The following is a 144,179-nucleotide window of genomic DNA, read 5'->3' on the forward strand; positions in this document are numbered from 1 at the left end:
CCGCCCCCAGCGGCTTCATGTAGATGTTAAAGAGCCTTCAGAACTCTCCACAGGCCACACCCCTTCCCAGCCTCTCCCTAGACCACATCCCTCACTGGCCCTGATTTGCACCCTCCATGAGTGTTGTTGTGTGGCTGGAATGGTCCCTTGAACACTGACAGTAATGTTTCCTGTTTGCCTTGATGAAAGGTAGAGTGTGTGCGTGTAAAAATTACAAAGGAAAGGAAAAATTCACATTTGTTGCTCTGCCTCTGGCCCTGCCCACCACTGGCATGGGTCCCCCAGAAGATTGCCCAGAAGGTAGATGTGGCCCTTGGGCTGCAAATGGTCTCTCATCCATGCACTACTGCAGGAAATCTTGTGCAAGCCTACAGCAGGTCCTCCCACTGCAGAGTCTATGGTAACATGTTGACAAGCAGAGGAGTCTTGTTCTAGTGATGCTAATCACATCTTGTCCTTAGTGACTCTGCATAGTCTGCCTTGATCCTTGCCCTTGTGGCCCATATTTCAGTCCCATATTGTGCTCACTCCCTGGACCCCACTACTTGCTTTATTCCATTTCCTGTCTACTACTAGAAGTCATCCTGCTCCAGATCACCCCTTAATTGTGCATATGGTCTTGAATCTGCTAATAAGTCCACTGGACCATTTTCTAGCCTTCTGACCTTACACTCATTTTAAAGTAGCCAGAACTGCCACCCCAGTTAGAGCAGAGCTTAATAGTAATCTGTGCCTAACAGTGACTAATGCACAATTCTTATTACTATTCTAACTTTAAAATGTTTTAAAAGGTACCAATAATTGTAAAAAAAAGCCTGGAAGATGGATTTTAAAAGAAACTCGTTAATGTTCATCTTTTGGCCTTTGTTGAGGAAATTATTATTACTGCCTGTTCATACAGACTGCCTAAAATGTAATTTTCTTTTGCTGGTTGTAAATTTACCTGGCTTCAGTTCCTACAGGTGCCCTGTGTTTTAGTTCCTAAACTGCCTTATATAATGAATATATATATAAAGGGGCTAATGACATGCCATGCCATGACATAATTTCCCATAGGGAGCAGCTGCTATGTGGCAGTAGTTTCAGTGCCATTTTGTGAGAAAAAGCATTTACATTCATTTGTGAAAATAACCTTTTTATATACCTACTTGGGCACAGACCATACTTAGCTCTTTGTCAAAAGATATATGACCCAGTACTATGCCCAAATCTATCTTCTAATTTCTTAAAGTTTTCTTCCCTTGCAAAAGAGACATACATTTTTCTGCCTTTTTCTCAGGGCACTTGAGAATTTCTTTAGAATTTTGGTGGGCATAAGGTTTGTGCTCACCTTATCATCACAAGATGGCCAAGGGTGAGGTATGTGTCTTTCTTTCCAGGAAACATTTCTCTAAGGACACTCTGCAGCCTCCCCGGCTGCCCATGCTTCCTGATCTGAAAAAGCCCTATGGGAGGAATTAACTGATGACGTCTTACCTTGGACTTTAATTGAAGCATGGGCACCTGGGGAGGCTGCTGAGTGCAGACCACTGCTGAGACGATCTGTAGAAGGACACTCACCGACACTCCTTGACCACCTCAAATGTAACAGAAGCATGGCCCAAAACACTTCACTACACCCATGAGAATTTCACTTTAATTTTAATCTCCCCTTTCAGAATTTTTACTGCACTTTCTCTTCTCATGAAATGATAGCGAATGGCTGTGGTGGGAAGAATCTGGGAGAAATGTTTGGCACAGCACCAATATAAACTTCATTTTTGCTAGATTTCTTGAGCCCATTATTTACTAATGGTAAGTAAACAATCCTTTCTTAAAAGGAAACGTCACAATGAAGTGAAAAATTAATAACAGGCATACCCCGCTATATGGACCGTCACTTTACGGACACTCGCGAGTACGGACATTCCCCTGTTATCACCATTCCCCTGTTTATGTACGCTCGCTTCGCAAGAATGGACACTTAACAGCATGATGCCACAGTGGCTTTGGGGGGCCCTGCACTTGGTGATCTGTGCTAGACCCAGTGAGAGAACAAATAAAACCCGGGATCCTGACTGGAGGGACCTGACAGGTGGTGGCCTGAGGTGGGATCCTGACATGTGGTGTCTGTAGCGGTGGGATACGAACAAAAGTGAGTCCCTAAAAAGTGGTGTGACTGAGAAGGGAATAACTAATAAAGATTACTTGTGAGTGTGTGGTAAAGTGTGTGAGCTCCGAGAAACATGGCTGAGTTCATGAAAATGAAGAGAGAGGAGCTGGTGGAAAAATGTGTTTATGTTAGTTATAAATGCGTTATTTACATCAGTTATGCCTGCATATGACGATTGCAGTGCAGTACATGCATTGATAAGTGAAAAAAGGTAGTGCTTCACTTTAAGTACATTTTCGGCTTACGTACTCGCTCTGGACCCATTGGGTACGTTAATGCGGGGTATACCTGTAAATGTGTATGTGAGCTTCAACTATGGAATGCCTCTCACTTTAATACTAGGTGATGGGAGGAGAGGATCTTTGTGAGGACTGCACCGCATGGGGAGGTTTAACTCTTTCCTCCCCACCCTGCATGCCAATAAATCCTCATCCCCCCAGCGTGGCAGTTAGGCTATTTTTCTAAGGCTAATTGACACTCACGGGCAATTTTTGGCTGGGAAAGGAAGAGCTTAACTTCCCCTCTCTGGGCACTGTGATCCCAATGCAATTTGCTTCCCCATGCTTAGTATCAAAGGGGGGGAAACCAGCTATAAAGTTGCATGTTATGCATATTACATAACATGTAGTTCAGCCCTCATTCTAATGCATACAGATTAAAATGCTCATGGGCAGAACACTGTCTGTTTTACCTCTGGGTAAATGAGCTTAGGAACCCAGTCTTTATGCTGTGTATCTACTGACTGTTACTTCCAAGTCAGTGACTTGGAATCACTGTTTTAGGAAGCTGATCTGAAAGTGCTGCGGCTTCCCCATCTCCATGAATCTCAGGGGTCCTTGTATCCATGAAAGCCACAATGGAATGAATGGCAGCTGTACAGCAAGAGTGTTTGGTAGACTGAATCCTTAACCCTTTATCTACAGCCACATCTTTGAAGGTCTTCCAATGCAAATGACCTGCAACTCTCACAATCCTCAATGGGTTTTGTTCCTGAAATAATTTAGAGTCATCAGCATATTTCAACAAATTGCTGTGCATATCGTTTTTCAAGTCATTAGTATATTGAATACCCTTGGCTTAGGAGACAGCCTCATGGGTATCTTGTTATTAACCTCTCTGAGTCATCCTTTTACTACAAGTTTGTTTCCTCCTGTTTATTATATTTCTAATCTGCAGGAAAACTTTGCCTTTTAGTCCTGGGCTATTTACTTTTCTTTCATTATCATCTTCCATACGTTTTTTTTTTTAAATGAATAACTTTTCTAATAAGCCTGCTTGTTCCACTGCCGTGTAACATCTGAAAGCTCTGATTTTCCAACTGCTTAGAGACAAACTGCATATTATATGTAAATCGGTGTAACAAAGCCCTGGCAGTTTTAAAATGAAAAACAGTATTGGGAGGTATCCTATTCAGCTCAGGCTTGGGGCTCGCAGAGAAAGCAGAAGCAATAAACAGGTCAAGTTAGGTAAGGCACACAGGTCAAGCCACTTCTGGGAAAAGTCAGTTCAGACAAAGTCCAGTCAAATAAAGTCAGGTCAAGTCTTGTTGAGTTCAGACACTTGGGACTCTTAGAAATAAGTATCTGGACTGAGGCTATGGTTGTTAAATGAAGAGGTTTATTTCAGAGTACTTTCTTTGCTCACAGTTACATACAGACTAGTGTTCTTCCTTCCAGAATTCTCTGTAAGTCCAGGGGTGGACTAGTCTATGCTTAGCCCAGAACATTCTAGAATCCTGGTCAGGGTCAAAGAATGGATTTGCCATAGATGTTTTTGGTCTCTCTAAGCAGAACAGAATCCTAGGAAGTTCCCAGTGGGCCATGCTGGCTGAGCTTGTCTCAACCAAGACATGGGGCCATCTGAGGCCTTATGTAGGCTGGCAAGGCCTATACTAATGCAGTTTGCTCCACCTCACTGAGGAGATGGCAGTAGTGACTTACAGTACCCTTGCCCAATTCTGCTGACACTAAATGCTGCACTGTGGAAGTAATGAGATGCTATTGGGGAGGGGGTTCATCTTCTGAGGAAGGCCAGAGAGCTGAGGAAAGTGTTGAGGGTGCCGTTCTCCTGAGTGGAACAGCCTGTATTTCCTTCTCATTTGTTTCGTCCTCAGAATAGTGCAAGGGGCTGGCATGACAGGAGGCTATGAGCAGAGGAGTCACTCTTTTCCCTGTTAGTTGTGTGCTCAATGTCACCTACTGCCTTTTTCTCCAATCATGATTCTAGATATATGCCTGGTATCTTGAACAGAGGGTGGGATTGGCAGGGAGAATTTTCAGTGCAATTTTAAGTAGAAAACAGAGTGTTCACCATGCCACTCCTCTGCTCAAAATCACAGCTCCCTCCCAAAGAGTGCTTTTCATTAAATGGTATACATAACATATAATTTACTTTTGAAGCTTTGGCATGACATTGTATGGGTCTTCAAATCATCAAGAAATTGTTTTAAGCTACATTACCCAAATTATTTTGTGGTAATATTGTAACACTAGTGCTAAACTGCAGGAAGCTGCCAAGGCTCATGTTAGAACCTTCAGATCTGTGACTGCTACCCTGTGTGGTGAGCCACTGAACTGCGGTTTCCAGTATCTGCCTAACAGTCAAATGCATTCCGACACTAGACTAGCTCCTCGTACCCAAGGTGGCCATAAGCACTGCTGAATAGGAACATCTAGAAAAGCATTCTTATTGGTGCTGGCTCCTAACCTGAGCAACAAGGTGTTCCTGTCTCTGGTGCATTTCTGCATGTTTGTCAACTTTTCCCTTTGGTCCTAACCTCACCTTTTGGTTCTGCTTGTTCCTCAGCTCTGATGCCCTGGCTCCTTCCCTAGGAAGCTACCTAATACCTAGTTAGATCATTAGTACATCCAGGGCCGGCTCCAGGAATGCCGGGGCCCTTGGGCATCAGCTTGCCCAGGGCCCCGGCGCGTGTGTGCTTTCACATGCACGTTCATGCTCGCGCTTGCGTGCGCAGCCCACCCCACCCCCACCTACCTGTCTCCTCTCTTTTACTATTGCCATTAACCAAGATGGCAGCTGCGGTTTCCCTAAGGGGATGAAGCCTCCACTGCCATCTTTGTTGATGGCACACATGCATGCTATGCGCATCTCTGCCATCAACTAAGATGGTGGCAGGGGCTTCAGTACCTTAGGGAAACTGCGGCCACCATCTTTGTTAAGGGCAGCTGTAAAAGACAGCAGACAGGTAAGTGGGGAGATGTGGGGGGATGTGGGGGGGCATGGATCACAGAAGGGGAGCGGAGGGGTGGCTGAGGGGGCCCCTGTAGCTCCAGGGGCCGTTGGGCCAGTATCCAACCTGGCTACCCTTTAGAACCGGCCCTGAGTACATCTAGCTCAGTGTTGTCAACACTGATGGGCATCAGCTCTCCAGAGTTTCAAACAGAGTCCTTTCCCAGTCCTACCTGGAGATGCTGGGGGTTAAACCTACGACCTTCTGCATGCAAAGCGGATGCTCTGCCACTGAGTTATGGCCCTTCCTTAGCTTTGACTTCCTGGTTAAACTGCTGGCCTGCCCTGGACATCTGCCTGTGGCTTTGCTCTGACAAAATTATGCATCCTCTAATTCTTTTCACCGCCCCTGCTTAATGTTTGCAAAATATCTCCCCAGATTCTGTTTTAGGCTCAAATCTGTTGGACTGAATGATTTGTGTCCTCTTCATCTTTCTTTGCACAATATTTCATTTTTTAAAACATTCATATTTCATTGCTTTCTACCACCATCCCTCACACAGCAATACAAATAACTCTTGCCAAAGAACTTACTCCTTGCCCTTGTTTACAGGGTTGTTGTAAAGACTGTATGTAAATATTATTTGTGTTGGCTATAAGCCATAATGAAATTACATCTGGAAAGTTCCATGCACTTAAAATCAGAGCAAACGCATTAACATCAAACCCAGTACTGGAGCAAATTTCTCATCAAGGATCATTAAATAAGGCAGTGCAAAAGCTAGATTAATTGTCCAACTGGCCTCCAAATACATGAACATCAATAAAATTTGGCTACAATTTGCCCAGTGAAGAAGTGGTTAATCAGTTTATTGTTATTTGAAATAGTAATGAGCCAATTCTCGGTGATCTCTTCTCCAGTATTTTCATTAGTTTAATCTAATTATTGAAAAGATACACATTCACCCTCATTTTAACTGGCAGAATCCCATTTCCAAGCTTAGATAACCTGAAGGAGTACATTTCCATGTACCTGAGAAGATTGTCAAGTTTCTGTTTTGGAAAAGATCATTATTAGAAGTTCCATAATAGGTGGCAGAATACTAGGGTTTTGTGACCATTCCCCTGGGACACATCTGACAGCTGTTTTGCTACTTTAACACAGAGATGGGGAACCTGTGGCCCTCCAAATGTTGTTGAACTGCTAACTGCCATCAGCCTCAGCCAGTATAGCCAATGGTGATAAATGAAGGGAGTTGTACACAAAAAAACTTCAAGGATGGAGAATTCATTGGGCAGGAATAATCCTTTGGGGGGGAACCATTGTAATGTTCTGTGCCTTTTCAGTTTAAGTATAATGTAATGCAGGGGTCACCAATGTGACACCCACAGGCACCAATGTGTCTGCCAGTACCTTCTATGTCACCTGCAAAAAGTCTCAGTAAATAGCCCCTCAAAAATCCACAACATGTGTGAGACAGTTTGCTGTTCCTGCTCAGTTCCTGTTTGTACTGGTTTAGCCTCTCCTACATGGAACACATCCCCTTAAATATGCCCACATTTCAATGGTGCCTGGATTGGACACCCACCCTCCTTTCCATTCTGGACAAGAGACAGATGGAAAGAGCTCCTCTCTGTGAGCAAGCACAGCAGTGGTTGATATAGGTGCCTTTTTCCCATTGCCTGGGGAAGATGTCTGTAGGCATGCTTGTACCATTTTCTGCCCTTTCTCTGTTTTTGACACAGCACACATTTTGTGTTATTTTACGTTCCCGCACAGCAGCCCCTTTGTGACTGGTGCCCATGACCCTTTCTCAAAATTCCAAATGTGCCCACTGGCCCAAAAAGTTGGCAAACCCTGACATAATGTAATTGTTGAGCCTCCGCTCTCTCTCGACGAGCAGGGAGGGGGAAGGCATGAATTGCAGGCGCCTCCACGGCCAGAAGGTGCAGAAGGTCCAGCTGTTGTGTCTTTTCCAGCCTTGGAGGAAGGGAGTGTGTTAGATACTCTGCCAATTCCCACAGGTGAACCCTCCCCCTTTCAGGATAGTGCTCAGCCTCCAAACGTCCTCTCGGAGCCGTTAGGGGAGGATTCCGAAAGAGCAGTAACTCCTCCTTTGCCAAGCTGTGAAAGAGCAGTAACTCCCCCTTTGTCCACCCGTAACTTAGAGATGTCTGATGCTTCCCAGCCTTCTACTTCCCTGTCTGTTGATAAGGACCCTGTTTTGTCAGACGAGCCCTTGGAAGTTCGCCCCCCTTCACCTCGCTCTCAACGGCGGGAAAAGCGTACTGGTCAGAGGGCAGTGGTACGAAGGAGTGAGAGATTGCGCTCCAAAACTTCCCCTATATAAGTCTGCTGAGTTTGGAGGGGGGTGTTGCGTCAACTCTCTTTTATGTTGCAGAGCATGTCTAAAGTGTTGTTAGGGAATTATAGTGAGTTATTGTAGGAACTCTATGAAGCGCACTGCTTTTGATGTATCCATTACTCTAATAAAACAAGATTTACTTGCACCAACTTCTCAGCCTCTTGGGTCCGACTCTGGACGGGACAGTAATGCCAGATACAATAAAAATGTGAGAGTAGCTTGATAATGGAACCAATTACATGGGGGGGGACTCTTAGCAGCAGCAAGACAGTTATTCCAGTTTCTATTGCTGGAAAATTATACAGCCACAAGAGTGGATTTTTCACATTCCGCAATGTTAAATTGAAAATACCCACCTTCCCATTCTGATGCTTCCCATAAGCTCATTTGAAAACAAAACCTTACAAAACTTATAGTCCTGAACTCAGAAACACTTGCTTAACAACACTCAATTTTCATGGAGATACACAAAACAGTCAGAGAGAACAGAGAGTTCAAAGTCTAAAAGGAGAGAGAGAAAAACCCCAGAGCCCTTCTGGACTTATTTCTGTCAGAGTTCTCATAATTTGTTGAAATAAATTAAAAATCAGCCATGTTCACAGAGTACCTGGACTCCTATTACTGACCTTGCCTCATACTCTGACCTTCATCTTCTGCAGTTTAAAAGTTAAAAAAAATGCCTGGCTAATGTTTAACTAATTTAAGAAATTTAGCATTGAACTCAAGGCTGGGCATGCTCAGTAAGAACCAACTGTCAGTGTTCTAAAAGCCAGACTCGCAGCTACTGGCCTTAACTAATCAGGGGGCCACACCCACACCAGACTTTGATTTCATCTTAAACAGTCATGGCTTCCCTCAAAGAATCCTGGAAAGTGTAGTTTGTGAAGGGTGCTGAGAGGAGATTCCTATTCAGTGGCCAGACTGGTTTAACAGTCATCCTCTCTGACTGAAGGTCTGTGAGGGGAACAAGACGTCTCCTAGCAACTCTCAGTGTTCTAAAAGCCACAGCTGCTGGACTTGCCTGATCAGGGGGCCACACCCACATCAGACTTTGATTTATGTGAGACAGCCATGGCTTCCCCCAAATAATCCTGGGAAGTGTAGTTTGTGAAGGGTGCTGAGAGGAGACTTCTATTCCACTGACAGAGCTTCAGTGGCCAGACTGGTTTAACAGTCAGCCACTCTGATTGAAGGTCTGTGAGGGGAACAGGACATCTCCTAGCAACTCTCAGCACCCTTCACTAACTACACTTCCCAGGATTCTTTGAGAGAAACCATGACTGTCCAAAGTGAAATAAAGGTCTGGTGTGGATGTGGCCAGGGACAGCTTTGGTTTAAATTTGTGTGGGAAGCTACATGTGCCTGCTGTAGAATAAAAAGGTGAGGGAAAACGCTGAAATGCAATGATACTGTTCATAATGTTTTTTGTTTGGAAAGGTAAGGGGCTTCCCCTCTCCCCAGTGCCCACCCACCCAATCTCCTATCCTTCCCCTCCTCCTACCCTCCCTGCCCCTCCCCCGGGGTCAGTGTTGGATATGACCTGGGAGACCAAGGTTTGAATCTCCACACAGCCGTGAAGCTCACTGGGTAACCTGAGCCAGTCATTTCCTCTCAGCCTCAGAGGAAGGTAATGGTAAAACCACCTCTGAATACCATTTACCATAAAAACCCTATTCATAGGTTCGCCATAAGTCAGGATCAACTTGAAGGCAGTCCATTTCCATTTTCAAACATGATCGCACAGAAATAAATCCCATTGAACTCAAAAAGTATGCAAATGATCAAACCCACCCTCCCTTCTCCTCCCTCCTATCCCCTCCCTCTTGTCCCTTCCCTCCCCCTTCCTTTGCCCCTCCCTCCCCAACCCCAATCCCTTCCAGTCCCTTCCTTCCCCATTCCCCCTCCCCTTCCTCCTCCCCATGGTCAGTTTTACCTATCTGAAGCATGATTGCATGGGAGTAAATACCATTGAACTCTATAAGCATGCAAATGATCAGACCTGCCTTTCCCCTCTCCTCTCACTTCCTCCTCCCCTCCCCTCTTCCTTTTTCCTCCTCCCCTGCCCACTCCAGCTCTTCCTCCCTGCTCCCCTGGTCAGTTTTACCTATCCTAAGCATGATTGCACAGGAGTAAATCCCACTGAACTCGATAAACATGCAAATGATCAAACCTGTTCTCCACCCCTCCCCCTCTTGCCTGTTCCCATCCCCCTCCTCCCCTCTGCCCTCCCTCCCCTCCCTCCTCCTCTTCCCCTCCCCATCCTCTGTGGTCAGTTTTACCTATCTTAAGCATGATTGCAGGGGAGTAAATCCCACTGAACTCAATAAGCATGCAAATGATCAATCCATTCTCAGCAAACTTGCACAGGATCCCATTACTTACCTCTCATATTAAAAACCAGAGAAATTAACTAATAGGCAAAAAACCTTGCGGTTTAAGAACATACCTATAGCCCACAGATATTTCTATCCAACTTTAAAAAGCAGGCAAATTGGGCAGCTATAGTGAATGCACCAGAGGAGCAGGAGATGTGACCTCTTCTCTGAGATATTGTACTGCCCTACAAATTTGTCAAAATGCACATTTGGGTTGGTCTTTCACAGTCCAATTCACTTCCTGTGTAATTTGGAAGAATTTGGTAAAGTGTGTCTCCGAGCATATGGTGAGCGGTGGCAACATCTGCAATCAGCCCAAATAACAGAAAGAAGACATGTGCTGTGCTGATCCTGTTTTAGCAGAGAGGAAGCAACATTATTAAGACAGTTGATATAGTTCAGATGGTCACTTTAAATATGTCTGATTTACTTTGCAATTTTAGTGAAATTTCCTATAGGAAATCATTTTCTTTTGTTTCTATTTCTGTGAATATGTGAAGTACAGCAACACTTTGTAAAATCCCCCCCCCCCAAAAAACCTCCAAAAATAATTGTGGAATAATGGCACTGACGATTCTGCAGAATAGTCTCCAGTGGACATCAGGAGTGTCTCAGTTTGCACAAGATAAAACAGTGAGAGGTGAAATATATTCTTATAAATTCTAGGTGTGCTCTATGTTTTTAATTGACCGTGCCCACCATGCCTTAAATGAAGTGGTTTAAGCATAGCAGGCTGAAAAGATGCATCCTCTTTTTTCCAACAGCTTGAGTCACTGCTGAAGTAACAACCTACTGTATTGTAATCAGTCTGATTTTACATTAAACTGCAGTTTCAGATTCAACAGTTAATGCACCCAAAATAGAAGTAGAACATAACCTCCAATTTGAAATACAAAAGGCTGACTTCACCATCATATGATATTGACCAATAAAAAGGCTTTGAAATTAATAAAAATAAATTTGACACAGATTTCTAGGATGAATAATGAAATAATTTTTTCTAGATTAGATTCTCTGTAGAAACATTAGGAACACAGGAAAGAAGCAAAGTAAGAAGAACACCAACAAACATACAAAAATATAATTCTCCATCTTTGGAGTTGGCAGGTGCTGCCACCACTCACCATAAGCTCAGAGGCACATGTTACCAAATTCTTCCAAGCTACACAGCAAGTGGATTGGACTGTGAAAGACCAACCCAAATTGTGTTTGCATTTTGACCAATTTGTAGGGCAGTGCAATATCTCAGAGAGGAGGTCAGGTCTCCTGCTCCCCTGGTGCATTCACTGTAGCTGTCCAATTTCCCTGCTTTTCTAAAATTTGATAGAAATATCTGCGGGCTATAGGTATGTTCTTATACCACAAGGTTTTTTGCCTATTAGTGAATATACACCTTAAATAACAATATGTTTTCACTTGTTCAAGTTGATGAGAGACTATGCGCCAAGTATGAGATACTGGGTTATGGCTTAAAATAGTTCCTTAGTCATACTGCAATTTATGCTTCGTGCATTCTTTAAATAAAAAAAAAACCCTTCAGAAACACCACTAAAAGTCCATGCAGGTCCACTTGTGCATATGAAAGATTAGGAAGAAAAGGAGGAGGGAAAATCCATCAAATGGATAAGCAGGAACCACAATACCTACTCATGCAGTTGTTGCTGCAGAAAATGTGTCCTTGAGAAAGGATTTGTTCTGCAATTTGTTGCCTGGAAGAAAAACAGCTTTGTGGTTGGTTTTCTGCCCTAGGAAACTTGACCAGCATGATCATAACAACAGTGGTCAGACTTAGTCCCATTGAAATCAATGTGCCTTAAGTTAATCATGACTAATTTCAACGAGTCTACTCTGAGTAGAAGTTAATTGAATATAGCCCTACTCGTCAGTGTGGGGAATCTTTGGCCCACCAGATGTTGCTGACCTACAACTCACATCATCCCTGACCATTGGCCATGCTTGCTGGGGCTGATGGTATTTGTAATTCAGCAACATCTGGAGGTGCAAATGTTCCCCATCTTCCCCAAGGGGAGCTTTCTATTTTCCTTCTTATGGACAGGCATTACTGGATAGAATGTTACCAAAATGGATTTGATTAATGAAATCAAACAGTTACTAATAATTGATATCCATCATTACTTGCTATTTTTAGGACCTCACTTAGGATACTATCTTCCCTCAGTCTTTTGTAGTACTTTATTATCTGAGAATTTTGTAATCAGACCTTCCAATTCTGAAGGAAAAACTGGGGCCTATGAATTAAGGTCAGCAAAGTTGCTATTTATACTTGAGGGTTCCAAATTTTAAATATTTTTTGTTAAAGGTATGACTGAAAATGCTACTCCCAAGCATTATTCAAAACATTAATTAACACTAAATTAGTATCTTTGTAATGGAAAATGGAAATGGACTGCCTTCAAGTCGATGCCGACTTATGGTGACCCTATGAATAGGGGTTTCATGGTAAGCGGCATTCAGAGGAGGTTTACCATTGCCTCCCTCTGAGGCTAGTCCTCCCCAGCTGGCTAGGGCCTGCTCAGCTTGCCACAGCTGCACAAGGCAGCCCCTTCCTTGTCTGCAACTGCCAGCTGGGGGGGGCAACTGGGCATCTTTGTAATAACCATTATTAATTAATTTCCAAGAGCTATCAAGATCTTTAGGTTAAATTTAGTCATTTCTACCCTTGATAAGGGAATTAATAGCCAAGCTAGTTTTCTTGTTTAAATCTCCTAGCTGCTTGGTTAACCTTTTTTCTTGGCCTCTCTACATTCTTTGTGAAGCCATGTGAGACAATTATTTCTAATATTTGAAAAATTGTTTGGAGCAATGACTTAGGCTTTATCCACTTTCTGTTCAAACAGATGTATAACTTTAAAAGAGAACTCATGATATTTTTAAAAGGCCACATTACTGAACAGTGATTGCAGAGAAAAGTTGTTTCCTCACTCTATAGCCCTCATCAGTCACTCTACACACAGAGACACACACACAGAGACACACACGATTACCATTGCATGAAGGGGAGAGCAGGGATGAGCCTATAGGCCGTCCACACTGCCACACATCCTAAAGCACTTTTTAAAGCTTTTTTTAAAATTCTAAATGTAATAAGGGTTTCCAGCAGCTATTGCAAATCACAATATCAGTGCAGGCATTTTCCTGGCCACCTTACACATAATATCTGGCCAGGGGCATCACTACCGGAGTGCGGAGGGTGCGGCCCGCACCCGGGTTTCACCATGAGGGGGGTGACACCCAGAGCTGCCCCGCCCCGTGCCATTGCCCGGCAAGGCTGCTCCAACTCCTCCTCAGAGGCGGGCAGGCAGGCGAGACCGAGAGCAGCATCGGCGGGGCGAGGGAGGCGCGCCGGCGTTCCCAGGCCTTCTCCGGCTGGGTTCCCCTCTGGCGCATGCCCTCCCAGGGGCATGGACGGGGTGGCTGGCCTCAAGTGTGCACGCGCATGCGCACGCACGCAAGCCCAGCCACCTCGTCCATGCCCCTGGGAGGGCGTGCACTGGAGGTCCGCACCCCCCCCGCACTCCCGCTAGTGACACCGCTGTATCTGGCTCTGAGAAGAAGGACTCCCTGGGCCTTCTCTCAGAGCCCAGGTGAGGCAGCAGAGAGGTGGAGGTGGCAGCGCACACATGGGCCTGACAGTGAGTGAATTTGTTTGTGTGGGGCAAATGAGGAGCCCTTCTGAGCCCCAGGGTCCTCAGCCAGTGCCTAATTCAGCCAACCACTGACACCAGGACTGTTCCTTTCCCCACTCCCATATCTCTCTGTGTGTAATTGTTCATTTCCTCAAGTTTGTTCTAGTTCTTCAAATGAAAATGCTACGTTGGTTGTTGGCAGCAGCATGCTTTCCAGACCACTTCTCTAATCACAGACTGGAATAAATGCCAGATAAATGAGGTTGTCAGCAAGATAAGAGCCATCTGATCTTCCATGATATTGAACAGACATCCATACCCAGTTTCACAGTTTCTGCAGAAACTTGGTTGATGATGTAACTGTTCTCATCTTCGGGCTACATTACCAGTTGCAGCATTTTCAGTCCCCATTTTTCCTTGGTTTTCCTTATGCCCTTGTATTGTTCTTTCTTGTAAGAATCAGCTATGAACAGTGTACCCCTCCAATTGGTCCAACCTTCATTGTTGCTGCTTCTTGCCTTTTACTTTCATAAATATTACCACAATATGCAATGTGGTGGCATCACAACAGAATGGAAGTAGCACAGAGCATATTTCCAAACTGTGCATATTTTCAACAGAGTGATAATAGAAAATAGATAGCAAATTTAAATTAGAAAGTTAAAACATAGTGAACAATTGACCATACAGCATCTTGCACTTCCCCAGCACATGTACGCTGTGCATCAAAGTCATACCATAGAATCCACTGGGTAATATTCTCAAGAGCTTGTATGTGAGTGTTCCACACTGTTTTGATCTTAGATGCAGTAGCAACCAATATGATGGCACAGAGGCACTTACCTGACCTACCATCAAGTACCAGATTGGTTCAGCTGATGCTTTTGCACCATGCTGGTCTCACAATGGCATCACCCTTCCCTATCCCAGTAAGCAACAGCAACTCACCAGTAGGGATGAGGGAGAAATTCAATTCAGTTCACATTTGAGGCCCAATTTATCAAATTTGCACTTTTGGAAACAATATGAGCTCCAAAACGCAGCCATTCTTCAAAATTCACATTTATCAGAATTTTGTGATGCCGTTCTCCAACCAACCAATGTTTACAACAATGCATATATGAAAGGAAAATGTGTATAAAAGTGAATATAATAGTGAAAGTAACATACAAAAATGCATGATATTAAGAAAAACTGCTTGCAAAAGATGTACATTAGTCAAAACTGCAGATAAAAATATGTTAATTAGGAAAAAGTTGCACTAAAATGATGAAGAATTTTCATGAATTTTCATTTTACAAAAAAATCAAATTGCTGCAGAAATGTGGAGAACAGAAGTTAAGGCTGGAAAAATGAGAAACCGAGAGAACCGAAATGGACAGATCCACCTCTACTCACCAGGTAAGCATTTCTGCCCAACCATGCTATCTACTATTGCTTAGATGGTACAACATGATACTGTAACCCCAAAAGAAACAAGGGGACAAGAGTTCCAGAAATGGTTGTCTGTTAGGAAATGGCTAATGTGAAACAACTAGTATTCATACAATGTCAGATGAACCCATCTTATTTATTTAATATACCGGATATCTCTTTCAATATCTTCCAGAGACGTTTACAAGTCATACAATAAAATCCAATTTAAAATAATATATAAATACCACCAAAAAAATCTAAAAATCAGTACCTCAAAAACTAAAAGCCAAAAAGGCCAACACATGAGCAGAATATAACATTAATCAAAATCAGCCCAAGGTCTTAGGCTTTCATTCAAGGTTTCAGCCCTTGTGGGCTTCTTTGGGGCAACTGGTTGGCCTGTGAGAACAGAATGCTGGATTAGATGGGCTCTTCTTATTCTTAAAGTGGAATATAAAGGTAATAATATAGACAAACAGGCAAACAAACAATGTGCATGGCTTAAATGCGTATGTTTAAACAAATCCCCTCACTATTCAGATTCAGTTTAATTTTTTAATATAAATCTTTTCCTTTCAAATTGCTTGTTGACGCCGGTAAGATTATTTTGAGAAAAGTTATTTCAGAATTGCAGAAGCTACCATCTAATAAATACAGATTGCATGATTATCATTGTTTTGTTTATTTTGCCTAATTTAGAACATGGCCTTTGTAACCTTTTGTTTGTGCTATTCCAGGATTACTTTTGCAACCGTCTGAAACATGAAAATTGCCCTTTTTTGCTCAAACTTGAAAGGTCTGAGCAACGGCTCATTTCCCAAAATGTTTACAGAGCTAAAATGAGACTGTTTGCATGTAGTCTCATCTGTCAACACTCAACAATATTGTTAATGCTATAATACTATAAATATACGGAGTACAATATGCATTGATCAGTTGACCATATGCTAGATATTCTTCTATCTGTTAAGGAAATCAAACTTTCTGCAAACTCATTTTATTTTCATAATAAACAAAAACTATTTAGAAATTGTAACAAATGTTTTTGAAACATATTTTGAATTCATTGCCTATACACACGCTACTATAGTGGGTGATACCCCTCTAAGTCATACTCAGAGTAGGTACATTGAAATCAATGGACTTAAATATTCTGAGTATGACTGACATTGGCTAGTGCACACTAAATCAAGGATGAGGAATTTCAGGCCGAGGAGCCTGAAAGTGGCCCTCCAGGTCTCCCAATCTGAGTGTTTTTGCCTAGCTGGAACATATCCTTGAACTCTGATAATGCCTTTTGCTTGTCTGGATTGAGGAGAGAAGAGTGTGTCTGTGTGTAGAAACTAGCCCACTGGATAAAGACAAAACGTACATGCATTGCTCCACCCACTTTTCCCTCTGTCCCCACCCACCACTGGCATGTAGCCTTCAAAAAATATTGCCCCAAAGGGAATGTGTCCCTCAGACTAAACAAGGTTCTCCACCCTTGCACTAACTATACATGATATTTTGATAAGAGTGAGGAAATGTATGAGCAGGCGGTGGTGCTGCCACATTTGAAGAGGCCTTGGGCAAGATCCACCACCACATGTTCACCACTGCACTGCTCTATTCGCCTTCTTACAAGGCAGCAGGTGAGGAAACGTACTCTGGTAAAAAAAGGGTGGGGAGAAAATAGATCCCTTTTTCTGTCCTTCCCCCCGGCCAAAAAAAAGAAAAGAAAAGAAAGAAAAAGAAAAATACTAGTTTTGTCCTCCTACCCCTTCCCTGGCTACAAAAGGGGGATCATTCCCTTTTCTTAAAATTGATTTTAAAAATCTGAAAAAGGTTGTTAGGCATGCTGCCTTCAGCATATCAACATCCTCTATAAGAAGTTTTAAATAAAGGTTTGGAAGGGGAAGGGCCCTTTTCTTGCAGCCTGCTGGGTTGCCTAGTGCCTTCAAAACCAATCAGCTGACAGCAGCCTCTACAGTGCCTTGTTTTGTTTCTTTTTTAAAAAAAACTTTTCACAGCAGGAAAACTGCTGCTGGAGCAAAGTTTCAAAGATTCTTAAATTCTGCCCTTCCTCCAATCTGTAGCTCAGGGTGTTGAACAACTAACTATACAAAACAACCCATCATTTAAGCCACAAAGTCATAACAGCAACAATTCAGCAGCAAATCATATCAGTAAAACTGCACCTAAAAATAGCGCCCCCTTTATGCAAACACCTGGCCAGTATAAAACTAGCTACAACTGTGTCCATCCTCTTCAGTTCTCAGGGTGCTGTTGGACCCATGTGGGGCCTATAGGCACTCGGGAATTAAAGACGGGGGGGGGGGGGGCACAACTGTTGGGAGCTTTTCTCCAACAGTGCAATAACATGCCTCCTGAGCTACAATTCCCAGTGTTCCCTGGGAAAGGGGTTTAATTGTTAAACCAAAGTCAGTTTGTAGTAAAAGGGGCAGGGTGTACATTCAACCAGGCTAGCAGAGCTTCTGCTGGTAACTCCTTGCCCAGGCAATGCTTCAGCAGTAACATAGTCCTTTTATAAGCAGAGATATAGTCACCTTTCCCTCAGTGCAGATGTAAGCTTCCAAATTTTGAAGTCCTACAAGTGCTTTCTCAGACGTATAAACAATGGGACTATTCCCCAGTAGTTTGCTTTGGATTGCATCCTTGGTGAACTCCTCAGGTTGAACCAAAATAGTCTTTTACTGGATAAGGATGTCTTTTCCTGCAATAGCTGTAATATTCAAACCTGATAAAGCCAAATCTTTATAGCACTTGCAAATTGCTACACATATTTCTTTCCTCTATCTAGAATTTTATACCAGCACACTTTTATAACTGCAGCAATTTGCTTCCAACCCTTTAAAGGATTTCATATATATATATATACCATAAAAACAGGAATAAATCATTCTCTGAAACTTGCAAGTATTACAGCTACTTTATGAAAGCGTGCATTCATATGCAGTGCTTCAATGAGAAATCTGTGTTTGTTATGAATTAACCAGGGAGGGGAATTGTCTGAATTCAGATTACTCTGGGATATATTTTCTACACTGACATTTCTTGCTCTTTATAGGCCAGTTATTGATAACTGGAACTGCTTGTTTATAATTAATTTCTTCAGTTGTAACTTAGTTGTAATGTCAAAGAGCTGCTTCCTGATAAGGATTCCTGTTTATTTGTTTGTTTGTTCTTTACAATGACTTGGATCAAAAATCCAAAATAAAACTTCCCAGCTGATAAATGCAAAGGAACTAGAATTTAAGTAGTCTGATGTTCTACTGAGTGTCTCCCAAATGTATCTTCATAGAAGGGCCTGCAATAGTGTTGGCAGGTTCAGGGCCTGATCCTGTATCTTTAGGAGAAGAGAAAGTCAGCCAAGTGCAGGTGTTCTTGCAACACTGTGATGGGGAAAACCACAAGGTGGAATTCTCCCTTCTCCCTGCACAACTTTTAAAGTTACAGAAGACCTCTTGAGGCTGGGCCTGGCAACCAAGAGGTCTTCTGTATCTTTAAAAGTTGTGCAGGGAGAAGGGAGAATTCCACCTTGTGGTTTTCCCCATTACAAGGTTGCAAGAACACCTGCACTTGGCTGACTTTCTCTTCTCCTAAAGATACAGGATCAGGATCAGGCCCTGAACCTGGCAACCCTAGCCTGTAATCTAGTAGGGAGGGGCAGAACCAACACAAAGTTACCACTAAATCTCTATTCATGAAGACTTCTACACAGGTCTATGGTCAATGGTACTGAAAGCCACAGGAAGATCCAGGAGAATGAGAGTCAGACTTCTCTCATCCTTTTCCTGACATAAAAGTTTCACCAGGGCAACAAGGCAGTTTCTGTGTCAAAGCAAAGGCAAAAAAGACTGACATGACTCTACATGAGGATTGAGGAAACTATGGCCCTCCAGGTGTTATTGGACTCCAACTGCCATCAGCCCCAGGCAGCATAGCCAATATTCAGTATTGATGGGTCAGAATCCAAGAACATCCAGAGGGCCACAGTCTCTACCCCTGCTCTAAATAATCTAGATATTCACTGAATAGGTTCTAGGGCAGATCAGCCTGAACACACTCAAGGATCTTTCCTAAAAATGGCAGAGACTGGTCTGTATCTACATTATAACATTGTAACATTTACAGTGCAATCCTCAGAAGCTGAATTCAGTGGGAATGACTCCCAGGGAACTACTCCCAGGGAACTACTCCCAGGGAACTGCTATAGGCAATAAGTTTAACAATATTTGGCCAAATGCTTTCCTTTCAAAGATTCCCCCACCCCTTTAAAATCTTTCAACTGCATATACAGCTGTAAATTGTGGAGAAAACCAGGTGTTTTGAATAGAAATTGTGTTTATTCCAATTATTCAATGTAGTTATATAGCTAATTGTATTACCTAATACCAGGGTTGGAAATTACTATTAAAGGGGTTCTGTAATGAGTTTTGGAGAACAATTCTCAAGGAAATACTAGTTCAGATTTCTTGGAGGGTGGGAATCATATTTATCTTGGAAAACATAAATGTGAATGGTTTTGCAAAAATTCACTTGAGATTCTTTAATTTCAGCTCTGTTAAAGCTTTTGTTTTATTTTACTCCTGGCTAATGCCTCTCAATGAACAATTAGAAGCTTTTAAATTCAAGTTACTTCATATTTTTGAGACGGGAAAATGTTTCAGAAGAACCTGTTGCCCAATTGCCCTGTGTTTGTCATGATGACTAAAGTGTCTCAAGTCAGTTCAAACAGGCTGGGCAACATGGAATGATTTGATGCTTTCAAGAATGGCTATGGGCATTAGAATAAAGAATATGGTTAACTCCCCCACTGAAATAAATAGGACTTTATAAGACTGCAGTCTTATACAGCCTTACCTGCAATCCTAATTCCCTATCTGTGATGCTGTAGAGAATTAGGATACCTCGGATGTTGCCCTCCACTGGGCTCCATGGCCTTCCACTGGTGGGGCGGGTTCCACTGCTGTGAAGTCCTGCAATGGTTCTCCTCTGGTGGTTCTCCTCCTAGCAGTAGCCTGAAGAAAATGTCAAAAGAGATGTTCATTGTGTGGCAGAGGTGGGACACTGGCAGCTTTGGATCCACTGGATCCAAATTCCTGTGAATTCCCTGAGGGGCCTCAGGCCCCAATCTACATCAGACTGGATCTAGTGCAACAAAAATGAAGAATAACTGCTCTCCCACTTCCATCTGATCAGCACATACAGCAGCACTTGAGATTTGGCAGTCACTCTGCTTTACTGCTCCCATCCAGGGCTTAGAACTGCACTCCACACTGTTCAACTTTCACTAGATTGTGCCCATGTTACAGCCGTATTTAGGCATTCAATCTTCTTGTGTAAAAGCAAATATGAAAAGTAAGAGGGGCACACTGCCAAGTCCTGCCCATTCCAACATGTTACCTGTATACAGTTTAGAGCCCTCCAAGAGTTTGTATTATTATCTGAGTCAGGGAGCATCCTCTGCTTGTTGGGGGCCCTGCACAGTTTAGAACCCTGCACAACTAGGGTCCCAAATGGGGGGGGGGGGGTTAGGCAGATTTTTCCAACTGTACAAATTCTTTGTCAGACACCCCACACTTTAAAAAAAATCCCAAACGAACACAAAGTGTGCTTTGTTCTTTGCCTACATTCTGTATCAGTGGTGGTTTCTTCACAGGGATCAGTAATTCTTATCTACTGTACAGTGGCAATTCATTTATGAACCTGAGCAGTATAAGTAGACCACATCCTGTCAGAATGATTGATGACCCCCACTATTTGACATTGATGGATGACCCCCTGACCTCCCCCACCCCAGCCCTTACCCCCCTCCCCAACAACATCACCTGCCCCAACCTCGGTCTGTGGACCAAGGAGTGTTGGAAATGGACCCCGAAGGGGTTCTTGTTCTTAACTTTTTAAAAGATTAGCTTACTTGCAGACATGGGACAAACATTTAAAAAGAGACAGTAATTTAAACCATGCATTAATTAAATAAGCCTCATAGCTTCTAAGGCAGCCTTTTTCAACCAGTGTGCCTCCAGATGTTGTTGGACCACAACTCTCATCTTTCCTGACCATTGGCAATGCTGGCTGAGGCTGATGGGAGTTGTGGTCCAACAACATCTGGAGGCACACTGGTTGAAAAAGGCTGGTCTAAGGTATTAGATGAGTTTTTCTCCGTGGCCTTTGATATCTGTGAAAAAAACAAACAAAATTGTTCTTAACTTGGGCCTCCTTGCCAAACTACATGCAAATGGTACTCACCATTGCCTGAATGCCTGGTAAAAAGAGTAAGATTGAACTCTGTGTATGCTCATTTATATATAGCCGTCACATTTTGTATGCAGGCCTAAGCTTTGCAATTGGTTTATGGCATGGAATTTATTTATTTATTTATTTACCTTTACGTTGTGATATCTTATTGGCTGTCTCTATATCACGGCACCAACAGCAAAAAAAACATTTTCCCCCTAGAACATGTAGCCCTAGCCATTTTTACCCTCAGACCTTTGTATAGCTAACATTTCATATGTGATTTACAAAATAACCTTGGATAATTGCATCCTGAGGAATATTGCCAGGGGATCATCCATCAATGTCAAATAGTGGGGGTCATCAATCATTCTGCCTTACTACTAACCTGCCTTAGTTCAGTCACTAACAGGTATGAAAACCAGAGTACTTAAAGAGTATTTACACAATGCAACAAAGTGTTACCTAAAGATGAAAGTGAAGAAGAGGAGGTTCTGGCCAAAAAGAAAGTGTTTTAATATGGTCTGGGCAGTCCTGGGCCGCATTCACACCAGGCATTTGTTCCACTATTATTCCACTTTAAATAGTCATGGCTTCCCCAAAGAATTCTGGGAAGTGTAGTTTGTGAAGGGTGCTGAGAGTTGTTAGTGGACTCCTATTCCACTAACAGACCTCCAATGGCCAGAGTGGTTTAACAGTCAGCTCCTCTTCCCAGAGAATTCATGGAACTCGGGCTCCGTGATGGGAATAACAGCCTCCTAACAACTCTCAGTACCCTTCACAAACTACACTTCCCAGAATTCTTGGGGGGAAGCCATCACTGTTTAAAGTGGAATAAATGTCTGGTGCGGATGTGGCCTGAGTATGGAAACTGAGCACATTCTATCCCTATATAATTTGTGAACATACTTTTGCTGTCCCTGACATTGCCTGTCATTAAGCGCTTAACTTAAGTGTATTTAAGTTAACTGATATGGCTAGTGTGCCTATTCCTCTGCCTGCCTGCCTGCCTGCCTGCCTGCCTGCCTGCCTGCCATTTTTCAAACTGCATATTATCAGTTTTCCAACTGCACAATTTTTCTCCAGCGCCACATTTTGTGTCCAACTGCACATTAAATAAAACCTTGCTAAACTTCATGGGGAGCTTCCACAAGTACAGGAGGCTCCCTGCTTCAGACCTTTGCCGTCAAACTCAACAGAGATCTCTAAACTGTGGACAGATGACATGCTGAAGGAGGTGGGGCTTGGCAGAGACTACCTGCTTCTCCTCATGTGTTTGTTTATATGTGAGGATACTAAACACCCAAACAAGGCTTAAATGCATATATTCCCCCTGAGTTTTAGTTGCTAAGTCATCTACACCCCTCTGTGCCTCTTGAAGATTTTTATACTTTTTCCTCTAGGACATGGGTTCTCAACAAGGGGGGAATTCCCCCCCAGGGGGGATTTTAGGGTTCCAGGGGGGGAATTGGGACCATTATTCAGCAAAGTGTGATGTCCTGTAGATTATGTACAATCTGTAAAATTGTAGTTTGTTTTTAATTTAATCTGCGACATTCAATAAAGTTTATTGAATGTCACAGATTAAAATTGATTCTTGAACATGAAGCATTATTTTCAATTGCAAAATTAAATTATTATTTAAAGACCAGAAAGTGCTCCAAGAAATTCTGTTATAATATAAACTAAGAAATTTTTCTCTGACGAGAAACACCACCGTCACTCGTGAAACGTCAACACACTATGAGAGACAAATAAAGATACGTCACTTGGCGATGACAGCACTATCGCAGACCTGGTAGATTTGGCAGTAAGTAAACAATACCAGTGTAGCCGTAGAATTCATTACTGAGAGGGACGTTCCCTGATTTGGTTCGCTGATGGTTTGATCCAGTTCTCTTTTGAGTATCAGAGAGTAGTAGTAAGTTCACTGTGCTGTTTATTTCTTTCATCGTTGATGCTTCTGTCCTCGATTATATCTTTCCACCTTCTTTCATTGTGTTTCATTTATATTGTCTTTTTTTGGTTAATTCGTTATTCTATTTTTCATTTTCTTACATTTTTGTGTGGTTTGTCTGTGTCTGTGTGCTTTACTGTTTTTCTCTTGGAGTTCTGAACACTTTTATCTGCTGTGTCTTAGACTTAAGTTGTTCGATTTCGTTGGTTTGCGCGTGGTTCATTTGGTGCGTTTATAGGCCTTAATTTATAATTTATATTATATCAAAAACGAGCAACGCCGGGAACATCTGCTAGTATTAAATGTCAGAAAGAAAAACAATTAAATTTAAAGGAAGTTCAAATTTATAAAAATTATATGCTCGTTTGTATAAAATTTATTATTTAAATTTTAAATTTTAAAATCTGGTTTTTAATATTTACTTGTTATGATGGAAAAATTCCATTAATAATATAGTCTTTGACTTATTCTTGTTTCTTATTCACAGAATTTGGAGCCCATCGTGAGTGTCAAAAAAAGAGGGTACGATGCTTCATATATTCGATATGGATTCACATCCATCATCATCAATGGAGAAGAAAGGCCTCAATGTGTTATTTGTACCAAAGCTTTGTCAAATGATTCTATGAAACCAACAAAGTTGAAGCAACATTTGCAGAATGTTCATCCTCAACACAAGGACAATGACAAAAGCTTTTTTGAACGTCATGGGAATGCTGTCAAAAAGATGAAGCTGGATTCAACAGGGGTGTTCCAAGAAAAAAACGAAAAGGCTATTGAAGCTTCTTATGTTGTAACACTGGAGATAGCAAAGCAGAAAAAACCACATACAATTGGGGAAACTTTGATCAAACCTTGTGCTCTCAAAATGGTGGAAATTGTCAGGGGGTCAGATGTCCAGGTGCCAGGTTGGGGGTATGAGGATTCAGAAACGGAGGAGGAGGGGCCCAGCTCATTAGAGCGGACTGGAAAAGGAGAGGAAATTCCAGAGATAGCGTTGCATAGCAACGGAGACCTTGACGGTCTCACAGAACTGGAGTCTTCCCTCGAAGTTCCCACGCTGCCTCCTGAGCCAGAGAAAAGCGGTGAGAGATTGCAAGACAGTTTGAAATTTGACCCCCTCTCTCCCCCATACCAGAGTCGGAGACTTCAGAAGAGGAGGGGCCCGTGCTTCCCCCGTCGCCACGTACGCGAAGACAGTTGAAAAGACAGGAAAGGAAGGGAGGCAGGAGGGTGGTGACCGAGGGTCCGGTAAGGAGGAGCGAAAGGCTTCACGCCCGTTTGCCCCCCTCTTAAGGGACAGGCGGGAAAGCGGTCCCTTGCTCTGTCAACTTTCTTCCACGTCGCAGGACCTGTAACTTTGTGTTGCTTCATGAGAAGGCGCAGTCTATGTTTGGATATTACCTTAATAAAAACTGGATTGCTTTCAACCACAAGCCTGGTTCCTGAGTCCCATCCTGGGCCTGACAGCTTGACAGAGCCACCTAATTCACCCTCTACGCTCTCTTCACTTGACCGTGACAAGATGTCAAAGGGAGCAGCAGGGGGAACAAATCCCACTTCTGAGACGGAAGAAGTGAGACTTTTGAGGACTAATGTGGCTGATCTGCAGACGGATGTTCAAACCTTGCTGGCAGCAGTCAAGGCGCTGAAGACGGATAATCAGGCTTTGCAAGCCACGGTTGATCGGATGCGGGCAGCCCCTCCAGCCACGGCGGTGAAGGTTCCCATTGGATTACCCCCAAAGTATGCGGGGCAAAGTGATCAGTTGGCAACTTTTGTGGCTCAATGTGAGTTATACTTGGATGTCAGGAATGCAGAATTTCCGAGTGATGGGGCTAAAGTGGCCTTCGTGATCAGCCTCCTGGAGGGAGAAGCTGCAAAATGGGTGACCCCATACCTGGTGAGAAAGGATACCCTCCTAGGAAGATACAGAGGATTTATACAAGAAATGACCAAAATGTTTCAAGACCCGCAACGAGCTGAAACAGTAGCGCGGCAGTTAGGCACACTGAAACAAGCCAAAGGAACTGTTTCCGAGTACACTAATGCTTTTAAAATTTTGTCCCAGGAAACTGGTTATAATGAGGCAGCCTTGATGTTTATGTACTGGAGTGGACTAAATACTGAGATCCTGGATGAGCTGGCCAGGACCTCCCCCCCCCACTGACCTGCCAGGGCTAATCCGGCTATGTTTACAGATAGATCACCGGCTGGAAGGAAGGTGCCTGGAAAAGAAACAGGAGGTCCCGAGATATTCAGCCTCTGCATCCCGCAGCAAGGTCCTTTCCACTTCAGGAACGGCAGGTAATGCACCCGAGGGACAGGGAGGGGCTAGGCTGAGACTGTCAGAAGAAGAAAAAGAGAGACGACGCCGAGAACGATTATGCTTTTATTGTTCAAAACCGGGCCATGTGGCCAGAGATTGTGGACTGAAAGGGGGGAAGGCAGAGCCGTCAGGAAACTAGAACACCCAGTCCAAGTGCAGGCCGGTGGACTGGGGGCCGCGTTGTATAAAGGCCCTCCAATGATCCAACCCCCCTCCAAAGGAGTGTTGGTTCTACCTATTCGGATTACAACTTCCCAAGGAGTGATGTTTAACTCTACTGCATTAATTGACAGTGGGGCCTCCACGAATTTTATGGATGCAAAGTTAGTCAAGCGTTATGGAATTTCTAGGTGGAAACTGGAAGCTCCCCTATCTGTGGAGACCATCGATGGGAGACCCCTGAAGTCAGGAGGGGTGACACACGCCACGGAGGAATTGAAACTTCAAATTCCTGGGCATGAGGAGCTCATTTCGCTGTACGTGTCAGATCTCTCGAACTTTGAGGTGATTCTGGGAATGCCCTGGCTAGCCAAGCACGAACCCAAAATAAGTTGGAAGGAGGCGGTGGTGTGGTTCACCTCTCAGTATTGTCAGGAGAACTGTCAACCCGAAGGAATCAAGAACACCTTAGCGGGGGCAGTACAAGAGAGCGAGCAAGTGACCCTTCCTTCGAAGTATGAGGAATTCAAAGATGTATTTGATGAAAAAGAGGCAGAGACTCTACCCCCCCACCGCCCTTACGACTGTGCGATTGATCTCATGCCAGGAGCCAGCATCCCATCGGGGAGAATTTACTCTCTCACAGAGATTGAGAGGGAGGCCCTGAAGGAATTTCTGGAAAAGAACCTGAAGTGAGGATTCATACGTCCCTCACAGTCCCCTGCTGGAGCACCCCTGTTGTTTGTGAAGAAGAAGGGGGGGAGCTCAGACCTTGTAACGACTACCGTGCATTGAATCAGATCACCATCCCTAACAGTTACCCACTGCCCTTGATTTCAGAGCTACTAGACCGCCTGCGCTCAGCAAAAATCTTCACGAAGTTGGATTTAAGAGGAGCATACAATCTGGTCAGGATGAAGGAGGGACATGAATGGAAAACAGGATTTCTGACTTCTTACGGTCAGTTTGAATATTTGGTCATGCTGTTCAGGCTTTCGGGGAGTCCAGGCGTGTTTCAAAAGTTCATGAATGACGTGTTTAGAGACCTGTTGGACACATATGTAATTTGTTACTTGGATGATATCCTAGTGTTCTCAAAGAATCAAGAAGACCATGACCAGCACGTAAAAACTGTGTTGAGGAGACTGAGAGAAAATCATCTGTATGCTAAGCTAGAGAAATGTGGATTTGACCTCAAGTCTCTGGACTTCCTTGGGTACCGAATCTCAGCAGGGGGAGTGGAGATGGACCCAGGGAAAGTGAGTTGTATACTGGACTGGGGTCAACCTGTCACCAAAAAGGATGTACAACGTTTTCTAGGGTTTGCCAATTACTACAGAAAGTTCATTCCAGGGTTTTCCAAATTAACAGCCCCCCTGACTGACTGTTTAAGGGGAAAGAAGAAATTCCAATGGACAGAGAACACCACAAACGCCTTTGAGGAGCTGAAAAGAAGATTTGCTACTGAGCCCATTCTGCGCTTCACCGATCCAACCCGCCCCTTCGTCGTGGAAGCCGATGCTTTGGATTTTGCCATCGGGGGGGTCCTTCTGCAATTAGACCAAGAAGGGAAGGAGCTGCACCCCTGCGCGTACTTCTCTAGAAAGTTAAAGCCTGCAGAGAAGAACTATACAGTTTGGGAGAAGGAACTACTAGCCATCAAGGATTCTTTTGAGAACTGGAGACAATACTTGGAGGGGGCCTCTCATCAGATTGAAGTGCGCTCCGACCACAAGAACCTGGAAAGCCTGCAAACAGCCAGGAAGCTGAACCAGAGACAGATAAGGTGGTCCCAGTTCTTCACTAGGTTCAACTTCAAGATTACTTATCATGCTCAAGCTAAAAACCAGAGATCAGACGCCTTTTCCAGACAGCCACAATTCCAAGGGAGTGAATACGATGACCAGCCTCAATACGTGATCCCGCCAGAGAAATTAATGTTGGGATCATGTCAGCCTTCATGGGAAGAAGAACTCAAAAGGGCACAACAGGCAGATGCAGACCTGCAACGATATATTCAGGAGGCGGGACAAGATCAAGATCCAGAAGTAAGTTTCCACTGGCGAGATGGGCTGTTATGGTTCAAAGCAGCCAGGTATGTGCCAGAAGGAGAATTAAGACTCAGAGTCCTACGTCAGTGCCATGACTCCATCACCGCGGGGCACTTTGGTATTTATAAAACCATTCAGAACGTGGCCAAGGACTTTTGGTGGCCTAAAATGCGTCGAGACATTGAGAACTATGTAAAATCCTGTTCTGTCTGTGTGCGGGCGAAAACACAAACAGGAAAGCCAGCCGGGCTGTTACAACCGCTACCTGTCCCAAACGAACCCTGGAAGGACCTTTCCATGGATTTTATAACTGATCTACCAAAGTCACAAGGAATGACGGCCATCCTGGTAGTGGTCGATTTACTCACCAAAATGGCGCATTTTCTCCCTTGTTCAGGGGCCTTAGAGGCAAAAGAAACAGCCAAGTTATTCATCAGGGAAATCTACCGGTTGCATGGATTGCCAAACAGTGTGGTCTCGGATCGAGGAACTCAGTTCACAGCTAAATTTTGGAGAGCAATGTGGAAACAGTTGCAGACGGAGCTAAAACTCTCTTCAGCTCATCATCCCCAGACGGACGGTCAGACGGAATGCCTGAACGCTGTTTTGGAAAGATATTTACGTTGTTATGTGTCCTATCAACAGACTGACTGGGTGTCATATTTGCACTTTGCAGAGTTTGCCTATAACAACTCCTTGCACTCCAGCACTAAGCAAACCCCATTCTTCGCTAATTATGGATTTCATCCTAAAGCCTTCCCAAGCAGCTCAGAAGGGGTGCTGGTGCCGGCCGCAGAAGACTATCTGAAGGAGTTACAGGCCATTCAACAGACATTGAAACAGCAGCTAAACGAAGCCAAGACAGAGTACAAGCGAGCTGCTGATCTGCACAGGAGGGAGGGCCCCCCCTTCAACCAGGAGATCAGGTATGGCTGTCCACTCGTTTCCTTCAGATGCTGGGCAAATGTAGGAAATTACAGGACAAAAGGGTTGGGTCCTTTGAAATAGAGGCTCAAATTAATCCCGTGGCTTATCGACTAAAGCTACCAGACACGTTTAAAATACACCCTGTGTTTCATCGATCCTTGTTAACAAAAGCAGCCCCCCCCAAGCTAATTGCGGCCAGAGGAGCCTCCAGGGGCTCCGTTAATAGTGAATGAGCAAACTGAGTTTGAAGTGGAAGAAATCCTGGACTCCCGAATGAGGCGTAACAAATTGCAGTATTTGATTCACTGGAAGGGCTATGGGCCGGCAGACAGATCTTGGGAAGCTGAAACTGATGTGCATGCTCCAGATTTGGTAAAACTTTTTCACCGACGGTTTCCCCATCGCCCCAAGCCAGTCGGGAGAGGGGGCACAGCATGGGAGAGGGGATGATGTCAGGGGGTCAGATGTCCAGGTGCCAGGTTGGGGGTATGAGGATTCAGAAACGGAGGAGGAGGGGCCCAGCTCGTTAGAGCGGACTGGAGAAGGAGAGGAAATTCCAGAGATAGCGTTGCATAGCAACGGAGACCTTGACGGTCTCACAGAACTGGAGTCTTCCCTCGAAGTTCCCACGCTGCCTCCTGAGCCAGAGAAAAGTGGCGAGAGATTCCAAGACAGTTTGAAATTTGACCCCCTCTCTCCCCCATACCAGAGTCGGAGACTTCAGAAGAGGAGGGGCCCGTGCTTCCCCCGTCGCCACGTATGCGAAGACAGTTGAAAAGACAGGAAAGGAAGGGGGGCAGGAGGGTGGTGACCGAGGGTCCGGTAAGGAGGAGCGAAAGGCTTCACGCCCGTTTGCCCCCCTCTTAAGGGACAGGTGGGAAAGCGGTCCCTTGCTCTGTCAACTTTCTTCCACGTCGCAGGACCTGTAACTTTGTGTTGCTTCATGAGAAGGCGCAGTCTATGTTTGGATATTACCTTAATAAAAACTGAATTGCTTTCAACCACAAGCCTGGTTCCTGAGTCCCATCCTGGGCCTGACAGAAATTGTGTTGGGAAATGGATTGGAGAAAAAACTTGCAGCAGTTTCACTATCAAACAGTACTGTTCAAAGGAGGATCAGCGACATGGCCATTGACATCAAGGATCAGGTTGTGCAGGAGATCAAGTCTGCAGCATTTGGTTTATTTTCAATTCGACTTGATGAATCGACTGACGTGCCATCATGTTCCCAGTTGCTGGTGTTTGCAAGATATGTTCACTCAGGTTCATTTAAAGAGGAGTTTCTCTTTTGTTCTCCTCTTGAAACAACTACCAAGGCCTCAGATATTTTGGAAAAGGTTTCATCTTTCTTTGAATCAGAAAATCTTTTGTGGGATAATGTCTATGTTAGGGAGAAATCAGGATTTCAAGCTTGTGTGAAAAAGCGAGCTCCAAAAGTGAAAGGCATTCATTGTATGATCCATCGTCAGGCACTGGCTTCAAAAACACTTCCAGCTCCATTAGGGAAGGTTTTCGATCAAACAATTCAAATTGTGAATTTTGTGAAAGGGGGCGCTCTTAACTCATGACTTTTCAAGCAGTTATGTATTGACATGGATGCCGTCCATCATTTGCTTCTTTTCCACACAAATGTTCAATGGCTTTCAAGAGGTAATGTAACTGAGCAAGTGATGAGCTCAAATTATTTTTTGAAGTTCAGGGTAAGATGGAATTTTTAGCCTGGCTGGATGATGAGGAATGGATCATGCCTATTTAGTTGACATTTTTGAGCAGCTGAATAAACTGAATCTTCAGATGCAAGGAAGGAATACAAACATCATAAAATTCATGGATGCCTTGAAAGCTTTCATGAGCAAGCTCGAAAATTGGAAGAGAAAGGTCAAGATCAAAAATCTTGCAATGTTTGAGAAACTGTCATCAATTCTTGTTGCTGGTGGTGAAGAACAAGTGCTTCCAGAATTTGCAAAAAATGAAATTTTGCAGCATTTGGCAGCATTGGAAAATGAATTCAGCCACTATTTTCCTGAACTCAGTGATGAAGAGTTGGATTTAGTGCGTAATCCATTTAAATTGTCAGTTGAAAAAGTTCCTGATGATTGTCAAGATGAATTTCTAGAGCTGAAAACTGATTCGGGAGCAAAAGATATGTTCGATGAGAAATCAATCACAGAATTTTGGCCCAAGATGTGCGATTCCTACCCAAAAGTGACAGAAAGAGCTATTCATGCATTACTTCCATTTGTGTTGACATATCTCTGTGAGTCAGGCTTTTCAACGTTGTTGCAAATGAAAACGAAGCAACAAAGTAGATTGGAGGCTGAAAATGACCTGCGTTGTGCCCTTTCAAGCACTCCTCCGCATATCCAAGAACTGGCAAAGAAAAAACAATCACAGGTTTCTCATTGACTGTAATCTTCATTGAATAAAATAAACTACATTACCCTGGAATTCTATTGAACTTTTTGTTCATTGAAGTATGCTTCAGTAACTTTAGTCTGTTAAGTAATTAGTTCTGAATATTAAAAAAACTAATTTTGTTCAAGTTTTAAAATCTATCAACATTTTCTATTGCTATTAAATTTGTAAAACTCTACTATAAAAATAATCCAAATAAATGTATATGTACTAATATAGAAAAAATTAAAAGATTTTCAATATTATATGCATATTATTTGGAATGCACCTTAGACTATCTTGGGAAGGGGGGAATTATATTCTGAACAATGGTGAAAGGGGGGAATGGAGCAAAAAAGGTTGAGAACCACTGCTCTAGGACATTCATCTCAAAAAATCATTTGCTTTCTACCCCATTGTGTGAAAGCTTTGAGGTGGCACTGTAGGAGGTCCAGTCATTAGAATCTGGTGTGTGTTACAAGTTAAATGCAATGCATCCTTGGTTTATCAAGTCTAGATTATTATCCTTGTTATCCAAATTCAAATTGAATTTATAACCTAATGTAAACAGCACTTCCATTTATCCTCCTGACAACTTCCAGACTGTTCAGATAAATGAGGTGGTACTACTGTGCCTAGAAGCATAGCAGTAAGACAATATCAAAGACTGGTGACCTTTTCAGAGAATAGCTTATATTACTTTAGTGGTTCCTGAACATCTATTCCAGGAGATGATTGAATCAGGCCATGTGCTTCTCACGCAGTGTGTTCTGTGGAAGACTGAATGAGACCTTGGTTGCATGCAGACCATACATTTAAAGAAGACACACACACAAAAGCATACAATATCCTGAGAACAGTAGTTTACACCTCACAGAGCTACACTTCCAGCACCCTTAACAAACACCAGTTCCCAGGATTCTTCGGGAGGGGGAATGTGCTTTAAATATATAGTGTGTGTGTGTACACCTGCATGTGCTTCTTATGCAGTGTGATATGGACAGTCTGTTTACCTTTTGAATATATTTTCCAACATATAAAAGAGATACTTGATTGAAGCTCAAGTTTTTTTTGTGTAGCTTGCCTTCTGCTGGTTTAGGGAAGTAGATGTTGAGTAAGGAGTAAAGAAAAGGATCTACAGTACTGTAACTATCTGAATTATTAACAAAACCTCTGCTTTGGACATATTTCTGATTTAATGCAGATTTCAGCATGATGAAATCTGAACATCATTCTTTTATACATCAGAGATGATATTTCTGTGGATATAGAATTTTTCACATTTTAAATAAAAAAGTAAATATAGAGCAAAAAGCTGTTATACAGTATGATGTGCAGATATTAGACTTTCTTTTGACAAGGCAGGGCATTTTATTATGCAGTAGCAATGCTCAGTTGCAAGAACAGTTCATTTAAGGAGCAGGATGCGAAGTAAATTTTGCTTCACTTCAGGCAGACATAGAGCAGGAATCATGAAAACCTCTTGGGTATTCTGAATTATTCTGGACTAGGGAGACCTGGGTTCAACTTCATTCCATCATAAAGTTAATTTGGCAACTTTGGGGTAAAGACCATCTCTCCGCCTAACCCACTTCACAAGGGTGTTGTGTGGGTAAACCAAAATCAGCCCCATATCTGTCTCTGAGTTTCTTGATAGAGAGAGTTGATACACGTGTCACAGACAGAGAGATGTATTATTATTATTATTTGATTTATATCCCACCCTTCCTCCCAGCAGGAGCCCAGGGCAGCAAACAAAAGCACTAAAAACACTTTAAAACATCATAAAACAGACTTTAAAATACATTAAAATAAAACAACTTTGAAAACATTTTTTTTTAAAGCTTTGAAGACATCTTAAGAATAAAAGGTTAAAAAGCATATTGGATTTTTTAAAAAAAGTTTTAAAAACATGTTAAAATGCAATTCCAACACAGAAGCAGACTGGGATAAGGTCTCAACTTAAAAGGCTTGTTGAAAGAGGAAGGGCTTCAATAGGTGCCGAAAAGATAACAGAGATGGTGCCTGTCTAATATATAAGGGGAGGGAATTCCAAAGGGTAGGTGCCGCCACACTAAAGGTCTGTTTCTTATGTTGTCAGAATGGACCTCCTGATATCTGCAGGAGGCCCTCAGCTGCAAAGCACAGTGATCGACTTCTTTCAGGTATCCTGGTCCCAAGCTGTATAGGGCTTTGTACACCAAAACTAGAACCTTGAACTTGGCTCAGTAGCAAATGGGCAGCTAGTGCAATTCATTCAGCAACAGGGTGACATGTTGCCCCACTGAGCAGTCTCGCTGCTGCATTTTGCACCAGCTGCAGCTTCCGGACCAACCTCAAGGGCAGCCCCACATAGAGTGCATTACAGTAATCCAGCATGGAGGTTACCAGTGCGTGGACAACAGTGGTAAGGTATTCTGGTCCAGAAATGGCCACAGCTGTCGTACCAGCCAAAGCTGGTAAAAAGCACTCCTAGCCACTCAGGCAACAAAGATGGATCCAGAAGGACCCCCAGACTATGGACCTGTTGTTTCAGAGGGCGTACAACCCCATCCAAAGCAGACAACTGACCAATTATCTGAACTCGGGAACCACCAACCCACAGTGCCTACATCTTGCTAGGATTCAGACAGTTTATTGGCCCTCATCCAGCCCACTACCAAGTCTAGGCGGCAGTCCAGCGCTTGCCCGGCCTCTCCCAATTCAGATGTCACAGAGAAATAGAGCTGGGTATTGTCAAATCTCCTGATGATACCTCCCAAGGGCTTCATGTAGATGTTAAACAGCATGGGGGACAAGATGGTACCCTGCGGCACCCCACAGCACAAATGTCAGGGGGCTGAAAGACAATCACCCAATGCTATTCTCTGAAAACGACCCTGGAGATAGGATTGGAACCACTGTAAAACAGTGCTTCTGATCCCCATCTCACCAAGTTGGCCCAGAAGGATACCATGGTCAATGGTATCAAAAGCTGCTGAGAGATCAAGTAAGAGTAACAGGGTCACACTCCCCCTGTCCTCTTCCCAATAAAGGGTGACCAAGGCTGATTCAGTCCCATAACCAGGCCTGAACCCAGACTGGAATGGGTCAAGATAATCTGTTTCATCCAAGAGTATTTGCAATGTATAGATATACAGGCAGGCAGATCCATCCATTCCTATCCGGAAGGTTTAGCAAATAAAGGGCATAAAGAAACCAGGAGATGACCTTTCATAAGATAAATTTCCTAGATGTTTCAGTTATTACCTACATTACCTATACAGATGTTGCAGCTCTAATGAAGAAAAAAATTGAAGCCCCATGGTTAAGATGGCCAGATTATAGTTTATTAGATTTATGAATGGCTTCCAAAAACAAAACAAAACTGAAATGATTTGAAACAAACATAGAATACAGTAATAAAAATATGTAAACAGGGCTGGCTCTAGGTTTCTGGGGGCCATTGAGCACAGGTATTGGGGGCCCATTCAGGAGGATGCCTTGCTTGCCAAGCCAAGCCCCCTCCCTCCTTTCCTCCCTCCTTTTAAGGCCCACTATGCCAAATCCCAAGAGACCCACTGCATAGGTCAGCTTGGGGTGCCCCCAAAATTCTCCTACCCCCTGAGATATGCAGAAGCTGTGAGGGTAGGGGAGGTGCACTCTGCAGATGCACAGGGCCCCATCCAGAGCCTCCCACTTACCAGTGGAGGGCTCAGTGTCAGATATGAAGTATTCTCCTTTCACACCATCACTGCCTCCTCTTCCTCTGCTTTGGTTTGTCATGGGGAGCCTAGGCGCCTACTGCTGCCATTTCAGTTGCCTCGCCCATAGGGACAGGAAGAGGAGGAGGGCAGCACTGCAGGGACAAACTTCCTCTACTCTCTCTGCTGCCTGTGAGCACAAAGATGGGCCACCATCTTCCTCCTCCTCTCCCTAAGGGAAAGGCGTCCGAGGCAGTGGCAGAGGCTCAGGCTCTCCTTGACAGGCCAAAGCAGAATAGGAATAGGGGTGAAATCCTCTCCTTTTTTATATTTCATTTTTAAAGTGTGGCTCCCTAGTTGTTGCTAATGATCTGATTCCTTTTTTTCTCTGCTATTTTTTCATTTTTTTAATCTCCTCCTTTTTCCCCCCTTTGCAAAGAATTATAATCACTATTTATTCACAAGTCTCCACTGGTATTGATCTTTATTCTGAATTCCGTGATGATTGCCTGTTTACATTCCTTTTCAAGTGCATTGCAGACAGATTAAGGTTGATAATGAAGTCAGTGTCTTCCCCCCACTGCTTACAATCAACACCTTGTCCCTCCCCTACTGCCTTCTATCTATCAGTTACAATCAACACCTCATTGACATCAGTGAGAGGGAATACACATTTGAAAATAGATTGATAAAAGTGTCACACTATCAATTGTATATTTGTTTTAATGTTTTTGATTGCTGTGAACCGCCCAGAGAGCTTCGGCTATGGGGCGGTATACAAGTGCAATAGATAAATAAATAAATAAATGATTTCAAAGCAATTTTTTTTAAAAAACGAATTGGAAAAAAAGAATGAATCAGAAATCAGAGGCTACTGCAGGGACAAACTTCCTCCACTCTCTCCCCTGCCCACAAGCCCAAAGAAAGGGCCACCCACCATTTCGATCTTCGCCATGCCCCCTCCTTGATAGGTTTCCGCCGAGCCTTGAAGACCTGGCTGTTCAGGCAGGCCTATGGGTTCTCTGGGGTGGGTTAATTTTTAATGCTGTTGATTAATGTAAGAGGGGTGATTAGTTGATTATTGAGTGTGGTTTGTACTGGTTTTATATTGTATTTATTTTATTATGTTAATGTACGTCGCCTAGAGTGGCCGTTAATTCGGCCAGATAGGCGACTCAAAAATAAATTTTTATTATTATTATTATTATCATGTCTCTCAGGAGGCATTGCCTGGCCCATTTCCCTGCCCACACTGCTGCTTTCCAGGGCCAGGCGTGCCAGGCCCCGGGGCTTTTCTGAGCTGCAGAGGCCCCCAGCCAGCACCCAACCAGGCTGCTCACTGGCGCCATCCCTGTATGTAAACATAGAATCACAGAATAGTATAGTTGGAAGGGGTTTATAAGGACATTGAGTCCACCCCCTGCACAATACAGGAATCCAATTTAAAGCATACATACATATTAAAGATAGGGTTGCCAGGTCAGAAGCATCCAAAACCCGGAGATTTCAGGGACAGGCCCTAGTGATGTCATTAAGCATGATACATTAAACATCAACCACAGTTGCTTAGAGCATACCACTCAAACAAAAAAAATTCTCTGACTGGAAATTAAGATAGAAATCTTAGCTAAATGAGGGTGTTTCCAGGTCCAGCTAAAGGACCGGGTTCATTCCTTCTCACCTGTTTAGAGAGCCTGGGTAAAGAACATTTAATCAAGCCTACTTGCTTCTGGTAAGAAGGGTTTAAGTGCCCTCAGGCCAGGCCAGTCACCAGAAAGCCATTGTAGGAAGAAGGGAGCCTAATGTTGTGGAGATGTTAGATGGGAGCATTCAGGAGTAAAGATGGATGCCCCTGAAATTCTAAACACACTAGGCCCCATAGAACTCAACAGGACTGAGTAGCAGAGCTTGGAAGATTACTTTTAAAAAGTAATAAATTACAGTTACAATTACTTGGCCAAAAAAGTAGTAATTACAGTTACAATTACAATTGCTCTGAAAATAACTTATTACTTTACTTTTTCTCAAAAGTAATCACTACAATTACATTTCAATTACTTTTTTTTAAAAAATGCCTACAATGTCCTGGCCTTGGCTGCTGCACATCTAAGTAGCCTAAAACAATATTAAAACTAAACATACACACATAGGGGGTAGTAGAAGGGTTCGAATCCCCACATAGCCATGAAGCTCACTGTGTGACCTTGGGCCAGTCACTGCCTCCCATGAAAACCCTATTCATAGGGTCACCATAAGTTGGAATCAACTTGAAGGCAGTACATTTATTTTTTATTTTGAAGATGATGATTATGATAATGCAGCATTTCAAATTAATTCTGTATGAGAAGCATTCCATGCCAAGCTTGGAAAACCAAGAAGGAGGTATAAAATGTAGACAAAAATACTTTTGACAAAATGCCGTTTATCCTTTATATCTATATCTATAATTAGCAATGCAGCTGAATGATGTATGTAAAGTATTTTTACTCTTTCCCTTTTCTTTTTTATTGGTATTTTAGTACTACTGCTAAAGTTCTGATGAAAGAATAAAGCATTCATTAGCCAAATTCAAATTATTAGAACACATCACATAAATTCCACTGAAGTTGGAGTTTTTGCCATAGAAAAGGCAAAAAACACATACCCTATGATAGCCCAATAGACAATCAGAACTAATATAAAACCCTATTGCTTCTCATTTGCAAATGTTGCAAGATCTAAGGTAACTCTAGATCATGTGAGTTCAGGTGATGCATGTTATGTAAATTTGTATAGATATTAGCAGAGATTGTCAACAGGCTGAGATGTGTGTGTGCCAACGTGTGCGTTTACCTAAGTGGCAGGCTTTTACCCTGCACTGAGATCACTGAGACTTAAGACTTAGTAAAATAAGAAAAGCTATTTTATTTATAGAAATACATAGTAGATAGGAAAGGCATACCTAGTTCTAACTAACTAACTAACTTGGAGGCGCAACACCCAGGTTTGGGAGTTGCCCTCATGGCTCAGGAGGGAGAGAGCAGAGACAAAGGTGTCTCCTCTCTCTTGGATTACTATATAGCTTAACTGCATTCTTTGCCTCTGTAATTCTCACTTTTTTTTACCCACTGTTTGAATGTCTTTTGGGAATGCTTACTGATTATTTGTTATCATTTTGGGCCAATTACCTTCAGCTATTATCTCACCAAAGTTGCATACACATGATAGATTTAAAGCACATTTCCACCACCACCCCAAAAAAGAATCCTGGGAACTGTAGTTTGTTACAGGTGCTGGGAATTGTAGCTCTGTGAGGAGTAAACTACAGTCCCCAAGATTCTTGGGGAAAAGCCATGCGCTTACATGTATGGTGTCTACTGGGAGACTCTTACGGATTGATTCTATACTCCCAAAAGTAAATCCTATTGACTGCTATGGGAATTACTTCCTAGTAAGTATGCTTGGAATTGCAGCTTTTAGGTCATGCTTAATAGCCACCTTGTATCAAATTGAACAGCATACAGTTTCCAATCAGGTTTAAACACTAACCACTTAAACTGTTCAGAGTGTCATTCCCTCTATTTCTGAAGCTCAGGCTGGAACTGTTGTTGCTTACGTAGCCATGGTATCACCATCCATACCACACATAATAAGGAGTATTAGTTGGCAAGAGGAAACCCCAAGTGTTGCAGACTACAAAAAAAGTGTTAGAGAAAACAGAAAGAGGATAACTCCCAAAACAGCCCAAATGAGTACTGAGCATGCTCTGTTATGGAATGCTCAGTGGCTGTGTGAGTGAGTGAGAGAGTGAGAGAGAGATGAATGTCTCAGCTAACAGAAAATTATAGAACCGTAGAGTTGGAAGGAACCTATAAGGTCATCGAGTCCACACCCCTGCTCAATGCAGGAATCTAAGTTAAAGCACACCTGACAGGTGGCTGTCCAGCTGCCTCTTGAATGCTTTCAATGTTGGAGAGCCCACCACCTCCCTAGGTAATTGGTTCGTCATACTGTTCTAATGACTGACAGTCCTTTTTAGAGTGTTGAAAGGTGTTTCAAATAAAATTCTAACGTTTATAATAGTCCAGATATTTTTAATGTCCATATGATTGATGGGCAGGCTGGAAACAAAAATGACTCACTAAGGCTACATCCACACCAGACATTTATTCCACTTTAAACAGTCATGATTTCCCAGAATCCTGGGAAGTGTAATTTGTGAAGGGTCCTGAGAGTTGTTAGGAGACCCCAATTCCCCTCACATAACTCCAATCACAGAATTGTCTGAGAAGAGGGGCTGACTGTTAAACCACTCTGAACATTGGAGTTCTGTCGGGAGAATAGGAGTCTCCTAATAACACTCAGCACACGTCACAAACTACACTTGCCAGGATTCTTTGGGGGAAGTCATGACTGTTTAAAGTGGCATAAATGTCTGGCATGGGTGTGGCCAAAAGGTCATCCAGCGAGTTCATGGCTGTGGTAAGATATGAACTCAGAACGTCCCAGCTGCACCCAGCATGAAACTACACTTTCAGCAGCAAATACCAGAAAACCAACTAAATGTGTGCTGTTAATGTGCAAAGCATTTGCTGGGGTGCATTTGGGGAGGTGAAACAGGAGATAGATGGAAGGGGCTGTTTTTACCTTCCATGCCTGCCGCTTTACCACTGCAATGCCCCATATTTTTCCTTATTGACCTCCATCAGCTAGGGGAAAGTGGCCAGGGAAGGGGTTGCAGATAAAAGGTTTCAGCAGCAAATTACCCCCTCTCATCACTTCTCCCTAACAAAATGCCCCCCACATCAGTAGCAGACACCAGCAGGGAAGTTCTTTTTTGAGTTGTAATTCAGCTCTCATTCTGTTAATTCCCAAACTACACCAGTTGTCATTTTGACCTACATGCATAGGGAGAAAGACAGTGTAAAGGGTGTGCACAAGGGGGAGGGGATGACAAAGGATTTAGGACTTAAAGATTTAATATTCCATGAGTAGAAAAAAAATACCCTATGCAAATGTCTATATTATTGCAGAAAAGTTCAGTTCTACATATGTTTGCCATCTTTTCCTCAAGCACAACTGTTTTTGAGATAACAGTCTTATTCTCTCTTGCCCTTCACCAAAAAGCTATGTTAGTTGTCCAGTATATGAAATGACTGCAAGCAGGTGCAGCCCAAGACATTTTGCTACTTGAAGCAGAACAGCAAATGGTGCCTTGCCCCCAAGTCAAGGTCATAGTACCATAGCTTGAAAAGTTACATTGGCATTTGAGGCAGAAAATCTCACAAGTACCTCTTCCTGACAGTAGCTATACAACAACCAAAAATTAAAATAGCTAATAATTTGTTGCATGGTGCCCCAAATTAGTTGCTTGGGGTAGTCATCTATTGCTGCCTAGTGAGAGTTGCTCTATGAGAGGCACATAACTGAAGCAAAACACACAAACAGAAATGTGAGACTGCACCTACCTCCTAGTCTCTTGCCAGTTCCCAATTTTCACTTCAGAAACAAAACACATTTTACTGCTCTTGTCCCAACAGATTCCAGATACATCCTTTCCTGTTTGAGCCTTCCCCCCCCTTTCTTTTCCTGTTGGCTCACATCTAATCTGGACTGGACTGCTTATCTAACACAGCAAGTTGACCATTAACAGATGGGAATAAAACAGACTGACAAAAAACTAAAAACAGACTCAAAACTCCAACAATATTCCAAAGAGAGGGAGAGCCACATGAGGAAACTTCTCAGGTAAAACTCGGGGGGGGGATGAGCGGCGGCGGCAGTAGAATGCTCCTGCAACCTCGCGGCGGGCAGCCACAGCAGGCACAAGTGCTGTGTAAAGAGGAATTGCTTTGAAGGGGATCTGGCACCTTGGCCACCAGAGACACACAGAGAGAGGTACAGGATCTCAAGCTGCTGGGATGCTCCTGCAACCTTGCGGCAGGTGCGAGGGGGGGACAGGCACGAGCAGGGGGCAAGAGGATGAGCGGAGGGGATGTGGAGGGGGTACAAGGACAAGTGGAGGGTGTGCCAGGACGAGCAGAGGGGTGCGAAGACAAGCGGAGGGAGTGCAAGCACAAGCAGAGGGAGTGCCAGGACGAGCAGAGGGGTGTGAGGACGAGCGGAGTGAGTGCAAGGACAAGCGGAGGGAGTGCAAGGACAAGCGGAGGGAGTGCAAGGACAAGCGGAGGGGGTGCGGAGGGGGTGCAAGGATAAGCGGAGGGGTGCAGAGGGGGTGCAAGGACAAGCGGAGGGAATGCAAGGACAAGCTGAGGGGTGTGGAAGAGGTGCCAGGACAAGCATAGGGGGTGCAAGGACAAGTGGAGGGGGTGCGGACGGGATGCGAGGACAAGCGGAGAGAGTGCAAGGACAAGCGGAGAGGATGCAGAGGGGGTGCAAGGACAAGCAGAGGGAGTGCCAGGATGAGTGGAGGGGTGCGAGGACAAGCGGAGGGGTGCAAGGACAAACAGAGGGGGTGCAGAGGGGATGCGAGGACAAGCGGAGGGAGTGCAAGGACAAGCGGAGGGGGTGTGGAGGGGGTGCCAGGACAAGCAGAGGGACCATGAGGACAAGCAGGGAGGTGTCAAGATGAGCAGAGGGGGCGGGCAAGCAGGCTGAGGGAAGGCAGGCTGAGCGAGGGGGGGCAGGGTGAGTAGGCCGGAAAGGGTAACTCATACACTCATCTCCACAGCTCTTCACCTCCATTCTGCTGCTTCTGCCTTCTCCTCCTCCTTGCTCTCCAGCGCTGTCTGCCTCTCCACTTCCTCCTTCGTGCCTCCTAACATAGAGCATGAGGGAAGAGCTACACCACGCAGAAGCCCAGTTTGAGGTACATCTTTCCTCCACCATTCCACCAATCACAGCAGCAGATGATTTCCCCTGCTTTCCCCCCAAGTAACGTCCAAATGTAATGCAAAAAAGTTACATTTGCAGCTGAAAAGTAATGAAATTACCACTCGTTCTGTTACAAACAAAATGTAACAAAGTTACCCACTCATTACACAAAATAGTAACGAATTACAAAATAGTAACGAACATCATGGCGGCAGCAGTAACAGCTACGGGCGAGGGAGCTCCGCAACAAACAGCTTTTATGCGGTAATTTCTCCCTTGTTGGAGGTTACAATGCATTGGAAAATACGTGGTAGCCTCCCCCCCCTCTTATGTCACCACCCTCGGACCCGACCTGGATGCCAGCTATCAGAAATACGATGTAAGACTTTCACCTACGCTGGGCCGCCGCCACCGCCACCGCCGCCGCCGTTTCCTGGTTGCCAGATCAGAGCTGGGGATGAGCTGCGGCCCTTCGGCGAGCCTGGGGCTGCAGCCTCTATTTGGGAGACAGCATTGTTCGCCGCGGCAGTTTTCCGTTGACTGCTGGGGTTGGGGTGTGCCCCTGTGGCCTCCATTGTCCTGCCGTGCTGGCCTTGCTCGTTTTGCCTTGTGTCGGCCACGTTTTGCCTCTCATCGCCTTTGCTTTTGGCTTCTCGGGGAGAACTTTCCTGTTGGTTGCGTCTTCGTGGGGCCTGTTTGTGCCGCCTCTCGCTGTTTGCTATGCTGGATGCTGGATGCTGAGAGTGAGAGGAGATGCCGCTTTCGGTTTTGCAAATGACGCACCTTGTGGACTATACGGGCCAGAAGCTTTATTGAACTTTACTGTAGTAACCTTTACCTGTTGTTTTAGTTTTATTGCTGTTTTGATGTTGTGATACTTATATATTATGACTTTGTACATCGCTCAGAGTGGCTCGGTTTCCAGCCAGATGGGTGATAAATAAATCGCAGAAATAAAAAGTAACTCGTTATTTCTAATGAGTTACTTCCAAGCTCTGCTGAGTAGATATTGTTATGATAGTGCTGTTAGTAAGGCTTGACTAGGGATCCTCTGCAAAGATATCCATATCCAAGCAGGGTTGGCAACACCCTGCCTGGAATGCCCTGCCTGCCTTTTAACATGGCTGCTCCAAACTTCTTTACAGACTTGACACTTCACTGCAGAGACAGGTTTGAGAAATGAGAGATTCTCTACTCTTTCCTGCCTACTCTGTGGGCTGCTATAAACTCACTTTGACAGCCAACCCAATTCCAGTGAGTAATAACTGACAGAGAGAAAACACACATGGTTGGTCTACCTTCACAGGCAGTAGATTGGGAACAACACCAACTGAACCCACACTTCCTAGTATGTGAATTCTCTTTTACCACTATTGGGTAAGAAACAAACTGTCATGCAAATAACAAAATGCATATCAGTGGGTTTAATGGGGCTGAGCTGACCACATGGAACCACTGTTGCTCCTATGGATATAGGGGAATGAGGTCAGAAGTAAATGAAATGCAAACAGGAAAAGGAAAAGAAAAGACAGTTATGATTTCCTAAAAGCAATACCATACCAAACACAAAAAGATTCCTATGAGTGAGACAGAAAACTCAGCATCTCACAACTACTCAGGGTTCCTAACTAAAAATTAAAAAATCCTGGCAGTCAGTCAGCCAAGGTCACAGAAGTCCCCATACAACATAACCTGACTCAGGCACTGCAGTTAGTGCAGAATGCTGCAGCACAATTGCTAATATGAGTGAGACCCTATCACCACATAATACCTCTGCTCTGAAATCTGCACTGGTTGTCAATTTGCTAACAGGCCAAGTTCAAGGTGTGTGTTCCATGTTACGGGTTCCACATAGTACTTGTTCTGCTCTTGTAAGAATTCGATCCTGCCAGTAACTACACTTTAGAACTCCCTGCCTCTTGAAATTAGGTTCCTTCATTGTACTCATTTTGGCATCTGCTAAAAACTTTTTTGTTTAGGAAAGCCTACCCAGGCATGTAGAAGCTATTATGACTTTTATCTGTTTTTAACTCATTGTTGGTTTTATTATTTTGCATGTTTTAAATACCTGTCTAACTGTTTTTGCCAATACTTTTATTGTTTTAATTCCTTCTATAAACTGCTTTGAGGCTTTTTACAATACAGCAGTATATAAATGTTGTAAATAAAACACATAAATAACCATCAGAGTCACTGTGGCCCTTGGACCTCTTTCCTCTTTTGTACTGAGTCAGGCCATTGGGTACCATCTATCTCAGTACTGGTGACATCAACTAGCATTTGTTCTCCTGGATTCCAGGCAATCATCTCTTTCAGAGATTGAATTTTGGACATTAGCATGTGTCCTACCAATGAGCTACAGCCCTTCCTCCATTTCAAAAATTATCTTTTAAAATTGTTCTTTTCAATTCACTAATGAATGCACAGCATACAAGGGAGATCCACACCATACATTTAAAGCACATTCAACATACATTTGATGTACATGAATCCTACCACAGAATCATGGGAACTGTAGTTTGTTAAGGGTGGTGGGAACTATAACTGTGAAGGGGAAATGACACTTCTCAGGATTCTTTGGGGGAAGTCAAGCTCTTTATATGCAAGTTGGATGTGCTTTAAATGTATGGTGTGGATTTGCATTACTTCATAAACTTTGCCTACATATAAATCATTTTATTTAAATTTTAAAATGGAAATAAGCTACAAAGTTTACTGGGTGACCATGGCCTATGCACCATCTCTTAGCCTAATCTGCCCCGCAGGGTGAAAACAACACAGGGGGGGCATGACCACCCCAAGGAAGGACACTCTTAAAATGTAGAGGAAAAAATAATGTACAACCATAGTGTGAAATCAGATACTTATCTGAACATAGTATGGAGAAATATTTATATAAGCAGGACTGTCAGAGATATTTATTATTTATACAACCTGTAAAGTTATTTATAGTGCAATCATATTCATGTTTACTGAGAAACAAGTCCCAATGTATTCAATGGGGCTTACTCAGACAGGGAAACATGCACAAGACTGTAATTCAATGATAAGAAACTTCACTCACCCAATCCAAGATTCAGAATCATGCCACGTTAAGCTATTTTGCAACTGTTTTATTCCTGTTTTATTGTTATTGGATTTTAAATGGCTTTATTTCTTGTGCGCTGCCATGGTTTCCAGCCCTACCTCACAGGGTTGTTGGAAATATTCCATATACACACATACTGGAGGTGTAAAAATACATACACCCCATCTAATAGTTTATTGTCAAAACCAGTTGGCCATTGCAGAACATTTTTTTAAAAAAATATGTAATAGTATCCTGCCAAATAAAAGCAGTGACACCTAAGTAAGCCCTGCCTAACTGCTTAAAAAAAAGTTTGGTGGGGGAGACAAAGATTTAAAACACAATCCTTTTCTGTGTTCACTCAAAAGTCCCATTGATTTTCAGCACAATCCTAAAGATGTCTACTCAATGGTAAGTCCTATTGAATTCAATGGGGTTAACTCCTGGGTATGTGGAATTAGCGTTGCAGCTTTACTCCCAGAAGGACTTCATATTGGGAAGTTTTTCAAAACAGGTTATGAATAAGACAAATAAACTGCCCTCTTCAACAGTTCAGTAAAATTTAAACTTGTTTGACTCCTTAATTAGAAAAGTATAACACTGCAGCATGTACACTTTTTAAAACCTCCATTCAAAAATTATTTGAAAGATAAAAACTATAATATGCTATTTTTGCAAGTAATTTAAAAAACTTGCATGTAGACTTTTATGCCTACCAAGATCCTGCTGTGATCTTCTGTTGTTGTGCAATCCTATGCATGTTTACTCAGAAGCAAGTCCCAATGCTGTACAGAGAAAGTACTCTATAATAATAGAATTAATATAATAGAATATAATTGGCATTCAGTCCGCAAACATAGGTAATTGATTACAGTTTTTTCTCTATTTGCATTGTATTTCCTTTGCAATGAAATGAATGGGGTGGAGTGATGTATTTACAATGTAACTTACTTAATTTACATAATTAATTAAGTAAATCATGTACATTATGTAATTTTGCCACAGTGGACAGTGAGATGAATAGCATTTTTTAGAGAAAGAAAAAATGCAGTGAAATGAAAACAGTGCTGCATGTGAAGGACAGAGGGCAGAACAGAAAACTATGACTTGTTTCTTCCCTACATGCAACTGAATCATGTTTACATTCTGATCAGCTATACAGAGGAAACCATGACTAGTCAGAAGACTAATCAAGAATGACTTACCAATTTTGTATGGCATTGGGTACTGCAGCTGTTAAGTGCATGGGGAATGATGAAGTGTTGCAGTACCTGAAAGTACAAAGTTTGGGTCAGTCATCCTAAAGAAATTATTTCAGTCAACTAATCCTTTCTCAGTGTTCACATGGTACTTCTTTTATTTATTGCTGTACCAGGAGTGTGCATCTGTTTTGGACAAAGCCCAAATCCAGAACAAATATGGGTTGCTTTTGAGCTATTTGTCCAAGGTACATCAGGCTTCCCTTAAAGTGAATCAAAGCGAATTGGACTGCTCCTAAAGCCTGTGGTCCACCTCAGAGTTTCAGAAAATTCAGACAGTGTTAAACTCTCTGTTAAAACATTTTTCCTCTAATTTCTCCATAAACGTAAAATGGGAGGCAACAGGGAGGGAGATTAGGGAGTATAGCTCTGTCAATGATAGCTCTAGCTTCCAACCAGGAGATAACTTTTCCAATCACAGTGTCTTTTAGAGGAACTTCTCGATCAATGTAAATTAATCAGAAAATACAGACAAAGACTTAAACTGCTTTTTAGTCATCATCTCCGTACCTATCCTTCTGAAATGTTGCAAGTTACTTTCCTATTGGTACCTCTATGACCTACAATATACACCATTTTCATACAAATTCCTAAACACACACAGAGAGAGGTGTGTGACAAGTGACAAGTGAAAACTGACAGATAGCTTAATTGCTTTCAAACTAAAATTATTAAATGAATCTGCTTTAGGCATCAAATATATCAGACACACAAAATTACCTTCAGCTTTGTTTAAAACATCCATTGTAGAGAGTTTCTTTTACCTGAATTGCATCAAAGAAATGGACAAATATATGAATGGTGGTATAATTAAATGAGCCAGTCTCTCTTGACGGAAAGCATGTGAAAGCTTTAGACTTGCATAGAATTCCTTATTGGGCAGAAAAATTTGACAGCTGAAAAAAAAGTTCTGCATAACTCACAAATTGTTGTTGTTTACCAAGAAATGACTATTTCACAATGGCAGCTGGTGGCCCCATGTTAATGGGGCAATGGATTCCACTGCAGATACTCAGGACTCTGAAATTCCTTGAAATTTGGACTAAAACCCAGAGCAGATTCCACTGCCCCACTGACATGGAACCACCAGTTGTCACTGCTGTTTCATTTTTGTAAATTAAATCTTATTTACTCTTGTCTTTTTAAAACCCTGGGCACAAGCAAATGTTCAAAAGGGGCTTGTTGCACGACTGATATGTAGAGAAGATCCATTGTAGCAGCCTTGGTGGATTGCCCTCCCCTTTTTTGTTTTTCAGTTCAACAGGCATGCCCTGCAGCAATATCAGGATTTCCCCTTATTTACAGCTAACTTTGTGCAAGTCTGAGACTACTCCAGATGAAGTAAATGGAGGAAAGAACAGCAATTGTGTTAACTAAAAGCCTTCTTAACAAGAATGAAGACCTCTTAACAGAAAAATGTAGAATCCTTCAACCATCATCCCCTCAATTCTTTATATAAATTAAGAAGCATTTGCCACCTACCTAATAAAAAAAAACTTCAAGAATGATAAGGTCAAATGCTCCAAGATCTAGGCTCTCTAAAAGCTGTTAGCATGCAACTCAATGGGCCCAATGTATAGGGCATGCGAAAGCACAATGTGTTTTTCTATTTTTACATGTTTCCATGTGTCAAAATACATCAGGTTTTCAATTGCTTATTTTTTAATCCCTAAAGATGTCAAGGTTGGCTTGTTTGTTTTTCCAACAACCGATGGGCGGAAAGGTAAAGTAGTTGGAAACCACCTGTATGAGTTTTCGGATAACTGTCACTTGGCGTTCTTTGATGTGGTGTTTTTTCCCCTTCAATGTGCAACCCAGTCCCTTGTGTTTTGAAACTTCTTTCCAGAGTAGGAGCGGACACGGTAGTATCTAGTGACTGGTACAGCTTTAAAAAGAGAGAAATGAAAGGTAACGAGTGCAACCAGCTCAAGGATATTGTCTCACTATTTCTGCCTAGAAGGAAAGGGTGTGTGAGCCCATCTTGATATGTTAATGAACAAGTGGAAATGTTATTGAATGGAATATGTGATCAGACAAATATGCAGTGGTACTTTCAAGGACTCTCTATTTCTACCAATTCAAATTAGCATCTTCCAGAAACGAGCTTAAATGCTTAACATGCCTTTCACTGCAAAGCTGGCATTAAGCTACTAATTGCAAATACCTATAGACATTACACAGCTTAAGACTACAGAATGATGAATGTCTCTCTTGTTCTAGGTCATTATGGGCCCAGGTAATTTTCTTGCCTTGTGCTTTTCACATTATGCTTGGGGAAAAAAACAAAATAAGATGAATTACAAATAAATGAATAGGCATAATTGGCGCAATAGGCTATTACACTCTTGAATTTGCAACATTAACCTGTAATGATTTGCAACAGATGTGAAAAAGATCTGTTGATCATGTTCATGTATCTAGTGTGCTCAAAGATAGGCTTTTTATTTTGCTTTTGGCTCAGCTTTTTTCTCACGTGATGCAGATCCCAGTGTGAAGTCACCTAAAAACTCCAGGTTCACAATGAAAGCCCCTGTTCTCAAATCCCAATCTCTTTCTCTCTTTTTTCTTTCAAAAAGACATTACAATAGAGTCAACAACCATGATCCTCAAACCTCTCACCCAGTGCACAGCCCTTTCTTGATTATGATGATTGTGCTAGCATATTGGTTTGTGGATCAGTCTGAATGTTAGTAATTTGGTATTCTCAAAGCCTGGCTGCCAAACAACCTCTTGGAAACCAACAATACTTTAAAGTGAGTGATTCCAAAATACTGACAGGTAAAACAACACATTTGTTGAAAAGCAACAGCATCATAAAGAAAGCAGTTGGCACCAATTACTGCATTCAAATGTACTTGGATTTCACATGCTTGAGTGCAAAACAGGTGTTCAGTAAACTGACAAGTATTTGGTTCACTTATTGTTCTGCATGTAGTGTGTGTCACAGCTAGAAGACAGAAGAATAGCTTTTCATTTCTTATTAGATGCAGTGTGCAGTCTTTGTATTGCTTCTCTTTTAATTATGACAAAAATATACAATAACTAGACACAGTAGGATATGGTGCATATCTGTACATATATGTGTATATGTGTACGTATGTTCCCTATCAAAGCTAGCAATAATTCTTTATGCTACATTTGTTTGTTTCATTTATGACATTTGTATGCTGCCCCGTGAATAAGCTGGGTGGTTTACAATAAAAAAAGTAAAATAACGAAATAAGACAAAACCATAAAATCCAACCCTATATAAACATAACAAAACAAAGCCCATCACATCCCCAAAGCACAGATTTAAAAATGGAGAGACCCTGGCTACATAAGTAATTGAGAAGGCCTGGGTGAACAGAAAGGATTTCATCTGGTCCTGAAAAGACCACAAACCATGGTGCCAGATGAGCCTCCCTGGGAAGGCTGTTCCATAACTGAGGTGCACTATCAAAAAGGCCCTTTCCCTGGTGGCAGGGCTGGTGCTATCATTAGAGCAACTAGGCAGCCACCTAGGATGCAGACCTCAGAGGGGCACAGTACTGACCTTTGAGGGGCACAGATTGGTTTTTTTAACCCTTGGAAAAATGCAACTAAAATAAATTTAGCAGTTTCGAGTTTTGTGCTTTTCATTTTTTCTACAAGACATCTGTTTTTGAGAATTGAAGTTAGCAATTTTTTTGGAGAGGTGCAAGTCGTTAGCCTTGCCTAGGGTGCAAAATAGCCACTGCCTGGTGGTTACTAACCTGACCATGTGGTAGGAACATGCAAAGCAGGTTGTCGTGTCCAGGACGGGACTCAGGAACCAGACCAGTTGATGCAAGCAATTCAGTTTTTATTAATGTAATATCCAAACAAAAACTGTGCCTTCTCATGAAGCAACACTGTAACGCATATCCTGTGACATAGAAGAAAGTTGACAGAACAAGGGGCCGCTATCTCTCCTGTCTCTTAAGAAGGGGGAAAACGGGCGTGAATTCTCTCACTCCACCTCAACGTGCTCTCATCCACCACCCTCCTTTCTCGTCTCTTCAACCGTCTCCTGGTACACGGCGAAGGGGGAAGCACGGCCCCCTCCCCTTCTGAAGGCTCTGACTCTGGTATGGGGGAAAGGGGGGGTCAAGGTTTAAACTGTCTGGCGGTTTTTCTTTGCTTGTCCCTGGCTCAGGAAGCCCTCCCTCTTCCCCCACCTGCTCTGAACTCAGGAGGGGAGGAGGCGCGGGAACTTCAAGGGAAGGCTCTGTGTCTGTGAGACTTTCAAGGCCTTCGTTGCTAGGCAGCGCTATCTCTGGGATTTCCTCCCCCTCTTCTCCTGCTCCTTCTTCACACAACTCTGGCCAAACGGCCCCCTCCCTTTCTTCCTCTTCTGAATCCTCAGGGCCCCAATCCTGCATCCTGACAGAGGTCCTCCAAAGAGGAACTTAAGATAGTAGTTTTACATATTAGTTATTTAAGAACTCTCAGTTGAATGTCACCCTATCCCAGCAAAATTATTTTTCAGTTGGTCAGGTAGTTATCAGATGTCATCATTGCTGTTCTCTATTTGACATAAAGCCAGTGTGGTGTAATGGACACATCTTAGAGCTAGGATTAGGGTGACCTAGGTTCGCTGCTCACTTTTTGTTTGTTATTTTTACTAGTATATTCATTTTTATGCACACTTCCCCCTAATATATGGATTCTTTTGTAAACATTCTTTGGTGGGAGAATTGCAAAATTCTGACACATGAGAATTCTGAAGGATGGCTGTGTTTTGGTTCTCATATTGTTTTGAAAAGTGAGAATTTGATAGATTTGGCTTTAAATATGAACTGAATCAAACCCCTTCCATTTCATTATAAGACTTTGCTGACCTACCAAGAGAAAGTAATTACATCTTGACTTAAAGGTTTTGTGTTTCAATTCTCAATGCCCTTATGAAAATGACAATATTTTAAAATTTGGCAACGTTTAAAATAACAAAAGGACTATTACCGTTTACATATACTTCCAAGAGAGCTACATCGGATCTACCAGAAACTGTTTCAGAATGGGGTTCAGCAATCTAGCCCCTGCACCCTCATAAAAATTGTAGTAGCAAAGCATGTACTAGACTGCATCTGTGCCACATGGGCAAACTCTCTGGTCATGGGATACACCTTGAAAGCATCCTTTTATCATCACAGAGGGCATGGCATTGACCCTGGCCAGGAAAAATGCTCTCCTATATTTTGGCACAAATAATTTACTTAGATAAAGGGTACATTTGTTTCTAGGGGTGACATTAAATCCTAAGTCTACAGGGGAGCAGGAAAGACTTGACAGGGCTAACAGACTCTGTCTATCAACATGGAAAATCCTCTCTATATATTTTGAAGTTAGCAAGTTAGATATTAGATTTAAATTTCTAGACAATGAATTCCACAATGTTGGAGCCACATTGGAAAATACCCTGCTATATCACCTCAGATAAAAGGTCTCTCAACAGGGTCATTCATTCTGAATGTAATAGGTGGATAAGCTCTTATGAACAAATTTACTCTGCTGCTTTGTTACAATGAATACAGTGTCATGTATTCAGACATTCTGAATAAGAATGTATTCAGACATTCTGAATCAATGAATTAGGGCTATCTCTTCCTGCCCCTGACCTCCATGCACTGTGTGAACTCTATGTACACCAATCTGATCAATGAATAGAGGTTAGGTGGGGTCAGTAGGCACTATCCCAGTCCCATCTCCATGCATCGGTTTTCTGCTTAGAATGGTTGTATGGGGCTATTGGCATTCTAGTCCAGGGCAATTACCAATAAGAGGAAAGCTTGAGCTTCCCATCTATTGTTGCCCTGCAACTTTTACTCAGCAGCATACTGCCTTTGACCATAGAGCAGGGATGGGGTACCTGTGGCCCTCCAGATGTTGTTGGACTATGACTTCTGTATTTAATCACCATTGGCTGGGGATGGATCAATCTGTCATTTCAGTTTTTCTAAGTTTCTCATTTTACCCATTTTAAATTCAGCTCTGTGCATTTCCACATCCATTTGTAATTTTTAAAAAATACATGAAAATTTGGCAGCATTTTAGTGTGCATTTTTTCTAACATACACATTTTTGTATGCAGTTTTGACTAATATACACATTTCTGCAAACCAATTTTCCCTAATGTAATGCATCTATCTATCATGGTCTCCTTTGGAAGATGCCCTGGTACAACTTTCAGGTTTCATAGTAAGGATGCTTTTGGTAGCAAAATTAGCCCATCCTTATATTTGTGAATAGGTGCCAGCCAAGTCTAATGCTAGCTTTAGGTCTCCTTGTATCAACAACAATAACAACAACAACAACAACAATACAGCCCCAGGTACTGATTCCTGAGTTGAGTGGGAAGGTCTAAAGGATTCAGAATTCTAAATTGTGGGGAGGCATCTAAGCATGTTTAGCCAAATGTGCTTAGAAGCTGCCTTCAGATTTCCCCACTCAACATGGAAAGGGCAGGGATGGCATGGGCTCCTGCATTCATACACATTTAATACCCTTTGTATTATTTGAATGCCTGAACAAGCCTCCATTGTCATCTATATTCCAAGAATTCAGATTGTCCTAATATTGTACATCTAACTGGTAATTTATATTTGCTCTATTGATATTTTTCTCCTTGTCCCTTTTCTCTTGTGCTTAAACTGCTCCTCATTTTGATCACTTTTTTTCCATGTATATATTCTGAACCCGCATATCTGTTACTGGTTGCCTGTTCTCTCTTATCTTGTGATAGTATCTTCAGTGCTTGGAGGCAGCTTGCTAGGAAGCTGAATCAAATATTTGTGTTCTTTTGGACTACATGCACTTAAACCAAGGGGAAGAAGGTGTGTGTGTGGGGAGTGAAAAATAATCAAAAGGCAGCAGTGGAGGGAAACTGCATTAGAAATACAGTTTGCATTCATTTCCACTATATTCTGCTCACAGTGAGCGAGTACAGTATTTGCCTCTATAGGGATACACTGCTAAACTTTTGCTTAATAATAATAATAACAACAATAATAATAATAACAACAACAACAACAACAATAATAATAAATTAGTAGCAGCAGCAGTAGTAATTCCCCATTTACCATAAGCTACCAGGGTGAGTTACATCTAAAAAAGATAATAAGAATACAATAAAACTATGCCACCCCAAAATACTGTATAATAACATATTCCACCCTCAGTCCTTGGATAGCAAAAAAATTGTCATCTGATGAAAACAGAAAACATAATGTTTCATTGCCTATGAACACACACCTACCCAGCACTTTCTTGGCAGTCTTTTAATAAAAACTTGGTCAAGGTTATGTCCATAGACATTTTGGACCAGGGTTTACAAAAGCACATCCATTACACAGTCCGGTGTGATTTTGAATGATTACACTGGCTGACAGTGATAATATCAAGTAGCCAAGAAGGTAGCTAGCTGGCTAGAACAAAGCATCTGATGCTATTCAGCAGTGCCTTTGGAGGAAAAAAGGTGCTCTCGAATGCAGATGGATGCTCTTGCCTGCCAGAAGATAAAGAAGAGTAATGCGCAGCTATTTGACATAATGGGAGCAGTGAGGCTATTTGAAATATTCGCAGCACGGCTGCACTCCAAGGAGCCTCATCGGGAACCAACAAGAAAACAAACCTATGCTGACATACATGAGAATCTACCTTCCAAAGAGGGAAAGTTAACCACTGTGGAGGATATTGTGACTACCATTCTCTTAGTAAATACATAATATTTATCTATGGGAGAGTTTAATAGGGTTTTCCCTGCAAGTCTCAATCTTTACCTTCAATCTCAATAAGCATGCATTGGGTATGCTTAAATGGTATATTAAGCAACAATTAATTAATCTGTGGTGTTGGAATGCAGCAACTTGAGACCGAAGTCAGTGATGTGAAAATAAGGTCCTTTATTTGTCTCAGTAGGTGAAAGGGTGATGATGACCACATATAACCAAAGGCTGAAATCAGTTTTTAAGTTGTAAATAAACATTAGCAGAAAACCAGTGGATGCACTTCAGTTTATGAAAGATGTATGCATAAAGAATATAAAGGGGAAATCATAGCACATTATACAAAAATTAATATTGGGAAAGGGAAAAAAATATAAGGAACAGTGTAAGCAGATAGAATAAAATGCAATTTATTACATGGAAAAATAAAACAGAATATGGATATGCAATCATAAGGCACAAGATGGAATAGCTACTCTACGGCAACATTACAGCAGACGACACTGGGCTTAATTAAAATTTAACATTGAAACTTAGGGCTGCTTAGATAGAAGGAAAATACTAAAGCATCAGATAACATTACTATTAAAAATATTTCCAGTGCTGGAAGATGAGACCTCCCAGGTCAGAAGGCACTCACCAAGATACTGAGGAAGAACAAAAGACAAGTACGATTAGCACTGTGAATAATGACGCAACTGGCTCAAAGCCGAAAGGAAGCCCAGAGGATGATGTGCACAGATGCAAAAGGAAAGTCCGGAGCTATATGATGCACAATGGTAACATGAAATGTGAGAAGCATGAACCAGGGAAAGTTAGAAATTGTCAAGCAAGAAATGGAACATATCAACATTATAATACTTGGCGTGACTGAATTAAAATGGATGGGAATGGGACATTTTCAATCAGGCTACAAAATATTTTATGCAGGAAATGAGAAATTAAGAAGAAACAGGGTTGCTTTAATAGTGAGAAGTGATATAGCAAAAGTAATTAGAAGCTCCAATGCAAGGTCTGAGCGAGTTATATCAATGAGATTAAATGGGAAACCTATCAACAAAACCATCAGTCAAGTCCATGCTCCAACGGCAAACACAGAGGAAAAAGAATTGGAGAGATTTTACACAGAGATAGAAATTGATCACACACCAAAACAAGATGTGCTGATAATCATGGGGGACTGGAATGCAAAAGTAGGGAACAGAGAAGAACTAGGAATTGTGGGGAAATGGGGCTTAGGAGACAGAAATGAAGCAGGAGAAAGACTTACTGAATTCTGTGAAGCCAATAATTTGTTTCTTGCCAACACAGTTTTTCAGCAACCGAAAAGACAACTGTACATGTGGACATCAGGGTCGGCCCCAGGTATGCCAGGGCCCTTGGACACCAGCCTGCCCTGGGCCCCTCCGCTCCCCTTCCGCGATCCACGGAAGTGGCTGTGGCTCGCCAGACAGGAGCTTCTGAGCCGCCCGCCATCCCCCGTTTCACCTATCTTTCAATCCACTGTTTTTTGAGGCTGCGCGCACTGTCTGTGCAGGTTTGCCATTAATCAAGATGGTGGCCGAAGGTTTCCCTAAGGGGCTGAAGCTCTGCCACCATCTTGGTTGATGGCAGCAATGCGCGCGTGTAGAAATAATATTATAGCTAATAGCCAAGCAGAAGTTTAAAGGAGCAGGCTCCAGGGAGAATTGTGAGATTAGTTCAGGATTTGGTATATTAGTAAATCCAGATGAAGAGGGAAAGGGTTGAAAAATAAATAAATGGTGTAATTTAAGCCTCACCAGGAAATAAGGAAAAAATAAACTAAGAAAACAAAATACTAAAAAAAAAACTGCAAAAGCTAGATCTGTTCAAAATTGTCTATAAGCCTTAACCCTAGCCCCAAAGGAACTGGTTCCAAACATTCGCCACAAACAGCTTTTAAACTGAAGAAGGGACTGGTTTGAAGCACAAAGTCCCTTCTTCTCTCAAAGAGAAGGCAAAAGGCAGGCTGGCCTCCAAAAGGCTGCAGAACAAGCCAAAAACGTTCAGCAAAGTTGGAGCTATAGGTGGAAGAAACTGTAATTTCGCTTCTCTCCATTCCTCATTTTTCTAGTCTTAAATTCAGTTCGACGGCCAATGTGGTGTAGTGGTTAAGGTGTTGGACTACGACCTGGGAGACCAGGGTTTGAATCCCCACATAGCCATGAAGCTCACTGGGTGACCTTGGGCCAGTCACTGCCTCTCAGCCTCATGAAAACCCTATTCATAGGGTTGCCATAAGTCAGAATCGACTTGAAGGCAGTATATATCCAGAAATTCAGTTCTCCATATTTCTGCAGCAATTTGTGATTTATTTTTTTAAAAATCCTCATTAAAAAGTTCCGCATTTTTGTGCAAATTTGCTCCTAAAACATATTTTTGTATGCAATTTTTACGAATGTCCACATATTTGCAAGAATTCCTCCTAATAATAGACTTTCCTAAACAAACATGTTTTCAGCAGGTGCCAAAATGAGTACAATGAAGGTGCCTAATTTAAATAGGCAGGTAGTTCCAAAGCATAGATACTGCCACTCTAAAGGATCGAATTCTTACAAGAGCAGAACAAGTACAATGTGGAACCCATAACATGAAAAGCATAACTTGAACTTCGCCTGGTAGCAAATCGATAACCAGTGCAGATTTCAGAGCAGAGGTATTATGTGCTGATAGGGTCTCACTCATGTTAGCAATTGTGCTGCAGCATTCTGCACTAACTGCAGCCCCCAAGTCAGGCTGTGCTGCATGGGAATTTCTGTGACCTTGTCTGATTGGTTGCCAGGTTTGTTTTGTTTTTGTTTTTGTTTTGGAACCCTGAGTGGTTGTGGGATGTTGAGTTTTCTGCCTTACTCATAGGAATCTTGTTGTGGTTGGTATGGTATTGCATTTAGGAAATCATCACCGTCTTTTCTTTTTCTATTTGCATTTCATTTACCTCTGACCTAATTCCTTTACCTCCATAGAAGCAACCACAGTGGTTCCATGTGGTCAGCTAAACCCCCTTCAACCCACTGATGATGCACTTTGTTGGTTTCATGACAGTTTGTTTCTTACCCAATAGTGGTAAAAGAGAATCCACATACTGGGAAGTGTGACTTCAATTGCTGTTGTTCCCAATCAACTGCCTGTGAAGGTACACCAAACCATGTGTGTTTTCTCTCTGTCAATTATTACTCACTGAAATTGGGTTGGCTGTCAAAGTGAGTTTATAGCAGCCCACAGAGTAGGCAGGAAAGAGTAGAGAATCTTCTTATATCTTACTCATTTATCAAATCTGTCTCTGCAGTGAAGGGTCAAGTATGTAAAGATGTTTGGAGCAGCTATGTTAAAAGGAGGCAGGGCATTCCAGGCAGGGTGTTGCCAACCCTGATTTGATATGCATATCGTTGCAGAGGATCCCTAGTCGAGCCTTACTAACAGCACAATCCTAACCATATCTAGTCAGAATTAAGTCCTGTTGAGTTCTCTGGGGCTTAGTCCCTTAGTAAGTGTGCCTAGAATTGCAGCCTTCAGAGGCATCCATCTTTACTCCTGAGTGCTCCCATCTAACATCTCCACAACACTAGGCTCCTTTCTTCCTACAATGGCCTTCTGGTGACTGGCCTGGCCTGAGGGCACTTTAACCCTTCTTGCCAGAAACAAGTAGACTTGATTAAATGTTCTTTACCCAGGCTCTCTAAGCAGGTGAGAAGGAATGATCTCATCTAGGTCATCCCTAGGTGACGTAGAAACACCCTCATTTAGCTAAGATTTCTATCTTAATTTCCAATCAGAGATTTTTTTTTGAAGGGTATGCTCCAAGCAACTATGGTTGATGCTTAATGTATCATGCTTAATGACATCAATAGGGCCCACCCCATGACATCACTAGGGCCTGCCCCTGAAATCTCAGGGTTTTGGATGCTTCTAGTCCAGGCAAAGTGAGACATTTTTGAGTTTATTTTTCTGGTACAACTGTCTTCCTTAGAAACCACTCCAAGCAAACAAGAACAGCTTTATTTAAGTGTAAGTACATAGGGAGTCAAGCTAACTCATTCCCTTCTAGGCCACGTTTCCCCTTTGTTCATTCCCCCACCTTCTTCTCAGAAAGGCCCGTATTCAAGTACTTCCCCTTAACCCAGGAACTATCTACCCAATTTCTTCTCTCAAGAAGACAGACATTCAAGTCTGCTGAAATCACGGACAAAAGTTTCTTGACCAAAGTTTGCCTGTTTCACTCCATAGCTCTCTGGGATGATAATCTTCACCATGCTGGGTTGGAGGTGGGTGGGAAGATTTGTTTGTTTGCAGAAGACTATTTTACTGATGATGCTATGGAAAGGTGAATGTGTCCAATCAAGAGCTGCAATTACCATCCTCATGAACTCTTGCGGTGTCACAAATGACCCCTAACATACTGTAAGGTGACAGCACATAGTCCTGTCTTTTTTCAGGCAGCAATTTCTAGATCAGTCTACTACTATGCCAAGGAAACTAATTAACATATTCATTGTTATATAAGAGTAGAGCACACACAGTGGAAGTACAGCCTCAAGTAAATGATTTAACATAAATGCTGTTTTCAAGCATGAATGAGCTGGGCAATCTCTTCCAATGAACACTAGAATCTACTTTATGTCAAACAGCAGATGTAATTTGTAGTCATCATTCTGATTGCAAATCTGTCACGTAACATCATTAGGAGGAGGTTGTCTGTAGCCTTTGCTCAGGATGGGGGTTCCTTTTGCCTGTATATCGCCACTGCCGCCAGAGCCCAGCTCAGCTGTCTTTTGTGCTCTCCCCATTGTTGCAGATCTCTGTCACTTTCTCTCTCTCTCCTTCTGCACTTGTTTTTCCCTGACATACTGGCCTTGCAGCTGACCTGAGTTGGCTACCAGTTCCAAATCCATTAAAATCTGTGGCTGCACTGCAAGGTGTTGGGAGAGTGAGAATGGAATAAGCATTTTCAGATAAGAATAATAGACCTGTCTGTCAGGATCACTTGTCCAATAAAAGATAAAGTACAGCTCATGGAGTACTTTGTTATGTGGATGTATAATACATTTATAAATCTCTTCTTACCCTCTTATCAGAAGGAACTTGAGCTGCAAACGCTTCCTCTCTAAGGCAGTTTCTCCTACTGAAGCAAAGGAGATGCTGCGACATGCTCAAAGGAGTCATTAAGGGCTGCTTCATTCACACATTGAAATTCTAGGGGCACATTTAAGATATTTTAAGAGTAAACCTGAGCCTGTTGTGTGGTATCCAGCGAAATGGTTCCACTAGTGCAAGGAGGTTTAGCTGCCCAATGGAGCTTCCCCACCCTCTTCTCTCCCTGAGCACCCCCTGCACCCCCTGTAAATCAGCTCCCGAGGGCTGGAGAATAGCTGGGAATATATTTAGCGGGTGCACTGGGGGCACATAGGGAAAGGAAAAGGCAGGGAAGTTTCATTGTGTAGCTAAAACTCCTTGTGCTAGTGGAACTGTTTAGTTGGATACCACCACCCCCGTAAAGTGTGGATGTGGCAAAGAGGTGCTTGAAAATTATGCATCATATAGGCACCTAGTCAGAAGGCTAGGATGAGATGTGGGTTCTTATGTAGTGTGCACATTGTGGCAACCCTGGGTTGCTTCTAGAGATGTTTCTGGGCTGCTTCAGACAGTTTCATTTCTCTGTTTCTCATTTTTCCAATCTTAAATTCAGTTCTCCACATTTCTGCAGCAATCTGCATTTTTTTTAAAAAAAATATCCTCATGAAAATTCTCCAGCTTTCAAGTGCCGTTTTGACTAATGTACACATTTTTGCAAGCCATTTCTTGTCATATAATTTATTTTGTATGTCATTTTCACTCATGTATTCATATTTATGCACAGTTCCCCTTAACATACACATTTTTGTAAACATTGTTTGGTTGGCAAACTTTTGGTTCTCATATTGCTTAGGAAAGTGGCTTGAAATGCAAACTGAATCAAATTTCTCCCCCATAACTAGTTGCTTCCCATTATGTGTGAACTGGCCCTAAGTGTAAAAAACTTTTTTTAAAAAAAATCTGTTGCATGCAAACTAAGTAGAACCTTGTACAGGACCACCGCAATCCAATCCATAGTACATACAGTTGAAGTTTAGGAAGGATGCATGCATGTAACTTTCAACAAAATGCTGCAGTATGTAGTGCTCCTGTCCTGTGTTCCAGACAGTCAGCGATGCCCCCCTCCATGATATTCCATTCCATCACCCCTCCCACCTGGTTTTCCCTCCCCTCCATGTCATGAACCACTGCCACCAGTTCAGTCCCAGGACTTAATTTCCCAAAGCCAGTGCAATTGATCCTGGAAAGGCACAACCCGTGCCTCCCTTACAAGGGCTGAGTAAACCAACAACAACCCTGCAAGATAGGTAGACTGCTACCACCTCTAAATGTGGTCACCCACTCTGGGCCAAGGGGAAACCCAAAATGCCAGAAATAGACCTGTCAAGGATTCCAACAGACAAGAGCTAAACTACACTCCTTGTCTTGGAGCCTTAGGCAAAATATCCAAATATATGGTAGTCCGTGGTTAATTGGCCAAGGTACTGGATTCAGAGCCAAATCCCCTTCTGCAATGAACACACACTGGTAAATAAGAAGTAGCTTTATTAAATAAAATATAAGTGCACAATTACAGCAGCAAAATGATTCCTTAAAACTAGGGTTGCCAGGCTCAGGGCCTGAGAATGATTCTGTAACTTTAAGAGAAGAGAAAATTCAACCAAGTGCAGGTTTTCTTGCAACACTGTAATGGGAAAAACCACAAGGTGAAATTCTTCCTTCCCCCTGCACAACTTTTAAAGATACAGAGGTCTTCTGTATTTTAAAAGTTGTGCAGGGGAGAGGGAGAACTTCACCTTGTGGTTTTTCCCATTACAGTGTTGCAAGAAAACCTGCACTTGGTTGAATTTTCTCTTCTCTTAATGATACAGAATCATTTTCAGGCCCTGAGCCTGGCAACCCTACTTAAAACCCACATCTATGAGGGCTAGGTAAAATACAGTCACAAAACAATATAACAAAACTGTCTAGCCAAGTCTATACTTACAAGGAGGTAAACAGCAAAATAACTTCATAGTTCCACATCTCCCCAGAGATGTATAGCCTGGATAGCAGACAGAAGATAGCACTCCACACAGTAGCATTAGCAACCATAAGGAAACAGTGGGGAACAAAGACCTAAGGTCTGGATCCTATTCGTATGGGGAAATACCCAGCAACAACCAGAAATTAATTAGCCGATCAGGGGGCTTTCTGATGATGAACTATTTCTGGAGTTGTCATGCACTCCCCAACCTTCCTAGGCCAGACGGCCTTGAAGTTCCAGTCTCCACTGATAAGCAGGTGTTCTTGCTTGCACCCTAATTGACGGGTAATGGGAGGTATGGCGTTGGGAGGAGAACATGCCAGGTAAGGGGAACTCGTCCCAGACAAGTTGTGTCTGTGCCTTGTTCCGGTTCTCCTCCTATCCACAGGACTGTTGGTTGTACTGTCAGCCAGCTCTCGGATCTCCAGGTGCTGCTTTTAAATGCTAGGTCGGTCGTTAATAAAAACCTCCTTATCCACGATTTGATTGTGGAGAAGGGTGCCGACCTTGTGTGTATTACCGAAACCTGGGTGGGTGAGCAGGGAGGAGTTGCTCTTTCCCAGCTTTGCCCACCTGGGTATTCGGTGCAGCACTGTGGTAGATCTGAGGGCTGGGGAGGCGGGGTTGCTGTGGTCTATCGGAGTTCTTTCTCTCTCACTAAGCACCCTGTCCAGACGGTGACTGGTTTGGAGTGTCTTCATCTTGTGCTGGGCCAAGGAGACAGATTGGGAATACTATTGGTGTACCGCCCACCTTGCTGCCCAATGGCTTCCCTAGCTGAGCTGACGGAGATAGTCTCGGAGGTATTGTTGAGATCCCCCAGACTTGTGGTACTGGGGGATGTCAACATTCATGCCGAGGCTGTCTTGTTCGGGGCAGCTCAGGACTTCATGGCCTCCATGACAACCATGGGGCTGTCTCAAGTTGCTACTGGTCCGACGCATGTATCAGGACATACTCTTGATTTGATCTTCGCCACTGGTCATGGAGATGATGATCTGAGGGTGGGGTATTTTTCATCTACTCCATTGTCATGGACAGATCACCGCTTGCTGAGCTTTAGACTCACGGCAACCCTTTCCCTCTGCAGAGGTGGGGGACCTATTAAGTTGGTCCGCTCCCGGAGGCTTATGGATCCTGTTGCTTTCCAGAGCGCTCTGGGAGTTTTTCCGGCTGATAGCACTGGCGCTCCTGTCGAGGCCATGGTCGATCTGTGGAATGCGGAGATGACCCGGGCCATTGACATGATCGCTCCCGCGCACCCCCTTCGGTGCAGAACTCAAACAGCACCGTGGTATACCCCGGAGCTGAGAGTGATGAAGCAAGAGAGAAGGAGGCTAGAGTGCAGGTGGAGGCGAACTCCTGACGGATGTAGTCATTCTTTGGTGAGTGCTTCCACTAAGTTGTATGTAAAAGCGGTTAGGGCGGCAAAAAAGTCATATTTTGCTGCCACCATTAGATCATCTCTTTGCCGCCCAGCGGAGCTTTTTAGGGTGGTACGAGGGCTTTTATATTCTGGCCCTCCTGATACTAAGGAAACATTGGAAGCTCGCTGCAATGAATTTGCGGAGCACTTCCAGGATAAGATTGCTTGCATCCGTCGGGACTTAGACTCTGATGTTATGACAGATGACTCCATTGAAGTGTCCAGAGCGCGGTCTTGTCCTTCATTGTTGGATGAGTTTCAGTTGGTGCAGCTCGAGGAAGTGGACAAGGTGCTTGGAATGGTGTGGGCGACCACGTCTGCCCTTGATCCTTGCCCATCTTGGCTGGTGAAGGCCAGCAGGGCTGTAACCACCGGCTGGGCCAAAGAGGTGATAAACGCCTCCATGAGAGAGGGAGTAGTCCCTGGTAGTCTCAAGGAGGCAGTAGTGAGACCTCTTCTAAAGAAACCTTCTTTGGACCCAGATATTTTGAACAACTATAGACCGGTGGCGAATGTCCCTTTTTTGGGCAAGGTCCTGGAGCGGGTGGTCGCTGGCCAGCTCCAGGCGCTCTTGGATGAAACCGATTATCTGGATCCGTTTCAATCCGGTTTTAGGCCTGGTTTTGGCACTGAAACAGCCTTGGTCGCCCTGTATGATGACCTTTGTCGGGAGAGGGACAGGGGGAGTGTGACCCTGTTGATTCTCCTTGATCTCTCAGCGGTGTTTGATACCATCGACCATGGTATCCTTCTGGGGAGGCTCGCGGAGTTGGGAGTTGGGGGCACTGCTTGGCAGTGGCTCTGCTCCTACTTAGCGGATTGTCGCCAGAAGGTAGTGCTTGGGGAACATTGCTCGACACCCTGGACTCTCCATTGTGGAGTCCCTCAGGGGTCGGTCTTGTCCCCCATGCTCTTTAACATCTACATGCAGCCTCTGGGTGCGGTCATCAGGAGTTTTGGAGTGCGTTGCCATCAGTACGCTGATGACACGCAACTCTACTTCTCCTTTTCACCTTCTTCAGGTGAGGCTGTTGATGTGCTGAACCATTGCCTAACCACGATAATGGACTGGATGAGAGCTAATAAACTGAAACTTAATCCAGACAAGACTGAGACACTGTTGGTGAGCTCTTTACCTGCCCAGATGGTGGATGTTCATCCTGTTCTAGATGGGGTTACACTCCCCTTGAAGGAACAGGTTCGTAGCTTGGGGGTCCTTTTTGACCCTTCCTTGTCGCTTGAGGCTCAAGTGGCCTCGGTGGCATGGAATGCGTTTTACCATCTTCGCTTAGTAGCCCAACTACGCCCCTATCTGGACAGTGACGATCTCGCCTCAGTTGTTCACGCTCTGGTAACCTCTAGACTGGACTACTGTAATGCGCTCTACGTAGGGCTGCCCTTGAAGACCGTTCGGAAACTTCAGCTAGTGCAAAATGCGGCAGCCAGGTTGTTAACGAGGACCCGCTGGTCTGCGCATATAACACCTGTCCTGGCCCGCCTGCACTGGCTGCCTATTTGTTTCCGAGCCAGATTCAAGGTGCTGGTTTTGACCTATAAAGCCTTACACGGTGTGGGACCACAATACCTTGTGGAACGCCTCTCCCGCTATGAACCTACCCGTTCACTTCGTTCAATATCCAAGGCCCTCCTCTGGGTACCAACTCATCAGGATGCCCGGAGGATTGTTATTAGATCTAGGGCCTTTTCTGTAGTGGCCCCCAAACTGTGGAACAGCCTACCTGTGGAGATACGCCTGGCGCCTTCGGTACTTTCTTTTAGGCGCCAGGTTAAGACCTGGCTATACTCCCGGGCATTTTAATGTTCAATGTGTTTCATTTAATTTTTTTTTTTCGTTTAACTTGTTGCTGATTTTATTGTAATTTTATTGTAATATTGTATTTTAATCTTGTTTTGTTCACCGCCCAGAGAGCTATTCGCTATGGGCGGTTTAAAAATGAAATAAATAAAATAAATAAATTAACTAGCTTCAGCTGCAAAAACTGCAAACTCATAGACTCTCAGAGGCCACATCTCAGATAAGATTCCCACACACACACAATTCTTTGTCTCAGAACCATTTCGGAACCAGGCATTCTTGACACTCCCCTCCCTCAATCAGTCAGTGTTCTGTGCCGATTGAGAATGTCCAGTCCTCACTGGGCTGTTTTAAGAGGTTTTTTTTCCACTAAAGATGTTTGTACTTTTGCAAACGTGAGCTAATTCCAAGCTTGCTGATTCTTACCTCTTGGTGGGTGGTGCCATTTTGGCTACATAAGCGATGACACTCACAGCTTGAACACTGACAATAGAGGGAATTATATTTTATACTACTTAAAGATTTACCGTGGTCAGTAAAATGAGTACCCGGCATATGCTGGTAAAGAAAGGCTGGGGAAGGAACTGGCAATCCCACCCCATATATACGGTCTGCCTAGTAAACGTCCCAAGACGTCACCTTAAGAGTCAGAAACGACTCGCACTATAAGTGCGGGGACACCTTTACTTTTTTAAAGAGGTATTAGTCAGTTTAGAAGCAATGGCTTTAATCTTCAGAAAGAGAAGTTTAAGTGTAAATGCTACCTAACCATTGCCTGCAATTATATCCTAAAAATAAGCCTTCTTCCCGTGGAGTCCCTACCTTTCTCAATATGAGTGCATTGGTTGTAGTTACTCAGTGGTCATGACATCATATTTAGTATTACTTTATATGTCCCAGGGGGCTATGCTTAACTTCAGGTTAAACCTGAACAACATGTTCAGATCTACACTGTTGGAGGAAGTATGCTTCTGAATACCAGTTGCTGGAAAACACAGAAGGGGAGGGTGCTCTTGCACTCACATCGTGCTTGTGTGCTTCCCACAGGCATTTGGTTGACCACTGTGAGAACAGGATGCTGGACCAGATGGCTACTAGCCTGCTCCAGCAAGCTTTTCTTATGTTTTTATATTAGCAGTGGAATAAGCTGCCCAGGAAAGAATGGATGGCAAATCTAGGAATTCATGTACCTGCCCCCATACATTGAAAGCATGAGGAGATTCTGACAGTTAGTCTGACTCCCAACAATAGTGTGTGCACCAGTCACGCCACCCATTTAAGTGGTATGCGAAGGACCCTTTGAATGTAGTTGTGATGTTCCTATATATTAGTGTATATATGGTAAGTGCTGGTTGTTTAGAGTATACATGGTAAGTAGTGAAAGAGGAGGGGGAGTGAATGGGCAATAGAATGCTTGATGATTGGCTGAATGTTTAAAATGGCTGACAGTATAAATGAAAGGATGACAGGTAAATCTGGGTGAATGTGAGGTGGTGAATTGTGGAATCTGGGGGGAGAAGAGAAAGAGTGGATTGCTTGGTGGGGTTTAGAGAGTTGTTTACCAGGAGGGAGGTGGAGTTCGGATTAGTATTGAGTAAAACCATATGCTTATGTGCCTTAAGAAGAAATCTTGTTAATCTTGTTAGCGTTATCTGTAATAAATACTTAATTTGGTTTACCAAAGGCCTGATCCTTGGCTGGGGTTTCACAGACCTGAAGGGAGGGTAAGGTAATGACCAAGGCTGAAGGGGAACTGTAACAAATGGTGGCAGCGGTGAAGAGAATAACAATACCAGTATTCAGAGTCTCTGGGAATACTAGTATTGGGACGTTACTGGTGGTTGCCTAGCAGGGGGATCTATTGAGATCTGTGCTAGAGCGGGGAGAGAAATCATAAGAGAGAGCGGTCTGGACTGGTGGAGTCCCTGGTGGTGCCTAGAGACAGGCAGTAACCACGAGCAGGTAGGAACCTGACAGGGAGAGCCAGGGAAGGACGCCTCACAGTAGTCCTCCGTGTGAGTGGGATTCCTGATCAAATCAGGATTTCCTCTCACACCGAGGAGCCCTACATGTGTACATCCGCATGTCATAGGATCTCCTTCACAGAGCCATTGAGTCCAGCTGCCCAAGGTGTGACTAGCATGCACATTTTCATCAGAGGGTGAGGCTAGCCCACTTAACCCCCTTACTACACATGCTTTCAATGTGTGAGGATGCTTGTATGTGAACCCCCTTCCTGTTTTTAACACACACACGATTAGGAATATGAAATCATTGTACAATGGAAGCATTACCTTGAAGAAAGGCAGATGGCATCCTTGCAAGAAATGAATAGCAAATATGTATGTACTATAGCAATTATGTATGTACTATATATAAAACCAGCTTTGAAAGTGTCACCAGTGTCAGATCTTTGAGAATTTCCCACAATGGGGGATGTGTGGCACAGTTTTCCCAACCTTTGGATCCCCAGATATTGTTGGACTACAATTCTCATCAGCCCTAGCCGGTATGGCCAATGGTCAGGAATGATGGGAATTGTAGTCCAGCAACACCTGGGGACCCAAGAGTTGGAAAAGGCTGGTGTAGCATTTTATATGCATAACGATAGTTCCCCAGGAGCAATGCTTGGATGATAAGTTTCTGGATCTGAGCCTCCTGCTTCTATATAACACCTTAGAGCAAAGCCATTTCTCCTGAGTGGTGGAGTATTTTTGAGGAGCCCAAAGTGAGGAGCATAGCAAACAGATAATTAAACAGAATAATGTAGGGGAGACTGTTGTACTTACCTTACAACAGGCGCCCTATATGGCAGAAATTTCTAGTATATAGGTGAATCCCATTTTGGAAAATCAAGGAACAATGTATCTGTCATGGGAATATTAACTTTCAGCCAGTTGGAGCTACGTTTTCTGTAAAAGACAGTAGAACTCAATCACTCATTTGCACATTCTAGAAGTAAAAAGGGGGATGAGTACACCTTCACTCCCTATTCCAGCCTGAGAAGCAGAGCTTGGAAAAGTTACTTTTTTGAACTACAACTTCCATCAGCCCCAGCTAGCATGGCCACTGGATTGGGCTGATGGGAGTTGTAGTTCAAAAAAGTAACTTTTCCAAGCTCTGCTGAGAAGCCACATAAATGGCAATCCTGGCATTTGTATCATTTTCTGCTTGTGGAGTTCAAGCAGAACTTGGCACCAAGGTTAACATTTGCCTTGGGTCTTCTTTCTGCAATTGGCTATCCATGCCAGAAGGTAATGACTGTTACATTCTCCTTACATATGCATGGATTTTCACCTTGTTCAAGAAAGAAATTATATATCAGAAAAAACATATAGGAATGCTGTGTAGGTCCTATTCTGTGAAAGATATTTATTTTGAGCTTTGACTAATACATCAAGGTCATCACTTTAGAACGGAGGCTCAGGCTGAACGGGACGCAGAATATATTTTTATTAATCTTCAGAATGCAGACCACAGCAAAACCAAATGGAACAAGTGCAAAGGAACTAGAAATGATGTGAAAGCAATAGTACACATGGGAGAAATGTAACGTACTCCACAATGTAAAATTAATGCTCACGTCTTAACAGTAAATATACTTTAAGTCACTTTTATAAAGTGAAACTGAATGGGCAGGAGCGACATTGCATTTGCCTGGGATATGGTACTAAGCATGGCTGGATTTTAAGAAGGACACAGATTTGGAAAACTGATTTTGGCTATCAGCTTCAACTGATTTAATCTAGCGCAGTTCCACTGAGGAGTGAATCAGTTGTTCAAGTTTCAGCTTCAGAAGATTGCATTTGTTTCTTTATATTAATTTATATTCCTTTTTTACATTACTTTGAATGGTAGAATACTGATTAGAATCTCCAGACCTTTGCCTTCCTTATTATCATCCTGTTGCAATATGGAAATATGCAACATTCACCCAGCAATATTAATTGATAGATTCTCTGAAAGATAGATGTATATTTTGCTATTACATGGGCTCAGAGCAGCTAACAGCAGCTTTTCTAAATGTGAATAGTTCTGTCCCTAAGGTGCTTACTATCTAACCAAATCAAATGGTTTGGAAGATGAAAAGGGCCAAATAAAAATGATACTGTAAACACTTTTTTAAAAAACAACAACCCATAAACAACAATTCCAAAAAGCCATCCAAAGACTAGTGCTTTTTGTAGGCACCTATCTGTTAAATGCTTATTCGTTAAAGAGATGTGGCAGAATAGGCTGAACTGGGTGGAGAGCACTCAAGGAGAGCAGCAATTGTGTCACCAGAACTCATACCAGGAGATAGATGGTTCTTCACTCTCAAGCTCTCCGATGTTCCTCCTCTCCAGCTACAGCATCAATTGTCAATAGTGATCACTGGAAAAGGTAATGTAGATTCGGATAACTTGGGTAGGGAGCAGAATTTTTTTCACTTAGAGAATTTGTTTTTCAGCAAGCAGTTTATACATGTTCTACATAGATATAATAAACAAAATTCGGTTCAGATGTGACATTGAGCTCTTCCATGGAGACTGTAAAGTTGTCACTTCCATGCCCTACAGTGATCCTCCTTTCCAGCAGCACTATATCACTGATATACTGTCCTGAGGCAGGGAAGAGGCTATTCCATCTGCTTGAGCGCCCTGCTCTGCTCTGCTGTCCTCTCCTCCTCCTCCCTCTGTTGCTACTGGTGAGGGTACTGGGACAATGAAGAGGTCATTTCATCTCCTCACCCACCGTGCCAACCAGCCAGGACATTGTTGCTAATTCTAGAGGAGGAGAATGGAAACACCTGTGGCTAATTGACTTCTGTCTAGCCCACAGATCAGCTAAGAAGGTTGCAGACCTTTCAAGATCTGCATGAGGGCATCACTCCCTTTAATTTTGTGCTGTTGAATGTATTATCCAATTGGAGAAAGCAAGCGTTGTTGGATTATTGGGTAGTAGTTGGAATTGTGTGTTTGCTGCCCAGAGTGAAAGTCAAGGTTGTCATGTTTTTGTGTATTTCAAAGTTACCCAATACCACTCAGAGAGACTCAGTGAGAGACTGAACAGGAATAGAGTATGGCCCTATCTAGGTGAAAGATGGTAAAAGAGTGGTTACGTTGCTGTTTGTATGACATTATATTGCCTTAGATAGAAGTGGGTGAATGATTTGTAAATTATGCTACTTTGTGTTTTGTAGACCAAACATTTGGTTCTTAACAGTTGGTTGTTTAAGATAATACTTTGTTTTTCTGTTAATTATGCTGCTTTGAAGGTGTCTTTTATATTTGACCTTCATCTGTAATGTTTTCTTTTCATATTTTTTATCCTTTAATCTAGGTTGTAAACCACTTTGAGCAGCATAGAAATGACTTACATAAATATTGTCACAGTGCTCTGCGCACAAATTGCACCACTCAGAACTTGCCTGAGTGCTCTTATAATCTTAAATATATCCTTCAACTGTGGAGTCAAAGGATCCACTTAACCTCTTTTTCCCCTCCCTATTTCCAAATTAATTCAGCAAAGACCTGGTCTACTTGTGAGAAAGCTGTACCCAGATGGTTTTGAAGCCAGCTGAGAATCCTAGACAATATTATACAATATTTGGCTATCTTGAATGGCATCATTTTTGGGAGCCTAGCTTGGTAGCTTTTCACAGCAGATAAATTCCAGAGGATTTCTCATAATTGTTGTATATCATAGCTGTTTATTGCAGATAAGTATGGCCATGTAGAAGCAATACACTAGAATCTGGAAGTTACAAACATGTTGCAAACATTATTTATAAGTATGTTGGTAACTTGGAAATGTTCACGGTTTCATTAATTGGCACTCAATGTTCTTCCATTTTCCATTCCTGTTTATTAGTAAAAGTAACATAATACTAATACTAGTGCTTTTTTAGGTAAAAAAAATGAGGTGCCAATTATATTTTGATAAATGTACTGTGGGTGCTAACATAAAATGGCTGCCATAGACAGCAAAAAAAGAGATGCCGGTATTCAGTACCAGTGTGTACTGTCACTAAAAAAGCTCTGATAATAGTAATACTAATGATATAGCTGCTTCCTATGTTCAGAATATCAAGTGATATTAGAAAGTGTCATTTGAAAGAGCTATTTCATATTTAATATCAATGAGCACAGTTCCAAATTCAAGGGGACTCAATCTGTTGCTCAACTGCACAGTGGATTGTGTGGGTTTGTTTGCTTTTTATATTGGAAAAAATGATCTGACAAATCATAACTATCAGTGAAGCCAAAGGAAAATGATCAGTCATAGTACATAGTCCAAATTCTGCCAGGTACCTGAGTATCAAGTGTCACTGCTACTATTGTTATATAAATATAGATTATTGATTGATAGAAATGCTGACAACACATATAGAATGATGACAATGATCTTTGGTAAGTTGGCAACATGAGGCCATTGACCATTTGCTAAGAAGTCAGCAAAACTGTGAAGAATACAATGAGTGATTTAGACATTGCAATTTGCTTATCTTGTAGCCTTGTGCACAGTGCAAAAGCACAGAGCATGATTTACCCCCACCTTCGGAATTTGTGTGTGCTGCCAAATGCTTAGAAGATAGGGTATAACTGTATGCCTCTGATATGCGTGCTTCAGAACTCACAAGACTGACACGAGTCTATGTGAGTTCTCCACTTGCAAGTGACAATAAAGCCTTGGTTTGCATTTTCTATGAGTCTCCTGTTGAATGATTATTGGGGCTTTCATCCAGTAGGAACGAACCTTAAATTCTAGTGTAACACTATCTCATATGCTTCAATTGAATGTCCCTCTCACTCTTTTTCCATAAATATGTGCTGTCTGATCTGCAAACACAGTCACATCTGTTGGGCTTTATTTCAAGAATGTGATAAATAAAGCAAATGCTAATGAAAAACCTGTGTGTGTTTTTCTGCTAAACCATTCATATGTAAGGATTCACAGAGTTATATAATCTTTGATGATTAATATCATCTCCTTTGTTGTGCCTCTTTGTAGAATCAAAGTCCTTCCATTACTTGTTTATCACTGGGAGTATGGGATGAGTGTCTCAAGAGGACATTGAACTGAATCTTCTTTCACTTAGGCCACATCTATACTAAAGAACTAAAATAGTTTATCTTTCATTCCATCTCCCCTGGGAACCTTGGGAACTGTTCACAGATATTTATTGGCACCAGTATTTTCCCCCTCTCAAGTCCTGCTATGTCAAATATTTTGTTTAAGATGTCTGAGGTGGCCAGTGGGGAAGGATGCTACACTGGGCACCAGGTCTCCTGTCAGTTACATCACTGTGTTTACTGGGAGCCAATGCAGCATTTCCACCGCTGGGCCCACCCTGCATCAACATCCCTGCCACCTCACCCTCTCCCTCTGGTAAGCACAGTGACACAACAGATAGGGATCTAGGTGCATGGCACTGTCCCTCCCTCCCTTTGTGCCACCTCTGTGCCACAGACTGATCCTTAGACTTTCTGCATGTAAAGCATGTAGTTATGCAGTGCTACAAGCCCTGACTTTTATGATCATTTAAAGCAACACTATAAATAAACAAAAAGAGCAGATACTGATGTTTAGCCTACAAACAAAGTTTACTTCAAAGCACAGCATAATGGACGTATTACATCCCAAACAAGGGCTCTATAAAAAACAGAAATACATTACACCTATTCAGGTGTTCATCATTTGGATAAAATCAATACCTGGAGAAAGAGATTGGTGACACATGTAGTAGCTCTGCTCTCTCTCTGCCATCTTCATCGCTCTCCATTATTTGGAGGTAGGCTATTTGCAATGGGAAGCCTGCTCTGTTCATTTCATCCCCATGTGAAGTTCTAGGGATAGACAAATCGATCAATTTCCATCCCTCATTTTTCAAGTATTAAATTTAGTTTTCCACATTTCTGTCACAGTTTGCATTTTTTTAAAAAACCTCATGAAAGTCTGTAAGTGTTTTAGTGTGAATTTATCCTAATATACACATTTTTGTATGCAGTTTTGACTAATGCACATTTTGCAAGGAATTTACCCTCCTATGGTGCATTTTTGTATGTGTCATTTTCACTGACATATGAATTTGTATGCTCACATCCCCCTAGTAGATGCATTTTTGTATGCATCATTTGGTTGAAGAACTGCATTGCAAATTTGAAGCGTGGCTTTGAATGTATGTTTCGGTTTGAGTATTGGTTTGAGAAGTGAGAACTGGGATGTTTCTCAAAATGCAAATGCAATCAAATTTTTCTATGAAGAACTCTGATTTTCAAGGTTTCTACAAAGATGTTTTAAAGTTGCTTGTATTGTTTTATCACCTGTTATTTGCAGCCCAGGGCTCCCTTGGGAGAAGTGGTGGGATCAGGGCCGGTTCTAAAGGGCGGCCAGGTGGGGCACTGGCTGAGGGCCCCTGCGCTCCTCTTTTGCAATCCATTGCAGGATTGCTGCCATGGATAGCAGGACAGGAGCTTCAGAGCCGCCCACCATTCCCCCGCTTCACCTACCTTTCTCTCTGCTGTTTTTTGCGGCTGTGTGCACTGTGCACACAAGTTTGCTACCAATCAAGATGGTGGCCAAGGTTTCCCTAAGGGGCTGAAGCCTCTGCCACGATCTTGGTTGATGGCAACAATCAGCACGTGTAGCATGCGTGCTTCCCATCAACCAAGATGGCGGCAGAGGCTTCAGCCCCTTAGGGAAACTTCGGCTGCCATCTTGATTGATGGCAAACATGCGAGTGCAGTGCACACCACTGAAAAAACAGCACAGAGAAAGGTAAGTAGAGAGGGGGAATGGCGGGTGGCTTGCGATCTCCCACCCTGCGATCCGCTGTACCAATCCTGCCGTGAATTGCAGAAGGGGAGTGCTGGGCCTGGGCATGCCTGAGGCCGGCCCTGGGTGGGATGTAACTGTAATAACAATAACAACAATAATAAAACATTGCATGGGAAGCCATCATAAGTAGAGCAGGCTCCCACTGTAGATAATTGCCCTTCAACAAATAGAGGGTGACAGGGAGGCGATGAGGGACACAGCTAGCACACTCATCCCTGGTCTCCCCCCTTCTGTGTTGGTTAAAGTCAGAAGATGGACATATCAATAGAGCTTAGAGCTATGTTTTTTTCTGTTCTGATTTGCGAGGTAAGGAAGGAGGGGAAACACTTTTTTCTATACATTCATTCCATGTTGATTACAGAGAAGTTGGTATAATGTACAATTATTACAAATATGAATTCAGAAGTCAAAAAGATTTCTTACTTGCTGTCATCGTCTTTATTTATGACTGCTTGCTCTTGTACCTTTAGCAAAGTGTATTCAGTTGACTTGTTTTTAACAGATACAAGTATAAAGAAATTCCAATCTCAGCTTCTTTTTTTAATCTTCCGAAAGTATTCAGAAGAATGCTTAGTTTCATGCTGTAGTTGTGTAGATGGAGTATTTCAGTCTGGCAGTAAAAATAATATATTTCCGTGGGCATGACTGTTTTTGTGAAATTCCAGTTTAAAAAAAATAGAAAAATAATATTGCAGCAATGCTCTAGCACAGTGGTCATAGAGCAAGTTCAGTGACCCACACATTTGGGGAGGGGCTTAAAGTGAGGGACGTTCGTAATGAAATCCAGAGGGGCCACCCCTGAGTTCCCTTAGTTTTAGCCATATTAGGGTCCCACTTAGCCTCCTTAAAAACAGCAGCTAAGAGGCCCAGGATGAATGGTGAGAGAGTCTGTAATTTAAGGACTTCTGACCATGCAGGTATGCTGCCAACCTCATGGCTGGGCTAACACATAATTAGTGTTTGGGTTACTGAGTGCCCCCGTGCAGTGGCTCTATGCAAGCAACACAGTCCCTGCCCCCATGTTTACAGTTCCAGTGAAGTGGAGACCAGTGGAGGCTACTGCCCATTGGGACTACAGGAGTGGAAAGCAGGAGGCCCAACAGTAGGTGAAGACGGAGACAATGACAGGAGGGTCAACTAATTTTAGTTTTGCATCTATCCTCCTCTCTGCTGCATTCTACAAGAGCAACACTGAGAATGAGGAGGAGGATTGCAACCAGTGAATGACTGTGAATAATGAGGCAGGCAGGTGGGGACTTGGTGGGGCATTGCCCTACATGCCCACATTAGAGTTGCCAGGTTTTTGCCCAGAGACTCCAGTTTTTGGGGGTCCTGTCTGGGAATCTGGGCGAGGCACTCAGATCTCTGGACTCTTAGCTTTCATTTAAAAAAATTAAGTTTCTAGGTGGTCTGGTTCAAGATATATACACCAAAATGTCAGCTGCCATACTCTGCAACTTCTGTTAGTACTGGCTGCTCTAATCCTTACCCTTTCAGAATTTTAGCCAATAAGTGAAGTCAGGGTTGTGATTGACAAGAGATTTGTTGAACTGCAGGCAATAGCTAGAAGCCATTGCAAATCCTGAAAACAGTTTCCTTTTCCTGCTTGTCTGCACATCAGAAGTTGAGTGAGTGTAAAACTTTCAGATTGCCTTTCTACAATAATATAGCAGGAACTCTAGAACTCAAAAGATCACAGCAGGATTTTGGTAGGCATGGACACACAGTAAACAATTTCAGTTATGATCATAATAAAAGTATTGATACAGGTTTTTTAATTCCTTGCACAAATGGCATATTATACATTTTATTTTTCAAATAATTTTTTAACAGAAATTTGAAAAACTGTACATGCTGCAGCATTTGACGGCATTACAATATGTTGTACTTTTCAAATTATAAGGAGTCAAACAAATTTAAATTTTCCTGGGTTGTTGAAGAGGGCTGTTTATTTGTCTTATTCATAGCTTGTTTTGAAAACCTTCCCAATATGAAGCTTTAATCCTACACTCACTTTTCTAGGAGTAAAGCTGCAATGCTAATCTCACATACCCAGAGTAAACCCCACTGAATTCAATAGGAGGTCAACAATCAGTGAAGCTGGAACCAATGAGAGGCAGAGCCATCTAATTCTAGCTTTGTCCTCATCTCCTACCTGCTAAGGTCTACAAGAGCAAACACTGAGAATAAGGATGAGAAAGCTGATAAGCAGTGCCACCTGGTGGACTGGCTGTAAGCAGGAAGGCAGAAGCTGGCTGAGGGGACAATGAGATTGGTGGGACAGTGCCACATTTGCCCTAATAAGCCAGCCTACATTGTTAATTTATGGCAAACTTACCAGAATTGCCTCCAGATTTGAGGCGCTCCTCTGCAAAGTGTGTTCTGGCCCTGTCCTCCCTTGGAGGGCCCTTGTGGTGGCCATGTGCAGCAACATTCCAAATCTGGCACCAGTTAAATGCCCCACAATGCTCTTGATGTAGCATTGCTCAGGGGCACTGTTGGTAAATTAAAATGATGGTTTCCATTGGGCAGTGCATTGTAAGAGGTGTTCAGCTGACACTTTTGGAGTACTGAGGCCTTGTTAGCTACACAAGGATGCCACATGCTGATGCTAGGCCTTCCCATTAAGGTTGTCAGGTCTCTGGTTTTTGCCCAGAGACTCTGAATTTTTGGGGTCCTCTCTGAGTCTCTGGGTGAGACACCTTCATTTCCAGACTCTCAGCTTCCATTTTTTTAAAAAAGTTTCTAGGTGGTATGGTTTAAGAGATATACACCAAAACATCACCCACACACACAACTTCTGTTAAATGAGTTTATAGCTGTCTGCTCTAACCTCACCCTTTCAGGTTTGTAGCCAGTAAGTGAAGTCAGGGTTGTGATTTATAAGGAATTTATTGACCTCCAAGCAATAGCTGAACCCCGCTGCAAGGCCAGAAAACTGTTTTTTCCTAGTTATCTGAAAATCTTATAAATTGAGTAAGTATATAGCTTTCAGTAGTAGTAAAAGTCTTTTTCTCTGTTGTGTGCAGGAGTCATACACGTTTAAATTTTCCTGGGGGGCTCTTGAAGAGGGCAGTGTTCTAAAAACCTTCTCAATATAAAGCTTTAATCCAATACTCACTTTTCTGGGAGTAAAGCTGCAATTCTAATCTCACATACCCGGAGTAAATCCCATTGAATTCAGTAGGACTTACTTTTGAGTAGATGTAGTGGTTAGGATTGTGCTGTAAATCAATGGGACTTTTGGGTGAATATAGCAAAGAATTGTGTTTGTGCAGTAAATCTTTCTCTCCCCCTCCAATCCTTTTTGTTTAAGCAATTAGGCAGGGCTTACTTAGGTGTCATTGCTTTTATTTGGTAGGAAACTAATACCATTTTTTTTAAAAAAAGTTCTGTAATGATCAACTGGTTTTGACAATAACCTATGATATGGGGTGTCATGAACCTGTAATGGTCATGAGTTATTAAAAATCTAATAGCAATACTTTGGCTCCAGTAAGGGACTCTGGGAGACGGTTACAGTTGGAAAAGACAAGCCTTTGCCAATTTGCAAATCTGAGTTTCACTTCCCAGCTGAAGATGGTTAGAGAAGCCTTAACAAGCTGCACCTGTTTATCTTTGCTGATTAGCAAGTGCCTGGTACCCAAGGTCATCCTTGGCCTGTACAGTTGGAAAACACAGTTGGGAGGGGGGCCTGAAGGCGCGAAAATGTGAGAAACATCGAGAAGAAAGTTACATCAGCCAATTCCTGATTGGTCAATTAATTTTGGACCGTTAGGATCCTTTTCCCTTAAGTATAGGGCTAGAGACCCATAGCCTTTGTTCTCTGTTCTCTGCCTATGCTGACTGGCACCAGAGTTCCAAACCTTTCTGCCTTATGGTTCCAGGGGTTGCTTATGGGAAGGCAACCTATGTCTGGTTCCCTTGCTTTATGTTGAACATCCATCTCTCTTAGGAGAGGTGCCACACAACCAACTACCTCGTGTGTAAGTAGTTAGGTGAGTTAGTTTGTTATTTTCTTGTCGTGTGTATGAATTCTCTTGTAAGAACCTAAACCCCTGTTGGGTGAATGGTCTTAAAGAATTACTTGCTGCTATATGTTATGTGCACTTATATATCTTAATAAAGCTACTTCTATTTAACCTGGTGTGTTCAATTGAGAGAAGGGGTGGTTCTGGATTCAGTACCTTGACCAATCTCAGTCACTAACTACCAAAGAAGGTTAAGAAGTTAAAGGCTTGGATTTTAAGTGTTAAACCAGAGGTGCCTGGCAAGGAGTGTAACTGTGACTCTTGCCTTTTAGGAACTTGGTTTTATATATCTTCTGGGCTCAGAGATCCCCTGGCTCTGAGTGGACCAGTATACAGGGGTGGTGGTAGCCTACCTTCTACCTTGCAGGGTTGTTGTGAGCGTACACAGCCTTGGCAAGGGTGAAGTAATAGCTTTTTGGTTCCAGTCTCATTTCCCTAAGGGTGGGGGTCTGAGTCTGATGCATGAACCCAGTACCTTGAGGGTCTGGGGGTCATGACATGGGGTGTATGCTTTTTTACATGTCAAGTATGTGTATATGGAATTTTTCCAACAACCCTGTGAGGTAGGGTTGGAAACCAAGGCAGCTCATAATGAGAAATAAAGCCATTTAAAATCCAATAATCATGGTATAATAAAGTATAAAATGATTGCAAAACAGCTTAAAGTAGCATGATTCTGAAGTTTGGGTTGGGTGAATGACATTAGTTATCATTTGCGGTTGCAGTCCTGTGCACACTAGGGTTGCCAGGTTCAGGGCCTGATCCTGTATCTTTAGGAGAAGAGAAAGTCAGCCAAGTGCAGGTGTTCTTGCAACCCTGTAATGGGAAAAACCACAAAGTGGAATTCTCCCTTCCCCCTGCACAACATTTAAAGATACAGAAGACCTCTTGGTTGCCAGGCCCAGCCTCTAAGAGGTCTTCTGTATCTTTAAAAGTTGTGCAGGGGGGAGAGATAATTCCACCTTGTGCTTTTTCTTATTACAGTGTTGCAAGAACACCTGCACTTGGCTGACTTTCTCTTCTCCTAAAGATACAGGATCAGTCACAGGCCATGAACCTGGCAACCCTATTCTACATGCCTGGGTAGGCTTACCTAAACAAAAAAAATGTTTTAGCAGGTGCCAAAAAGAGTACAATGAAGACACCTTCCTAATGTCAATAGGCAGGGGATTCCAAAGTGTAGGTGCTGCCATATGAAAGGATCCATTTCTTACAAGAGCAGAACAAACACTATATGGCACCCATAACATGGGAAACACACCTTGAACTTGACCTGGTAGCAAATGAACAACCAGTGCAGATTTCAGAGCAGAGGTATTATGTGCTGATAGGGTCTCACTCATGTTAGCAATCATGCTGCAGCATTCTGCACTAACTGCAGTGCCTGAGTCAGGTTATGCTGTAGAGGGATTTCTGTGACCTTGGCTGGCTGGCTGCCAGGATTTTTTCAGTTTTACTTAGAACCCTGAGTGGTTGTGGGATGCTGAGTTTTCTGTCTCACTCAGGAATCTTGTGTTTGGCATGGTATTGCTTTTAGGAAATCATAACTGTCTTTTCTTTTTCTTTTCCTGTTTGCATTTTATTTACTTCTGACCTCATTCGCCTATATCCATAGAAGCAACAACAGTGGTTCCATGTGGTCAGCTCAGCCCCATTAATTCCACTGATGGTGCACTTTGTTATTTGCATGATGTTTTGTTTCTTACCCAATAGTGGTAAAGGAGAAATCACATACTAGGAAGTGTGGCTTCAATTGCTGTTGTTCCCAATCAACTGCCTTGTGAAGGTAGACCAACCATGTGTGTTTTCTCTCTGTCAGTGATTACTCACTGGAATTGGGTTGGCTGTCAAAGTGAGTTTATAGCAGCCCACAGGGTAGGCAGAAAAGGGTAGAGAATCTTCTTAACTCTTACTCATTTCTCAGACCTGTATCTACAGTGAAGGGTCAAGTCTGTAAAGCAGTTTGGAGCAGCCACATTAAAAGGCAGGCAGGGCATTCCAGGTGGGGTGTTGCCAACCCTGCTTGGATATCTTTCAGAGAATCCCTAGTTAAGCCTTACCAACAGCACAATCCAAACTATTATCTACTCAAAAGTAAGTCCTATTGAGTTCTGTGGGGCTTAGTATGTGTGTTTAGAACGGCAGCCTTCAGGGGCATCCATCTTTTGTCCTGAATACTCCCATCTAACGTATCCACAACACTAGGCTCTCTTCTTCCTACAATGGTTTTCTGGTGGCTGGCCTGGCCTAAGGGCACTTAACCCTTCTTGCCAGAAGCAGATAGGCTAGATTAAATGTTCCCTACCCATGCTCCCTAAGCAGGTGAGAAGGAATTATCCTGTCACTTCAGCTGGACCGGGAAACACCCTCACTTAGCTAAGTCTTTTATCTTAATTTCTCATCAGAGAATTCTTTTTGTTTGAGTGGTATGCTCCAAGCAACTGTGGTTGATGCGTAATGTATCGTGTTTAATGACATCACTGGGGCCTGCCCTTGAAATCTCAGGGTTTGGGATGCTCTTGACCTGGCAACCCTAGCCCTGCTAGGACCTGCTTCACCTGTTGGAGGCACCAACTCAGATAAACAAGTCATCCACATAGCTGCATCCTGCTGAAAGCTTACCAGCCTAATTTGCTTCCACAGTGGTTGCAAATGCCATCACATGTCAAATTGCCTATAGCCTTTGTAGCTCTTTTGCTTCCATTGCAAACTCATAGTCTCTGGCAACCAAAACTGTTACATTTAATGATAGATTATGTCAGCAGTGTGGTCCCTAAATCATTCAAGAAAAGCCATTCTGATCTAACAGATTGAAATATAAAAACAAGAACCTTACATCATACTAACAGTTACCCAATTCACCCTCTTACCCAGAAACTCTTATTATGAATTTTGTTTATTACGTTTATATCCCAGGCTTTATGGAAAATTAGGAGGTCAAGGAGGCATACATGGTTCTCCTCCACCCCTTTTTATCCTCATAACAACCCTGGAACTTTGTTAGGCTGAGACCTGGCCCAAGGTCACCTACTAAGCTTCATGGTTGAGTGGGGATTTGAACCTTATGTCCTTACAGCGGGGTTCCCAAACTGTGGTCTATGGACCACCAGTGATCTATGAGTTTCATTCAGGTGGCCTGAGACGTCTGGATTAAATGTTGATAATTGATTTTTAACTGTATTTTATTGCTTTTATTTCTTATATTGTAGTTTATTGTATTACAATTTGAATTCTCTGGAATGTAAATTGTAATAAAATAAAATACAATATCAGGAATAAAAGAAGCAATAAAATACAATTTAAAACCGTACAGCACCTAGCACAGCACATTACAATTGCTACCGCAGGCAGAAAAATCATTAAGTGGTCCACCAAGTCCATCAGCAGATTTCAAGTGGTTGATGGGGGACAAAAGTTTAGGAATCACCATCCTGAGGTCCTAATCTGACACTCTTTAACTATTACACCACCCTGAGTTCACAAATGTTCCCTTCCTCAGTTTTATAACCACACTATCCAGCTGCCATGGTTTTAAATCCTAGCTCACTACTTCTCAACACTTCTTACTGAGCCATGGATGCAGACATCAATATGTTATTTTTCAGACTATCGTGCATATTTGATCTTAAGCATTCTGGACTCTCCATCAGCCCTTCCACCTTGCCGTTCCTCTTTTTTCCTTGCCTCCCTCCATCAGAACCACTATCTTTTCTTTGTGTCCTGTATTCCTTAGTATCAGAAGTACGTACATCAAAGAACAGCTGCAAAAGGAAATCCTTCCCAAAGGTTGCTAAATCAAACATGTTGATTCCTACAAAGAATTTCCCCTTAGGCAGCATCTGTCCAGTGGAAGACCATCTCTCCATGTAGGGTTAGTTTAGTTTATCCTCAAGTAAGGAGTTAGATTCATTGATTTGTGTATCACTGTCTGTCTCTCAGTACATGTTCCCATCCAGAGCTGACAGGGTAATGTTGATTCCCAGATCTTCTGAAGAACTGAAAGAGAGAGAAATTTAGTACTTCCAATGCCACACACATTGTTCTTCATGACTGAGTGGTCTGTTTTGAAAGAAACCTGTACACTTGCAAGTGTCAGAGAAAATTTATATACACCAAAGAGCTGTTAGAATATATACGAAGCAAGACGCATGGAGAAATATATCTTCCACTATGAATGATGAGTGACATTTCATGCCACAAGTGACTTCACTACTACACAAAATAGCAACCTGCAAGGGGTCCCATCAGGTGTACCGAAAAGGAGGATTGGGTAATAATTTGAACTGATGATCAGACCATTTTTTTACCCTCCCTTCATTGCAAAACAGTATCAGAATGGGATACATCTCTCTCTCTCTCTCTCTCTCTCTCTCTCTCTCTCTCTCACACACACACACACACACACACACACACACACACACACATTCAGAAACATTCAGAAACTTCTTGCCAGATGGGACAGAACTGCTACAGTAGCTTCCAAGCAAGTCACTGTTGCAAATGCACTGGTGGAGCCAATCCAGTGCTCCTGCCAGTGCATTTGCACTATGCCAACCTCCCCATCACCTCCCCTCCCCCTCTCCTTTCCAATAAGTAACAACAACCCATATGCGAGCTACTTTGGCTTATATTAAAACCAGGATGCTAAAAAACAATGGATTCAGACATTAGTATCTATTAAATGACTGGGTGAAAAGGTACCTTTGCAGCTGGGGTCTAGTAATGACAAGGGTTGGCACCAGTCATATTTTAAAGGGGAGAGAATTCTGCAGTTGGGACACCACCACCAAGTAGCTCATCTCTCAGCTAGTCACATGTTGAGCCTTTATTAGCTGTGCCAGTCCTTGTCTCTTGATGCCACTGAGAATGTTTTTATAGTTTGTCTGTGATTTCCTTTTAGCGTGATTCTAGCAAACAGTTTTATATAGGGCTTCATGTATTGTGATTGTTGAAAATGCCTCGAACATCCCTGATAAAATGACGTTGGGGTGCTTTCATTGTCAGCTTAAAGATTCACCTTTTTTCCCTTGGCTTTCCCTGACAATGAGTACCAGTCCTGGATGCTCTTGGTTATTCCTCCTATAGTACTTTTACTGATAATTTTGGCTTTGTTGGATTTCTATATTGGTTTATATTGTGAACTGCTTTGTTATTTGCTGTAATGGGAAGCAGAATAGAATTTATTATAAAATAAACAGTCAATTAAATAATCAATATTGGCCACCAAGGAACTGGCCCTTTAGTAATGGCAGGAATAAAAAAGGACACCAGACTAGCATAAAATTTGCATATGTATAGAGGCAAATTTAGAACTAATATCTGTAGCTTGACTAGAAGTATAATACATTTCACCAAAATGGAGAGGACTGTGACCAGCTGACTGCTCAGTCTGCTTTCCAGGTACTAACTGAATGGGCAACTTGAAGGTCTTCCTCACTGGACTTGACAGAACAGCCCACCAAAAATATGACTCCTTCAGTAGAGGGATATCCTATGACAGTCCTCCAAACTAAGGACTATCATCTTTAAAATTGGACTCATAGCCACCCTATTTCAAGAGATCTTCTTGCACTGGAGAAAGAGAGTGTTTTGGTCATGACTCTTCAAGATGGAAGCAAAGAAAAATACATTATGGGAGGTTTGCTAGGATGTATCCAAGGAAGGATAGTGGCATTGTTACATGCTGTCCCTTTCCCCAAGTGGTGACAAATCCTGGGGCAATACTAAAAGGTTTGGTTGCCTTTAGATGAGAGAGCACTAAAGACTTATGATGTCTTTGTAGCATTTGTTTTATTTACAAATATACTGTACAAGCAGACCCTTTTGAAACTATGAAGGCAGTAGCAGATGGCATGGTGGGATGCTGTGGTGAAGTCGGCACCTGCAGGAGCACCAGATTGGATCCAGCAGTGTATTTGCGCTGTACCGACCTTGCCACCACTTTGCCCCTCCCTCCTCTCAATCTCAGTATACAGCAGCAACTTAAAGGGAAATTAAGTGAGCTGTGCAGACTACCACTCTGTCCACTATTGTATGTAGAATCTTATAAGCAGGCAGCAGTGCTGCTGTTCCTTCTCATGTCAGTTTCCTAAAGGGAGCTCCTGCATCTTCAGCCAAGTCATTGCTCAGTCATTCTCTTTCTCTGTCTCCCAGCTGAACCTGCAGACTGCTTCCAGGCTATTTATCTGCCCTTCCTCTCACCTCTAGGGTGTCTCCTTCCAATGGCCAGGGAGAGAAGTTCCCCTTTCATGAAGGAGCATTAGCATTCTTTGATCCAGTCCCTGTTTAACCACTGAGAAAATATCAGTCAGTTTCACAAAGGTTGCTCACCCAGCATTCAAAGCAGGATCTATTTAATAGAACCACACTTATCAAAATGCTTCCATTTCCTTTTGAAGAGACAGCTTCCCCCAATTATATTATGGTGATTTCTCAGCCCATTTATTATTGTCATTTGGATTTTAGAAATGGAAAACACATCAACCTACAGTTCAACCATTTCTGCACAAAGATAATGACATTGAGAAGGAAATAGTGTTAGTGCTCCCTCTAGTGAACTGTGCCTAGGCACAAAACTGTTATCATTGTTCATGCTGTTTAAGTGTCTTTTGATTAACCCGAGGTTTTCTACCTTGATGTTATGAGGAGGAAATATTTTCAAGTCCCAGAGAATGTAGGAACTTAGATACACTTGTATCTCATTGAAGTTGAGTGGGCATAAACACCTTCCATGTGTTTCTCTAGATTGATACTGTCAGTGGAGATGAGTGGCTTTGAAGTCAGTGGGACAGTGAATCTGCTCTGGGTTTTAGCTTGAACTTTCAGGAGCTGTCCAAGGTGTTTTCAGCTTGGACAACTCTTTGAAAGTTTTGACTAACACCTTGGGCAGATTCACTGTCCCACTGACATCAGAGTCACCAGTCTTCCCTGGATCCTGCCCTTTTCAGTTAGTAAGGGCATGGTCTGAAGGCACTTGAAGCAGCCAACTTGGTGGAACTAAACAGTCTGCTCATTGATGGGTCTGCTCATTGTCTAAATAGAAGACGACCTGGGATTCTCATATATCCCGATGGGAGAAAGTCAGGACATACATTTACTAAATAAATATATGGAAGCAAGTTAGCCACTGAATAATTCCACACACCTGGGATGATGGGAATCAGTGACTGGCCCAACTGCCCTGGGCTTTACTTGGAATTATGTTTGACTAACTCTGAGGACTGATGAAGAGGTCATTTTTTTTAGTGCTTTATTTGATGAAGCTGCTATAAAATGTGTGCACTTTAACTTTTAATCTCCATACATTCTTTTGTGCTATACAGAATAGATTCATTAATGGCTACGTATTTTACAATATACGATCAAGCTACTAGTGACTGTGTGCACTCTACATTTTTAGATTCCATGGAAAACATTATATGCTTACCTAGTTTTTGTACCATTTGGTATAGTGCTGGCCACTCAGTGGCTGCTGATTATATTTTTGTCAACATGCGATTGCATTGGAATGTTTATTAAATTTGCCATTAATTAATATGTTTTAATGATTCATGATTATTTTAAAATGTAATCAAGCTGAGTTATTTGTCACATTATGTCTTGAAATGGCTTGTATTTTATTTTTATTGTAATGATGTATTGATTTGCATTTTTGTTGTCCTATGGTGATAGCTTGTGAGCCACTTTAAGTATATTTATATGGAAAAGCGGCATACAAATTGAAATAATAAATAAATAAACTGAACTATTTCCCCTAAAATAAGGATGGGGAACCTTTGGTCTTCCAGATGTTGCTGGACTACAACCCTCATCGCCCCTGAAAATATCCTTATCCCTGCCCTAAAACATAAGAACATAGCTACTTCCCCCATACACAACCCCACCCACGCCAGTTACAAGCCCTTTTCAGACCCTATTGCACATCTAATGACATAAATGAGATAATAATATGACAGGGTCTGAATCCTTTCCTCAAATCCCCCTCTGATCACTCATCTGAGCCCTCCCAAATCATCTTACCTGGATGGTTGTGTTCCTGTGACACCAATATCACCTTCCTCTTCTCCCAGGCATTTTAGCATGTGTTTTTAAATTGCTTTTTAAAAATGTGTTTTTAAATTTATATATTTGTTTTTAATGTTTTTAATTGTTGTAAGCTGCCCAGAGAGCTTCGGCTATAGGGCGGTATACAAATGCAATCAATCAATCAATCAATATCAATCAATATCAGGAGTACCAGAAAGACTCTTTCCCTTTCCTCTACCTGGACAGTTGCTGAGACAGAAACAGAGGCAGAATCCCTCCCTCTGTCTTTGGCACCTGAGTTGCCTCAGCAGCCACTTATGTGCCAGGAATGGAGGGAAGAGCTTATCTGTTTGCTCTTCACTATCAGAGGCACCATAGTCATATAAGGAAAATGGGGAAGAAAGGGTCAAGAGAGTATCTGGGGGTGGGAGGTGTGTGAGTAAATTAGTTGTTGGCTGCTAAATGAGAGTTCTTCTGTGGCTCATGTTACAATCTGAGCCAAACTCTGGGTGGTCATATAATTCTTACCTCAGATTGGACACAAGCAACACAAACAACCCTGGACAATGAGCAGAGCTTTGGTGGAATTATTCAGTGACTCTCCTGATTTTACTAACAGAAACTCCTTTTGCATTCTTAAAGACAGTCTCTGCAGTATTTATCATTAGCATTCATATTAATCCACAGTTAGAGCACAGATCTGTCAGTGAAAATAGACTCTAGTAATAAGCCCAGAACCTGTTGATACACCTGGATGATAGGTCTGTCAATGTCTTTTAGCCTTTATAACTAAATGGAACTTCAGAGCAGCTTAGTCTATATACTTGATGATGATTTCTGTTTTCTAGGGTCTTTACAGAAATTGAAAACAACATAGTCCTTGCTTGCAGGCAGGGATGGAAGGCTCTCTCTCAAATTCTCATTTTTCCAGTCTTAAATTCAGTTCTCTACATTTCTGCAGCAATTTACTATTTTTTTTTAATCCTCATTAAAATTCCTCAGCTCATTTTAGTGTGATTTTCCCCAGATAAACACATTTTTGTATGCAGTTTTGACTAAGGTACAATTTTTTGCAATCAATTTCTCCTAATAAAATGTATTTTTAATGTTATTTTCACTAACATATTCATTTCTATGGACACTTTCCCCTAATATATGCATTATTGTAAACATTGGTTGGTTGGTGAACTGTACCACAAAATTCAGATTAGTGCAAATTTCAAAGAATGTTCGTGTTTTGATTCTCACTTTTTTTCAGAAAGTGCCAATTTGATAGATTTGGCTTCAAATGCAAACTGAATTGAATCCCCCCCCCATCTCTACTTGCAGGCCTGCAATTTAACATAGATGATGGAGGGAGTGGGGAGGAAACAAGAAACCAAGTGTGTCCAGATATTAATTCTTCATAAGGACAGTTCTATAAATGTTTAATGACCCAATAGAGTGGTCCCTGAGGAAGTGGCTCTTGAACAGGAGAAGCCAAAGAGCACATTTATTGAGGATTGGCAAGAAGGTGGATTGTTGCTTTCATGGCTTCTTATGAGCTTCTCCAAAGGCCTCAGCCTGACTGGTTGGGAACTGTTAAAATGCTGGACTACATAAATCTGATCTGAGCCAGCAGGGCTCTGTGGTGTCTCAGCTCAAATTAAGCATGACTTGGAGGGAGCATCCATTGAAAGCAACATGATTCTTTGGATCTAGTCAGAAAGACATTTTGCTGCCTGAGGCAAAGGACGAGATGGCACCTAACCACCGCCACCATTCGATGTACAGAAACTGCTGAAATGGCAGGTGGATCGTACTTCAACACTGGCAATGAGATACTGTGCTCCACCACACCTGAGGGAAATAGACGAGTTAGAAGGTGCAGGAAAAGCTGTGTGGCACACACAATTCTGTTCTCCAATAGAGATGAGTGGCTGATGGAAGGAATGGTTGAGGGGCTACAGCTGCTGCGCGGCTGGTTGCCCCACTCTGACAAATGGTAGAGCTGGCCCTGGGTGTAGTACACAGTATCCAGTTGATTGTTATCATATGCTGCAGTACAGAGGACCAGGGATGAGTACAGGCAGAGGACTTAATGAAGAAGCTTGTGCACAGTTAGGCTACCTCATGGAAGTTCCACTGTGGTAAGGCATGTCACTATATGTACATTACCACATTGCAATGGTCCTTTCACACACCTACCACTCATGCAGCAGATTTTGGCACCGTGTATGAAGGCCCTATTTTCACCTCTGAACTGGGTTCTTGATCAAGTCTGTAGAGTTTTGTGAAACAAGATTAGCAGGAAACACAAACCATGTCCTTGACAAGGAAGACTGGATTGAAGATAATGCACGTCAGATTATATTGTATAAATTTGTGGGAGTTAAAGGCATTTTGACTGACTCAAAAACTGCAGCATTTCAAAAATTTTGAGGCTTCATCTAACAAACAATATTGTAGCACTGAAATCCAGATTTACCCATGGAAACAAACCATTCCCCAGAATGACTCCTTTTGTTCCTACCCATCGTATGTAATCAGCTGTTACTGGTATGCAAGGCATCTGTTTTCTCTGTCAGTAGACAAGGGGTGGACACTGTTCTTTCGTTGTCTCTTGTTTCATTTTGCCTGGCTGATGATGCCAAACAGAACCCTCTTGATGCTTGTAAGTAGAAAATTGATGGCACAGCAATCTGTTTATACAACCTCACTTCAACTTCAAAAAGACTCTTCATTTTTTTAAAATTAGGTTCCTTCTTTGAACGATCGGAAGATTCTGTGGATGCTGAAATGTGCCATAAAGTTATTTGTTGGATCCATTGAGAAATCATTTTGATTTCTAAATAACTGCCTTATGTGGGTGTTAGTTAATCCTGGAATGGGAAGCAGCCTAATATTTGACTCAGATATGTGGGCATTGCTTTATTGCCCTAAGTTCCTACCTGTATAAATAATAATAATAATAATAATAATAATAATAATAATAATAATAATAATAATAATAATAAATTTTATTTATACCCCGCCTTTTGGCCAAAGGCCCTCAAGGCGGCTTACAAGAAAAATAAACACAGGTATAAAAATACAATAAAAATACTATAAAAGCAATATAATTTACAAAAATTAATTTAAATAACAAATAACATTATCATTATCAGCACTGCCAAATGCATTTACTCTTCCCATCACTCCTCCCACAAACATTCTCTGGGGACAGCTGTCAGGCCCAGGATGTGACTCAGGAAGCAGACCAGAGGTTGTAGTTAATTCGTGTTTTATTAGGGTAATGTCCAAACAAAGACTGCGCTTTCTCATGAAGCAATACAAGGATACAGGTCCTGCGACATTGGGAGAAAGTTGACAGAGCAAGGGGCTGCTTCCCGCCTGTTCTTTAAGAAGGGGCTAAACGGGCGCGCAACCTTTCGCTCCTCCTTAACTCCCCCTCAGGTACTGCCCGCCTTCCCCCCCTTCTCTCCTGTCTTTTCAACCGTCTGTGTGTGCGTGGTGAGGGGGGAGGCATCACCTCCTCCTCTTCTGAAGTGTCCGATTCCACTATGGGTGATAAAGAAGGAGCTGAGGGTAAACCATCTCTCCGCCTTTCTGCTGTGATCAGCCCTCCCTCTTGCTCTGAGCTGCGGAGAAGGGAGGGCCTGGGAATGTCTGGGGGGGATTCTAAAACTTCAAGGCTCTCAGGCTCCCCGTTGCTAGGCGACCCTATCTCTGGCATGTCCTCTGTTTCGGCTTTGCTCCACAGAGGGTGAGTTCCTCCCTCCTCCCTCTGCCAGCCATCTGAATCTTCTTCCAACCCCCCAGGAGCCCAGCTCATCCTCCCGACAACAGCCTTTTCCAAAATTTTACTTGAAACTGATAGTGGAATTGCACACCGAGAGGCCCACCTAGCCCCAACTCTGATGACCTTTACTAATATATTTTACTAAATGTATTTATTTTGCATTTTGCAGCTATCTTTTATGTATTTTATTGCTTTTTTGCTGTTAGTCACCCTGGACATCATTTAGTGGAAAGGAGGAATGCAAATGTAAAAAACAAAAACATAAATAAGATATGTCACTTTTCATTTTCATTTTCCATGGCCTCCTTTATTTAAAGCTGAATTCTCCATGCTCCTTCACTAAAGCAGACCTTCTCCCATTTCCACAGCAAAGCTACGTGTCCCACAGCACGGCTCATCCAACTGCATCCAGAAGAATTATCATGTTTTAGTATAGGAAGTGACTCTAGAAATCTTCCACAAAAGTAAGGTTGCCAATGAATCACGTTTTGCCCAAGCACATGGTAAAGGCCTAAGGGCAGGAGAGATAGAGAGGAAGACAACCAAACAAAGCTGAAGTACTGAGAAACTGGGCATAAATGACTATGGATATGTCATCTGACTGCCAGCAGAGCCAATTTTAGAGAGCAGAGAAAATGTATACAATACCTTAAGGCAGCCTTTTCCACCCTGGTGCCTTCAATATGTTTTGGGCCAAAACTGCCATCAGCCCCAGCCAAGATGGTCAATAGTCAGAAATGATGGGAATTATAGTCCAAAATATCTGGAGAGCACTAGGTTGGGGGAGGCTGTCTTAATGCTTCTGAGCTGGGGACTGATCAGTGACCATTCACCTGTTGTAAATTCCCCCCCCTCTCTCTCTCTCACACACACACACACACACACACACACACGAGTCTGTACATCCTTGTACCTTCAGTCTTGTATAGCAGATGGTACTACAGAAGGTCACATTGTCTATATAACCCAAGGTACCGTATGCGAACAGTTCTCCCACAGCGATAGTTATTCTGTTGGGGAAACTTCTCGTGAAGTTCTACTACTGTGGAGTGAACTGGAAGCAGAAGAAACTTCCTTACGGATTTGCAGTCGTATCCTAAAATATGTTGTTGTCATTAGAAAAAAAAAGTCTGATAAATAAATTTGAACAGACAGTTTTAAGCTCTACAGTTCATTTGTTCCATTCTCATTCCATTCTAGAAAGAAGTTAAATACACAATAAATCAACCTTTTTTCTGTTTCATCCAATTTCTCAGAAAAAGGATTAGCGGTAAAACCCTAGATTTGCCTTTTTCAGTGATTGCTCAAGAATGTCTTGCTTTAGTTTATAGAAGTTCTTTCATTTTTATGGCACATACAATTAAAAGATATTTGAAGCTGGAAAATGCTTTTTTTTTACTATTTGCTATATCTGTTATTCATTAAAAAGAGATACCATGTTTTGGAAGGGTTACATTATATTTTTAAGGAAAAGTGACAATAAGGAACATAGGAAGTTGCCTTAAAACATTGGTCCCTCTAGCTCAGTATTGTCTAGCTAGACTGACTGGCAGTGGCTTTCCACAGTGTCAGACAGAGGTGTCTCCCAGCCCTACCTGGAGATGCTGGGGACTGAACCTGGGACCTTCTGCATGTCAAGCAGATGCTCTACCACTGAGCTATGGCCCTTTCCCAGTGTGAAGGGAGACATTGGTTGCTGAACTGTTTTTAAAGTATTGCCTAGGCTGATTTCTTTCAGAAAGGCTATTCAAAATTCAGATCTTTCCTTTTTCCTTTACCAATCATATATAGTAAACCCCAAACATTTTCTGGGAATTTTCTTCTCAACTGAAAAGCAGGCTACAAATGTTGTAACTTGCAAATTATGGGAAATAACAGAAATGGTCAAATTAACTGGATTGATACAGTTAAGGGAGTATAGAAAGAAAAGGGGGGAGTATCTGTCTGCCTTTCATTAACAGCTGCATAACTCAAGCTGCATTCAGAGAGCACTTTATTCTGTTTTCCTGATATTTGCTTACCTGTTAATTTTTGGCTTTTGTGTGATTTTTCACATGGTGCAAAAGCCACTTCTGGAAATTTAGTGGAATTAAATGGAAATTTAGCACTCATTTCTGTGTTAATTGCTTCCAGAAAAAAATCTGTTTGTAATCTCATTAATCCAGAAAATCTGGTGATCTTGGCATTTTATTTTTCCCCATGGTTTTCTTGGGATCACACCACCACCACTCATATAATGAAATTTGGGGTGACATTCTGGCATGCAGAAACACACGTGTGCATAAAGGGGGGAGGTGACAAGTCCTGTGATGTCTGCTGTTGTGTCATACCACACCCACTGGTATGAATTAAATTTAGCATGACATGGCAGTACATTGATAAAAAAAACCAATCTTCCATACTGCAGCAAGTACTGCAGTGTGGAAGGAACATTAGAAATTGGGACAGAAGCACTAGCATTATAATCAGAAAAATTACACAATAAACCTCACGTCTGAATGAGGCCACCAATATAAACAGGTTTAGAAGCTTTGAATTTATTTTATTTTATTTGGCATAACTGTTATGTCTTTGTCTAGATAGATGGAATGCACTAACAGCAATCTTAATTCTCCTTTGTCATTCCTTAGGTAACCAAAACAACACCAATCATGTACAAGAGGGTGGTATCAGCACACATGAAGGAATCTTATGATTTGGAGAATTACAAAACTTTCTGGCTGGGAGGAAACGGATTAGAACGACTGGAATCCTGAAGCACTTCCCATTGTAAGGCTTTGTTGTAGGTCCCACAATGTTTGCAGAAGTTTAAAAAGGGGGGGGAACTGGGTGGGACTCAAAATAATCTAATAAAGACTAAGCATGATCAGAGGGCACAAAATGCTATGTTAGAGAAGGGATGAAAAAGCAGGGGGATAGCAGGTCCAACTTGTAGATATACAGATATAATATTAATGTGACATTTTATTTTGTTATGAACTACACCTTGCACTCCTGTAAACCTACATTGCATATGTACTTAAACCTGTTTTTTAAAGAAAGCAAGAAAAGAAAGTAGATGCCAGAAGTGAGCATTAGTGAGCCCTGATGCAAATTAAGCCTTCAATGCAACCCAACAGCTGTCCTTGAATTTATTATTCTTACAGCTGCAGAAAGAATCTCAAAAACATATGGACAGTGCTTGGTGGGGACTCACAAATCAGAGAAACACCAAGCGGGATTCCTAGTGGCCAGTAAATGTGGCTTCTATATTGCTCCTATAGGGCTGGGAAGGTGCAGGATGTATTGTACAAATCAGTTCTATTTGCATAATTTATTCAGAAACAAAACAGCTTTTCAGGCCATAATATTTGGGTGAGTTTGGATATAACATTTGAATGAAGAGTTTGGACTGTTGGCTTTAATATAGATAAACTAACTCTGTGTTAGGTTATTGATAGGGTTGCTAAAGAGTCAAGACAGAAAATATTCATATATCTTTAAATATCCCAATGCAACATGAGGTAAAATAGCCACGGCTTCTCCTACCCATTCCCTCCCTAGCCCTTATGTCCACCTTCCTCCACTGCTTGCTGTGCGGCATATCTAGATCACTGATCAGTTATGGCAGTTCAGTAGAGGATGAGCAAAAGGCCTGAGGAGGGAACAGGAAAGAAAATCCTAGCCTATCTTACCTTCCGCTGCATCAGATTTAAGGTATATGAAGATTCTCTCTATTTGAATCCGGAAACCCTATTTGTGGCCCCTGTATTTAAGCCCTGTTGATGTTAGTGGGACTCACCTGGAGATAACTGACGACAGAATTGTGTCTTGAGTTTCTTGGGGAAGCATTGATGGAACAATATTTACTCCCACTGCAGAAGGAATAGAAATGTGCATAGCTTTACCTTTGTAGCATGTGAAACAGAGAAACGAGCGACTCCTGCTTGCAGAAGTGATTCTCCCAATATGCCTTCAGTAGTGAGAATCATGTCTAGCTACCTGAAAGGGGGAAGCAATGCCAATCACACTGATTTTTTTTCCTCATTGGTTTTATGTGCAAGTCTCTCTAATGTGCTGTCGCTCCTGTTTACCTCACTCTTTAAATGGTCAGCCTAAATGAGACATAATTATGCCTAATTGCACTAGCTGGGAAATAATAGTATTGAACATAAGTCTCTCTTTCCTTCTCCCTTAGGGTGTAGTGAGGATTAATTAGTTAACGCTTGTTAAAAAAAAAAGCTTTGAAGATAAAAGAGCTAAGCACAGTTAAGTAGAAAAGCCTAGTATTGTTCCTGCTGGTTTCTTCTAGCGCGCAGCTCTCCTTCTGATTAACAAGTAATGCTCAAATCTAGGGGTGGAGGGTTGAAGTCTCAGAATGAACAGGAGCCTATGTCTCTGAAGGGGCATCAATGGCTGGCAAGTTCAGGCATGCGCTGGGACCCATGCCCTAGAAAGGGCCCCCACTGTTGACCAGAGATGTACCGCAGGAGAGAGGAGGGTGGGGAACAAATGTCATGCCTAGGGGCCAAATGTGACTCTCCAGCCCTCTCTGTCTGGCCCTTGGGACTCTCCCCTGGCTATCTCTCATCCTCAGCCACACAACCTGTTCCCAAGCAATATCGCAATGCCTCTTGCTTGCCTGGATGGAGAATAGAGAGGGGCGTGTGGGAGCACATGTAACTAGTCTACTCTACAAAGGTAAAAATTGCATTTGTTGCTCTGTCCACTTTTACCTCCAGCTCTATCCACCCCTGGCATGTAGTCCCCAAGAGGAAAGGTGGTCCTGTCCCTTCCTCCCTCTACTTACAGGTCTGCCAAACTCCTACCATGTATAGCAGACAATGAGGAGGAGCTACTGTCGCTTGCCCAATGCCCCCGCTCACTCCCACTTGGCAGCACACTCATCTGATCTCCTCTGGGCTCACACAGTCCCTACTGTGGGGTGACAAGCAAAGAGAAAGAGAAGCAACAGCTGCAACTACCAGTCGCTGAGAATCACAAGTGGGGAAAGGATTGTTGTGCTCAGGTCCTGCTTACGGACTTCCCATAGGCATCTGATTGGCCACTGTGAGAACAGGAGATAGGACTAGATGGGCCTTTGACCTGATCCAGCAGCGCTCTTCTTCTGATGTGAAAGATGCCTGTCTGCATGAGGCCCTGAAGAGCCATTACCAATGATGGTAAATAATACTGGATCATACTCTAACCTAGGCTGCATTTGCACCATACATTTAAACCACAAGACTTCCTCCAAAGAATCCTGGGAACTGTAGTATGTTAAGGGTTAAATTGTTTTTTGTGTTTTAAAATTTGTATATTTGTTTTTAATGTTTTTAATTGCTGTAAACCACCCAGAGAGCTTTGGCTATGGGGCGGTATATAAATGTAATAAATAAATAAAATAAACTAGATCTGTGAGGGACTAACTACAGTCTCCAGGATTCTTTGGTGAAAACCATGTGCTTTAAATGTATACTGTATATGCACTGCAGCCCTAATATATAGGGCTATTCCTAACCCAGACATTAGCAAAGAAAGAAATTGAATAACCAAAATATAAAGCAAATCTAACATACATGAGCCTGTGTATATAGTAGAATAGTGTGGGCTATTTCTGGCTCCTTTCTCATTTCCTGTTTTTTCAGATCTCTGTAAGGACCGCATTGGAACTTTGTTAGCCATTCATCCTACAAGTTCTTGAGACACAGAAATCATGCTCTGCAAATTTGTTTAGGTTTTCAGTAAAGTATATCTGAATTCCATGCCAGATGCTCTCCAGCTGGAAAACTGTGTTACTAGAACAATGATGATCTGTGTATTGTTGCTTTAATCTCATGTTTTATCAGTCATACAACTGGCTTCAAGTAAGATGGCTTCATATTTCATTGCAAAATGTCTGGGTCTTTTCTTGTCTACAGATGTCTAGCTTCATGTCTTGATTATTTTCTGCATAAAGAATCAGAGTGGTATAGTGGTTAGACTGGCCACATTCACACCATACATTTATTCCGCTATCATTCCACAGTCATGGATTCCCCCAAAAAAAGAATCCTGGGAAGTGTAGTTTATGAAGGGTGCTTAGAGTTGTTAGGAGACCTCTGTTCCCCTCATAGAGCTACAATTCCCAGAGTTCTCTGGGAAGAGAAACTGACTGTTAAACCGCACTAACAATTGTAGCTCGGGGGGGGCATGGGTCTCCTTACAACTCTCAGCACCCTTCACAAACAATATTTCCCAGGATTCTAAGAGGAAAGCCATTACTGCTTAAAGTGGAATTCACTAATAGGCAAAAAACCTTGCAGTTTAAGAATGTACCTATAGCCCACAGATATTTCTATCAAACTTTAAAAAGCAGGGAAATTGGGCAGCTATAGTGAATGCACCAGGGGAGCAGAAGACTTGACCTCCTCTCTGAGATATTGGACTGCCCTACAAATTTGTCAAAATGCAAACACAATTTGGGTTGGTCTTTCACAGTTCAATCCACTTCCTGTGTAGCTTGGAAGAAGTTGGTAACATGTGTCTCTGCTTTTTAATCCGGGAAGTAAGAAATGGGATCCTGTGCAAGCTTGCTGAGAATGGATTGATCATTTGCATGCTTATTGAGTTCAGTGGGATTTACTCCCCTGCAATCATGCTTAGGATAGGTGAAACTGACCACAGGGGATGGGGAGGGGAGGAGGAGGAAGAGGAGAAGGGAGGGAAGGAAAGGCAGAGGGGAAGACTGGGATGGGAGCAGGCAGGAGGGGGAGGAGAGGAGAAGGTCAGGTTTGATCATTTGCATTTTATTGAGTTCAGTGCGATTTACTCCCATGCAATCAGGCTTAGGAGAGGTAAAACTGACCAGGGGGGAGGTAGGTAGGGCAGGAGTGGGCAGGGGAGGAGGAAGAAGGAAGAGGGGGGAGGAGGAAGGGAGAGGGGGGGAGGAGGAAGGGAGAGGGGGGGAGGAGGAAGGGAGAGGGGAGGGGAAGAAGGGGAAAAGCAAGTCTGATCATTTGCATGCTTATTGAGTTCAATGGGGTTTACTGCTATGCAATCATGGTTAGGATAGGAAAAACTGACCATGGGGGAGGAGGAGGGGGCGGGGAAGGAGCGTATTGGAGAGGGCAAGGAAGGGGGAGGGGAGGGCAGGTTTGAACATTTGCATGCTTATAGAGTTCAATGGTATTTACTTCTGTGCAATCATGCTTAAGATAGGTAAAACTGACCATGGGGAGGAGGAAGGGGAGGGGGAGGAGGAGGAAGGGGAAGGAGGGGATTGGAAGGGGATGGGGAGGGAGGGGCAAAGGAAGGGGGAGGGAAGGGACAAGAGGGAGGGGATAGGAAGGAGAAGGATGTGGGTTTGATCTAGGGTTGCCAGGCTCAGAGCCTGAGAATGATTCTGTATCTTTAAGAGAAGAGAAAATTCAGTCAAGTACAGGTTTTCTTGCAACGCTGTAATGGGAAAAACCACAAGGTGAAATTCTCCTTCCCTCTGCACAACTTTTAAAAATACAGAAGACCTCTTGGAGGCTGGCCTGGCAACCCTAGTTTGATCATGTGCATACTTTTTGAGTTCAATGGGATTTATTTCTGTGCAATCATGTTTGAAAATGGAAATGGACTGCCTTCAAGTCGATCCTGACTTATGGCGAACCTATGAATAGGGTTTTCATGGTAAATGGTATTCAAATGTGGTTTTACCATTGCCTTCCTCTGAGGCTGAGAGGCAGTGACTGGCCCAAGGTTACGCAGTGAGCTTCACGGCTGTGTGGGGATTCAAACCTTGGTCTCCCACGTCATATCCAACACTGACCCAGGGGAGGGGCAGGGAGGGGAGGAGGAAGGGGAGGATAGGAGATTGGGTGGGTGGGCACTGGGCAGAGGGGAAGCCCCTTACCTTTCCAAACAAAAAACATTATGAACAGTATCACTGCATTTCAGTGTTTTCCCCCACCTTTTTATTCTACAGCAGGCACATGTAGCCTCCCACACAAATTTAAACCAAAGCTGTCCCTGGCCACATCCTCACCAGACCTTTATTTCACTTTGGACAGTCATGGCTTCTCTCAAAGAATCCTGGGAAGTGTAGTTAGTGAAGGGTGCTGAGAGTTGCTAAGAGATGCCCTGTTCCCCTCACAGAGCTTCAATCAGAGTGGCTGACTGTTAAACCAGTCTGGCCATTGAAGCTCTGTCAGTGGAATAGAAGTCTCCTCTCAGCACCCTTCACAAACTACACTTCTCATGATTATTTGGGGGAAGCCATGACTGTGTCAAGTGAAATCAAAGTCTGGTGTGGGTGTGGCCCCCTGATTAGGCAAGCCCAGCAGCTGTGAGTCTATTAGTTGGTTCTTACTGAGCATGCCCAACATTATCATTGAGTTCAAGCCAAAATTTCTTAAATTAATTAAAAATCAACCAGGCATTTTTTGTAACTTTTAAACTGCAGAAGATGAAGGTCAGAGTATGGGGCAAGGTCAGTAATAGGATTACAGGTACTCTGTGAACATGGCTGATTTTTAATTAATTTCAACAGATTATGAGAACTCAGAGAAAAAAGTCCAAAAGGGCTCTGGGGTTTTTTTCCTCTCTTTTTAGACTTTGAACTCTCAATTCTCTCTGACTGTTTTGTGTATCACCATGAAAATGTAGAGGGTTGTTAAGCAAGCGTTTCTAAGTTCAGGACTATACGTTTTGTAAGGTTTTATTTTGAAACGAGCTTATGGGAAGCATCAGAATGGGAAGGGGGTATTTTCAATTTAACATTGCAGAATGTGAAAAACCCTCGCTGGCAATAGTATACAGCTACTCTCATGGCTGTATAATAATAATGGAATAAATGTGAATGTGCCCAGAGCATTAGACTAGGACAAAGAGGTGGGGAGATTTGAATCCCCACTCAGCCATGAACTGTGCCTTGGACCAGTCTCTATCTCTCAGTCTAACCTACCTCACTGCGTCCTTGCTAAGATAAAATTGGAGGATTGTGTACCACACACTAAGCTCTTTGCTGGAAGGATGGGATAAAAATGTAATGCAATGGACTGTTGGATTTTAAAGTACTCAGAAATATTTATTTTGTTATTTGTCAAATTTACATCCCATCCTTCTTCCCAAAAGAGACCAGTTGCATCATTATGGGAAACTGTGAGAAGTTATAATGTGTTTCTCCCTGCCAGGCATTCTGACAGGAGAGCCAGATTTTGTACTTCTTGAAATACTATGGCAGTCTGCAAACTGGGGGGAACTGCGGCCTTGATCTCTGATGTGCTGCAGTACCACCCCTGCAGGTGGGCAGAGAGGGAAACTGGAATTTCCAGCCTAACTAGGGGGAGAGTTCCTTTGGGCTCTATAAAGTTGCTGCAATGGGCCTAGCTGCTGGCTGGCTACTTCATCTGTCATCTGCTAGTCTCCATGCCTGACAGAAGAAGCCAAATGTATGAGGCTAGAGAGAGTGGTGAGTGTTTGAACTTTCAAAATTTAAAACATTTCCTGATCTTAGTGACTAGTATGATTCCTTGATATCTAAGCAAAGAATTCAGAAGTGCATAAAGAACTTTCAAAATGAAGACTAGAGTTTGATAGTTAAACAGTGGAGATATTTCACACAGACGCATCCTTTCATAATGTGTATTTTCAAAATTCATTTATAACAAGATGTTGTATTTTCAAAAGCCATATAGAAGTAGGGTAGTCCACACAGAATGAGTTTCATCCTTGAAATTTAACTTTAAAAGTTTCCTGCATAGAAACTTGTTAATCACAAATGAGCATGAAATAAAAAATACAGCAAGAGTTTAGATATTAAGCACTGTAGTATTTTAAAGACCATGCTGTGTTAGACTGTGATGAAATATGTCACATTCTTGCACTCACTCAGTTTTAATATATACACCACGCTATCTGTATGTAATTTGGTGGGTTGTGAACTGAAGTGGCAAATCGGTTAAAGTAAATGTCATTTTTATTTTTATTTTAAATTAGATATGGTGTGACACAGCAAGAAACCCATTTACGATATTGTGCAGTTATACAGAATCAATTTTTGGTGCATGCAGTTGACTTCATTTTGCTGACATAGACATTGATTTAATTTCAAATACTTCCCTTGGGCATATATTTGCATAGAAAAAATATTTCTATCGTAAAACAAAAATTTTAATATGCTGAAAAATGTGCATTGAAAAACTGATAAATATTGCTTTGGAATTCCCTTCCAAGGAAGGCTTGTCTCCCCTCCCCTCTAATGTCCTTCCATAAAAAGGTCAAAACGTTGCTTTTTGGGAAGTCCTTTGGACCATTCACAGTTGGGCCCTTTTTAAAGTGGTCATAATTACTGTCGTTAAATCATGTTTGATGGTTGCAGTGGGAGGTATCCAATACTTTGTGTCCACTGGAGGAAGAAGGTCATTTCTCCCTCCCACTGCATCCCCCTGAAACAAATCTGCTCTGGAGAATACAGGACCAGGGAGCACACCCCTAGCTGTCCCTCTAATATGTTCTTTATTAGAAGATAAATTTTAAGCAAGAAGTGAAATTAGTCGATTGACACTTGTGATATGAAATGCAACTGGTTCACGATAAGGATCTAAGGTGTAGCTACTATCATAACTTGTGTATATGATGTAAGCTAAAATGTAAGTGTTCAAAGTTTAAAAAATCAAAATGTACATATCTTCTATTTGCATTTAGCTTCTTCTCTGTATAAGTGGATTATGAAGCCTACAAAATCCCTTTCATTACTTATAATTATCATTTCTGCTTGTGAAGTAAGCATGTAGGGTATTTTTGATCTTACATAAAATAGTTCCCTGTGGGACTGTTAAGCCTGTTCCGGGAGCTCTAGAGAATGCTCAGATGCATCTAACACTTCCTTCATTTCAAAAAACAACTGGGGATGTGAAGCATAAATTGAATGTATGTTTATTCAGATTTTGGATCTGGTATCTGTTTGTTTGAAATTAAAAAAAAATCCCACAGACCAAACATTTTCTTTGTGCAGGGTAGATCTACCTCAAGAGATTTTTTGTTCAGTCCCAGGGATGCTTTTATCAGTTCAGAAAGCAAAATGCCACTATCTCTCAATCTGTGCTGTGAAAGAGACGATGTGACCAACCATTATGTTGATTTAGAATGAGGCTTAGTTGGGCAACACTTTATTTTTCACATGTGCTTTGCTTGCTTAGAGGTACTCCACAGCAGAGCTTGGAAGTAACTCATTATTTTTAACGAGTTACTTGTAATTAGTTACAATTTTAAATAATGAGTGGGTAATTCCATTACATTTGGCAAGTAAAGGAACAACTAGTAATTTCCCTACTTTTCAGCTGCAACTTTAACGTTTCCACGTTAGGTTGGACGTTACTTGGGGGCGGGAACAAGGGGAAGTCAGCTCCTGGCTGTGATTGGTTAACACAAGACATGTGCCTCACACTGATTGGACCTCTGCGCAGACTCTGTCTTCCCTCGTGATCTGTGTTAGGAGGTACGAGGGAAGAGGTGAATAGGCAGGGCCTGCTAGTGTCTGAGAGGACAAAATGGACGCCAGAGGAAAAAGCCAGGGCAAGGACAACGGAGAAGGCAGCAGCAGAATGGCGAAGAGCTGTGGAGGTGAGTGACGATGATTTGTGTGTGTGTGTGTGCCCCGGTGTGTGTGTTTTGGGCTGGAGTCTCTGGTTTTGGGGGGGCCCTCTGGCTCTCTGGCTACCACCCCTTACTCTCCGGACTCTCAGCTTCAATTTTTTAAAAAAGTAAGTTTCTAGGTGGTCTAATTTCCGAGATATACACCAAAACGTCAACCCTCCCACACAACTTTTTTTTAAACAGATCCATGCTCTAGCTACAACTCCCATCAGCCCAATCCAGTGGCCATGCTGGCTGGGGCTGATGGGAGTTGTAGTTTAAAAAAGTAACTTTTCAAAGCTCTGGCTGTAACCCCGCCCTTTCATGATTGTAGCCAATGACGCCAGAGTTGTGACTTGTTGATCCAGGCATGCCTAGGCTGAACGTCAGAATATGGTGGCTTTGAGTTTTTTGCAGTTTGTGTAAGTAATATGGCTTAATGTTTTTTTTCCTCTTCTGTCCAAGAGTCAGACCCTGGGCTATGAAATATGAAAGTATTTAATCCAATATCTGCTTTTCTGGGAGTAAAGCCATTTCTGGGAGTAAAGCATGTACCTGGAGTAAACCCCATTGAACTCCATTAGGACTTGCTTTTGAGTAGACATGGTTAGGATTGTGCTGTAAATTAATGGGACTTGTGAGTAAACATAGGGCAGACTTGTGTTTGTGTTGTAAATCTCTCTCCCTCCAACCCTATTTTTAAAGAAATTAGGCAGGGTTTATCACAGTTTTTATTATGTAGGAAACTAATACTCATTTTTTAAAAAAATAAATGAAGTTTATTTATTTATTTATTTTTATTATTTGATTTATATCCCACCCTTCCTCCCAGTAGGAGCCCAGGGCAGCAAACAAAAGCACTAAAAACACTTTAAAAATCATAAAAACAGACTTTAAAATATATTAAAACAAAACATCTTTAAAAACATTTTTAAAAGCTTTAAAAACATTTTTTTTAAGAAAAAGTTTAAAAACATATTAAAAAGCAATTTCAACACAGACGCAGACTGGGATAAGGTCTCAACTTAAAGGACTTGTTAAAAGAACAAGTTCCTTATCACTTGAGGCTGCAGTTTTCCCTGGTTGAGTAAGCCCCATTGAATACATTGGGACTTGCTTCTGAGTAAACAAACATAGGATTGCACTATAAATATCTTTACAGGTTATATAAATAAACATATTTGATAGTCATGCTTATATAAATATTTTCATAGAATCATAGAATAGTAGAGTTGGAAGGGACCTATAAGGCCATCAAGTCCAACCCCCTGCTCAATGCAGGAATCCAAATCAAAGCATTCCCGACAGATGGCTGTCCAGCTGCCTCTTGAATGCCTCCAGTATTAGGGAGCCCACTACCTCTCTAGGTAATTGGTTCCATTGTTGTATGGCTCTAACAGTTAGGAAGCTTTTCCTGATGTCCAGTCGAAATCTGGCTTCTTGCGACTTGAGCCCATTATTCTGTGTCCTGCACTCTGGGATCATCGAGAAGAGATCCCGGCCCTCCTCTGTGTGGCAACCTTTCAACTACTTGAAGAGTGCTATCATATCTCCTGCCTGTCTTTAGGCACCACCAGGGACTCCACCAGTCCGGACCGCTCTCTCTTATGGTTTCTCTCCACGCTCTAGCACAGATCTCATCAGATCCCCCTGCTAGGCAATCACCAGTAACGTCCCAATACTAGTATTCCCAGAGACTCTGAATACTGGTATTGTTATTCTCTTCACCGCTGCCACCATTTGTTACAGTTCCCCTTCAGCCTTGGTCATTACCTTACCCTCCCTTCTGGTCTGTGAAACCCCAGCCAAGGATCAGGCCTTTGGTAAACCAAATTAAGTATTTATTACAGATAACAAAGCTAACAAGATTAACAAGATTTCTTCTTAAGGCACATAAGCATATGGTTTTACTCAATACTAATCCGAACTCCACCTCCCTCTCCTTCTCCACGCTGTCCTGGCAAACAACTCTCTCAAACCCCACCAAGCAATCCACTCTTTCTCTTCTCCCCCCCGATTCCACTCTCACTCTTCCTTTTATACATTCAGCCATTTTAAACACTCAGCCAATCATCTCGCATTCTACTGCCCATTCACTCCCCCTCCTCTTTCACTCCACTTACCATGTATACATTAATATAGGAACATCACAAGCACTGGGCCCAGGACCGAGCCCTGTGGTACCCCACTCATTACTTCCACCCGGTTTTGTCATGCTGTGTCCCTATAAGTATCCAATTGCATACTATGGTTGTACAATACTTCCTTTACATTTTAAGTATGCCTTGGGGTAGTCATGGTTCTCCATTGTTTTCATCCTGAGGGGCAGATAGGCTGAGAAATGGTGAGTAGCCCATGGTCACCCACTACACTTTATAGCTTATTTCCATTTTGAAAAATTAATTAAAACAATTTACATGCAGGCAAAATTTATTAAGCGGATTCACACAATATGTGTAAAGCACATCCAACTTGCATTTAAAGCGCATGACTTCCCCTAAAGAATTCTGGGAAGTGTCATTTCCCCCTCACAGTTATAGTTCTCACCACTCTTAACAAACTGCAGTTCCCATGATTCTGTGGTGGGATTCATGTGCTTCAAATGGGTGTTGAATGTGCTTTAAAGGAATGGTGTGGATCTGCCCTAGGTATGATGTTCATTCAAGAGTGAATTGAAAAGAACAATTTTAAAAGATACTTCTTACTCTTACTCATTTTTCAGACCTCTTTCTGAAGTAAAGGGTGAAATCTGTAAAAACATTTGGAGCAGCCACATTAAAAGATAAGGGCAGGGTATTCCAGGCAGGGGGTTGCCAACCCTGCTTGGATATGGATGCCTTTGCAGAAGAACCCTAGTCAAGGTTTACCAACAGCACAGTCCAAACTATATCTACTTAGAAGTCAGTCCTGTTGAGTTCTATGGGGCTCAATCCCTTAGTAAGTGTGTTTAGAATTGCAGCCTTTAGGAGCCTCCATCTTTACTCCCCAAAGCTCCCATCTAACATCTCCACAACACTAGGCTCCTTTGTCTCTGCTGTGGCCTTCTGGTGACTGCCCTAGCCTGAAGGCACTTAACCCTTCTTGCTGAAAGCAAGTAGGCTAGATTAAATGTTCCCTACCCAGGCTCATATATATAAAATATAAAAGATAAACGGCATTTTGTCAAAAGTATTTTTGTCTACATTTTATACCTCATCCTTGGTTTTCCAAGCTTGGCATGGAATGCTTCTCATACAGAATTAATTTGAAATGCTGCATATTTATTATCATAATCATCATATTCAAAATAAAAAATATATGTATATAATATAAGTATATGTATAAAATATAAGTTGATTCCAACTTATGGTGACCCTATGAATAGGGTTTTCATGAGGCCAAGAGGCAGTGACTGGCCCAAGGTCACTCGGTGAGCTTCATGGCTACGTGGGGATTTGAACCCTAGTCTCATTTTGTTCTCACAACAACCCTGTGAGAAAGTAGGTTAGACTGGCCCAGGCAGGGTTATTCAGTGAGCAAAAATGATGCAAATAGGATCTCTTTTAATTGTGCTATCGACCTGCTTACTTCCACTCTGACTGGGGGATCTTGCAGCATGGGGAAGAGATGGGGGCACATCACAGCTGAAGTTCACCCATATAGGAGCATTATCTCTTGTTTATCACAGAGACGCCTGTTGCAGGTTTTGCTGCTGAGAGCAGCAGTCAGTTAGTGCGGCCACTTGAGTCACAGCTTATTGATCCTGAGGAGGCAAAACTAGAAAGTGAGGTTCAGAAAGGAGGCCCTGTGCACGAGGAGGAGGAGGGCATGAAGCAGTGCCAGTTGCCCACAGCCACATCTGCAGAACAGCAAGTACCATGGTTTGGCTTTGAGAAAGCTTGTACATTTGTGAGCCAGAGTGGGAAAAATGTTGTTGTACGATGCAATTACTGCCTTCCAAGGATCAAAAATCTGAGATCAGCTGTTTCCTCCTCATCCAATGTGAAGAAACCTTTTGAGGTAAGCCTTTGTCATGCTGGTCCTCAAAGAGTGTCCATTGTCTATTTATGTTTAAATTGTGAAGTTCCTCTTCCATTTTTTCTTGGATTCATGCTTTGTTCTTCTTCCTCAGAAGCAATAAAGGCAAGGAGACGTGGCCTTCCTGAACCAATGCATGACACCCCTCCTCCCAAAATGCTGAAGCAGCAGCAGACAACCCTTGAGAGGTGGGGATCTGGCAGGGAGCCTGTCACCCAGAGCAATCTCGACAGGAGAATCATTGATTTCATTGTAGAGGAGACATTACCACTTCAGACTGTGGACAAACCATCATTCATTAATCTGGTTCTCATTGGACTCCCCAAAGATCTCACCATCATATGTGCCAAGACTCTGAGAGACAGAATTGAGAAGAGAGCATGCCACATGAGAGAAACTCTTGCAAACCGAATGGGTGCTGTGGCATATACAGCAACCACTGCAGATTGTTGGACCAATGGCAAGAAGAGTTACTTTGGGGTAACAGCCCACTGGATCAACCCAACTACCCTGAAACGTGAGGTCGGGGCCTTGGCTTGTAAGCGTCTGAAGGGGCGCCATACATACGATGTCCTTTCAAAAGCACTGCATGATGTACATGTGCAGTACAGGATCCACAACAAAGTTATGTGCACTACTACAGACAATGGCTCCAACTTTGTGAAAGCGTTCAGAGTTTTCATGGCCAAAGAACCAGTGGAAGCTGCAGGCACCAGTGACGATGATGGTGATAACCAGGAGGAGGAGGAGGCTGAGGTGGAGTTTGTGCCTATCTGTGAGATCCTGGACACAGGACCTGAGGCAGAGGAAGAAGCTGCAGACTCAGGAGAGGATTTTGTTTTACCACCACACCAGAGATGTGCTAGCCACACCCTCAACCTTGTGGCAACACAAGACATAGAGGCCATGCTTTCTGACTCCTCCAAAAGTAGTCTTCTTGGTCCTTTCAAGAAACAGTTTCGTTCCTTGATGGGAAAGTGCAGCAAGTTGTGGTCCAAGCAGAACCAGTCAGCCCAGATTGCTGAGTATATCCATGCGCAATGTGGTGTGTATCTGAAGGTACCGAATAAGAGCAGGTGGAATTCCACCTTTGATTTGTTGTAGCAACTACATGAGCTCCTGTCAACTGTGCCACTAAAAATGCATGCCATAATGGACCGCTGCTCCTTGTCCAGGATCACAGCTGCTGAGATTGAAGTGGTACAGGAATACACAGAGATTATGGAGCCACTAGCCCAGTCCCTAGATATCCTGCAACGGGAGAACGGCATGTTCATGGGGTATTTGCTACCAACGCTCTGCAATCTGGACCGCAAGTTAGAAGGACTGGAAAAGAAACCTGAGAGGTACACATACTGTTTTCAGCTGCTGAGAGGTGTGCGCGAAGCCCTAAGAAAGCGGTTTGCAGCTATCTGGGAGGACAAGAGGCTTCTTCTGGCAGCCTGCCTACACCCTCGCTTCAAACTAGATTGGCTGGAATCGTGTCAGGCCACCACCCATACCAACAAGTAAGAACATTAGGGAAGCCCTTTGGGTGGATTACTCCAAGGGAAATGTTGTCTCAAGGGAGGCATCAGAGGGCTTAAGGTGGTAGGCAGGGGCTGGGCCTTTTCTTCCTGGGGCTCCTCATCACAACCTTGGGTTGCTGCAGGTAATCCTTAAGGGTCTGCTGTGCTGCCCCATGAGTGTGGTGACTTGGTCACCTTCCTACCTTCCATGTCATCATCCACAGGCTCAGGCTGGACCCTGAACCAGGGGACATGACAAGCATCAGGAAATGAAGAGCAGATGATGGTTTCCTAACATATATGTGTTAACATATCCTCTCTCTTTCTTAGATACACAATGGAAGCCTTGTTGAAAGCTGAAATAAAGATGGGTGTACTTAATGAGGACAGTGATCAGTCTTCAGATAAAGACCAGGAAGGAGATGACTTAGAAGATGACTTCTTTAACTTTCTGCCCCAGGGCAAGAAGTCAGCAGTGGACACTGCTGAGGAGGAACTGGTGAGGTACCTGAGGTCTCCCAGCAGGGAAGTGTCATCACTCCATGGCTTTCCATGTGTGCTGCGGTGTTTTTTGCAGCACAACACAGGCATGCCTTCAAGCGCCGCAGTAGAACGCCTGTTCAGTACTGGTGGCAACATAATGACTGTAAAAAGACATTCCTTGTCTGACATGCTCTTTGAGCATCTTGTTCTTTTGAGACATAACAGAAACATATTATAAAAGCATTTCAAGTGCAAAATTTGATTTCAAGAGTTGGGGTATCTTCATTGCTTGGGGGGATGTGAGATTCTGTTATGCCATTATGTTAATCTTATGGATAAATTTTTTTATTCTACTACCCCCTGTGTGTGTGTTTATTTTTAATATTGTTTTAGGCTTCTTAGATGTGCAGCAGCCAAGGCCAGCACCTTGTAGGAGTTTTTTTTAAAAAGTAACTGAAATGTAATTGTAGTGATTACTTTTGAGAAAAAATAAAGTAATCAGTTACTTTCAGAGCAATTGTAATTGTAACGGTAATTACTACTTTTTTGGGCCAAGTAATTGTAACTGTAATTTATTACTTTTTAAAAGTAATCTTCCAAGCTCTGCTCCACAGACATCGTTTAAAGTGCCCTGATCCTTTCCCTTTCCTTTATCTGCTTGACCCCATGATCGAGCTTCATTCTTATAAAGAAAACAATCTTGCTTGGTTTTCCAGGGTTGGTTCAGATGTTACATGATTGGCATGGTTGGCATTTATACACATGCTGGGATGTAGCACCACCCCAAGCAATATCTGAAAGGCCAAATAGATTAGGCCAATTACATTGTTCCTTCCCATGGCAGCATTGCTCCTAGATAGGAGCATTGTGTACCAGAACTCCTCCATTGCTGATGATGCTGGCGTGGGAATCAAGCATGCATTTGCCCAACCCATTTGTTCATCTTTACAGATGCTATTAATCCAGCCATATGAGAGTGCCCAGCTGTACAGCTCCAGCAACAAATGAACTGGCTCTTAGTTATACTTGGCAATGATCAAACAGTAGGAGATTTGCTGCTTGTTGTTGTTTTACTTAGGGAGATACAGAATTTATTTATTTATTTATTAAACTTGTATACCGCCCCATAGCCAAAGCTATGATAACCTTTAAACCTTTATGCTGTCTCTGAGAAAATTTAGGATTCTCATATCTACTCTGTTCATCTCCAGAAGAGTTCTCCAGAATACCAGTCTGTTTCTTTGCTGGTGTGTTTGCTTCCACCTTTTTCCCCTTCAAACAACACTGTATGGGCAGTAGCGTAACTAGCTTTTCATGTGCTCTGTGCAAGGTTTTATTTTTGGGCCCCTTAATTTTTTTTGGGGGGGGGGATAATAATAAAACAAATACGATATAACAATTGTTTATACATAATTTTTATTTCAGCAAATCCATTTCAGGGCCCCTTTCATCCTGTGCCCTGTGCCCTGTGCCTGTGCACCTGCCTAGTTACGGCACTGTGTATGGGAAACACTTGGCCCTCTGGATGTTGCCCAACTATAGCTCCCTTCAGCCCCAGCAAGCATGACCAATGGCTAAGGATAATGAGAGTTGTACTTCAGCAACATCTGGAGGGCTAAAGGTTCACCACACCTGAAATAACACTTTAAGGATGGAATTAGAATTTAATCTACTGATTTTCTTTGTTTTCAATGTCAGGAGTGAATTTCACGCTGATTTGTCTGCTGCAAGTATTGTGTTGCGAGTGAAGGGGCGAAATAAGACAAGGACACATCAGCTTGGGTTGAACAAGGGCCACTTTATTAAACTATACAAAAACACCTTTTAAAGTGACCTGCAAAGGGAAACCTAGGTGCGGAACTATCTATAAGCAAGCATCTTGCCATACAGCTCACGGGCAACCAGCCCCTGCTTGGGACAAGGGCAAGCCCCATCTGCTTACCCCTTCCGCCAGCCACACCCAGTAGGTGAGTAGAGGGGCCTTCTCAGGTCACCACCCCCCGGGGCCGCACAACCCTCGGGTGAATGAGTTAAGTTGGCTCCAAAAGCAGCCCATATCCTGCCCTCAAGCCGCAAAGCTCTGACAGACAGGCCTCTGGAACCGCCAATCACCTCCAAAGGTGCCTAAGGGGGCCACCGAGCTGTCCTTACCTATTTCCCTTTCCACACCTTCCCGCCACAAAAAGGGGACAAATCTCTATTTAGTCCCCCTTTACCCACTGCCGAGAAGCACCTCTCACAGACACCTCTGCAGGTCTGCCAAAAAGACGTTACCTGCGTCAGACAGGTGAACGCCATCGGCCCTGTACAGTTCACCCATCCAATGCTGAATGCAGGGTGTGAAATAGCCAACCCCCCCTGCCCCAGAATAGCCAACCGAATTTGCCGGTTGACCTTCTTTAGCGCTTGGTCCATCCCTATCGGGCTCCAGACACCACGCCAAACTCTTCGCGGGAGTATGTCTGACCAAAGCAGACGTACCCAAGGCTGACATTGCCTTATTAACTGCATGCCATGCATGCCTGCCAAACTGAGGGCTATGCCCTTTCGTTGCAACTGAGGGCCATGCCCTTAAGTAACCGAGGCCATCGTTGCCTCCTGAACTGCATGTCTGCACATGCCTGCCAAACTGAGGGCCATGCCCTTCCATTGCCTCCTTAACTGAATGTCCGCACATGCCTGCCAAACTGAGGGTCATGCCCTTCCGTTGCCTCACCAACTGCATGTCCGCACATGCCTGCCAAACTGAGGACCATGCCCTTAGGTAACCGAGGCCATCGTTGCATCCCGAACTGCATGTCTGCACATGCCTGCCACCTGAGGGCGTTGCCTCAAATACTGAGTTGGGAATGACCACCACATGCGGAGATGTCTGCACTGAACCAAGCTGGGACAAAGTGGGTAGGAGCCTGTCCCAAAGTATTCCTCGCCAGCCAAGCCACCACACTGCAGCCCATTGACTGAGGCCTAACTGTAAGCCCAGGATAGGGTGTGCAGCTGCTCCATCCCTGTCCAGCAACATTGCCAGTCCATCAATGTTATACAGGTACAACTCCCTTCCATGGAGACATCTGATTGCTGGAGGGCCCATCGAGACAAATCTCCCTTGGATCCGGCCACCACCTCACCTATCCTAAAAGCTCCAAAAACGAGCATAAGGGCTGCCGCCTGGAATAGTCTGGCTTCATGGCTTGAGGAGCATACTGTTTTTCACTGGCCCACCATACTCAATAAAATGTCCCGTGAGAAAGGGCAACGGGGATCGAGGGTGGCAGGGTGTTCTCTAGCCCACCCAGCTTGTGTTTTTTCCCCTTGAAACTTAGGGAATATTCTGTTTAGTCTATTATGTATATTATGGTTTTTTTCTTGTATTTCTTGTACTTAGTTTTATATGCAACATTTATATTATGTTGATACTAAAGAGGATGATTTGTTCAGTTAATAGTATTTTGATTGTTTTTTGTAGTTGGTGTTTTTGTTGTACATTGCTTAGAGTTTTATTTAAATATAAGTATATAAATGGTCTAAATAAATAATAAACAGGTAGAAGGTTTCTGCAGGTCAGAAGCTACAGTACACATCACCCATCTGCTGATGTCAGAACATTGTGTACTGCCCACAATTAAACGTTTCCACTAGACACACAACAGACAAGGACAGATTAATCCAGCAAACAGTGTTGAAATCACTGTGAAGCAGAGTTCAAGAAAATATGCAGCCAACACCCAAAATCACACATTGTGGATTAAAAATGGGTTGACTAATGTTGTGTACTCACATTTGCAAAATACAGAGGTGAAGATGCACTGGAAACTTTTTAAGCACAAGTGTGTTTCCACCCCTCGGTGCCACCAGATGGTCAGTATTTTGTGGGAGGGATCCAAACTCATGCTGGAACTTTAGACTTGTGCAACTGAAGGGGATTAAAGGCCTCTGGCATCCTAACACAACAAATCCACCTTTTTAAAAAAAGACGGTTTACGGTTTGGAAAGTGATGGGGAAATGCATTGAAAATTTTGGGATGTACCCCACAAACAAAACAGAACAAATGCTCATTGTCATATAACTCCCCACAAACAGTAAAGACTGTCAGTAAAGACCAGGCATAATTTAATCTCCACATTAGCTTTGTTCAAGCAAATCAAAAAGAATACTGAATAAATAGGTCATATGGAAGAACTCCTTGTTTAACAAAAGGGAGAGTGAAAGAAGGGAAAATCCTGTTTGTTGCTCAAGGATGTTTTCAAACAATAGCTAGGAACAACTTATTGTTTCCCCACAAATGCACATTAAAAAAAAGGCAAGTTTCAGACATATTCAACTCATCATGACATCTGAGAGTGAGGAAGTCACCTCACTCTGGATAATGGTAGGGCTGGCTCTGGCCAATAGTCAAGGATGAGGAACCTGTGGCCCTCAAGATGTTTTTGTATTCCAACTACCCTCAGTCACACCCAGCATGGTCAGTGGCAAGGGATGATGGGAGTTGGAGTCTAACAACATTGTTTTGTACAGTGCTGGACTTAATGAGTAGTTCTTCAAATTGAATGGTGAGATATGAATATGATAATAAATAAATGCAATTTCTCATAAAATCTACAACTGCTTAATTTTGGATGGTGCACACTATGTTTCCCAATGTCTTATTGTCATTTTGGCTTCACCTAGTCAAGAGCTCATGGAACTCAAACCATTGGATCAAAGGGTCCCATTCAAGACTCCACTGATGGAATCGATTGCTATTTTCTAGAAAATATTTGTTAAACCAAAGATGGGGAATGTGTAGCTTTCCATGTATTGGACTCCAACTGCTATCAGCCCTAGCCAATGGTCAGAGATAATAGGAGTTGTAGTCGAACATCATCTGGAGGTTCAAAAATTCCCTATCCCTATGTTAATCAGCTCCTTAACACATATTTTTCTAAAAGTGCAAGCAGTGGAAGCTATTGGCTTTTTTGTGTCATGCAAGCAATGCACATATTTCAAGCTGATATCCACTCTGTACCAGCTCAACACTTCTGAAAATGAGTCCCCATATTGAGTAACACTTAAGGAGACATCTACCAGTGGCGTTTGTCAAACGAAGCAAAAGAAATCGATGGAACAAGCTGTATTTCGTTAGCTGTTAACACAGAAAATGGACTGTAGTATTTCAGTTAAGTGGGATGGCTTTTTTTAAAATATACTTTTCTCTAGAGATTCCCAAAGAATTTTAGCTTTTAAAAAAAAATGTATGCGCAAGAACACTTTGTGTTACAAATAAAAGACCTGCTAGAAATATCCATGGCTACAGAATGTAAAATTTCCAATTTGTCCATGTCTTCCAGATTACATTAAAGCAAACTCCTTGCATTCATAAGTTTTAATTTAGTATGGCCATTACGTCTCATGCTCACAATGTGTGAATAACTCTTGAAAGGCAGAAAATGGTGATTTGTAAAAAGTATTTAAAGGAAGTAGGGTGAAAGGCAACTAAGGCCATCTAATGATTTAAGTGGTGGATGTTTCCTGTTGACAGGCCCAGTAGCTCCAAATTTGCTGCACACCTCAATGATTTTTTTCAACGTATCACACATGTCAGTAGAGGGAAATACTTGAATGACTTTTTGATCTAGGTTGTGAATGTGGTAATCCCTTTTAAACACCAATTTGGAGAGAAATAAACTAGTTTCTGCAGATCTATTTTGCTGCTCTAAAGCATTAGTTCAGCAATGGCAGGCACCTGAGCCTATATAAGGATATAAGAAGAGCCTGCTGGATCAGACTAAAGACCCATTTAGTCAACCATCCTGTGCTCACAGTGGTCAGCCAGGTGCCTATGGGAAGTCCACAAGCAGGAGACAAGTGCAACAGCACTCTTTCCAGTGAATCTTTTAAATTTTGGGGGGATATTTTTCTATTTTCAATAAAGCAAACTACAAACCAACCAACCATGCAAAAGTGGTTACATACAGTATTTCTAGGACAGATCCCTCTTGAGAGTTAGCTTACAAATTTTGATTCTGCCACCCTGATCAGTTTAGTGTCATCAGCAAATTTGGCCACCTCACTGCTCATCCCTAACTGCAGGTTAATTATGAACAAGTTAGAGAGCAGAGGTCCCAATACTGATCCTTGGAGGACCCCACTTCTTATACCATTTATTCCTACTTGCTGCTTCCTTTGTTTAAACAGTTACTGATCCATAAGAGGATCCCAACTGCTAGATCTGAAGAATCTTTGGTGAAGGACTTTATCAAAGGCTTTTTGAAATCCAAGTATAACGTGTCTACTGGATCACCCCATCCATATGCTTACTGACACTCTCAAATAGCTCTGAAAGGTTAGTGAGACAGACTTATCCTAATGGAAGTCATGCTGGTGCTTCTATAGCAAGACTTGTTCTTCTCTGCTTGGTATTCTATCTTTAACAGTGTTTCCCACCAGTTTTCCCACAGCGGAAATTAAGCTAACCAGGTTTTAAATTTTAGAAAATTGATATTCCATTGCCCACTTCCCAGACTTCAGGTATGGAGGCTGACCTTAAGGAGAAGTTACATATTTTTCAAAAGATCAGCAATTTCACATTTGAGTTCTTTAAGAACTCTTAGGTGGATGCCTTTATATAGCCAATAATCAATTTTATAGCCAATAACCAATTTTATATATAATCAATATAGGGCAAGATTCATCTCAGGGAAAGAACAAGAAACTATAAATATTCACATGGGGAAAGAACAAGAAGCTATAAATATGGGAAAATAAATGTCATTAAGGAGGAGTGGAGACTTTGTTGTAGACAGAAGGGCACAAGATGTACCACAACTTCTTAGTTACATCCTGATACAAGGCACCACAAAGGGCACATGACCCAGGGGAAGTTATTTTGGAGATTCACAAGTCTGAACACTCTGTACATATCAACACATCAACATCTAAGTGTAAAGAGTCCAATTAGATCTTTAGGTTAGTGGTATTTGCTATACAGTATTTGGTATGCAAGAGGTGGAGTTAAGTGAGAGAAAGCAGATAAAAAATCTGGGATGGTGAGACACAGAGCCATTTCCTTGGAGCCAGACCAAGATTCTTCTTCAGGAGTGACCTTCGCGCATGTGTGTGTGTGTGTGTGTGTGTGTGTGTGTGTATGTAAAAGAACTCTTTATATGTAGTTTGTATTATATTTTGCATTCTGTGCTCTCAATGAATCAATAACTTCTTTTATTCTTTAACCTAATTGTTTGCCTGAAACTGAGTTCACATGTTGGCTGGAGCTGTGCAAATTTTATTTATTTATTTATTTATTATACTTGTATACCGCCCCATAGCCGAAGCTCTCTGGGCGGTTTACAGTAACTAAAAACAAATACAATTTAAAATACATCTTTTTAAAACACAATTTAAAACACAATTTAAAAATTTAAAACAATATAAAACACATGCTAAAATGCCTGGGAGAAGAGGAAAGTCTTGACCTGGTGCCGAAAAGATAACAGTGTTGGCGCCAGGCGCACCAGATCATTCCATAATTTGGGGGCCACCACTGAGAAGGCCCTCTCCCTTGTTTCCATTCTCCGAGCTTCCCTTGGAGTAGGTACCTGGAGGAGGGCCTTTGATCTTGAACCTGGATAAATGCTTAAAGCCTAAGGTTAAGTAGAAAACCTCAAGATAAAGGTCCAGGGTTCAAATTTAACACCCCAGCACAAAAGTTCCACAGTAAGGGATGAGAAAGTTTTATGATGCAGGATAGATAGTACTCTAGAACAAGAGTGGGGAACCTTTTTCAGACTGCTCCCCCTCACTTCTGGGTAAGCTTCCAGTCAGTGGTGCCTGGTGACTACGTGACCTGATGGGGCAGCCAAGAGTTTTTCTCCCCATCCTCCTTCCTTGCAAAGATACTATGGACGCTTAAGCAGTGCAATAGTATAATTACTTAGCATCTAACTGAATTCAATCCTGAGAGGCAGGTTAGGCTGAGAGACTCCTAGATTTCCTATTCCCCCCTCCTACTGGAAAATGGAAATGGACTGCCTTCAAGTCGATTCCAACTTATGGCGACCCTACAAATATTATTATTATTGTTGTTGTTATTGTTATTGTTATTGTTATTAAGGGTTTTCATGGTAAGCTGTATACAGAGGGGGTTTACCATTGCCTTCCTCTGAGGCTGAGAGGTAGTGACTGGCCCAAGATCACCCAGTGAGCTTCATGGCTGTGTGGGAATTCGAACCCTGGTCTCCCAGGTCATAGTCCAACACTCTAACCACTATGCCACACTGGTTCTCTAAGACAAGGGTAAAGAGTAGGAGTTGCTAGCCAAATTGATGCTTGTGATTGGCTGTGCTGTGCATGGATGTGATTGGTTAGTAGAAAACATGGACAGAAAAGACTCCATGGAGTTTCTGAATAATACATTTATGAATATGACTGTGGCTTACCATCATTTTGTCATTTCAAAAAGAGTACATTTGGCTTCGATAAGGGAAAAGTAAGAGTATGCTGTTGCACCATCTCAAAAAGAGTACGTGTACTGTTAAAAGAGTACAGTTGGTAACCCTAACTGTGGGGGAGGCACAGAGCTGCAGGGCTACAGCATTGGATTTTCTGATGCAGAAAAAAAAATACCGGTAGGGCTCTGCCCCATTTTTTGCTAGTGACCATCCTTGTCTGCTTCCAGGGGGTCACATCCCAGTGGTGGATGGGACCAGAGGCCAAACATTTTATATTTGTTGCTTTAGCCAGTGTTACATATTATAATTCAAGGACACATTACAGTCAGGCAAAAACAAACTGTTTCAAATTGCTTCTGTTCAAAGATAATGGAAATTTGCCTATCCACTTCTGTATACAGGATCGTAAGTCACATTCAGTGGGATTGCATGTGGTATACATAACCATGAAGTAGAGGTGGTGGGAGGTATGGCTTGGGAGACCACCATGCTTGGAGATCACACACCCCTGCTCTAGAATAAAGCACATGGAAATGGTTTGGCTGTATTCATGTATAGAACCAGACACATTAAAAATCTTGAGCTGACTTGGCTGCTGAAATGCTCAGGACCCGATGACTGTACATATCTGTATGCAGTCAATATAGGTAAAAGGGAGAGGGCAGGATCATGATGCCCACAGATTCCACACCAGCCTGATGTGAGTACAACATAAATTCTGGAATGGTATATGCATAGATTCTATTTGTACGATTGGAGACCCTCCTTATGGCAGGGTCCCTAACCCTGCATACAGACCCTATGCATTTATGTATTTTCAGAAGTTATGTCAAATTTCCACAAGGGGTGGAAGAGGAAGCCAGTTCATGGGAGCATATGCAATCCCACTCCTCCATCTATGCACATTGTCTGTATATATGTAATATGTTCACAATATTTGTGCGTCTGCTATTTCTGAGAGTCTCACTGCACTGGGACACAGAATCCCCTTCCTCTACAACAGAGATTTGAAAAAAAGTGGCACTCCAGATGTTGGATTCCAACTCTCATCAGCTCTAGCCAGTATAGCCAATCATCAGGGATAATGGGAGTTGTAGTCCAGCAACATTGGGAGGGTTGCAGGTTCCCTAACCCTTCTGTACAATTTACGTTACATATTTTTCTGAATCACTTGCATTCAGAAAATGCATGCATATGGATTGTGCAGCCAAAGTATAGCAGTTTCTTCTGCTGTCTCCATCCTTCAGCAGGTGTGGTTTGAGTCCCCCCCCCCCGGAGCAACCATCCTGGGACAGTGATAGAGGACATGCCTGCTTAAAAGCGATACTGTACTGAGGGCTCATCTACATGGTGGTTTACTGTGTGTTTGGTGCTACTCACATCTCCTTTAAATTTGCATGGTTCATATGACGTTACCGGCAAAGAGAAGCTATCACACAGTTTTCCCCCTGTAAATCCGTACTAACCCAATCCAATATATTATCTGTTTAATTCAACTAATTTCTTGCTGCTTTGGGGGGAATTGTTTTACCTTTTTAAAAACTTGTTTTATGTTTGCATAAACAGTTTTGCTTATTTTTACTTGTACAGTTATATTGTTGTAACCCACCCTGGGTCCTTATGGCAAAGGTGGTGCATAAGAAATCTTATCAATAAATTCATTTGTACTTTGCATTAGTACAGTGAGCTGTAGGGTTGTCAGGTCAGAAGCATTCCAAACCCTGAGATTTCAGGGGCAGGCCCTAGTGATGCCACAGGGGAAGGCCCTAGTGATGTCATTAAGCATGATACATTAAGCATCAACCACAGTTGCTTGGAGCATACCACTCAAAAAAAAAGTCTCTGATTGGAAATTAAGATAGAAATCTTAGCTAAATGAGCTTGTTCCCAGGTCCAGCTGAAGTGACAGGATCATTCCTTCTCAACTGCTTAAAGAGCCTGGGTAGGGAACATTTGATCTAGCCTAGTTGCTTCTGGTAAGAAGGGTTTAAGTGCCCTCAGTCCAGACCAGTCAGCAGAAGGTCATTGTAGGAAGAAGGGGCCTAGTGTTGTGGAGAGGTTACATAGGAATACTCAGGAATAAAGATAGGTGCCCCTGAAGGCTGCAATTCTAAGCACACTTACCAAGGGACTAATTCCCAAAGAACTCAACAGGACTTGCTTCTGAGTAGATGTGGTTCGGATTCTGCTGTTGCTAAGGCTTGACTAGGGATCCTCTGCAAAGATATCCATATCCAAGCAGGGTTGGCAAACCCCTGCCTGGAATGCCCTGCCTGCTTTTTAACGTGGCTGCTCCAAATGTCTTTACAGATTTGATCCTTCACTGCAGAGGGAGGTTTGAGAAATGAGTAAGACTTAAGAAGGTCAGAATATGGGGCAAGGTCAGTAATAGGATTACAGGTACTCTGTGAACATGGCTGATTTTTAATTAATTTCAACAAATTATGAGACCACTGACAGAAAAATGTCCAAGAGGAGTCTGGATTTCCCCCCCTTGTTTTACACTTTGAACTCTCGATTCCCTCTGACTGTTTTGTGTATCACCATGAAAACTTAGAGGGTTGTTAAGCAAGCGTTTCTGAGTTCAGGACTATACGTTTTGTAAGATTTTGTTTTGAAATGTGCTTATGAGAAGCATCAGAATGGCATGGGGGTATTTTCAATTTAACATTGAGGAATGCAAAAAAATCCATGCTGGCTAGAGTATAATTTGTAGTGCAATCCTATACATGTTCACTCAGAAGCAAGTTCCCAAGTATTCAATGGGGCTTACTCAAACAGGGAAGCATGCACAGGACTGCAATTTCAAGTGATAAGGAACTTCACTCACCCAACCCAAAATTCAGAATCATGCCAGTTTAAGCTGTTTTGCAACTGTTTTATACTTGTTTTATGGTTATTGGATTTATTTCTTGTTGTGTGGTGCCTTAGTTTCCAGTCGGCAACCCTGCCTCACAAGGTTGGTGGAAAGAGTCCATATACACCCACTCACTGGGATCTAAAAATACATACACCCCATATAATAGTTTATTGTCAAAACCAGTTGGTGATTACAGAACTTTTTAAAAAAGAAAAGCATATTAGTTTCCTACAAAATAAAAGCTGTAACACCTAGGGAAGCTCTGCCTAATTGCTTTAAAAGATAGAACTGGAGCGGAAGAGAAAGATTTACAACATAAACACAATCCTTTGCTATGATCACTCAAAAGTCCCACTGATTTACAGCACAATCCTAACCATGTCTATTCAAAAGTAAGTCCTATTGAATCCACTGGGGTTTACTTCCAGTGTGTGGGATTAGCATTTGCTTTACTCCCAGAAAAGCGAGTATAAGATTAAAGCTTCATATTGGGAAGTTTTCAAAAGAGGCTATGATTTAGACAAATAAACTGCCCTCTTTAACATGTTCAGTGTCAAGTCACTTATCTAAAAAGGTTGAGCTGTTCTTCACATTGCATGTGTCCTTTGTGTGGGCAAAAACAAAGCTGCTAGAAATTTGCCCAGGAATATTTAAACTTGTTTGACTCCTCACAATTAGAAAAGAATAACATATTGTAAGCATAAGCTGCAAGTACACTTCTTTTACATTTCTGTTCAAATATTGTTTGAAAGAGAAAATGTATAACATGCTATTTTTGCAAGTAATTTTAAAAACCCTGCATGTACACTTTTATTATAATCATAACTGATTGTTTACAGTAAACAATTGCCTACCAATATCTTGCTGTGATGTTTTTGTCCTACACCTCCTTCACATAGAGAGAAAAGGATTTTTGCTACTGCTGAAAGCAATATAGTTACTCAGTTTATGAGATTTTCAGACAAGCAGGAAAAGACAACTTGCAAATGGGTTCTAGCTATTTCCTGGAGGTCAAGAAATCCCTTGTCAATCACAACCCTGACTTCACTTACTGGCTACAAACCTGAAAGGGCGGAGTTAGAGCAGCCAGCTACGAGTTAATTTAACAGAAGTTTCAGGGGATGGCGGCTGACTTTTTGGTGTATGTCTCTTAAACCAGACCACCTAGAAATTAATTTTAAAAATGAAAGAAAGCTGAGAGTCCAGGGATTGGGGTGGCTCATCTGGAGACCTGGAGAGGACCCAAAAATCTAGAGTCTCCAGGCAAAAACCGGAGACCTGGCAACCTTAGTCAGCTGTATTGGTGCATTTGGTGATCCAGTGGACTGTGTGTCCACAAATGGAGAAAGGGGAAAGTGATCTCTGCCAATTCCCTCTCCCAACCATCAAGGACAGATTTTTTGCGTGCTGGGAGCTGTAGGGGGATGGGAAATCAGCAAAAATCATCTCCCCTTCTTCATTAGTAGATGCATCCACCAGACCAACAGTACTAGGAGGACCAATTGGATTCTGCTTGCATTTTGCAAAAAATTTAGTATACCTTTCCCTCCCAAAGTTTATGGTAAAGTTATAAACATGTTTGGAGAGTCAGCTGGTCTTTTGATCGGCAAATTTAAATCTATTTAACTGTTGAAACAATTTCCCTGACAATTATATTCATCAAACACATCAGGAATTGTTTATTAAACTGCAATTGGACCAAACCAGCCACATGTGAGGTTCCATGACATAAGTTCAAATACACTGAAAAGAAGGATATTTTAATTGAGGAAAATATGGAGCACCATTCTTAAAGGTAAGAATTTGCAGAGGGGGAAAATGTAAAATGTGAACAGGGCCTCTGTACCAATATCTACTTAGCATTTAAGATAATGGACTTAGGTAATGCTATCTTTGAGAACCTTGCCAATATTAGGTAAGAGAGGAGGCTCCAAATTTATATCTCCAAAAGTGTACAGCTGCTAAAAAGATCTACTCCATCCAGTTGGACGCTCTTAAAGTGAATTAAGTAGCATTGGCACCATTGACATTCCTTGCTTCATAACCTGAGCAATTTTCAAGCCTTCGGTTTGCCAACCAAAGAGCTGGTTATAGTTCAAATGAGCTCCTTAAGTAGGGAAAACATGTTTTAGTGCAAGAGAGCTTTACTGTACTTCTAAATCAAAACAATCTAGAAAACACAGAGATTTTTTTTCTGGCAAGGTCTACTGCTATGCAATGTGCATGAAAACACGATTGTTTTGCATGCTTATATTTGTAATATATCAGAGGGGAAAGCAATTACCTTTGCGATGAAAGCTCATTTTCTCCGGCTGTGCTCCCTGTTTTAATGAGAGGACAGCAGTGACAAACAGACTCTCTAGGTGAAGGAGAATTACTGTAAAATACAAGCCTATTCATCAAACAGAGCGTGAAGGTGGCAAAGGGTTCATGGTCTGTCTTTACATGTTGATTCCAGTTCTTAGGAGGTTCTGATACTTACACAGTACAAAACTGGCTCTGTCATTCATTTCATTCAGGTTTAAATCACAGGCCCGGCTTGTACAAACATTTTTGTACCCAGTGTGAGAAGCAGGGATGTGGGAGAAATTTGGTTCGGCTTACATTTAAAGGTGGGCTTACTTAATTAGGACTTTCACAACAATACAAGAACCGAAACTCAGCCTTGCTTCAAAATATGCACTTCTCCTGATTCTGCAATGTGGTTGTGCAGCCAAGTAATGTGTGCAAAAATGCATGTACTAGGGCAAAGTGTGCATAAAAATGCATATATTTGTGAAAAGATCATACCAAAAAATGCATTACTTTAACTGAAATTGCTTGCAAAAATGTGTATATTAGGGGCAATTCACAATAAAATGCTGATGAATGTTCAGGGGGACTTTTTAAAAAAGAATTGCAAATTGTGGAAATGTGGAGAATTGAAAACTTAAAAAATGAGAACCTGAGAGAAACCAAAATGGACAGGTCCAACCATTCCAAGTGAGAAGAGAGCAAATTTGAGATTTATGTACTACTGCCCCACCTCCTTCCTCTTCCTGGGTAGAAAAAGTAACATAACACTTGGCACAATGCCATGTTCATCTACATACATGGATCTCTATAAACCCCACTGTCCTCCCTTCTTTTAATTGGGAGATCCTGGATACAAATGAAACCTGTACTGCACCAGCTTATACAGGATATTCATTTCAGCCAAGCTTGAAGAGGCAGAGAGTGTACATAATCCCACCTGTTACTAATAGGAAGTAGGGTTACCTGGTCAGAAGCATCCCAAACCCTGAGATTTCAGGGGCAGGCCCTAGTGATGTTACGGGGCGGGCCCTAGTGATGTAACAGGAGCAGGCCCTAGTGATGTCATTAACCATGATACATTAAGCATCAACCACAGTTGCTTGGAGCATATAATTCAAACAAAAACATTTCTCTGATTAGAAATTAAGATAGAAATCTTAGCTAAAAGATGGAGCCAGGGCAGGGAACATCTAATCTAGCCTACTTGCTTCTGACAAGAAGGGTTTAAGTGCCCTCAGGCCAGGCCAGTTACCAGAAGGCCATTGTAGGAAGAAAGGAGCCTAGTGTTGTGGAGTTGTTAGATGGGAGCTGTCAGGAGTAAAGATGGATGCCCCTGAAGGCTGCAATTCCAAACACACTTACTAAGGGACTAAGCCCCATAGAAAATAGGACTTACTTCTGAATAGATATGGTTTGGATTGTGCTGTTCTTAAGGCTTGACTAGGGATTCTCTGCAAAGATATCCATATCCAAGCAGGGTTGGCAACCCCCTGCCTGGAATGCCCTGCCCTATCTTTTAACGTGGCTACTCCAAACTTCTTTACAGATTTGACCTTTCACTTCAAAAAGAGGTTTGAGAAATGAGTAAGAGAAAGAAGATTCTCTACCCTTTTCTGTCTACCCTATGGGCTTCTATAAACTCACTTTGACAGCCAACCCAATTCCAGTGAGTAATAATTGACAGAGAGAAAACACACATGGTTTGGTCTACCTTCACAGGCATCAGCTTGGGAACTAGCAATAGTCTTTTCCAGAAATTGAATTTTGGACCTTTGCATGCAAACTATATGCCCTACCACTGAGCTACAACCCTTCCCCTGTTTTAAAAAACTATATTTTAGAATTGTTCTATTCAATTCACTAATGAATGCACATCATACTTAGGGCAGGTCCACAGCATTCATTTAAAGCACATTCAACACACATTTAAAGCAGATAAATCACACCACAAAATCATGGGAACTCTAGTTTGTTAAGGATGGTGGGAACTATAACTATGCACTTCCCAGAATTCTTTAGGGGAAGTCATGCACTTCAAATGTGAGTTGGATGTGCTATAAATGTATTGTATGGATCTACTTCATAAACTTTGCCTGCATGTAAATCATTTTAATTAATTTTTTTACATGGAAATGAGCTATAACGTTTACTGGGCTACTCTCTATCTGTCAGCGTAATCTGCCCCTCAGGATGAAAACAACAGAGGAGAACCATGAACACCCCAAGGAAGAGGGGCACACTTAAAATGTAGAGGAAATAATCATGTACGACCATTGGGTGAAATCAGATACTTATCAGGATATAGTATGAAGAAAAATGTATATAAGCATGACTGTCAAAGATGTTTATTAATTACACAATTACATGTAAAGATATTTATAGTGCAATCCTATGCTTGTTTACTCAGGAGCAAGTCCCAATGTATTCAATGGGGCTTACTCAAACAGGGAAGTGTGCACAGCACTGCAACTTCAAGTGATAAGGAACTTCACTTGCCTAACCCAAATTCAGGGTTAGGTCAAACTTCAGCCTGGGCCAGGTCAAACTTCGCAAAAACATTTCCTTGTGAAAGTGATGCCAAAAGATGACTTACCGCTGGGATTGGATATGGATGCTGATGCAGGGCTTTATTGATAGTGCACTTGTAGTCGCCACAAATGCAGATGTCACCATTGGGCTTCAATGGAGTGACAATGGGTGTCTCCAATGTAGGGTGTGTCACTGGCTCCAAGATGCCTTGCTCTATGAGGCGATCAAGTTCAACATGAATCTTTGCTTGCAGTGCGAACAGGACACGATGGGGTTTCATATGGATGGGGGCCACAGTAGGATCCAAGAACCACAAAATAGGAAGCCCCTTATATTTCCCAAGACCTTTATCAAAAACAGCTTTGAAATCATTTAGGATGCTATCCCATAATGATTCACCAATCTGGTGGACCCCCGTGAGAGCAATGCCCAATGGCTCAAACCAGTCTAAGCCAAGGAGACTGGTGTGATGCCCTTGAGCAACCAATAACTTGGTTCCATGGAAAGTTTGGTAATGCACCTCAACTTCACAGATGCCCTTTATTGGAACCTGATTTTCCTGGTAATCAGTAAGTTTGGAGTGGAAAGAGACAATTTGTGGGCCCCCACAAGGAAATATTTGCTGGTAGGTTTCTGATGAGATGATAGTATAACCTGAGCCCGAATCAACTTCCATGGTGCATGGAGTGCCCTGCATGGTGACTTTCACCTTCACCATCCTCACATTGGCAGAGTACTGCAACCCTGGTTTGATGTGGTTAATCACCTCCTCTGCATTGTCATATGTGGAAAACTTCTGTACAGTGTGTGTGGTACTGCTTGGTGTCCTTGATAGTGTTTTCCCTTCCACTGCACTTCTGGGGGCTGCTGCTTCCGCTTTGGCTTGGCATACTCGCTCAATATGCCCAACTTTTTGACAATACCGACACTGTGCTCCTCTGAAAAGGCAGGCATGCCATTCATGGGATCCACCACAGCTCTTACATTTCACTGGAGAAACTTCTCTGGATCTTGGAGGTCCTGCAGCACCTACTCTGGTTGATGAGCATTTGCACTGCAGCCTGTGGATCTCCAGAAGTTGTTGATTTGAATCTTTAGCCAGCTGGGTTTCTGAACAGGGTGAGTTTCTTGCCAAGAGCACTTCTTGGGTGCTTGCTGCTGCTGCTTTGGTAGTCAGAGCTTCCTGTAATGCAGTCTTGAACAACAGCTGTCCTTTTGCAAACAGACACTTTTGCAGGCCCTCATCATGCAACCCACAGACCAGGCGATCACGCAGCATCTCCTCAAGGTTTGGGAAATTGCAGTGTTTTGCCATGCGTCCAAGTTCAGCAACATACAGTGACACACTCTCCGTTGGGCTCTGAATCTCAGAGCTTGGAAAAGTTACTTTTTTTGAACTACAACTCCCATCAGCCCAATCCAGTGGCCATACTGGCTGGGGCTGATGGGAGTTGTAGTTCAAAAAAGTAACTTTTCCAAGCTCATTTCGTTTGTAGAAAGGATTACGTTGTGCTATTTCAGACAGTTTTGGAGAGAAATGTCCTTGTAAAGCATTCAGGCTATCCTCATAAGATGTATTAGTAAGTTTTGCTGGTGCTAATGTTGCAAAAACTCTTGCTAGTTCGTGTACCTGGTGGGACTGCCAATTTACCCAACAAGACGAGAGGTGAGTCGATCAGAAATTCAAAAGCTTTATTATACTTTGCAAAGCAGAGGAAAGTTCCTCTTTCCTTAGCATAATATTTCTGGGGGTTTCTTAATTTTCTTAACACTCCCCCCTCAAAAGGCTATTCTTACTTATAACCCATAATTTATCTTGGCCCAGCATGAAATGAAGCATTTAATCATACAAGTTATAAGTAAAAGCACAATTATCAGAATTATGATGCCCAACACTAGTTGTTTAAGCCAAGCCCAAGACCTGGTAGCCACAATGTCAACCAAGAAAGAAGCGAGGACAAATCCAATCCATTGCTCTGTTTTATATGGGCTTGCAGCTCCTTGAGACCTGCCACTTTGGACTCAATGAGTCTTGAATGATCTGAGAGGTTAAAGTAACAGAGCCCTTTGAATTCTTCACACGCATGGTTATGTCTCAACAATAAGTAAGCAATAGCAGCCCCTTTTTGGAGGGTTGCCTCCCTTAGGCTTATCACATCCATATTAAGGGCTGTCATTGATTCACCATTGTTAGGGCTGGTATCCCAATCAGAGATACCGCCAATGCTATTACTTCACTTTTACTTAATAATTTCACATTACATCACAGGTGGCATCCAAGGTATTCAGGTCCCTTCTCCTCCTGGGTCTTATCAGGTGTGGGTAAGGGGGAAGCCAAGTTGTTAACCTTCCCACTGCACAGGGACCACCTGTTATGTTTGTTGGAATATAGGAATATGCAATTCTTCCACATAAAAGAAACTATCCTGGAGGCAATACTACATGGGCATACATATAAGAGGCATTAACTATTACATTACAGTTAAAGGCATTCATAGGACTTATATCCACGCATTCTCGAGACCAATTTATGAAATTCACACATTGGGTGTCATTTGGAGAGGCTACCATCTGAACCTTGAGGGCAAAACACCTCCCATCCTTATGGGTGGCGATTTGGCCTCAAGCATGATAGTTATTATAATCAGCAGTGACATTTTCAAAATTCCCTAAAAAGGATGCATTTGTGAGGACTTCTGGTGGGGTTGAGATCCCTACCAGACATGATGTAAACACTTCATTAACAGAGACTCCCCTGCCAGGCAAAAAGAGTTTGTGTTTACAATTTGACTGACTATGTAAATCCAAACATTTGTCTGGCCATCAAATTTTTGTGTGAATATTCCACGTGTTGTACCAGCCACATAGCTAAGGATGACTGCCCATGTCTGAAGGCCCGTTATCTTTCTACTCTCAGGTATTTCCTCTTGTTTGCCCACCTGTGATAGGAATAACTATTCAGATTATCCTGTCTGTGGCCAACCCTTGCTCCTATTATCAGAGCTTTTGACAGATGCAAACAGTCCAGTTGGTTCTACAATAAGCAATTCCCACTATTACTGGTTCAGGCCTTGGCACCTGCTCATGTGGAGAAAGACCTAACCTGGCCCTTTTGTTGTGTTCCCTTATGGAGGGGAAATGGTATTCAGTGCTTAATACTGGCTTGATTCCCCCTCCCATGTAAAACCTCCCTCAGTCTCTAATTCTTTTCAACTGTAACTTCAGGTTGAGACCCGGTACTGTCTCTGATAACCACTTTTCTTCGGGTTCTTGTTTTTTCTCCCCTCCCGCTGCTAAGACCTGAGCTGTCTCGTTGTTCTCTGGCACCTTTTCCAGCCTGGAATGACGTATCCACTTCTCCGTCCCCTCGAGCTCTGCAGCTGAGTGGGTGATTAATAGCACTTGCTTCAGTTCGATTCATTTTTCCTTCAATGGATCATCTCTCCACGTCTTTAGAAGTACCCAGTCACCTGGTTTCAGCGAATACAATGGCCCTTTAAGTGGCAACCTCAAATCTGTGGAGAGAAAATAAGACAAACTGCAAGGCAGTAACATATTCTTTTAACGAACATACTTCTATTTCTAAAGTTACACTTCCTTTCTTAGCCAATGGTGAGAACCTGGGGGGGTTGGCCATATAACAACTCAAATAGTGTCAATTTCAAACTTCCCCTTGGCTGGCCCTTTAGTCTCATTAGGACAATAGGGAGAAGCCTCCAGTCATTTAAGCTTTGCTTCAATACACAATTTGATTAGGGCCCCCTTCAAAGTTCTATTCATTTTCTCAACTTAAAGGCGATAGGGTTTTTCTTCCATCCGGAATGGCTAACACTGGTGTAGAGAGCAATACCTGCTTTAGACTGAGAAAAGCCTTTTCCATTTCCCTGGTTCCACTTCCAGTAGGGAATATTTTCCTTCGTTAAGGCCTCATAGAGGGGTTTGGCTTTCCCCCCCATAATCTGGGATCCAGTCCCCGTCAATCTGAATCTTCGCCCTGTAACATCATCAAATCCGCCCCCCTCTTTTAACTTTCGTCAGTCTTGGTGCCAGTAGCTGTTTCTCTGCAATACACACATTCATCTTTCTCTAGCCTTCTGCGACCTGCTTTTCTTTTCATCGTCTGTTCCTCCCGGTCTCCCAGCCTGCTAGTAATGGCTGCTGCCAATAAACCGCTTCTTATTTAGCTTCCTTCTTCTTTTCCTTCTTTTCTTCTATGGCCTCAAGACATCGTGTGGACTTGGCATCCACAGTCCCACTTCCAGTTCTGCTCAGTCCACATGACAAGCAAGCCAGTTGGATCTGTTTCATGTTCCCTATGGCTTCATTCTTGGCGTTCTTCAGTAGATTCCCTTGGCCCTTTAGCACAGTGATGTTCCATGCAAAACTCTCAAGTGCTTTGCTGAGCTTTCTTCCTTGCAAGCCTTCCTTGATTCCCAGGCGGGAGTCCACAAAGCTCTTTAACAGACACAATTGCATTCTTAATAATGCTGCTTCTTCGAGGGGTCGCCCAGGCCTCTTCAAGGAGACTAGCTTCGGGATCAGCTGCTGCCAGAGCAGCCAGGCTGCCAGGATGCTCGGCGGCGGCCCCAACCAACAAGACTCTGCTCCTGCGCTCCCTTCTCCTCCCCAAATCGGCAGCTGGCAGTTCAAAAGATCCAGGCTCTGGATACTTCTCCGAGTCTTCCTCGCCCTTAGGAGCAGTCACCGCCGGATGTTCTCAGCTCCTGGCCGTTTCTGCCAGCGCTGACTCTCAACTTGGCTGTGGCCACTTCGAAGAAGGAAAGGAGAAAGCCCTGGCCGCCAGGCTCTCATTTATTTTGCTGCAGCAGCGGCAGCAGCTGCAATTTACTCAGGAGGAATCATCGCGACTGTGCCCGTGTGTTTAACAAAGTCCGGCTGCTTCGGTTAGCCCATGATGTCTATATGAACGGCTCTGGGCAAGCGGTAGCAGCGGGGAGGGGCAAGAAAGCGCTAAACTTGGATAATGAGGGAGTTTTCCAGCGGCGGAGAATTGCAAAGCGAGACCCGCTCCCGCTCCCTCGTGCCCATTCACTCGCACAGGCACGAAGCACAGCGAGGCGCCCTCTCTTCTCGCCTGAGCCTCTACTAATTGTCTTTCTTCTGGACTCAACAGTTCATTTAGCATGGTTGGTACATCTCCCCATGTTGGATTATGACTCCAAAACAAATGGAAATAAGTAGTCTATGCATTTTATTCAGATCCTCTCTTAAAGAGGGGTTTTGGTTTCTCCAATTAAATGAATCAGAAGTTGTAAAAGGCACGTATAAAAAGACTCTGCCCCCTTGGGGCCCAGCTGCCTCTCGTAAGGGAAAGTGTCCTTGGGGCAGTCAGCTTGGACATTCAAAGGAGCCTTTATTCATCTTTGACCGGGTATGGGGAGGCGAATATGTATCTTCCCACCCGTCCAAAGCCTTGTTCATAACTGGGTCCACCCTCCATGCAGCATTTTCCATTTCTTTTAACAACTCTCCATAACGCAGCGGCGGCGGCTTTAACACCTCCCCTCGTCCCAAGCCTCCTTACTACCGGTCAATTACACCCGGTATGACTTGAGCAGCTCTCCCAGGGTCCCCACACCCCCACTGGCCTTCAGGTGGTCCAGAATTGGGTATTACGGGAGGCGCTTCCCTTTCAGTTTTCACCATAATGGCTTTACAAGTTTTTCCTTTTACATTTCTTCACCCATGGCAAACTACCCAGTGCCAGGCTCAGCCATGAGTCAATATACAGAAACTGATCCGAATGTTCATCCCTAGTCACAACCATGTGGACTGCTTTTATCCTGTCTTTACACCATGTTTCCCCCTCCGGCCATCCCACGCCGAAGGTCACCCATTCCCAGTTACAAAGAACAATATGCTTATCTTTCTTAATTGCACCAGTGCCATAAGCATTTTTCCATTTACTAAAATTCTGCAACAAACATGCTAATGGATCCGTACCCTTCTCCTCACGGGACCCTCCCACTCCCATGGTCACTAGCAACATAGCGGTACCTGAGTAAACTCCAAAGGCCAGCCTACAATTGCATCTATATAGCGGTACCTGAGTCCCTCAAAGGCCTGCCCTATATTTGTACCATAAAGGGTGTGCTTACCCCTGGCCTGCATGGTCCTGGGTCCCTTGGCAGCGTCCCGCCTTCTCTTCAAACTTCTGTCGGTCCCTCTCACTTTTCGGGAGTCCCCGTTGGATGCCGGCATATCAGTTGGCCTACGGTCCGGTGAGAGACGACAGGTCTCAATAGGACCCTGGGCGCCCTTCGTCCCTCCCGTCCACCCCATCTGATCACCGGGTCACCAGGAGACTCCTGGCTGGCTTGACAGTTTTTGTTGCAAAAACTCTTGCTAGTTCGTGTACCTGGTAGGACTGCCAATTTACCCAACAAGATGAGAGACGAGTCGATCAGAAGTTCAAAAGCTTTATTATACTTTGCAAAGCAGAGGCACCGACCCACACGCGTATGCGCCAAGAGTGAGCTGCCTGCTTACATCAGGGCAGGCTTGCATTTATACCTTATCAGAACTAAAACACGTGGTCAGTGGAAAAGTACGAACTCTAACAGTTTTGCCCCAAACAAAGCAGTCAACGCCCTTTGGAAATCAGCCAGCAACATCTGCCCCAAACCAGAAAAACAGGAAACACCCATCCTCCTCCTCCTTAGGGGCCCTTATCAGGGTCATGAAGCAACAAGCTTTGCAATGTGATCTTTGGTCACTCTAAGTTCCTCTTTCCTTAGCATAATATTTCTGGGGTTTTCTTAATTTTCTTAACACTAGGAGGGCCTGGGCTAAGTCAAAAGTGTCTGCCCCACAGACACTGAGTAACACAGCACGCTTCCTCTCTGACTCTGTAATGCCATTTGTTGCCAAGTAAAACTCCAGCCTGGCTGCATAACTTTCCCACTTGCTGGGACATGCAGTGCTAAATTCTTCAAGATGCCCTTGGGTGGCCATATTCCACAAGATACACACTGACCTGGAATGCTTTGCAGTGGTTTCCACAAGGCCCAAGCTGATGTCCTAATCCAGTCTAAGGAGAAATGTTCTCTCCCTTTCAGCCTCTAATACATGAAGAAAACACACTATGTGCCTCAGTACATCCCATCCTCATTGCTAGTGAAAAGTATCATGAAGGAAGAGGCCACACAGATGATGATCTAAACAACAACAAGAACTTTACTATAATTAATCATATACAGGGAACAAGGCCCACAGCATGGTGCTGCTTGTAAGGCAGGCCTGGGTCTAAAACTACCACAGCCGGGGCTGACTCAGCAGTTCCTGGTATGACAAGCCTGGAGGGCCACTACACTGCAGCCTCAATACTCCAGAAGTGTCAACTGAACACCTCCCACAATGCACTGCCCAATGGAAACCATCATTTTAATTTACCAACAGTGCCCCAGAGCAATGCTACATCAGGAGCATTGTGGGGCATTTAACTGGTGCCAGATCTGGAACGTTGCTGCACATGGCCACCACAAGGGCCCTCCAAGCGAAGACAGGGCCAGAACACACTTTGCAGAGGAGCCCCTCAAATCTGGAGGCAGTCCTGGTAAATTTGCCATAAATTAACAATGTAGGCTGGTCTATTAGGGCAAATGTGGCACTGTCCCACCAATCTCATTGTCCCCTCAGCCAGCCTGTCATTGGCTCCAGCTGCACCCATTGTTGGCCTCCTTGACTTCTGCCCTATCTATCCCTGCAGGCACCAGCCAACACTGCCTGGTAACAGGGGCAGAGCTATTTTTAATTCTCATTTTATGAAACAATTTACAATACAGCACTCAGGAGAAGAGAGGAAAGGAAAAACTAATGGATGCATGCTCCATTTTTTTAAAGTGATGGTGGATTAAAGAAAAGTTTGGGTAAACTGTGATCCTCATCTCAGAAGCTGGAATTGTAGGATGTCACTACAAAAGCATTTATTTATTACAGGAGTATTTTCTAAAACGTGGAAATCATGGATTACTCTTTTCACAATGTCAGTAGTCTGTGTAGGACAAAGTAACACATTAGACAAAGTGTTAAGCTTAAGACCTTGATGTGAGTCTCGTATGTCAGGCACCAGGTTGGCTAAATCTTGCTTAGCCAACAGAAAAAGTACATATTAGCTGACCATTTAAATGGCTGTATATATTATGCGTAAATGTGCACAAATTGGAGGGAATGATGGGACAAATAAATATTGTATAACCATTAGATATTAGGATAAACAAGAATCTCCAAAGTCCAGAGAGTTTCCTGGACAAAACTATAACAGACGGTGGAGTCCTGACTGTGTCTCATCTTAACTTGAGAATGCCACTTGTATGCTTGTGTCCATTTTTATATTCTTCTTCTTAGTACTAAATATTTTGTAAGGCACCAACAAAGAGTGAGCTGGGCAGCTTCATGGCGCTCATAACTAGACTTAGGGCTTTACTTGTCAGGGATATGGGCAAGGACCATAGCTCAGTGGTAGAGCATCTGCCTTGCATGCTGAAGGTCCCAGGTTTAATCCCTGGCACCTACTGGGAGGATTGAGAATATCTCCTGTTTGTAGCCCTACAGAGCTGCTACCAGTCAGAGTAGTCTTTATTGAGCTGGGTGGACTAATGGTCTGACTCAGTATAAGGCAGCTTCCTATGTTCCTGTGACATATGCCTTTCATAATTTTCAGTTTGTCAGTGCAGCAGAGTATTTGAGGACTTCTTGATATTCAGCCCAGCTGTGTTTACTTTATTGTATAACACATCGGACTTGCCATTAATTCTTTGTTTAATTATGCTTAGTGTAATTTTGACTTCTGCCCTGTAGTTTTAATTGTTGGACACAGCAAAACACTCGCGTTTTCTTTTCTGCTTCCTTCTGCCTGTTTGCTGATGCTGAAAGCAGCTGGGCCAGTTCCATGTGACTGCAAACAATTAAGAGCATATCAAAACACATCCATTAATTTCAAGAAAGAAACTTGTCTGTTGTGTTTATAGGGCATCCCATTCCTCCCATATCCACTTCTAAACTGTCCAGTATCCTATTCAATCTAGATTTTTCTTTTATTGTGGATGTTCCTTGCACATACACACTGAGGGTTTTGTTTTAAATGCAGAGCCCTTCGGTATGATTTTACTACAATTTGGAGCAAATCTTGTTGCCTGTAATTCGAGTTTCTTGTAGACATAGGACCCTAAGCTAATAAGAAGACATGCGCTGAGTAGCTAGAAGTACATGGTATCAAAACTATTCTAAAAGAATAGGTATTCTAAAACTATTCTATTCTAAAACTATTCCTCCCAAAGGAGCCCAGGGTGGCAAACATACCAAAACAATTTAACAGCAACAAAAAGGAAGGCATCCTAAAAAAAACATTTAAAAACATTCTAAAAACACAGTTACAGTTTAAAAATATTCTTCCTTCTAGTGATCTCCAGGATGCCAGGAACAGTCTCCTTCAGCCATCAAATGCCTGGGAATATAGGACTGTTTCCAACTTCTTCTTGGAAGTCAGTAATGATGGAGACAGAAGCACCTCACTGCTATCATGTCCACAGTCATTATGACCTTTATTGCAATAGCTTAATGCAGTGTCTCTAGTTCACTGCAGTTCAGCTAGGACCATACCACATGCATAGGAAGCTGCCTTATGCTGAGTCAGACCTTTGATCCATCTGTTTCAGTATTGTCCACACTGACTGGCATCAACTCTCCAGGGTTTCAAGTCATCAGCTCTCCAGGGTTTCAGGTCAGGACTCTTCCCCAGCCCTACCTGAAGACACCAGGGATTAAACCTGGGACCTTCTGTACGCAAGGTGGATGCTCTGCCATAGAGCTGCAGCCCTTCTCCTGAACCTGGAAACAGGGCTGAAGGCCTGCATAAGCAAACAGCAGCTGCACACCGGCTATCCTGATCCCACCCAGGGCAGATCCTTGATAAAAGCATTGATTTAGGGTGGTCATCCGTCCTACGTTTACAGAGGACAGTTCTCTGTCGGAAGGTCTATCCAGTCCAAGTGTGGTTTAAAGACAAAAAACCCTAAGAAGGAATAGCAGGGGTGTTGAAGTTGCCTGTCAAGAGTTAGCCTCTGCACAGCAGAGTAGGTCACCTGGTCACAATCTTGTTCCCAACTCTGAGAATGATTACATTTCTGTTTTAAAATATAGTAATTTATTTCTAAGTTCACATTTATACATATAAATTGGCATGTGCAAATTTTATGCAACTTTGACATTTTTGGGGTGCCAACATGTAATTGAGCACCCTCCACAGGGCAAGTTCCCCCCCTCAGCCCACCTCAAACAGATGGTGGGCATTCTCACATATCAGACTGGGGATATGTTTGTGTGTACAACTGCTTCATGAGCAGCACACGTCGGATCATGGCCATATTTGACCACATCCACACCATACATTTAAAGCACTGTCATACCACCTTAAACAGTTATGGCTTCTCCCAAGGAATCCTGGAAATTGTAAAGGTATTGAGAGTTGGTAAGAGACCCCCTATTCCCCTTACAGAGCTACAATTTCCACAGTGGTTTAACAATCAATTCCTCTTCCCAAGGAACTTTGGGAATTGTAGGTCTGCGAGGAGAATAGGAGTCTCCTAACAACTCTAACATATGGAAGAACAAGTCCTGCAGAAGCAGAGCCAGCATGGCTTCTGCAAGGAAAAGTCCTGTCTCACTAACCTATTAAGAGTTTTTTAGAGTGTCAACAAGCATATAGATAGAGGTGATTCAGTGGACATTGTTTTAGACTTTCAAAAAGCTTTCAACAAGGTACCTCACCAAAGACTACTGAGTAAGCTTAGCAGTTATGGAATAAGAGGAGAGGTCCTTTTTGGATCAGAATTGGTTAAGTAGCAGAAAGCAGAGAGAAGGAATAAATGGACAGTTCTCCCAGTGGAGGGCTGTAGAAAATGGAGTCTCCCAAGGATCAGTATTGGGACCTGTGCTTTTTAACTTGTTCAGAAACGATCTAGAGTTAGGGATGATCAGTGAGGTGGCAATGTCTGCTGATGACACTAAATTGTTCAGGGTTGTTAAAACAAAAAGGGATTGCTAAGAGCTCCAAAAGGACCTCTCCAAACTGAGTGAATGGGCAGTAAAATGCCAAATGAAATTTAATGTTAACAAGTGTAAAGTTATGCATATTGGAGCTAAAAATCTTAATTTCACATATATGCTCATGGGGTCTGAATTAGTGGTAAATGGCCAGGAACAAGACCTTGGGGTCACAGTGGATAGCTTGATGAAGATGTCAACCCAGTGTGTGAAAAATGGAATTCCATGCTAGGGATCATTAGGAAAGGTATTGAAAATAATCAATATCGTTATGTTGATGTATAAATCTATGTGCGGCCGCACTTGGAATACTGTGCACAGTTCTGGACATCTCACCTCTAAAAGGATATTGTAGAGTTGGAAAAGGTTCATAGTGAAAGGCTTCCCTATGAGGAAACGTTGCAGCATTTGGGGCTTTTTAGTTTAGAGACAAGGTGAGTCAGAGGCGACATGACAGAAATGTATAAAATTATGCATGGCCTGGAGAAAATGGATAGAGAGAAGTTTTTCTCCCTCTATCATAACACTAGAACTCATGGACATTCAATGAAGTTGAATGTTGGAAGATTCAGGTCAGACAAAAAAATACTTCTTCATTTCAGTGCTTAGTTAAACTATGGAATTCACTCCACAAGAGGCAGTGATAGCCACCAGTTGGATGGCTTTAAAAGAACAGACAAATTCATGGAGGATAAGGCTGTCAGTGGCAAGTGGCCAGGATGGCTCTGCTTTGGCACCATAGTCAGATGCAGTATACTTCTGAAAATCAGTTGCCAGTAGCCGCAGGAGGAGAGGGTGCTCTTATACTCAGGTCCTGCTAGAGGGCTTCCCACAGCCATCAGATTGCCTGGCTTTTTGTGGGTCTTGAGTCATGTGCCTGGGAGAGAGGACTCAGAGCCAAGTGGGAAGACTTGAGGGGGCCCCAATCAGTGTAGTGATGGGTAGAGGGAGATATGGCATTGTGAGGAGGACTTGCCAGGTAAGGGGAATGCGGCCCAGGCAGTTAACGACTGTGCCTTGTTCCAGTCCTCCCCACAGCCACAGGTTTGTTGGTTGCCCTATCAGCCAGCTCGCAGGCCTCCAGATGCTGCTCCTAAATGCCAGATCAGTGCAGATTTAATTATGGATGAGGCAGCCGATCTGGCATGTATAACTGAGACCTGGGTGGGTGAGCAGGGAGGAGTCAGTATCTCCCAGCTATGTCCGCCAGGGTACCTGGTTCAGCATCAGGGTAGACCTGAGGGTCGGGGAGGGGGGGTTGCTGTGGTCTATAGGAACTCCATCTCCCTCTGCAAGCACCTTGTCCATGTGACTACTGGTCTGGAGTGTTTGCACCTTGTGTTGGGTCAGCAGGACAGACTGGGGATTCTGTTGGTGTACCGCTCACCCCGCTGCCCAACAGACTCCCTAGCTGAGCTGACGGAGGCGGTCTCGGGTGTACTGTTGAGATCCCCCAGACTGTTGGTTCTGGGGGATGTCAACATTCATGCTGAGGCCACCTTATCCGGGGTGGCTCAGGATTTCATGGTCTCCATGACAACCATGGGACTGTCCCAATATGCCATTGGCCCAACACATGTAGCAGGGCATACTCTAAACTTGCTTTTTGCAACTGGACATGGAGATGGTGATCTGAATGGGGGGGGGCTACACCAGTCCCTCTGTCATGGGCAGATCACTGCTTGCTGAAGTTTAGACTTACAGTGGCCTTTCCCCTCTGCAAGGGTGGGGGACCTATTAAGTTGGTCCACCCCCAGAGACTAATAGATCTGGATGGTTTCCAAAGGGCTCTGGGAGTTTTCCGGCTGATAGGGCTGGCTCTCCTGTCGAAACCCTGGTTGAACTGGAATACAGAAATGACCTGGGCGGTTGACATGATTGCTCCTGAGTGCCCTCTCCTGTGTAGAACTCGTACAGCTCCATGGTATTACCCAGAGCTGAGAGCGATGAAACAGTATAAGAGATGGCTTGAGTGCAGATGGAGATGAACTCCTGGTGGATGCAATTACACACTGGTAAGTGCCTATGGTAAGCTGTATTTAGGGGCAGTGATGGCAGCAAAAAAACCAATATTTTGCTGCCACTATCAAATCATCAATCTGCTGCCCTCTTCAGGATTGTCTGGGGGCTATTACACGCTGGCCCCAGGGACATGGTAGAACAATCTGAGGCCCACTGTAATGAATTTGCGAGGCACTTCCAGGATAAAATCTTCAGCATCCGCCAGGACATTATTATTATTATTTATTACATTTGTATACCGCTCCATAGCCGAAGCTCTCTGGGCAGTTTACAACAATTAAAAACATTAAAAACAAATATACAAATTTAAAAACACACTTAAAAAAAAACAATTTAAAAACACATGTTAAAATGCCTGGGAGAAGAGGAAAGTCTTGACCTGGCACCCAAAAGATAACAGTGTTGGCGCTAGGCACACCTCGTCAGACAGATCATTCCATAATTTGGGGGCCACCACTGAGAAGGCCCTCTCCCTTGTTGCCACACTCCCAGCTTCCCTCGCAGTAGGCACCTGGAGAAGGGCCTTGGATGTTGAGCGTAGTGTATGGGTGGGTTTGTGTTGGGAGAGGTGTTCCATCAGGTATTGTGGTCCTAAGCCGTGTAAGGCTTTATAGGTTAAAACCAGCACTTTGAATTGAGCTCAGAAACATACAGGCAGCCAATGCAAGCGGGCCAGAATCAGTTTTATATGTTCGAACCATCTGGTCCCTTACCAATCTGGCTGCTGCATTTTGCACAAGCTGCAGTTTCTGAACCGTCTTCAAAGGCAGCCCCATGCAGAGTGCATTGCAGGGTATCCAGAGTCCCAATTTCTTGGATGAGTTTCAGTTGGTACAGCTTGAGGACTTTGATAAGGTGCTTGGACAGGTTCGTGCAACCACTTTTGTGCTGGATCTGTGCCCTTCTTGGCTAATAAAAGCTAGCAGGGATGGAACAGCCAGCTGGGCCAGGGAAGTGATTAATGCCTCTCTGCGAGAGGGGGTGGTCCCTGGCTGCCTGAAAGAGGCGGTAGTGAGACCACTCCTGAAGAGACCCTCCCTGGACCCAGAAAATCTTAATAACTATAGGCCGGTAGCAAATGTTCCATTCTTGGGCAAGGTCTTTGAACGAGTGGTGGCAGGCCAGCTCCAGACACTCTTGGATGAGACCGATTATCTGGATCCATTTCAGTCGGGTTTCAGACCTGGTTTTGGCACAGAAACGGCCTTTGTCGCCCTGTATGATGACCTCTGTCGGGAGAGAGACAGGTGGAGTGTGACTCTATTGATTCTCCTTGATGTCTCAGCGGCTTTCGATACCATTGTGATGTCCTTCCCCGGCACCACCTGTGAAGCTCTTGCTTGTGGCTACCAGCAGACAGGAATGTCAGGTTTTCTTCTTACCCTTTACAGCTCTAGCACAGATTTCAACAGATCCCCCTGCTAGACCTTACTACCCAACACTCTGTATCTCTTATAACCTTTAGACTGTGCCTTAGTCCCTGCCAGGCTATTTCGATACCTTGTGTCTATGGGTATAGGTAATTCCCAACCCCCCCTGCAGCCTCTTGCACTGAAGCTTACAGCCCTGGGTTTCTCTGTGGTACTGGATACAATATCTTTTCCTCTGCCGCTGCCACCATTTGATACAACTGTTCAGCCTTGGTTACTTGCTATCCCCCCTGGTTTGTGTTTCCCAGCTGAAGGAATCAGGCTTTTGTTTAACCAAGAAATATTTATTTAGTATTAGAAATAACAAGATTACTTAAGGAATGTTTCACAAGCATATGGTTTCATCTATATTCTGTTATGTACTTGACTTCTTACTAATTGCCTCAGAACTCCAACTCACTCTCAACAACAACAACAACAACCTCCATTCACCACCAAACCTCCAACATCCACCACACTCCAACATCCACCTCCCAATTCACCACCTCAGTTCACCACCCAGATTCAACTGTCATTCTTCCATTTATACTCCCAGCCATTCAAATGCTCAGCCAATCATCCAGCATTCTACTCTTTCACTCCACTTACCATATGTCTTCTATATAACCAGCACTTACCATATTTACAATATAAGCAGGAACATCACAACCATCGACCATGGTATCCTTCTGGGAAGACTGGCTGAGTTGGGAGTGGGAGGGACTGCATGGCGGTGGTTCTGCTCCTACTTGGCAGGTCGGCTCCAGAAGGTGGTGCTTGGGGAACATTGCTCGGCACCCTGGACTCTCCAGTATGGGGTTCCACAGGGGTCAGTTCTGTCCCCCATGCTATTCAACATCTACATGAAACCGTTGGGTGTGGTCATCCAGAGCTTTGGAGTGCATTGCCATCAGTATGCTGATGACACGCAGCTCTATTTCTCCTTTTCATCTTCTTCAGGTGAGGCTGTCAATGTTCTGAACCAGTGCCTGGCTGTGACAATGGACTGGATGAGGGCTAATAAACTGAGACTCAATCCAGACAAGACTGAGATGCTGCTAGTGGGTCGTTCTTCTGACCAGGTGGTGGATGTCCAACCTGTTCTGGATGGGGTTGCACTCCCCCTGAAGGAGCAGGTTTGTAGCTTGGGGGTTCTCCTAGAACCATCTCTGTCACTTGAGGCTCAGGTAGCCTCGGTGGCACGGAGTACCTTCTACCAACTTCGGTTGGTGGCCCAGCTATGCCCCTATCTGGACAGGGATAACCTGGCTTCAGTTGTCCATGCTCTAGTAACCTCTAAGTTACATTACTGCAATGTGCTCTACTTGGCCTGCCTTTGAAGACGGTTCAGAAATTGCAGCTTGTGCAAAATGCAGCAGTCAGATTGGTAACAGGGACCAGATGGTTTCGAACATATAAAACCGATTCTAGCCCGCTTGCATTGGCTGCCTGTATGTTTCTGAGCTCAATTCAAATTGCTGGTTTTAACCTATAAAGCCTTACACGGACCACAATACCTGATGGAACACCTCTCCCAACACAAACCCACCCATACACTACGCTCAACTTCCAAGGCCTTCCTCCGGGTGCCTACTGCGAGGGAAGCTGGGAATGTGGCAACAAGGGAGAGGGCCTTCTCAGTGGTGTCCCCCAAATTATGGAATGATCTTCCTGACGAGGTGTGCCTGGCACCCACACTGTTATCTTTTGGGTGCCAGGTCAAGACTTTCCTCTTCTCCCAGGCATTTTAACATGTGTTTTTAAATTGCTTTTTTTTAAAAATGTGTTTTTAAATTTGTATATTTGTTTTTAATGTTTTTAATTGTTGTAAACTGCCCAGAGAGCCTTGCCTATGGGGCGGTATACAAATGCAATAAATAAATAAATCTGGTTGGCCACTGTGAGAACAGGATGTTGGACAAGATGGGCCACGGTCCTGATCCAACAGGCTCTTCTTATGTTCTCAGCACCCTTACTAAACTACAGTTCCCAGAATGCGGTGGAGGAAGTCATGTCTGCTTAATTGGTATAAGGGTGCTTTAAATGTATGGTGTGGATGTAACCATTTGTTTTCTGGTCCACTATACAAATACACCAGAGCTAGATATCATTTCTAATTAGGAATGTGGCAAAACTGCTCAAATATTAACATTCAGCAGGGCCTAGAAATCCTGAAAGAACATCAGTGAGACTCTTGGTCCTCCCTCCTTAAGCCAGGAAAGTAAGGAAGCATGACAGTAATTTAATGTCCTGAGAGGCTGGAGTAGAATAACTATGTCAAAAGTCGCCACTCTTGATGTATTGGACACCTTTGTAATTTGGCTCAGGTTGCAACTTAGACAGGCTGCGTGTCCCCTCCGTGTGAGTGTTGGCCCGCAGAGTTTTAAATGCATAATTAATGTGGCAATGAAGCAAGCGCTATCTATACTATTAAAATTTATCATGGCGTTACTTGCAGAAATGAATTCCTAACAAGTTGTGGCCCATGCTGTAAAAATTAAAGGTTTTTCTGCTATGAGCTCTATAATGGAAAGCCCTGTGTAATTTATCTCAATATTATTTTATTAGCACTTTTTAATTGCTGTGACAGAGAAGTAGCAGTGGCTATTATCTTAACAAAACATTTGTATTAATAATGTCACATCAATTGTGGGGATTGCTGTAGAATATTTCACCCATATTAAGAGAAGCTTTGAGACTCAAAGCCTATTTTTCCTGTGTGACATGTATTAGAGAGAGGGAGCTGTAATAATATGCCTTGGCTGCCAGCCTTCCTTGATGGAAATAATACACATTTATCAAGTTTCACTACAGAAATGCATGTGCATTACAAATTCAAATTAACAGATTTTTTTAACTTGGTCATAATTTATATCTATGACTGATACGATCATTTAACATGGAAAAAGTCACCACAAGCTGGATTTTCCTTGTCATTATTAGGTGGTTATTATTATTTTATATCTCCTCTCCCCCCCCATATAGATATACACAGTGATGGATGGCAGAGTGGCATTCACCTGAACTCTGGTCAGTTGCATCACTGCTGCTTACTGGGAGGTACAGGGGGAGAGGCAAAATGACAGCAAGGTTGGCTGGGTGCCAACACACCAGTGGAGCCAATCCCGTGCTCCCACTGGTGCATTTGCACTGTGCTGACCTCGTCGCTGCCTTCTCCTCCATCTCCTGGTAAGCAGCAGCAGCACTGTAACCAGCCGCAGGTCAGGTGAACACTGCTGCCCATAACATCATCCACTATTAGAAACATATAAATATGCATTTATTTATTTATTAAATTTATATCCCAACCTTCCACCTGAAAGGAGCCCAGGGTGGCAAACAAGTGCTAAAACAATAAAAACATCTTAAAAATGGAACATCTTCAAAACAATTCCAATACAGATGCAGTCTGGGATTAAGGCAACTTAAAAAAGGCTTGTTGAAAGAGGAAGGCGAAAAAAGACAACAGAGAGACATACAAAGAGAGAGAGTCAAACTTTATTATTATTAAGGATACTTAATTTTGCATTATTATGAGTATTTGTTTGTTTTTGACATTTATTATAATTAAGGATAAACCTTAGACTGTAAGCTCCTCAGGGCAAGGACTGTTCCTTTTTTGATCAAAGGAAATTTAGTTGATTGGTCTTATTATTTATTTGTTTATGTAGTATCATCAGTGTGCATAATGTCTGGCAGCAGGGGTGGCTAACCTGTGGCCAGGGCCTGCTCCAGATATGCCGGGGCCCTTGGGCACCAGCGTGCCCCGGGCCCTGGTGCACACGTGCATGCTCTCTCACACACATACACGTGCACTCATACATACATGTGCATGGCACATGCGCACTCACACACACAAAGTGCACACACGCCTATCTGTCTCTCACAGGGAGGGAGCTTCTTCTGCCCGCCCGTTGGCTGGCTCCGTCTCTCCTGCCTTTTGCGGCTGCACAGGTTGCTATGTGTCGCAGCGCTGCCATCAATCAAGATGGTGCTGGAGGCTTCAGCCCCTTAGGGAAACCTCAGCCGCCATCTTGTTTAATGGCAGTCCTGCGCATGCAGCCTGCGCAGCCTCAAAAAGATAGGAGAGACAGGCAGGCAGAAGAAGCTCCCTCTCTGTGATCCACAGCAGCTACTCTGCAGCTGATTGCGGAAAAGAAGCTCTACTCCTCCCCCATCCTATTGAAAGGCCCCTCAGGGGCCTCTGTGGCTCCAGGGGCCCTCAGCCAGGGCCCAACCTGGCTGCCCTTTGGGACCGGCCCTGCCTGTGGCCCTCCAAATGTCAGTTGCGTGTTGTTAGGCTGAGTTACAGACAGTGCTTTTTTGCATGTGATGGATCATTGAACTGTACCTACTACAACTGTCATCATCCCTGATGAGATCCCTACTACTGGTCTCCTACTACAGCTCTCATCATTCCTGACCATTGTCCATGCTACCTGAGGCTGATGGCAGCTGGAGCCCAGCAACACTTGGAGGACTGCAGTTTAGCCACCTGTGCTTTAAAGAGTACAAGAGGACAGGTCTCTGCTCCACTGAGCTTGCAATCTACAATTCAGCACAGGGAAAGTAAAAGAGGTACAAGTGCCGGCTGGGGCAGACAGGAAAGGAAGATGCTGCTATTTCAGTTGCATGTTGTTAGGCTGAGTTACAGAAAGTGCTTTTTGTGTGTGTGATGGATCATGGAACTTACTAGTACAGAGTACTGGCACCTCTTTTTCTTGCTACCCATAGGTAACCATTTTGTGCTGGAACTCACAGCGTTTTTGTCAAGGTATGAGTACCAGCAGTCTCAGTTTTTTACCAAAAAAAAAACACCACTGGTTACAGATGAGCCTTAGCTGACATATCATTTTACAAAGACCACATCTTTGTTTTCAGATGATTCATGCATGTGTCATATGAGGCGCCTTTGTAGAAGAGCTATTCCTTGCTATGAGAAGAGAACAGATGTACCTTCTAAGATGGTGTCTTCCCTCTGCAGTTTTTATAAGCTTGTTTTATACAGCGCAAGCGTGGCTGTATACTATAGCCAGCATGGATTTATTGCATTTTGCAATGTTACATTGAAAATACCCCCGTGCCATACTGCTGCTTCCCATAAGCACATTTAAAACAAAACCTGAACTCAAAAACGCTTGCTGAACAACCCTCTCAATTTTCATAGCGGTACACAAAACAGTCAGAGAGAATTGAGAGTTCAAAGTGTAAAAAGAAAGGGAAAAAATCCAGACATCTGTTGGACTCTTTTCTGTCAGAGTTCTTATAATCTGTTGAAATTCATTAAAAATCAGCCATGTTCACGAACTACTTTTAATCCTATTACCAACCTTGCCCCATATTCTGACCTTCATCTTCTGCAGTTTAAAAGTTAAAAAAATGCCTGGCCAATTTTTAATTAATTTAAGAAATTTAGCATTGGAGTCAATGATAAATGCAGGCATGCTCAGCTGTCAGTGTTCTAAAAGCCAGATTCACAGCTGCTGGGCTTGCCTAATTAGGAGGCCACACCCACACCAGATCTTTATTTCACTTGAGACAGTCATGGCTTCCCCCAAATAATCCTGGGAAGTGTAATTTGTGAAGGGTGCTGAGAGGAGACTCCTATTCCCCTGCAGAGTTCCAATGGAAAGACAGGTTTAACAGTAGCTGCTCTGATTGAAACTTTGTGAGGGAAACAGGGTGTCTCCTAGCAACTCTCAGCACTCTTTACTAACTACACTTTCCAGGATTCTTTGGGGGAAGCCATGACTGTCTAAAGTGAAATAAAGGTCTGGTGTGGATGTGGCCAGGGACAGCTTTGGTTTAAATTTGGGTGGGAGACATGTGCCTGCTTTGGAATAAAAAGGTGGGGGCAACGCTGAAAAATGATATTGTTCACTATGTCTTCCTTTTGGAAAGGTAAGGGGCTTTCCCTCTGCCCAGTGCTCACCCACCCAATCTCCTCCCCACCCTGTCCCCTCCCTCTTCCCCCCTCCCTTCCCCCCAGTTCAGTTTCACCTTTCCTAAGCATGATTGCACAGGAGTAAATCCCACTGAACTTAAAAAGCATGCAAATGATCAAAACTGCCCTCCCCTTCTTCCCCCTCCTATCCCCTCCCTCTTGCCTCTCCCCTTCCCTCCCTTTGCCCCTCCATCCCTCTCCCCTTCCAATCCCCTCCTTTCCCTCCCCTCTCCACTGCCTTTCTCCTTCCCTCTCTTCTTCCTCCCCTGTGGTCAGTTTAACCTGATTGCACGGGAGTAAATACCATGGAACTGAATAAGCATGCAAATGATCAAACCTGCCTTCCCCTCCTCTTCTCTCCCATCACCTCCTTTTTGCCCCTTCCCTCTCACTTCCTTTGCCCCTCCCAATCCCCTCCTTCCCCCTCCTTCTTCCACTCCCCTGTCCCCTCCTCCTACCCCATGGTCAGTTTTACCTATCCTAACCATGGGTGCATGGGAGTAAATCCCATTGAACTCAATAAGCATGCAAAGACCAATCCAAACTGTGTTTGCATTTTTACAGATTTGTAGGGTAGTACAATATCTCGAGGAGGTCAGGTCTCCTGCTCCCCAGTGCATTCAATATAGCTGCCCAATTTCCCTGTATGTTGTAAACTGCAAGGTTTTTTGCCTATTGGTGAATTAACATTTTTTTTAAAAAAAATCCCCATGCTCCCTTAGCTGATCAAAAGGTTTTAAATTAATTAAATTAATATAAATTAATTAATATAACTGGCAAAATTGTGTATCCCTAGTTGCTTATGTTACTTTGTAAAGAACTGTGCACATGCATGGTTCAAAACAGAAAATTTCTTCTGAATGTACAACCTTATCTCTGCTACCATTATGAGACTGAAGAAAGCTTGAAAACGAATAATTTCAGGATTGGAAGCCAGAAGAAGAAGACCACCACCACCATCTGCTTGTTTTTCAAGGTATATGATGGGAAGGTGTTAGGGGTGAAAAACCTCATGTTTCATTTGTGATTCCTTCCTTAGTCCAGCTTCAAGTGTTGCACATACCTAGCCCAGCCATAAAATTGGCAACAGCATCAGCCAGGGATTTAGTTAGCTGATTGGCACAACTGTCTATTTTTCCAACAAATGTATGGGTGTATGTGCATGCTCCTTTGTATTGGGGTCTACCTGTATACAACTAATCTTTGTGTTAGTATTATATTTGCTGTTGGGGTTTAGCAGAAAATATTTCTAAATTGCATTAAGCTTGTAA

General features: G+C 42.9%; 1 protein-coding gene, 1 long non-coding RNA gene and 1 pseudogene across 3 annotated transcripts; all 3 read left to right on the forward strand.

Annotated features, from left to right (window-relative positions):
- The first annotated feature begins 22,613 nt into the window (after positions 1–22,613).
- On the forward strand, positions 22,614–31,217 carry LOC133385739 (zinc finger BED domain-containing protein 5-like; annotated as a pseudogene).
- Positions 31,218–40,574: 9,357 nt separating this feature from the next.
- On the forward strand, positions 40,575–95,407 carry LOC133385329 (uncharacterized). Of its 2 annotated transcripts, XR_009762853.1 has the most exons (5): positions 40,575–40,765; positions 41,559–41,696; positions 89,136–89,231; positions 91,398–91,536; positions 94,395–95,407. It is a non-coding gene; the product is annotated as an uncharacterized LOC133385329 (long non-coding RNA). The 2 variants fall into 2 exon arrangements; XR_009762852.1 differs by lacking the exon at positions 89,136–89,231.
- Positions 95,408–105,203: 9,796 nt separating this feature from the next.
- Positions 105,204–106,773, forward strand: LOC133385939 (uncharacterized). Its single transcript, XM_061629534.1, has 2 exons — positions 105,204–105,875; positions 106,206–106,773. Exons 1-2 carry the CDS (start codon positions 105,508–105,510, stop codon positions 106,594–106,596), a joined length of 759 nt encoding a protein of 252 aa, XP_061485518.1. The 5' UTR covers positions 105,204–105,507; the 3' UTR covers positions 106,597–106,773.
- Positions 106,774–144,179: the final 37,406 nt, after the last annotated feature.

This window comes from Rhineura floridana, chromosome 5, assembly GCF_030035675.1.
Source record: "Rhineura floridana isolate rRhiFlo1 chromosome 5, rRhiFlo1.hap2, whole genome shotgun sequence".
Classification (NCBI taxonomy): Eukaryota; Metazoa; Chordata; class Lepidosauria; order Squamata; family Rhineuridae; genus Rhineura; species Rhineura floridana.

Bases quoted from the DNA above. Each gene is read 5' to 3' on its own strand.
- LOC133385939 (XM_061629534.1), top strand. From the start codon at position 105,508: ATGCATGCCATAATGGACCGCTGCTCCTTGTCCAGGATCACAGCTGCT. The intron at 105,876-106,205 runs GTAAGAACATTA...TCTCTTTCTTAG, and splicing joins GCCACCACCCATACCAACAA to ATACACAATGGAAGCCTTGT.